The sequence below is a fragment of the Candoia aspera genome, chromosome 10 (genome assembly GCF_035149785.1).
Source record: "Candoia aspera isolate rCanAsp1 chromosome 10, rCanAsp1.hap2, whole genome shotgun sequence".
Taxonomy (NCBI): domain Eukaryota; kingdom Metazoa; phylum Chordata; class Lepidosauria; order Squamata; family Boidae; genus Candoia; species Candoia aspera.
Window position 1 is genome coordinate 17250061 of NC_086162.1, and position 118156 is coordinate 17368216.

The window sequence follows — 118156 nt, forward strand, 5'->3', positions numbered from 1 at the left end:
CAGGCATAATTACATTTGTACATGAGAGCTAAATTGTGTAAGATAGTGCAAAAAAAGGTTTCTCTTCCATTTTCCTTCAGGTCATGACAGCCACATGCTGTTTAGGTAGAAAAAGACCCCAAATGTTTGTGAGAACTTAGTTGGCCTCCTAGAGGTCTCTGTTGAACTTCTGCATCCTTCCAGCAGAGACCAATTTCTCCCTCACCTCAAATTCCTCCCCATTCCCAACCACCTCCAGCCCCAATATCCCCATTCATTGAAAAGTCCAGGTCCAGCACCACACTTAGAGAAGTGACAATATTTTATTAGTTTGGTGGGAGGGCTGGCAATTGAATTCCATCTCCTGGTTTGTCTTTCTGACATTGCCTCTTGATTTCAAAAACCTCAGCTTAAAAACGAACAAGATCTAAAAGGTAAACAGGGCAGGGCATGAAAAGGTAACTATGAAACACAGCAGAAGGCATTCAGGGCAGAAAACCTGACATTCTTTTTTTGCAAACATTGAGTATGATGGTTGTGAGGGGTGAGGATCTCCCACACCTAAGTTTCTTGAGTCTGGAAGTAACTTTCTTCACTATGTGAAAATGAAAAAAGAACGGACCCCGTTTGTCTCTCAGTGTGGTTCTTAGCCCAGGGATTTCTATGCCTCTCCAAAGAATTATCCCAGCCTCACCAAAGAAGCAGTAGGCTCCCTTTCACTGGATGAAGCTGAGCAGAGGTTTTATGACCATCTGTTAGGGATGCTTCAGTTTGGATTTCTGCACACAGCAGGCCTGAACGGTCCCTTTCCAATTCTGATGGTTCTCCAATCTGGCTAGCTTCCAGATGTGCAGATTTCAACTCCCAGAATTTTCAGCAGTGGCTGCGTTGGCTGGGGAATTCTGGGGCACCCAGATTGGAGAATGCTGGATTATGGCTTAAGGGGCACCAAAATAAAAGCACCTCCAAGGTAACCTCTTCTAAGTGATCTCCAGAACCTGTTACTATAGGTATCTTCCTCAGTCCACCTCCCAAGAAAAAAATAGCAAAATGGTTCAGTCCAAAGACAGTAACGGGACTATTACTCCACACCATTCTGTTTAGGAGCCGCTAAACATTACAGAACATTTGGCAGAGATGGTCCAACTGGCTCCCTATCGTCCCTCATTTGGGATGCTGAGATGGCTGATCTCAGAAGATACTTTGTGAAGTGATCAAGACATGTGGCAAATTGCTACTGGAAGAAAAACTTCCCACTGTAAAGAACAAAACAACAACAAACAGGCATATATGCTTATGAGCTTAGCCCTATAATGGAACTTCCTTCCCAGCTTTTGAACTTGTGGGCTGGGGAAAGACCAGCCTTATGGGCCGTGCTCACACAACAAGCTTAATTCTGTTCCTGAATTAACCAGTTTTCTGGGTTTGCCCAAATCACTGAAGCATAGAATAGTAAGTCACACAACTTGTCAAGCTACCAAAAACAAACGAACAAGTTCATCTCAGCTTAGCATATTGTGTGAATTCAGCTGCTGCTCAGTTTGTAACTGGGCCGGTTAAGTGAACTGTGCGAACATAGCCAGTCTGTTTCAGCAAATCTGCTTTTATCCTTTACGTACTTTGAGTGGGAAAGAGGAAGGGACAGAAACTGTGTGGAAAAGAAGAGCTTCAGTCCTTGCCTCTCCCTTCTCCAAACGAGTCAAGTAAAGTGCTGATGGACGCTAACTTACCCCAGTCTACCTTCTTTAGCTGGCTTTCCAATAAATTAAGTGCAACGAGTGAGGAGTTCAGTGTAGCAGGGAAGCATAAGATAAGCAGAGACAGAAAAAGGCAAGCAAGCAGAGATGAAATCTGGTTTCTATGCCAGAGCCAAGCTAGGTTAGCAACGGGCAATTCTAGCGTGCAATGTCTGACAGGTATGCTGGAGATGTTCCGTTTTTAAAGAAAATCCCTGCAAGTGGAGTCACAAATGAGTGCCATGGAATATGTAGGGTCTGCTGCTTCGTGGAAAACCACGTGATGTGCGTATCTAGGGGGTTTGAAGTGATGCATGGATATTGGGATACTGCATCGAGGGCTGTCATTTTAACACAAGATTTGGCCCTGTGCAAGTTAGGATGATACACATGTGAAAGTCCCACAATAAATGAGCACTGGTTACTGATTTGAACATACAAGTTTTAAGGGTATATGGTGTGGCTTTTGGTGCCCCCATTGTTGCATGACGAACCTGTAGATTCAACTGCTTATCTCCACAACATGCAGTTACCCGTTCAGATGAGTTGTCTAAAATACAAGAGAAGAAACCTGTTGCTGGCAGCTTGGTGTTTATGCTTGGGTTCACACAACATGCTGAACTTGATGTCTGAATCAACAATGTGGTGGGTTTCCACAGTACCTCAAATCAGAAACTAATCAACTAGGATGGGTTTGCCCAACATGCTAAGCCATTAAAAGAACACCCAAAGCAAGATTAAAATGAACCAAGCTTAGTGCTTCTGCACAGGTAGCCCCTAGGTTTGTAACAAAGCTGGTTAAGCATGTTGTGTGAACACAGCCATCGTGTGTGCGTGTTTATATAGGCATTTAGACCTTGAGAAGTGAAATTGAAGATGTGAGAGAAATGGCAAGTAGTAGGCTAGTAGCAGTAGCTATAAAGCCCAGAAAGTGTGAGGCAGGAGGAATATGGCAAATGGAAGAACAAAAACAAGGCGGACGAGGTGGTAGGAGCAAGGCTCAGACGGGGCACAGAAAGAGAGAAGGGCTCTGGGTGGAACCTACCCCTCTCCCATTGTCGATGCCATCCCCTCCATCCACATGGTCATGCCCACCACCCCAGTCATGCCACAACCCCCAGCCCCAAGGAGCTCAGTTCATCTCTTCAAAGAATTTGTAAGTGGGGTTTTCATAGCCATGGTTTTGCATTTTGCTCAACTGCCGCTCCTCCGGGCTAACCATGGGATCCACCTGCCATTAGGGGAACACAAAAAGAGAAGAGGGTTAAGCCAAGCAATGGAGGTCCACCAACCTTCTACCAACATGCCTGCAGCTCAGAATATTGATCAGTAGAGTTCTTAAGGACATGCCAAGACCATCCCAGTCAATTCCCCTGATTCTCAGAAATCCTTTTCATTAGCTCTTATCCAAGCATGCACTGTATTCCCTTCTTGATGATATCAGTTAACTGAATCCTTTCCCATGTGTGTCCGCCATCCTGGTGTGCAGCAGAACAATAGCCCAGGAGAGAAAGCTCCAGGTATTACTGCAACAGCCTCAGTTCTTGGGAAGCCACCATGTGTTTTCTAGTTCTGCAATGCACGAAGGCAGCAGACAGTGCTCATCTCTGCATGCCACTGCTCCCAGACAGATAAAGAAAGAGAGTGGAGAAAACCTGATGTGGGTGAAAGCATCCAAAAGCTTTTATGAATCCCAAAATTCTTCTCAAAGCCTGCAATCCCAGAAATTTGTCTGCACCCCAAAAGCAGATAGTTTTTTCCAAAGGTACCTCAACAATGCCATGACTGATGGTCCCATATGGCTTTCGGCGAACCATCAGGAGGCTGATGATAATCACCATGGCAACAGCCACTGCTACTATGAGGAGGCCAATCAGGGCCCCTCGGTTGATGGTTACCAAGGTGTCGGGCTCCTGTGGAAAAACAGAGTCAATGTGATCTTAGTACAATCTTCATGTAGCTAAAGAAGAGACCTTGGATCTACAATGGTGTAGAACGATGGAAGGAAAGACTTTCTTAAAATAGCAGTCTGTTGACGAAAGAAAAGCCTAAGTGTAGTCATTAGAACCATTGCTCTTCCAACCTGTCTGGAATGGATGCTCCAGCTGTTCATGTAGCTGAGAGTAACAGAGATATAAAGAAATGAAAGTTGAGTTCAAAACATGATGCACAGGTTAAAGAACTCTTCTCAAAGGTATCATACAGATTGTCTAAACCATGCCGTGCAACTTTGAACACCATTGTTTCCCACTAGATATCTAAACATCTGCAACTAAATTAATTTGGCAGATAACTCTGTTTCTTTCCAGCCTTTGCCTTGGTAACAAAATATTGCCTTTGGAGCTCAGGAGGGGGGTGCAATGGGGTGGCGTGACATGGTACTGTAATATTACAGGAAGATGTCTGTATCCCTTGAAAGAAATAAAATAACAGCTGTGTGCTTATGGCTACAGTGTTCAATTGTCCAGAAAAGGGCCACGCTGGCTGATTTAGTGACAAACTGGGTTATCTGAAGCTGAAAGTGGCTACAAAATTATGTTCAGGAGAAACACTATGTAAAAAATGTTCCTTTTCTTCTGGATGAAGACCAAGTCCATTTTAACTGCTCTACCGTAACTTTTCTGCTTAAATCCGGAGTTTAGAACCAGAATATCAAAATAGAACCACCTTTCTCCCATACCATCTTATTAATAACTGCTGGAGGGGATTATTCATCTCTCCCTGCCAATACTTGAACAATGTTTGGCTTGGAGAGAGTCTTCCTTACCATCATGCCTAGATTACTGAACATCTTCTCAGGGGTTCTCTACCTTTCCCTCTTTCTGTAGATGTCCCACTAATTCACACCAAAAATTAATCACTGGGCAGGGGTTTGTCCAAGCACAACCACCAATATTTTAAATGCCCTATTTTGTTAGATTTTACCTGCTTGTTCCTGAACTCTTTTTTATCTGGTGGTATTAAATTGCATGTATTTCAATTGTTACTATAAACTGCCTGGAGGAACTGAACACAAGGGCAGGGTATACATGCGGTAAAATGAAAAAAAAAAGGTTTTATATTGGGTGGAGGCAACATGCTGGGAGCTGCACTTAATCTTTGGGGAGAGGGGATGTGGGGATTTCTTCTTTCAACTGCCACTTCAAACTGCCATGAGTTCTATAATTTGAGTTTTGGGTGGTCTGACTTTGCTTCCAAATTTGGTATTGCTCAACCACCTGAATCCCTCCAGTGAAGTGCAGCAACAAAACTACCACTTCCGCCAAGGCCTGAGAAGAAGTGGGGGAAAATTGTAAGGTAGATTCCCTCAATCTGGTAACCTCCACATCTGCTGGATTTCAAATCTCATAATCTCAGCCAACATGGTCACTGCCTGGGGGATCTGGGAGCTGAAGTCCAGGAAAGTATGAGGTTCAGAAGGCCTTAGAGAATCCATGAAGGTTAATCACCAAAGAATGGAGTGACTTACTCTAACGGTTGAATTTGTCTATAGCAGTGTTTCTCAACCTCGGCAACTTTAAGATGTGTGGACTTCAACTCCCAGAAGTCCACACACCTTAACGTTGCTGAGGTTGAGAAACACTGATCTGTAGCAAAGGTGGACAATCTATTTTGGCCTGGCCCTGCAGGAAGCAAGCATCCATTTCCCCTCCTTGTGGGAATAAGTAACCCCATTTGGATTTTTTTTTAAAGTGGTGCTATGGATGCATTAAAGTTCTGCAAGACCCAAAGCACCCATTTTGCTGTATAAGACCCCAACCCCACAATAAATTAAACAGAAATGGGACATTTCAGCCCTATTGACTCCTGCTTTATAGATTCAGCTGGCATCATTATTCTATAAAGCTTACAGTTCAATGTTGCCATCTTACAAGCTTTTGCACCGGTATGTTTCCACCAATATGGAGACATTGCTACTTTACTGGGGTAACTTTAATCTGATTTTCAGCCGTCTGAATTCTGAAATGACTAAAGTTGCTTAGTTCTCACCTGTGACAAGAACGTATGGTTTGTTCATAAAGCTGTGGTTGGGATAAAGTCTGAGAACATATCTCCACACAAAAGGCACTGCTTATTATTAAGGAGAAAGGGATTAGCAACTACTACAACCTGCACTGCAAAGATCAGGAGTAATTGAAGTCAGCTTTTGATCCCTGCAGCATTTGTCAAACATGCACAGCAGATACAGAACTGGATTTCTTCTTATACCCCAGGACATTGTTACAAGCAATCTCCCTTCATCTGTTCAGTTGTATACGACTTTCAGAGACTTTAGAGATTACAAATAAATGCTTACGTTAATATTTCCACTTTGTGCATCTGTAATTCAAATGTAAAACGCTGCATGGGCCTGAACACATATTGCAGTTCTTTTTTTCTTTTAATAGTACATTTTATTTATTTAGGTTTCAAGAGAAGAATAAAAACTACAAAAAAACAAAAAACTACAAAGAAAGAAAAAACAAAAAAAGTGCAGAAGCACAAGAGAAAATTTTTTCAGATTTATAAAAAGATGTGGCTTTTAACAGCCGCATCTTAAAAGCTTCCAACTTTTAACAGCAAGGATGTACAAACATTTCCATAATCAGTCTCTTAATATACAGTAAGAGATTGACTACGAAAATTTTTGTATATCCTTGCTGTTAAAAGTCGGAAGCCACATCTTTCTGTAACCAAAACACCACATTATTTCTGTAAGTCATTCCACTTTAACACATAATAAAAATCACTAAGTACAGTTACTCCTCCCCCTTATACTAAAATAAAGGAAAAAAAGTTCATATAAACCTCCTAAACATCCTTCTCCCCTCCAAAAGATAAAAACATTTAATTATTCCCTTCCTACCAGTATTCTATAAATTTCTGTCTACTATAATAAGAATCAAATTAAAAAGCACGTAAGTTGTCTGCTATTATACTTAATAGTACAACAATTTTAATAAACACATATTGCAGTTCTAAAAACAGGGTTTGTTTTTCATGCCAATTTGTTGTATTTGGAAGTTGTTTTCAACAGGCTAAAATGCCAATCCCACAAACTCTCGCCAAGGTCTAAAGCTCAGAGTTTGTTGTCTCTCTGGATTTTGTACAGAACACAATGGTGATTGTAGCTTCTAATGTTTGCTTTTCCTAAAGAGAAGTGGCTTATCTCTTATCTCTTATCCCAACTCCCTACCATACTTATGGGTCCATAAATCAGAGAAATCATCTATTCTTCCGACACAATTAAAAAACCCATAAACAATGAAGTGGAACGGGATACGAAGCAGAGATGACCTCAGGCATGGAAAGAATGATGATTTTTAAAAAGATGAAATCTCCCCAGGATAAATTTCCTTTTGGTGGGGAATTTTGAGATGCAAATCGGCTTCTCTGCTTCCTGCTGAATAATCCAATGCCAGTTATTATTGGGGGGAGGGCAGGGGGGGGAGGCTGAATTAACAATCAACAACCACAAGACCAGACCGAGGCCATGGATAGTTGGTTTTATGTTACAACAGATGTATGCAGGGCACAGAGTCAACTGACTCTAATGGGGTTCTGGAATTAAGCATGCAACCAAGGGAATAGTAAAGATATTAGACAAAGCAGACATAACGATTTGATGAGGCAAAGGAAGGGGTTTTTTTTTGTAGAGGAAGCCCTGTTTTTAATCCCAGATGAGGGAGAGATGATCTGTCCAAAACCTGGTTTCAAGAATCAGTCCCTGATAAGAGGCAGTTATTAATAGGCTAATGGGAAGCAGGAGGTATTTATTTCCTGGGGTTCAAACAAAGGACTCCCTTGACATCTATGGGAGGCGTCTAAGGGCTTCCATAGGGGGGGGTCATGTTTTGCCACTACTTACCCTACATTTTCAGTATCATCAGTTGGAGGGCCCACCCACAAGTATTGATGGAGGTCAAGGACATCCATCAAAAATATGACACAGCTACTGCTAGTGATTATATAGTATCTCCAGTTTGGAAGCAGTATCTTTTTCAATTTCAGTTGTTGAGAAAAGGAACAGAACCACATTATAATACTTGAATCCTTACTGGACTTTCTTTCTTTCTTTCTTTCTTTATTTTCCTGCCTTAATTATTTTTATAAATAACCCAAGGTGGTGAACATACCTAATATTCCTTCCTCCTCCTATTTTTCACACAACAACCCTGTGAGGTGGGTTGGGCTGAGAGAGAGGGACTGGCCCAAGGTCACCCAGCTGGCTTTCATGCCTAAGGCAGGACTAGAACTCACAGTCTCCTGCTTTCTAGTCCAGCACCTTAACCTGTGAGCACTGGCCACTTTCAGAACAAGTATGTTGTGCTATATAGGCATTTGATCAGATCCATCTGGGCTTTTCACGAGTTCTTTATTTTCAGGTTTTGCTGAAGCTGCTCCTGCCTCTTCTGCTAATTAATTGTCAATTGATTGACTGCAACCACCACATACCTTGTGCCCTCCAGATGTGTGGTCTTCAGCTTCACAAAAACATGCTGACTGGGAATTCTAGGCTCTTGAAGATCAACATTGCTGGAGGACACCAGGCTGGGGAAGCCTGTTTTAATGTATTTGTGAGCTGCTTTGACAGGGCTCCAAAAGTGCATATGGATATGAATTTTCTCTGTATTTTGCAACTCCGCTTTGAATAGTTTTGAAGCTTTTTTTAGAAGCTTCTTTCCGTTATGCTGGAGCTACTAACTCCCCAGTTCTGTTCTTGACTGTTCTTGCCACACTTTCTGTAATGGCTCAGCAAGCCAGGATTTTGAAGCTTTATACATTTACTAGATTTAAGCATCACCTTTCTACTGTAAGCACTCAAGATAATTAAAACTGATGGCTTCAAACTGTTCCTGCTTACTTCCAGTTCAGCCAACTGTACTATAGAGCTTGACATGAAAGTTACAAATATCTGTAGCAACCAATACCTACAATTGTTGTTGTTTAGGTGTAAGACAAATTGTAAATCATCCATTAAGAAGAAAGATAGATCCAAACAACTGTCCCTAAACCTATAGACAACTTGGCAGATCTGAGCTTGCATGCACTTCTTCAAAGACACTTTCAAAGAGAGTGTTAGTGTGACTAAGTAGAGTTTAAAAAGTGTGTCTCTTAGGAAAAAAATTAGAGCTATTGCCCATGTGGGGAAAAATCCTGAAAGAACTGAAATACTATCAGTTGAAGTATAATCAAATGCCTAATAAGATTGGGCCAAGAAATAAAAAAAAGAAAGAATATAATCTAGATAGAGATATAAAAGCCAAAGAGAAGAATGTTAAAAGGATTGCATTAGAAGCAGGAAGCCTGCCAGAGAGAATGGTTGGGGTCATTAGACCATCAAGATGTAAAAAGAGCACTTAAGGAAGACAGAAATATTGTAGAGAAGTTAAATGACTGCTTTGCATCTGTCTAAGACAAAGGCAAGGTTGGCAGAATAGATCCAAATTGTTCCCCATGAAGGCAATAAATCTGAAAAAGTGACACAAATGGTATCATCTTCGGAGGACACTTTAGAGCAAACAGATAGATTAAACTCATAAATCACCAGCAGCAGATGGAATTCTCCCAAGAGTTCTGAAATAATGCAAAATATGAGCTAGCTGTAACATTAACACCCAATTCAAGAAAGGTTGTCTGTGCCTTTCTGTCTGCATGTGCAAGAAAAAGAAAGAAAAAGAAAAAGAAAAAGAGAAAAAAAAGAAGAAGAAAAAGAAGGAAGGAAGGAAAGAAAGAAAAGGTGCTGGACAGAGCAAAATGCTACATCCCAGAGTTATTACACAGTTGAACAGGGATCACACAACCACCAGCCCAAGAGATTCTAGGCACAGCCTTCAATCTACTTTTGTGGGAAGAGGGAGAAGATGATCTGAAATGCATTGAAGTACCAATTTCCCAGTCAAAAACTGATGGTGTGAAATATGTTCGCGAAGGAAATTTGCCTATATGGCCTGCTGCAGCCAACCTCTGTTGACTTTGTTTTCTATTGTTGTTGCATTTTCAGGAATAAGGAGATGGTACAATAACCTCCATGGAATTTGTCTTGTCCTTTTGGGCAGTTGTGCAGCTTGGGCCCAACGGATGAGGACAAAGACATAGGTAGGGGTAAGAGGTGGGCCTACTCCAATATGGAGGCCTATTTTCAGGGTGACTCATTCATTATTTAAATGCAAAAACAAGACTGAAAACAAACTCAAACCCACCAAGTTTTCCACACTTAAAATTTCACCTCACTTTTCACACACAATGAACTGGAGAGGATGTGATAGAAACCAAAGTTTTGCTTGCTATCTTTCACCTTTTAGTTTTTTCTTAAGGTTTCTAAATGAAGAGCATTTCATACAATTCTCTGGACCAAGCTAGATGTAAAATTTTCCAGGGTTAGATCAAGGTGTGGCTTTTTACTAAAACCCATGTAAAAAGCCTAATTGCATTTGGACCTAGTTTAAACTATTTGTCTCCTGCTTCCAAAAGATTAAAGGATTAAACCCCCCCCCCCAAAGTTGGGTCCCAGTCTAGATTGGGCCCCCACGCTGTCTATGTTTATATAGTTTTTAAATGCTATATATTAAATCAGGGATGAGCAATGTAAGGTCCATAGGCAGCACATGCACAGTAAGATCCACTGAGATGCTGCCCCTGAAATTTAACAGGGACCCATTGCCCTATCTAGTTTGGTCCTTAGACTGAAGAAGGAGACATCTGAGTTTGGGTTATCAGTGAATGAAGATGGGACAGACATGGCTCATAAGGAAGGTTAGGGGAACTGAAGCCCATTAGATGGAAGGCAACGTGCCTTGAAAGCTACTTACCAGCTCATCACGTTGGATTTCTTGGGACTTGTACACCATGCCTTTGACATCTGAGGCAGACACATTGAGCTATGGGGAGGACAGGGGGTAGTTTTAGATTTGGGTTACACAACTGGGGGACACAAACCACAACGGGTAATCCAGCAACACTGTCTACCTCTTAGTGCTAAATCACTCCAGTCACATGGACTGCCACATGCAACCATATCCAGTCATATGCATCTAGACCTCATACAGAGTGTATAACTCCTTTACTCCAATCTACAACCTAGAAGGTGCATCATTTTCCCCTTTCAAGCTGGAAAACTGCATGGGGTAACATGGTGTGGTCCTCCACACCATGGAACAACTGCAATGCATCAACCTTCCCAAGAGGGCAATTATTCACTTGAAAGCACACTCATCTCAAATGTCTCCTTGGACATAGCAAAGTTAATACATGGAAAAGAGATGGGCTCAGTACATATTTTTGACTAATTGAGACCCTTCATCATTTTTCCATGTTGTATCAATGACCTAGAACAGTGATTCTCAATCTAGGTGGCTTTAAGATGTGTGGACTTCAACTCCCAGAATTCCCCTGCCAGCATGCTGGCTGGGGAATTCTGGGAGTTGAACTCCACACACCTTAAAGCCACCAGGTTTGAGAAACACTGATCTAGAACATCAAATGATAAAAAATAGCCTGTATAGACTTTGGTCTCTAGTCTCAAACAAAGTCGATGGAGTTCTCTTTTAGTCTGATGTCTTTCAGAGTGATGTTATGAGGTTAACCCTTATTTAATATTAAGTAACCAGTTTAAGATTGAAACCCACATGCACAACAAATACTACGATGTGAGCCGTAGTGGTTCTTTTTTCAACATTATACTCAGCTTTGGATGAAAAAGCCAAATAATGTTATGCTTGTAATACTGACATCCTAAATTGTATTTAATATTGCTAGAATATTTTCCCCCCTTCTCTCTTCTCAGTACTCTAAGCTATCTAAATAATAGAATGTTAATCATTTTTAATCGTATTTTATAAACATCGCTGTATTTAAACAATGTATCAAGATTCATAACAACATAATAAAAAGGAGTTAAAAAAACACTGGAGGGGGAAACCACATATATTGCTTTGAATGACTTAGAACAAGGTAACAGTGTTCATCCAGATGTTGCTGAACTCTAAATCTCATTACCCCTAGGACTATGGAAGCCGTAGTCTACCAATTCCTAGAGGATCCCACATAATCCGCCCTCCATTTCAGAGGAAAGGAGGACTGTAAATGTAATAAACAGCAATAAAAATAATAAAGGCCAAGGGATTTCCTCTGGGCCTACCTTATGTTCATACTCATACAGCAAGGCTTTGTCACTAGTTGGATAGTCATATTCTGCCAGCCCAGAAGCTGCGGAGAAAAGAATCAGGTGAGGGTTAGAGAAACAGAGACCTCCGTGGGTAGCAGTCAACATGCCCATTTCCTTTGGTTTCAGTAATTGCTACTAAACATACAGAGAAGGGCTCCATGAAGACTGAGGACTTACCTTTCTTGTCGGCTGATTCAGAATCTGCCCATTCCCCACACAGCACCAGAAGGAGAGGAGGAGAGCATGCAGAAAGGAAAAAGAGAACAGAAAAAGAAAGACAATTTTGAGAAGAAGGGGCAAGAGACACACAATATGGTGCTGAGACAGGGGAGACAAAGCTTATGTGCCTACCTCTCCCCCAGGAGCAGGGAGCAGGGAGCAGGGAGCAGGGAGCAGGGTACTCTCTTCTCCCCCAACAACAAGGGACAGATTGGGCTGAGAAAGAACGCTTGTGTTTACAACAATTCACTTAACTAGTTACTGAATTAACTCATTTTCTAGCTTTGCACAATACATCGAACCAAGAGCTGATTTGGGTTCACACAATACTCTGAGCTTAACAAACAAACTGCAGTTAGTCATCACTTAATGACCATTTGTTTAGTGATGGTTGGACTTACAACAGTGCTGGAAAACAATGACTTACTTAGGTTTAAGGTATGCATGTTTTGCATGTTGTGTCAATGCAGCTCCTAAGTTTGCAAAGCACAATGTGGGGAAACACCCAAGGAATTGCCCAAAATGCTTACATAGCCAAGGGTGAACTGATACCCAGATCTCCTCAGTCCTGGTCCAACACTCTATTTCACCATATGGGGTCTGAGTAAGTAGGAGCAATGCAATTTTGGTGGGGATCCGAATATGCTCTTTGTTGGGGGGAGGTTTATCCATTCCTTCTCTAGCCTCACATTCTATAAAATCACTTCTCCTGCAAAACTTTATCCTTGGCCACCAAACCTAAACTCAGTGGGATTTAGAGTTCTGTAAACTCCCCGTCTTACTAACAAAATACCTTCATATCTTTGATAACATATCTCTGATTTCTAGATCATTGGTAACCAGACCTGGCCACCAGCTCAAACAGATTTGCCAATGCTTCCTTTTGTTTCCTCTATATCAGAGCATTTCTCAACCTTAGCAACTTTAAGATGTTAACCGCCCAGAGTCGTTGCTATATGAGATGGGCAGTGAAGAAATATGATAGATAGATAGATAGATAGATAGATAGATAGATAGATAGATAGATAGATAGATAGATAGATAGATAGGCAGGCAGGCAGGCAGGCAGGCAGGCAGGCAGGCAGGCAGGCAGGCAGGCAGGCAGGCAGGCAGGCAAGCAGGCAGGCAGGCAGGCAGGCAGGCAGGCAGGCAGGCAGGCAGGCAGGCAGGCAGGCAAGCAGGCAAGCAGGCAAGCAGGCAAGCAGGCAAGCAAGCTGGCTGTGGAATTCTGGGAGTTAAAGTCCATACATCTTAAAGTTGCCCAGGTTGAGAAATGCTGCTCTAGATCACATTCCTGCAATCGAGGAAATGAGTTGGAGCAGGCAAGTCCACTTAGGATAGCTTCTCATCGAAGGTGCCAGAACCAATACTTCATCTGACTGATTCAGCAAGGCAATGTTTTTTTCATTCAGTCAAAGCAAGAAAAGAAAGAAAGAAAAGAGCCTACAGTCACTTTCATAAGCATATTATTTTTCTTCTCCGTCAAGGGACGAGATCAAAATGAACAATGAATTTCAGAGTGCTGCTTATCCTTGAGTTCTCCTGAGTTTTTTTCTCCTTGCACTGGAGGCAAAACTGTTGCGCTATCTTTGTGCTAATGGGAAGCTATTGCTAGTATAACCTTTATATCAGCAGGATTATAAAATTCAGTGAAGAAAACTGGAAAATGGTGGAGGCAAAGCTGAAGCTAGATTTCTTTGGATGCTCGGATGCTCATCCTCCTTCCAATAGCCAGCTTATCACAGCAAAAGAAATGGGATGTACGTTAATAGATTTTCTTTGGAAATACTATCTTAGTTGCCCCATATACATATGGAATGCCTTACCCTATGGAGATAATTAGACCCTACAGCTAAAACTGTTCTTTAAAACCCTTTTTTTTTTTAAAAAACCCAAGCATTCCCCCTGCTTTTTAACAATTGCAATACGTTGGTTTCATAGGTTCATTCCTTTTGGGGGCTTGTTTTTTACAACTTGGGATGAAGATTGCTCTAGAACAGTGTTTCTCAACCTTAGCAATTTTAAGACATGTGGACTTCAACTCCCAGAATTCCCCAGCCAGCATCTTAACTCCCCAGCCCACATGTCTTAAATTTGCCAAGGCTGAGAAACACTGTTCTAAAATATGGTCTTGAGTTATTTTATCAGCAAAATTCATTTTGAGGGACAGCTCCAAATTTGTCCCCCACAAGACAAAATACCGGATGCTGACTATAGCCAATCATGTCCCCCACCAACCAGGGATAGCTAATTTTGCTATTCTGCCTACCAAAGGAAGAGATATCACTGCTATTGTTTAAGCCAGCGTTTCTCAACCTTGGCAACTTTAAGATGTGTGGACTTTAGAATACTGGCTGGGGAATTCTGGAAGTTGAAGTCCAAGCATCTTAAAGCTACTAAGGTTGAGAAATGCAGGATAGGCATTCACTTCTTATAAGAAAAAGTAGCAAGACTCAAGTTGGGCAGAGCCTGATTTTTGCTTAGGATGCTTTTCCTTGCATGCCTTCAATTCACCACAAATTAGAGACAGTAATGGATTATGGTCACTATTACAGAAGCGTAGCCACAGATAGATCTTTAAGGGTTTGGTCCTATCTGGGAGAGGATCATATCCCTAAATTTTCATTAGAAGATAATGTTCAGGTGAAGGGAAACATAAAATCTGGGTTAACACAATAGACTCAACTGCTTAATTAAAGAGTTAGCATCTGCTTATATGCAACATGCTAAGCATGGCTAGTTTTAATCTTGGTTTGTGGCTTAACGTAATGGTCAACCCAGACCATCTGGTTACTTTATGGTTCAATGTATTGTTGAAACCCCAAAAATAAGATGATTTGGTAACTGGCCTAGCTAATCCAGGATTGTTTGGTCTAGCAGTGATTTTCGATGATTCTAGGTGGAACACTTTCCCATCAACCCTTTCTTCTTTTGAACTGGGCATTGATCTGGCCATCTGCGCAAAAAATCCTCTAAGTGAGGTCTGAGTTTTGGTTACTCCCTTTTCTGCACTGAGGTTTATCAACTTCCTAGATAATCCTTCACAGCTAGTTGGCTACATTTAGTTTGGAATCCCCAACACGTGTAAAAAAGAAAGATTCTGTGTCACAGCAAAACAAAACAGAGCAAACATCACATTTTTCTTGCTGATAATGACCTGGTTCACACATTGTGCTAAACAAAAGTTTGCTTAATCATGATATGTTGAGCCAATGTCAAAAAACCACACTGTGGCTCCGTACAATGTTTTAACCCTATTGATGTGTCAGATGAATGAACTAGACTATTACTCTATTCTAAAGGAGGCAATGAAACAGATATCAAACATCAGTAAGGCTTTCTCTCCGAGATCAATTATATTAGCTAACCCTCTTTATTTATTTATTATTATTTATTTATTAAATTTATGTCACTGCCCATCTCCCCCAATGCGGGACTCTGGGCAGGTTACAATAAAATAACACTAAAAACATAGCCATCTGAATTACCATTAAGATATAAATAAAATAAATGAAAAATCCAAGTGGAGATGGAACACAATCACTAAGAGGTCCTATGGCGCTAGCCATCCCCAGGTGGAGCTATTGCTCTCCCCCTCCCAAGCAAGGCGGCAGAACCAGGTCTTCAGTTTCTTCCCGAAGTCCGAGAGCGAGGAAACTCGTCTCAACTCTGGGAGCAAGATATTCCAAAGGGCGGGCGCCACTGCAGAGAAGGCTCGCCTCCTGGACCCCGCTAGATGAAATTCCTTTACTGATGGGGTCCATAGCATGCCATCCCTGCCTGACTGGGTGGGGTGGGTTGATGTTATGGGGATGAGACAGTCCCTCAGATACCCTGGACCCATGCCATGTAGGGCTTTAAAGGTGATAACCAACACCTTGACTTGGACCCGGAAGCAAACTGGTACCCAATGCAGCTTGCGTAACAGTGGTGTCACATGGGCTGATTTTACAGCACCGGTAACTGTCCGCGCAGCCGCATTCTGGACCAGCTGAAGCTTCCGAATATTCTTCAAGGGTAGCCCCATGTAGAGCACATTGCAATAGTCTATATGGGAGATGACAAGGGCATGAGTGACTGTTTAGAGGGCATCTCGGTCCAGGAATGGGCGTAGCTGGCACACCACCTGAAGATGTGCAAAGGCCCTCCTGGCCGCGACTGCCACCTGCTCTTCAAGCAGGAGTCGCGAGTCCAAGAGGACCCCCAGGTTCCGCACTGGTTCCGAATGGGGCAGTGCCACCCCATCCAGAACCAAAGATGACAACTTCCTGGAACCTGAGGGGCCATCAATCCACAGCCACTCTGTCTTACCAGCGTTCAGTTGAAGCCTGTTATTCCCTATCCAGACCCCCATAGCCCCCAGGCACTTGGAAAGGGTGGAGACCGCATCACTTACTTCACCGGGGATGGAGATATATAACTGAGTGTCATCGGCATATTGATGATACCTCATCCCATGGTGATGGATGATCTCACCCAGCGGTTTCATGTAGATGTTGAATAGGAGAGGAGAGAGAACCGAACCCTGCAGCACCCCACAGTGGAGGGGTCGAGGGCCGGATCTCTCCTCTCCTATCACCACCGATTGGGAACGGCCCTGGAGGAAGGAGGTGAACCAGCGTAAGACTATGCCACCCACCCCCAACTCCCTGAGCCGCCCCAAAAGGATACCATGGTCGATGGTATCGAAAGCTGCTAAGAGGTCTAGGAGAGCCAGGATGGATGCACTCCCTCCATCCTGCTCCTGCCAGAGATCATCCATAAGTGCGACCAATGCAGTCTCCGTCCCATATCCTGGCCTGAAACCTGACTGAAAGGGGTCCAGATAATCTGTTTCCTCCAGAATTCTTTGGAGCTGCAACGCAACCACTTTCTCAACCACCTTCCCCAAAAAGGGAAGGTGGGAGACAGGGCGAAAATTGCCCAGTATAGTAGGCTCCAGGGATGGCTTCTTAAGGAGGGGGTATACCAGCACCTCCTTAAAGGCAGCCGGAAATACCCCCTCCCTCAGAGATGCATTAACCATTGCCTGGACCCAACCACAAGTCACTTCCCAGGCTGATTTTATCAGGCAGGAAGGGCATGGGTCAAGCTGACATGTGGTTGCATTCACAGTCCAGAGGATCCTGTCCACTTCCTCAGTCCCAACAGGATCAAAGCGTTCCCAGATAACAGGGTAAGTACATTCCCCTGGCATCTCCCCAGACTCCGCTTCATGCTTAGAGTCCAACTTAGAATGGATCTGAGCAATTTTATCCTGCAGATGCTGTGAAAACTCTTCCGAACGGCCCTGTAAGTGGGTCCCTAGATCTACCTGACCCAGAAGAGATTGAGCAATCTTAAACAGGGCCATCGGGCAGCATTCTGCGGATGCAATAAGAGTGGAGAAATACTCATGTTTCGCTGCTCTTACCGCCACAAGGTAGGCCTTAATAGCGGCTCTAGCTTATGTTTGGTCAGATTCAGTCTTTGTCTTCCTCCAGTGACGCTCCAGACGTCTCTTGACCCTCTTCAAAACCCTCAGCTCCTCCATAAACCACGGGGAGTGACGGGTTGAACGAGGCAAGAGAGGTTGCACAGGTGCGATCCTGTCCAAGGCCCCAGCCACGGCCCTATTCCAGGCCATGGCTAGGACCTCTGCTAGACCGTGCAGCAGGCCCTCAGGAATAACCCCTAGCTCCCTCTGAAACCCTACTGGGTCCATCAGTCACCGGAGGCAGGCCAATCAAATGGGTCCTGCCTCCCTGCAGAGCAGGGTGGCACAATAGGATCTCAGGGTCACCGGGGATGGTCTGACCATGACAATGGGGACAGATCTAACTCTCCCCTCAGATCACTTGCCACTGCTCTGACAAGAAAACCAGGTCCGGGATGTGACCACTGTCTTGGGTCCCGAATAATCTGGGACAGGCCCATAGCTGCCATGGTAGCCATGAACTCCCGAGCCGCGTCCGAGGCACATCCCAGGGATGGCAGATTGAAGTCCCCCAGAACCATAAGCCTGGGGAACTTCACTGCCAACCCCGAGACGGCCTCCAGCAGCTCGGGCAGGGAGGTTGCTACGCAGCAGGGAGGCTGGTACAGTAGCAACACCCCCAACTGTTCTCGGGATCCCAGTTTGAAAAACAGGGTCTCACAACCGGCCCCTTGCGGAGCAGGGCCCCTGAAGGCCACTAAAGATTCTCTAATGACAACTGCCACCCCTTCTCCCCTGCCCTGGTGTCTCGGCTGGTGCCACACTTGAAACCCGGCTGGGCACATCTTGGAGAGGGCTACTCCCCCTTTATGAACCTGAATACTGAGTCAACAGTTGATTTTTATAAATACAGGAAAAGTGGTCCAACAGCCTGTAGGAAGCTGACAATCCAAGTGAGACCATTTGTCTATCTAGTTCTCCTCTGTGTACTTTATAATAAAGGTTTTTTTTGTTGTTGGTGAACCTCAGCTTCCTTTTCAACTACTGATAATGTTCAGTCACTTAAAATCAAACATAATGGTGTTAGGAGTGGGTAAGACAAGAGAAAAGTGGGCTTTATTCTGGACACGCCCACTTCTTGCTTGGACCATGTCTACTCCTTGCCTGGATGAAGTCCTCTTCCTAATAATTCGACCAAAAGCACTTCCAGCATTACAAAAATGATTGTGCATCCAAGGTCTTGTTAACCAATTCAATGACCCTCCAATGTTACCAACAAAAGTTTACTCCATAATAAATACATTTGTTTTTAAGCCACTTTCTGAGTGTTGATAAACGGACAACACTATGACTTCTCTGAAAATTTCAGCAAAGATCTTTATCGTTTGTTCCCAAATATCCCTTTTCTACTGAAGAAAAGCATGCACTTTTAATGCTGAGTTATGGTCTTCTCCTTTCCTATCACATGTAACAGAATTTCTATATTTTTTCCTGCATCTTTGCCTTAGATAATCTCACCAGCTGTCCTTCTCAAATTGCATGCAAGCTCAGCATTATTTTCTACTTATTATCCTTTAACAGACACAATCTACTACCCAAACCAGCCATTTTTACAACAGGAATATATTTTTCTGTGTATCGATATTGTTGACACTTCAACATCTTTCAGTGGTTCATCTAACTGTTTTTCTATCAGTTGCAAGCAGAAACTGTCTATCCTACTATTGTTTAGGATGACATTATTCAACTGCTCTTTAAATATAAAATAATAATGATAATCAGACATCAAATGCAGACATGCAGACTTGAGGCTGCACAGAGTTCCAGAAACAAAAATGAATCAATGCATTGTTTTTCTTCTGCTGGTTTTAAAAACTTTTCCTCTATTTCATTTCCCAAAGATTCTCATTCTGTCTGTGTCAGACTGGGAACACATTTTTCATTTATTGCAAACTAAGATCTAGTTAGATGTTTCAGAACTACAGTAGTCGGCTTTCTCTTTCTACCCTCTTTACTTTGGGCAAGGACTCGAAAAAGCAGGGAGGAGCATCTTATCGGACCCACCTTCTCCATCGTGTGGGTAAGAACGGCTCTCAGGAGCTAAGTCCTCACCACTGTCCATGGGTAGAAACTCCTCTGTGGTGCGGGTCTCTGAGATTGAGGTAGTGAGCAGGTCATTGGTGGACACCCGTTCGGATCGCAGCAGCTCCTCTGGAAGACCAAGAAAAGGAAGCAGGTTATTTGGAGCCCTAGCTTACAGATCTGAGACTCAACCTTGCCTGCTACAAAATAACCCAATTTTTCGTCAAGATTTTAATTGCAATCCATGCTCTCATTCATTCCTTCTTTGCGGAACTTTCCCCCTGAGAAAAATCCAGCCCTTTACCCAGTAGATGGATGAACTTTGCAAATGGACAGTAGAGCCAGACCAAGATATTTTACAAGTTAAGAAGAAATCATCATCATCATCGTCACCATCATCTGGAGCACCGCTTGAACACCATCAGCATTGACAAAATCACCATCAGTCAATTGCAAAAGGCAGCTTTACTTGGAACAGCTTACATCCTGTGACGATACCTTTAATATTATTAAACAACATCTGCCTATCCCAGGTCCTTGGGAAGGACTCAATAGGTGGACAGAAATGCCAAAACACTCTAAACATCTGGCTGACTGTGCAACCAACCACAATAATACTATTTTTATTTACTTATTTATTTATCATATTTTTCAACCTCCCATCTTGAAAACAACTCTGGGTGGTTTACAAACAAATTAAAACAGTAAGAATTAAATATAAATTAAAAAGATACATTATAAAAATATAAATATACAAATATAATAAAAACTCTAAAATATAAAATATAAAACCCAAGATGGCAAAATCACAGTCTTGTTAAAATTTCCTGGGGCTGTGTCAAGGTGCCACCCACCCCCACAACGAAGTGTCTCCCCTTCCACTCCAACCAAGGTGGTATAGCAACATCTTGAGCCCCTTTTGGAAGGAAAGGAAATTTTCCCTTTAGATGGACCCTTTTTCTCCCAATAGGTCTTTATACAGTACCTCTTCCTTCCTCTGGATACCTATAAAAGTATCTAGAAAATTACTCAGCCTAGGTAGTAGAAATGATACAATGAGAATATCAAATTAAATAACCAACCAAACCAACCACCGAGGTGGCCACTGTTTTATACTTAAGAGCAGGTTGGCTTTAGAATTGGAAGGCGTCCTAGTCTACAAGCAATATGGTGAGTGCAGAAGGGGAGTCTTAATTGGAAGAGTTGAAGAAGGATGATATTAGGGATATGAATGATCTGACACATGTACCTATGTCTCCTCGGAGCTCCTGAGTTAGCTGCGGGTTCTTGTAGAGCAATGCAAGGCTCTGGTTCATCCGTTCCTCAATGACATGGAGATGGGTATACACCTGGGAAAACACGCGACAACAGAGAATGATTCCTAGAGTGCTTGCAAAGGCCCAAGATGATGGCAACAGGGAGAAGAAAATCATACCTGGAACTTCATTTGTTCAGCCTTTTCAGGATCAGCAGCTGCCACATGCTGGTAATGGCGGAGAGTGTGGCGCTGATCTTTTTGTTCCGCCCGCACATATCTCTTCAGAGCTGCCAGGATGCGGTCCGGCTGGGTCCAAGGAAGAGTGCGACATAAATTAGTTGAACCTTGGCTACTTTTCTGCCATTCCTTGCCCCATCTCAACAGCTTGCCTTTGAGCACATGGGATATTTTACTTGCCTCTCTCTATTTCCTCCATTTCAGGCACAGGTCAGTACAGGTGGCAGCACAACCAAAAAAACTTGGCTGATTTTGAAAAAGCTAAACAGAATGAGACTTGGAAGGGCTGTGCACTAGATTGGGAAGCTGGAAAAGACTGTGGAAGTAAGGCCGTGGTATCCTTCTGCAGTATTGCCGCCATGGAAACAACATGGTTCATGGACATCTATGTGGCCACCAAGAGCTGAGCTAAACTGATGGGAGACTTGATTTTGCATGATGTTTACCGGAAATGGGGCCACAAGAAAAAAATGAACATTGTTAGTGCTTTTCACATGGACCCTGGCACATTTAATGTGCTAAGATCCCCATTTTGACATACCATTAGCAAGAAGGTGATGTGTCTGCCCAGCTAATAAGGACAAGGAAACAGTATTTCACCCATGAGAATTTCATTGAAAAATTCTTTGAAAAAGAAATCAAACTGAGTGAGAAAGGGGAAGAAAAACTGCAGGCAAATGTTTTGGCATAGCACTAGATAAAAAATCACTGTATTATCCTACCGCCAATTTGGAGTTGGGAGCACAGCACAGAAGAAAGTGGGCGGAGGTGGACTCTGTTTTATTTCTGGATGTCATTCCTTGAAAGTGACTTCTGGGATTTTAGCAGGAAACCAGCACAGAGAATGGGGGTGGGGAGGAGTAAATTAAGCTCCCCACTTGCCATTCTGCAGTTACCTTGCCTACATCAGCGTTCTTCAATGCTACTTTCCAGATGTGCTGGATGTCTTGAATCCTCATCTAGAGCAGCCAATGGCTATTCTGGCTGAGAATTCTAGGAGCTGGAATATCGCATACCAGGAAAGCATGAAGCTTAGGAAAGTTGCCCGTAAGGGAACAGATAATTCCTGACTTCATTAATTAATAGTACTACCAACAGCACATGCATTATGAATTCTGTCTCACTTTCCTGCTCCATAATTCTGCTCCTTGCTAGTTTCAGGGCATCACATGGATGCTTCTCCACCAGCATGACTACAAGGTCTTGAACACTATGACTTAAAGCATGCTTTTCTTGCATCGCTTGCATACAAAAAACAGAAAGCTATGGAAGAACATCTTTCTCTTCTATGCATCTGCTCTGGAGTAGGTGGTATTCCAAGCTCATGGGCTACTTTGTTTGAAATCCATACGTAAGATTTGCTTTTTGTTCTCCCAGCTCAATTTCAATTCAATCTCTCTCTCTTTCTGTCTCAACAGTTGTTTTATTGTGCATTCAAACGCTCAGCTACACACTGCAATTCACCATTCATTTTGCACTGGAGTATGGGATGCTGCCTTAGAGACACCTGACACGTTCCCTATCCAGGAGGCTTATATTCTGTACCCACCATGGGGCTGGGGTGAACAGTAGCTATACAGCTAGGATACCTGAAGAAAACCTCTGGAGAACAAGTGAGACTTGAGGAACCTTTAAAAAACAGCAAGGAATTCTCAAAGTTAAGCTAATCATTCCCACAGTCCTACAGTCTCATTCCGCTGCATTATGTGGATATGTGCAGCTCTTATATGTGTATATAATGACTTGAGCAAAGGAGAATCTAAAGCAATCATACAAGAGACTAACCAACACATCACACTAAGGCAGAATGTGATTAGTTTAGTTTTGCTTGGCTGTTGTGTGGACCCAGCCATTGTAGCTTGTAAACCATGCTTTATAGTTTAGTACAATGTGTGAACTTGAACAATTGTGGTTCATTCAATTAAACCAACCAAGTCTAATTAATCCAATTAAATCAGACCAAAGGCTTATCTAGACTAGTACTCTCCCAGGTGCCTAACTAGATGTCTCTGAACACCTAGGAGAAGGCCTGTCATTTCATTCTGCTCATGCTCCCAACAAATAGTATTTGAACATTTTCCCCCATCCTGCAGGCATTATGTAGTCATGACTCATGAATTGGTCACTCTCTTAAATTTGGTTCTGCTCAACATCTTACTTCAACCTTAAGCCCATTTCTGGTTTGATTTGCATTCATTTCTTTCAAAAAGCTCCAGTGAACATTTGCATGCATTTTCATGTACGTTTTTCCTAAAGTATATGTGTATATGCTGACATATTTTGAGATGAATCATCAGAGTTCCAAATGGCATTCTGAGAAATACAAATGCTAACCTACTGTATGTCTGCAATGTGGTTCCCATATAGATTTGGGAGATATAGACTGTTAACATTCAGAAGGGACCAAATGTTTCCCTTCTTTATAATGATTAATACTCATTGGTAGCCTTATCCCCGGTGCATTTTCCCCTTTTGTTTTAAAATAGTTTCAATTGGTATAGTAGGAGCACATGAACTGTGTAACAATCAGGTAGAATATTATATTTGTATTTCAGATTGGTTGTCTCATTTTCCCTTCCCTTCCCAACTGTATGTAACCTATGCATAGCCAATGAGAATTAGCACATTTTCCTGATTATGTTCCTTGGAATGCAGGAGAAGGGAGCATAACTTTGCAGCTGCTGAAGCTGATTCTGTATTCCTGTATTCCATAACTGTAAGTAGCAGCTCTGTTCTCTGTTGAAGAGTAGCAAAGAAGGTGCCCATGGAGTTTTCACACCCAAGGCCAGGTGTAAGGAACCTCCAGCACATTATTAGTGGCAAATATAGTGGGAGAAGCTGAAATAACGTGACCCATTTTTTAAGTTATTTGGGGGAGTTTTAAGCAAGCCCTTAAAAACATTTCCCTGCAAAATTGGGGGCCATTTTTTTTCTTTTTGCTTTTGGGGAGAGCATTAAGCGAAAAAGTGGTTCTGTGACCACCACACACTGCCGCCATTTTGTAAAACGGATAAGCCCCTCAGGCAGCCATTTTATAAGAGCATCTACAAGATATGCTCAAAATTCGAAACAGATCCACTGTCCCCAAAAGTTTGGGGAGCCCTGAACGCATACAATTCTCCATGCTACCATTTACCTTCCTCTACCCTTTGAGCTACCTGGGCATGGTCGTTCTGTACAGCAGTCAAGTAGTTCTCCAGTGCCGCGCGACGGTTGTCATTAAGCAGTGCTACCACACGGGCCAGATGGGTCTCCACCAGCCGCTGGCGCTCTCCAGCCACCTGCTCTTCCAGTGTCTGGAGGACAGACTGGAAGTGCTACAAAGCAAGAAGACCAGGGAAGGCATTCATTAATTTAAGGGATGCACCAATACTGCATTGTTAAGGGATGTGAATATGGGCCTGGGAAAAGCCCTGGGTTAGAGACCATGGGAGCTTTATTACAACGAAATATAAAATTATATTCCTGAACACACCTGCAGACATATCCACGCTCCCTTTCTTTTCCCCAAGGCTCAAGATAGCTCTAGCAAAGCAGCGACAACAAACTCTTTCAAAATCAATAAAATTAGCATTAAAAACTTAAAATTACTCAAGCCACCTAGAGAGACAATAAAACCCAAACACAATGAAACCTTCCATGCCGAGCATATTTTCCTAGAAGCAGATGTTTAAATAACTACTTGAATTTGTTTAGAAAATTTATATCCTGGCTGTCAAATAAAAACCCAGGATGGCTTATAATACTTACTCAGAAAGACAGTTAAAAGATTGAAAGACATTTTAACAACTCTACTGCATGAAAAATGATGGATTCTAAATTTTTTGAAAGAGCAGCATGAGAATCTCAGCTTTTTAAAATACTTAAATTAAAAGGTTTAGTTTTATTTTTTTAAGGAAACAACCAAAAAATCATCAGGGGAGATTGCCAGACAAATCTCCATAAGGGAGGTTAAGTGCAAGATATTTGGAGGCTTGTTATACATTATACTTTAAAAAAAAATCAGTGTTCAGAAACTGGCAGCTATCAATGGATATGTGCTAAAGACAGGTCACAACATCTGCTCACAGACAGACCAAAAAGACAGGCAATGTGGTTGATCCAGCTTTTGTTTTGTTTTTGGTAAAACATGTTTGGGCCTTTTTCCAGAGTAGAAACCCATTCAAGTTGTGTTCCAATTAAAAAAAGAATGCAACTATTTTTTACACAGAATAGAATCAAACAACGGATGAAGAAAACAGACAGAGGATTCTTGTTATTCCTGCTCAGCTAAAACATCTGAAACAATTTCCAGAGGCTAACTTGCATTGTAAACCATACAAAAACCAAAACGTAATCCATGGGAATTGAAAGCTAATTCTAACACCTGAATGGAAAGGACAACTGTATCACACTGGGTAAAGAATCCCACAAGTGAAGAATCTGCTGACCAATCTTGGAGTTCACCAACTCTTGACATGGATTTCAATGCAACCGTTGGCCAACCTCACCTCATTCAGCGCCTGCCGGTCTGTTTTAGGCAAGTTCTTGGCTTCATTGTCAGCTTCGGCCCATTCCTTCATCACCTGTGAAATCATAATGAAAGGCCAGTAATGCTGCCAGTACGAGGGTTTTCCCCTTCTGCTGTACAAACCTGCCTCCGGAAAAGCAGTTTCTGCTGCATCCCTCTGGCTCAAGAAATCTTATACTTCGCAATTCCCAAATTTTCAGCTGTTACCCCAACACCCCTTGAGGATGTCACACCCACACGAACAAAGTGCATGGAGTGGAGTATGTAAATGCTGAAAGGAAATGGCATTCCTCTACTACTTTCTACCCCTTGTATGCACTACTCCCTAAGTAGCTACCTAAATAGCTATCTATGGGACTGTCTTTGGCTTTAGCAAAATCTGCTTTCCCAACTTTGCTTTGCAAAGATTCTTTTCATTTTTTAAAAAAGAAAGCAATTAAATGGGAAATTGTTATGTTGCAAAGTAAGATGCCTAGCTCTCTCATTGTCGTGCCGTGGCAGCCATTTGGAGGCATGCTCAAGACATGCTCTCAAAGATTCAGCTCTAACCATTGAGCCTGATCCTCTCCTTGTTGCAAGTTGATTACCAATCTGCATGATGATCTAACATTACTAGGCCAGCAGATCCTCACTCCCAATCTCTCAAAGCTAGAGAGAACTATCTGTCTGAGCAAGGAATAGGAAGTTGTTTTCTATAAGTCATAGACTTACATAACTGTGGAGTTGATCATCTGTCCAACTCTCTATGATGTGCAGGAAAACCAAATAAACCATCCTCGAGAAGTGACCATCCACCCTCTTCTTAAAAGCCTCCAGAGAATGGAAAACCCACAACCTCAACTTCACTGCTGACCCTGTTATCTTGTAATACTGGTCCAACATTGATCTCTTCTGATTTGAACTTCAAGTTCAAAAGTAATTGATGCCTGATGTGCAAAACATGTACTCTTCCCCAATGGCATCATTCTTTAGGAAACAACAGAAAATCACGTCAGTTATGTTCAACATTGAACATAAGTGCACATAAAAAAGGGAGGGAGGAAGGGAATTTAGACATGGCTCCAACAAATCTGTATGATCTATATTGTTCATCCATCTTTTGTATTAGAGTTAGGCCCCTCCCCATCATTGTACAGGTGCATTCTGTCCAGAGAAATCCTTTGATAGCCACATGGTGCATATCTGCAAGCTGAGCAAATCCTCCTTCCTGTCTGTCCAGGTATTACCTCATTGATCTGTTTCATGCGACGCTCCTCCAGGTCCATCTTAGCTCGCAGGAAGTTGGCATGCTCATTCCCATCTCCAGGCATTTCAAAATAAACATCCACCCCATCGGTTGGGCGGGGGGTTGGGGTCACTATAAAAGAGGAATCATGTTACACAGGACTAGGCCTTCTTATCTGTCTTAAAGCAGAGATAAGGTAAGCTGTTGCCTTTTAACTGTTTTGGACAAGAACAATGCTTGGTTCCAGCCAGCATGGACAAATGGAAAGGACTATGTGCCAGGGCTCAGTTGGTGGGTAAATCCAGTTTAACTTGGTGGACTTATCTGAATGGGAGAGTAGGAATGCAGAAAATGTAGACAAGTATCCATTATCAACACACATGATGAGGGCTAGATATAAGAGGCAATCCAAATTTCTCCTTGAAAGAGGGAGGCACTGCAAGAATGAGTGATAGGTTTGAGATCTGACTCTGTGTAAATTCTTAATTACTACAGTACGGGTAATCCTCGCTTTAATGACCACAATTGAGATTGGAATTTTGGTTGCTAAGCGAAGCAGTCATTAAGCAAATCTGACACGATTTTATGACCTTTTTTGCAGTGGTCATTAAGCGAACCACATGGTCGTTATGTGAATCATGTGGTTCCCCATTGGTTTTGCCTGCCAGAAGCTGGCTGGGAAAGTAAAAAATGGTGATCATGTGACCACGGAATGCTGAGATGGTCATAAATGCAAACTGATTGCCAAGCGCCCAAATCATGATCAGATGCCTGTGGGGATGCTGCGACAGTCGCAAGTGTGAGCACTGGTTGTAAGTTGGTTTGTTCAGCACCATCGTAAGTCTGAACCATCACTAAACAAATGGTCATTAAGTGAATACTACCTGTATTCTCACTTGCTCAGAAATTCAGCTGCAATGGCTACTCTTCCTAGAATATAATGATACAGTTACTATCCACATTGGTCCTAATTTCTGTAGCAGCCTGACATCAAAGGACTTGCATTCCAAAATGCTCAAAGAGCACACAGTTGCTTCCCTTGCTAATATAGCCTTATCCTGCAGAAGTCACCTACCTCTAATATTTAAAATCATTCAGGCACACAAATCTGTTTGGGCGCAGCATCCCTCAATGACTTGGCTCAGGACAGATGGAAGCACAAGAGCCCCCTCATCCCCCACTCTAAAGGATGCTTTGGTACTAAGTATCTACCCCTTAGTGTCAGGGAGAGCCAGGTTCAGAGCTGTCTCCAAAACAGACTCCCCATTGTGAAGAGAAGGAGGTGATGGGGACTGAGAAAAGCAGCTGAACAGCTGAGCAATCCTTTCCTTCTCAACCTAGTAGTAGCTGGCATCCTGACTTTCTACTTTCCATGCACCAGTGGTCCCTACTTTGCAACACAGAGTCTATATTCCTCTCCCTTTTGATCTGCTCCTGAGCACTAACTTTACCATGGCTGCCACTGGCTCAGAGTTCTGGGAAGCCCTTGATAAAAATGCCACCTCCAGTGGATCTCTGTCATCACTGACAGTCTTTGTATGGTGGTCCTCTTTTTCTAGATGTAATCCACAGAGTTATAACCATGGCCTATGGTCTTCAGATACCACCACACCCTGGCCCCTTTTGCAGCCCCAGAACATCCAGCTTTTTTTAGGGAGACATTTGAGAGTAAATTAACCCCAAACCTGACCAACAACCTCAAAAGCCAAACATTTTTTTAACCTTTTTCAGCTTGTGTACTCTGGGGATGTCATGAAATCACCAGCAAGACCCACTGTGGCTCTCGGAGGCCAAAAAGGTTTTAAAAAATGATGTTGCCCCTGTTTACATATTTAATCTGTGTGGTCATCCAGAGAAGCAGTAGAGGATGCCCTTCTATCTCTTCACTGATATGGTCTCCTCACTTGGGAGGTTGAGATAGTGAGGAAGAGCATGAAAGAACATGAAACTTGGAAGGTGCTCTATGAGGTTGACTCCTAAGATGGGTCTTTCCCTCCATTGCTTACCTTTGACATCTTCTTCTGTGGTCTGAGTCGTTGTGGTGATGGTGGTCTGAGTGATGCTGTCATCATAGTATCCTGGTTCTACAAAATAGTCATCCCAGCCAGCATGGAAGTGGTTAGGGTCAGGAGCACTTTCTCCAGGAATCTCTTCCTCCTCTTCTTCCTCCTCCTCCTCTTCCTCCTCCTCCACCTCTTCTTCCTCTTCTTCATCCATATTCCTGTCTTCCTCCAATTCTAAACTTTCTTCCTCTGTTGGAATACGTCCTGTTGGTACTTTGTTGCTGGAGAAAAGATCCATCAAGTTAAGATCCCAAACAAGTCCATCAAGCAAGCAGGTGCATTTGAGAAGCAGGGAAAAGGAACTGTAGAGACACTTTTCCCCATGGGAAAAGGCAAATATTCCTATTCAGCTATACAAAACTGTAGGAGCAGTGCCTTTAATTTTGCACTAATAAAGAGATAAATTGTGTATGGGTATATACACACCTACACATCTAAACATTTCCTTACAGACTTTCCTTTTAAGGTCCAGATCCAGAAACATCCTAGATCAGTGTCTCTCAACCTTGGCACCTTTAAGATGTGTGGACTCCAACTCCCAGAATTCCCTAGCCAGCATGCTGGCTGGAGAATTCTGGGAGTTGAAGTCCACTCATCTTAAAGGTGCCAAGGTTGAGAAACACCATCCTAGATTAAATGAGCCTTACAAGGGATAAGATTTGGGTCTCAATGCAGAGATTAATCACCTTTCTGTGCAGCTGGATCTGCTCAAACCTATCTGCTCACCTGCGCAGGGCTTCCTCTCTCAAATGGGCAACCATCTGGGGCGCCTCAGTAGCTTGTTCCACCCGGATGGCTGGAGGGTGTGAGGGGCAGCACACATATTCCACACCCCGGAAACGGTCAGCCCCACAAGGCAGTAGCATGCCGTAGCTGTGTAGCTCAAGACGTTCACCACTGCAGGCCTGAAAGGTGGATATGAACAGGGTCAAAATGCTGCAATGCAACACCGAGACTGGTTCACACAACACGCTGAACTTGCCTAGAGTGCCATGTAAACCTAGGCCATACAGTATAGTTGAGTTTACCATATGAACTCAGATAACTGGGGTGACAAAACTATAGTTCACTTAACACAATGTATGCTGTGAGAAGTGGCTTGGTTTAAGTAATCATGCCACACTTAACCACAGCTAAGTTTAACCACAACTAAGAATGACCTCATCTGGGTGAACACTGATTTAGGTGATGGTTTGGTTCAGACAACCACTGAGAATTAGGTACAAACACTCTTTCTTCATGTCTCCTTTCCTTCGAGCAGCAGTTTTGATGCAGAGATCTTAAATTGTATTGTTCTCCATTACACATGAAATGTGGAATTCTGGGTTCATATTAGCTAACAAGTCAGAACAATATCACAGGGATGGAGGAAAGAGGAAATGAGGGGAAAGGCAGAATGGTCTTCATGGAGTTCATCCTGGCTTCATAAACCATGGTTCATGAAGCTATGTATGAGAATCCAAATTGGCCTTTCATTTGAGTTTGTCTACACTGGAAATGGAGTTGTGCAGATTTACACAGAGAGACTGTAAATTGGCACAGACACAACACCAACCATCAGTTGAGTTCTATGTCAGAATGCAGCCAGCTCACAGACCTCAACTTGGATTTGTTCTATATTTAAAAAGAGCAAATAAAACTTAGCCTGCACCACAGTAATCCAGCAGTCTATAAGCATTTGGTGAAATCAGGACATGTACACCATTTCTTTCTTCTGCTGCACACGTTCCCTTACATCAGCGTTTCTCAACCTTGGCAACTTTAAGATGCGTGGACTTCAACTCCCAGAATTCCCCAGCCAGCATGCATGGACTTCGACTCCCAGAATTCCCCAGCCAGCATGCGTGGACTTCGACTCCCAGAATTCCCCAGCCAGCATGCGTGGACTTCGACTCCCAGAATTCCCCAGCCAGCATGCGTGGACTTCGACTCCCAGAATTCCCCAGCCAGCATGCGTGGACTTCGACTCCCAGAATTCCCCAGCCAGCATGCTGGCTGGGGAATTCTGGGAGTTGAAGTCCACACATCTTAAAGTTGCCAAGGTTGAGAAACAGTGCCTTACATATTGCTCTAGAGCTGCTAGGGGAGGGGAGGGGAGGGACAGCATGGAGGTTCCCATAGTCCATAAGTCCTGGCCCTACTCACTGCTATAAGTCTTAGCCATTTGCAGTTTGGGTGTTTCACCACACCTGCACAATTTCTTTTTTTAAAAAATAGTATTAACATCAAGCCAATGTTTTCAGAAATGGAATCCCACCATTTGGATAATGTTCTGTGGTTTCTCCTATGTTGTGTCATGATTACCAAACAGACTTGCTTATCCCACGATGACACCTTCCTGGAGGCTTTAATAAGAAAGCATGCAGCAATCCCTTATCAACCCACACTTGGAGGAAGGGTTCAACAGTTCAGTGTGATCTTGATAAAATCTCATCTCTTAAAATGCCTTGCAAGCCTTTAACCTCCATGGAAACCCACTTAAGCACAAAGGCTGGAATGCATTTGATAAGACGTCCACGGCTACTCACCTCTTTAGCCACACTATGCCAATACAAGTAGGTCTCACATGAGTCCATTTTCTCTTGGTGTAGGAATTTGCACTTGTCTGGTACAAGAAGTGCTTCACTCACAAACTCGCCCACTGGGGGAAGAGAAGAGCAAGCAGGTACTGGTTTATTACTTTGTCCTATCAAGGAATACCTGGCAATATATACCTTGATCAGGTATTTATCCTAACTATACCTGGCGATGTAGGCTAAGATTACTAAGATTAAAGTGATTCCTCTGTTCTCCCATGGATTGTGTCACTATGGAGGGCATGAAACTTAGTTTTTTAAAAATCTTAGTATAATACTTCAACACCCACACCACGGGTGGTGAACTTGGGGCTCTCCAGCTTTTTGTTGGACTACAACTCTCAGCATCCTTGACCATGCTAGCTAGGACTGATGGGAGCTAGGATCCAATAGTTTAGGCTTAGGAAAGCTGCTGCATTCCATTTTGGCTCTTCTCTCTGTGGTTTAACAAGAGTGCAACTGTTTTGAAGGCATGAAAGTCTGTCCCCAAACCTGCCTGGTTTAAGGATACCTTGAGCTAGATCAGACTTCGGTCTGTATCAGACTAACTCCCATAATCCTCAGTTAAAATGGCCGGGAATTATGGGACCTGAAGTCTGACAAATATGGAAGGTGTCAAGTTGCCAAAGGTTGATCAGGATAGACAAAAGTCTGATTTGCAGAAGAAAAAATCCCATTCAAGCATGTGCAAAGCAGGCAAGACAGAAAGATATATATCTCTGGATAAGCAACAGCCTCTCCAAAACTAATAAGGTAAAGAAATGTCTGCAACCCCAGGTTTGAAGAACCCCAAGAATTGCCAGATATATTCTGCATGTTAATTACAGGGATAGACAATCAGGTGTCCTCCAGAAGTTTTGGACTGCAACTCATAATTCCTTGACTCTGGCCATGCTGCTGTGGCCAATGGATACTGAGGCTCAAAACTACTGAAGGCTTTCAAGTTGCTTACTCTGCTAATTATAATGCAATAAGCACTAAGACAAAAAAGCCCATCACAGCACTTTTTCCTAGAGAGAATGACACAGAAGCCTTGTCCACAATCAATTTTTGCCCCAACAGTACCTTCTCCTTCTTCATTTCTGCCCAGAAATAAAGTCCCACTGAATTGGGCTTTCTCAGAGTTAACTGCATATAATTTTGTAGCGTGAGTCTACACCAGTGTTTCTCAACAGTAACTTTAAGATGTGTGGACTTCAACTCCCAGAATTCCCCAGCTAGCATGAATTTCACACATCTTAAAGCTGGTCTACATTGCTCATTTTGAATCCTTCTGGAGCCCGCATCTGCCAAAAGGCTCCCAGAGGGCCATGCAATGATCAGTCCTTGCCTTCAAGCTGATGCTTTCAAAGGCACAACACACAAGGGAATGGAAGGAATGGGGAAAATGACAACAACACATAATTTCAGTCCCAATTTTAAAGTCCGTTCTTATCATCCGCAACTGGGGATGCAAACAGTTCAGGCAGCCTGGACTCTGTGCTTACCAAGACACCGGTAGGGTACCACAATGTGCATCTGGCCTTTGCATGATGATCGGCCCTTCTTGCACCACTTGTCTATGGTGACTGGCTGCGTCCCTTCCACGGCATTAGTGATCTGCAACTCAGGATATACCTGCAGGGAAGATGACTGTTAGTAGGGCAGAAAAGGGAGGGCAGAGAAAAGCAGCTCATTCTCCCTTGGGACACTTCAAAGGGTGATGTATAGAGACACTCCGTCTTGCTCCTCTGAATGGCACCCTTGGAGTTCCAGATTCCCCTCTTCCATCCAAGTATTCTACAGTTGTGGGTTTGCTTAGCTTCAGAGATGGAACGACAAGATATTCTGTCGGCTCGGTAGTACATTTGAGGGATATCAGTGGATAACTCAGGTAGGAGGAATGGAAGTGAGGCAGATTCTAAGAATGTGAGGGCTCAAGGCCTGTATCAGAGGTGGCCCACGACTAACCATGAGACCTCTCTGGCTTTTGGTTTGCTTTTCTGCATACAGTTTGCACATCCTGAAATGCTGGCCCAAATGTACCCTGCAGGCTCTTGGGTATCCTATATCCTAATTTATCTTCCAGAAAATACATTTTCAGAAATGTACAAACCATCTCTGAAACACTTGGATTAGCCCAATTAGGAGGGAAAACGTAACATTCTGGGAATGGACCACCCCATTTTGTCGTGCCTTATCCCTTAATGGTGAGCCTGGTTGATGTGGATTACAGCTGCTATCATGGGAGATGGACCTTGAGATTATGGTTTCTTAAAGGGCAGGTAAGGAAACTAAGAATTTATTACCTGCAGTTCTGCAAGCTCTAGTAATAAAACTCAAGGAGCACAATGAAAAAAATGGGACTATGTTTAAATATAAAGACCCAGCTAATGACAACAGGTACAGCAACAAGCTTTAGAATTGACTGTGAAGACACTGAAGTGAGGATGACTTCTTCCTTTTAGGATCAACTATCAACAGAGCCAGTTTGGTTTAGTGGTTAAGGCACCAGGCTAGAAACTGGGAGACTGTGAGTTCTAGTCCCGCCTTAGGCACAAAGCCAGCTGGGTGACCTTGGGCCAGTCCCTCTCTCTCAGCCCTAGGAAGGAGGCAATGGCAAGCCACGTCTGGAAAACCTTGCCAAGAAAACTGCAGGGACTTGTCCAGGCAGTCTCTGAGAACAGCGACATGATTGAACAGATCTCAAAAAAAACCCAACAGTAAAGGAACCAGCAGGAAAGAAATACACTGTAGCCTAGTACTTGATAGGGTAACAGTGAAGGCCTTGGAAAAGATATTCAGATACTATGAGGTGTCTATACCTATAAAGATCAGAGCCACACAAGGAACAGTTTCCCCTTTGACATTCTATGCAAGTGAAAGTTGGACTCTGAAGAAGCAGGATGGAAAGAGTATTGACACTTTTGAGTTTTGGTGCTGGAGAAGACTCCTGAGAACACCATAGATAGCCAGGAAAACAAACAAATGGATCATAGAACAAATTAATCCAGAGCTCTCACTCAAGGTACTAATTATCAGTTTCAAATTATCATATTTTGGATGTATTATGCAAGGTAGAAGGAAAGAGAAGAAGAGGACAATCAGCAGCAAGGTGGGTGGACTTGATTATAGTGGTGGTGGGTGCACTGTTGGAGGACCTGAAGGTCCAGGTTGGGGGCAGATCATCCCGGAGAAGGTCTATCTATGTGATTTAGCAGTCAACACCAACCTGAAGGTACATAATAAAATAAAATATGCAATCAGTTCTTGTTGGTGTGTCTTGGGATGTAGTGGAAGTTTTGTTTGTACTGAGCAATGAGTGTGACATAAGCTTTTGGAGGACCCCAAAAGAGCTTTTGTTTGTATCAGTTATACTTACAAGTATTTAGCACATTAAAAATTAAAATTAAAATGCATTTGCTGCTGCTACCGCTTCTCACAGTTGTTTGATGGGATTTTAATATTGTATTATTTTTCAGCATCGGCTGGCAAATAATTTTGGTTTTGCGGACTCCTGAGAGGGTCCTAGGACCACACGTTAAGAAACACTGCCTTAGATCACAGGCACGGTGCCTGTCGTCTGCATCTGATCAGCTTCTGTCTAAGTCAACCCAGCTGGTGTCTTAACCTTGAACGTGTTAGTGCATAGCAGTTCTTCAGTTTCCTCAGCATATATGGCTGACGCGTTGTGAAAGGGTAACAAAAGGAGCTTGCCCACTCTGTCCTTGTTGAGTATTTTGGAAGTCTGCTTCTTCCTCTGAGGAGTACTGAGCAGCATCCAGGTGAACCTCCATCTAGGTATGTCAGCTTCTTAGCCTCATTGAAGGAACATTCCCTGACATCTCCAGATCTTTTGAAGAGGGATGGGGGAATTACTAGATAGGAGTAGACAGTGTAACTTCTTTTTCCCTCAGTTAACTCCAGATGAAGATACTGTCACAGGGTTGGAGAAAAGTTTAAGATGAACTGAAGGTTGTTTTCTGGGTTTCTAGGACTGCCAGCAGAAGATGTGTTGGTGGATTAGAAAGGAATAGGCCTGGTGGAGGCTGTAACCAACAGAAGGCTGAAGATTGAAAATATGGATCTGTGGGTACAGCAAGATTGTCGGCAGAAGGAGTGGCTCGGGGGAGTAGTGATGAAAGAGTAGGAAGGGGTGACGAAATCAGGAGAACGGATAGATGGGGAAAGAAAAAAGCTTTGGAAGGATGGGAGGAAGATTGGGGGTGTGCACTTTTATGCGCTCGTGTGTGCGTGTGTGTGTGTACCTCCTGGCAGTAGCTCCGGATCTCCTCCGTGGTACGAAAGCAGGTTCGAGTGCCAATGGCATCGGGCTCCCAGTGCCCTGTCTGGAGGTTGAGATGCAGGACCAGTTTCCCACAAAACATGGCCACTTGGGGGGTCCCCAGGGTTGGCCCAAGTGCTGCTCCCATCCCCTGAAAACACAAAAAGAAGGGTGAGGGTCAGTCAACATGTCTGGCAAAGGCACCAAGCATATGCTGCTGGTCACCTGGATGGGCCCCTTCATGCAGTTCTGGCTGGGATAGGACCACACCCAAGGCGACATCGAAACGGCATTGTCTGCCACACATGGCTCTTTCACTTCAGCAAAGCCCTCCCTGTGTGTTTTTTTTTTACATCTACCTGCTCTTTCGTTCTTTGCTGTCTCTTTCCCCACCCCTCCCATCTTTGTTTGCACCATCTCTCTTTCTGGCGACTCCTCCTCCGGTAACCACCAGGATGTTGTTGCTGTGGTAACCGCTCCCAATGGAGTTGCCAGATCTTCTCTGTTGCCATGGAGACCAGCTCCCAGATGGAAATTAATACTGCATCACCAGACCCTTCCCTCCGCCGTTTCTCTTCTCAGGGTCCACCCCCACTTGCTGGCCCTTCCTTCTCCTCCTCCACTCCTTCTTTCTTCCTCTTCCTCTCTCTGCTCCTTCTTCCATAAGACTCCCCATCCTCTTATCCATCCCTCTACCATCAGCTTCTTGTAGCATCTCAGCACTGGTGTCGGGAACCATCTCTCACCAGAGGGCCAAAGCTAGCAAATTTTGGTTGGATCTGGTTGGACGTTTGATCCTGAACCCGAGTTAGCAAAACACAAGGGCTGTGTCCCCACAACATGCTATTCCCAAGCACATAGTGTTCTCAGACAATGGCTGGGTTCCATTTACATGTTGTACTGCAGACTGTCAAAACCTATTTTAGCCTAGTCTAGTGGACTGTGCTCAGTCCAAGTGGAACGGATGCTGGCTGGGTCCTTGTCTTCTTAATTCTGTCTGTCCCTCCTTTCCCGCAGGTGCCTCAGGCTGAGCAACAAAGCTGCTTCCATAACTTCACCCTATCTACCAAAGCAACAAATAAGCATCTGTTCACACAGCATCACCAGGCTAGCAAAATCAGAAACAGCTTTGGACCAAAATACTAGAAGCAGCAAAAGAGATCCTTGGGAAAGGCCAGGAAAGGCAGAGTCTTTGAAGATACAGGAAGAGAGCTTCCTTTGGGGGGAGACGGGTGGTGATAAAATTTAATCAATCAATCAATCATAAATAAAATTCCCCTTTTCTGGAAAGCAATAATTTAGTATAAAAATCAGGAATTCACCCCCCTCCCCCGCTTCTCATACATAAAAGAGAGGTGGGAAACATACAAGGGAGAGTAAGTGGGCTGCATCCAGGCCATGTGCAACCCACCTTTTCCTGGGGAGGGGCTAGATGGGGAGGGTACATAAAGGAGTTTTTTTAATGGAGGGGCAAAGGAGAAATCAGGCCTGGATTAAGCAGCATCTCGTGGCTAAGCTGGTGCTTTAAGTGATTAAGCAGCTGCTGCAGTTTGATGGAAAGCTGACCACCCGACTAGACATCAAATGCAGGGTTGGGAAAGGGAGGGAGGGAGAGAGAAATGAAAACAGCGGAGTGGATTCCCAGTTGAGTGCCTGCCTGCCTCTAAAAATAACCAAGGGATGGCAGGAAGGTGGAAGCTGGCTTGGGGAGGAAGTGGTTAACTGAGACAGGATTAATACAGTAAATGAGCTCTCACCACCCCCCCTCCAATTTACTGAGGTGAGCTAGAAAGGGAGGAAGCATCAAGCTGATTTCCCTCTTCCTCCAGGCTCCAAGGTTCTCTTGATGGCGGTAGCAAAGGCAGCCAGGAGAAGAGGACCACTGCAGGATAAGCGAGGTGGAACTTCTCCCAACCTTGCCTCGCCTTTTGCAACAGGACAAAATGCAACTCTTCCAAAAGTGGGTGGGGGAGCTTGCAAAAGGAATAAAAGCACCAGAACAGGCTTATCTCCTCCTCCTCCCCTTACCACTGTTGGAAGCTGCTTCCCCTAGTCCCCCACCTCTCTCTTCTCCAGCTGATTCAAGGCCAGGCTCAGTGCCTCATCACTGACCCTCATCACTGACCGGGCAAGATGCTGGAGGAAGGCTGGGCTCCTGGCCAACCCAGGAGCAGCAGCGCAGGGGTGCAAGGGGTGAGACAAAAGGAAGATGGCCCTCCTGCAGGCCTGAAGAACAGGGAAGGGGTGAGCGGAAGGCGAGGGAGATTGCTGGGCCATTGCACACTGAAGGAGTTGGGTGGGGAAATGACTGGTCCTTGCTGTTGGTTTACGTCCCCCTTGGCAGAGGTAGAAAGGCACCATTTTCCCAACCTTCCTCAGGGCTATAGTCTTTAAGGGAGGTCCCTACTCAGTTGAAAGCCAGGCAAAGCCGGGATGGGAGATAGCCAGGGCCAAAGGCTAGGGAGGAGGCGACCATAAGGCAAACACTCACTTAGAGCCCCCATACGGCAGAATCCTCCATTTGGATAAGAATGAGACTCATAAGACAAATTCCTCTCCAGTCCCACTGTTATCTTAAGCCAGGCATGGAGAATGATAGAATCATCCAGCTAGAAGGTGCTTCAAAGATTGCACCCGTTGCTGAAGCATTAGAAATTGTTCTCCCCTCTTTTTCAAGTACCTTAAGCTGCATTCCAGTTTTGAAAACAAAGCCACTTGATTGCATTTATTTGGCGGCCCTTTTATTGTCCTTTTTATTATTGAACGACATGCGGTTTCAGCTGCTGTTTGTATTCCCCTAAGGGAAACAAAGGTGAAGTCATATGCTTCCCAAACACTAGTAAGTCAAGCAGGGAGATCTAAGGGCGGCATCGTGCTAGCAGCAACCTCAGTTGACTTTGTCTCCTACAGGAGGAAAAGGCTGGGTTGAGATCTCTTGGATTCCTGCCCCCCAAAAAGATGACATGAATTGCACAGCTGAATACAGAGCGAGGTCTTTGAACATTGTGCCTGCATTCATAGCCAGCCCCATGCCTCTGACGGTCACGCACACAAAACACAGCCCTTTCACTAACAGGGTGCAAACACTGTGGTCAGCTAAGCTTCCCTGAACCACAGTTTATAGACTAAGCTGCAACTGCCTGGGTTCACACCTATCATGAAACCACAAAGCATAGCTTACAAACCACAAAGATGAAGTTCCTATGACATACTACACCAAAATAAAGCAAACCATCTTATGTCTAATCATGGTGTATGAACCTAGCCTGAATGTTCCCATCCTCTGGAAACATTGACTCCATTGAGCTTCTCCTCTCCATGAGAGACAGAATGTGCCAACATTAAAGGTTCTTGTTCAGGATTCTTTTCAGCCATGGCCTCTTCCATCATACTCCCTCCCTAGACAGGCATTCTGGCCATCCATCAAACATCCTCACTCAGCTATTTCAGCCACTTTCCATAAGGACTTCCTTCCTTCCTCCTTCCCTCCAATTCTGCCAACCAGTCAGATCCCCAGTGGTACCAATCTCTTATGAGTGGGCCGTGTCATTTTGGCTACCTAAAGATAAGTCCAGGTACAATGGCATGGCTAGGCTAAGAATCTTCCTAACCTAGTGGCTTTTCCAATCAGCAGATTGCAGTAACAGCTGGCATTCTTGTGGGGTTTAAAGTAACTGTGCAGGTATCACCGATCACAAAAGAAGCTGTGTTTAGTTCCAGAACAATGAGCCGTAAGAAGTGGGAGGGGAAGGTTCACTTATGTCTTCCTCAAGAAACATATTTGCTACTCAACCCAGATTTGCCACAGTGCGGTCTAGGCAATGTTGCAGGAGACATTCCACCCCACAGCCAGGGTCCCCCAGATCCCCCATGATCCAAACACAGTTTTGCAAGGGAGCAAAGCCCCCTCCCTGCATAAGAGAAGAAATCTCTCCCCACTGACAAAATTCAAATGCACAAAATCAAGGCATTAACCCTTTGGTGCAGAATTTGACCCTACCCTACAGTGGAGAGGGAAAGATGCTCTCACATCATGGGCCAGAATCCTATTATGGGATTTTCTAAAGAGAGGTGGGCTTGAACAGCTGGAAGCTTCTGTCACTTTTCCTTGAAGGATCCCCACACTTCTGAATGAGGCCTTTCAGTAGGCCAGGCTGGGGGAGGACTGGCTGGTCCTATCACTCAGGGCTTGAGGTAAAAGAGTGAAGGGGCTGCACTGTGACCAAGCCTAATGGCAACGTTTACATGCAGTGATGAGAATATTTGTGATGAGAACGGCTGATGCCCATTACCTCTTCTTAAAATTGTAATATGCATACTGGGTCTCCAGATTTTGGAGCAGAAGGGCTAAAGTGAGACATGTTGAACTCCTGATTCCAAACCATTTTGCCCAATAAACAATCCACATAAAAATGCTGATAATGCCATGGAAGGAATAAATGATGGCTATGGGAGATCCCATACAAGGCCACTTACCTCCCCGGGAACCTCTAGCCATGGTTTTATGGATTGTTCCTCAAAGAGGGTAGCTAGTTGTGAGCACATTTGGCAGGATTTTAACCAGCACCAACCAGACAGACTACCCGCTAGGCTCTCCCTGTTGGACAGTTGAGACAAATCCTGTAGTCTCCATCCTAAAGGCTAGAGGCATCTAGTCTTATTTCAAACCAGACTTCTGGCTATTTGGCCTCTACAGGTAGGGCAGCATCTCCTTCACTCTCACTGCTGCTCTAGAAGGCCTGTGGAAGCCATAGGTCTCTGTCCATGTTGGCCTGGTGCATCAGTTTTTCCTAAGGACCAGTCCATTCATTAGGCCAGTGTTTCTCAACCTCAGCAACTTTAAGATGTGTGGACCTCAACTCCCAGAATTCCCCAGACAGCATGGGGAATTCTGGGAGTTGAAGTCCACACATATGAAAGTTGCCAAGGTTGAGAAACACTGCATTAAACAGAGCAAGATAGATGAACATGATTCTCTCTCTGTTAATATACCTTGGCCAAGGTTGGCTTCATGCCCTATGACTATGTGAGGATGGGGGAATTTGCAGAATACTGTGAGTGCCCTCATAACCCACCCCTGAACAACAACAAGTCCACAGGGCTCATTTATCGCAACAAGCCTCCAGTGGATGTTACTTGGAAACCTGCCACCAGCTTATGAAATGAGAGGATAGCCTTGGCTCTCAAATGTTGACCACAGTCACTCTCTCCCCTCTTGAGGAAAAGGTTGCAATGGATTGAGGGGGAGAGGGGCGTGAAGGAAAAGATTTGAATGAGGACAGGGCACCTTCCCACTTTGGAGCACCTGGGTTGGATGGGTGGGGTGGATCTCCTTCACATACCGCGAATCTAGGCAGGAATAGCACACAAAGGAGATGCCAGCTTCTCCCAAGGCTTGGCGCTGGGCAGGCAGGGCAACGGCAGAGGATGACGATTTAGCACGCTTCCCACCACGCAAGTCGCCTTGCTCGGCCATCGCCGATGGGTGGCCTTCCCCAACCAGGCGCCCTCCAAATGTGAGGGCTGGGGCTGACAGACGGCGGAGTCCCACCCAGCTGGAGGACAGCGGGGCGGGAAGACAGACGTGCGGTTTCCTCTCCCCCACTCCCCTCCATTTCCCCCGCCTGGGATTTCCCGACAAGCGCTTCCTTTCTCGCCCTCCCCTGGGAGGAAGTGAGACGGGGAGGGGTCTCCGAGCAGGTCCCTTCCCCGGTCCGGCGTGACCTTGGGCAGCCCCTTCCCCTTCTCCCAGCCCCACCTTGCACGCCGACTCTAACCCCCCACCCCGGCCGCCTCCTCCGGAGGACGCGCGCGGGGCCGGGAGGCGCTGCCGGCGCGCGGTCCGGGAGGGTCGGGGCTCAGCCCGCCCCACCTCCGCGACGGGCTCACCTGGGTGTTGGCTGCGCCTCCGGGCCCGGGGCAGGAGCCCAGCAAGAGCAGGGGCGCCAGGAGCCAGCGCGCCACAGCCCAGCCAGCCGAGGCGCATCCCGTCGAGCCAGCCATGGCTCGCCCCGTCCGCTCTCGCTTGGCCGAGGGCTCCGGCGGGCGCGCAGGCGTGCGGCTCCTCCGCAGCGAGGCGGGAGAGGCGGAGGCGAGCGAGCGAGCGAAGAGGCTGCCAATGGAGTCGCCTCCCCGGGCTGGGCTGCACTAGCCTCGAGTGCTGCTGCTGCCGCTGCGGCGGCTCCCAGCTGGGCTGTGACAGGAGGAGCTGGCCCCGCCGCCGCCGCGGTCGCCGCTCGCTTCCCCGCTGCTGCAGCCTCTGCCCGGCCCCTCCCCTGTTCGCCAGCCTCGCCTCGCCTCGCCTCGCCTCGCCCCGCCCGCCCTGCCTGCAGCGACGGAACGCCCAGCAGGGAGGGGCCGCAGGAGCCCCCGCCGCGGCCGGGAGGCGGAGCGCGCGGGCAGACCCCGGCTGGAGGGGCGGGGCGGCCGCTTGGCCAGAGCCGGAGCACCGGTTCCGGCGGCGGCGGCGGCGGCGGGCGGCCCCTTTCAGACGTTCCCAAAGGCGGGATGGAGCGTCTCCGCCAGAAGGAAGGCGCCGCCCCTCTCCTGGCTCCCGGGCGCCTTCGGAGCCGCCTGGTCTTCAGGGACCTGAACTGGACCGCGCGTGGTCGGGGAGAGCCGGCTGGCGAACTGGCTGGCCGCCGCCGCCCCGCGTTGATGCCAGCAAGCCGAGGGAGGAAGCCTGGGACGAGGGATCAGTCCCCGATCCCGGGGCCTTGATCAGGCCAGCCAAAGAGAGCGAGTTTTCCCAAACTCTTCTGCAGAGCAGCAAGCGAGGCGGGAGGGTGATGTTGAAGGGGGGGGGGCTGCCTTTCCTATCTGCCTCCCATCAAGGCACCACCTCCTTCTCTGGATTCAGGTCTCTACCTGGCCAAGGAAAACCTCCTTCAATCAGTAGTAAGTGGAAGGTGAAGGCAAGGCTTGATCTTGTTTCCCCCAGGTGAAACATCCAAATGGAAAGCTTTCTTTCAAGACCATTTTCTAGTGGGTCTTCAAATGTGATCAGGGCTGGCCTCCCATCTTCCTGGTTTTCCAATAGTTGTTTGCCCATTGTGGAAGGGACTGGGACCATCATCCTTCCTAGTGAGGCCCAATGTCTATCCTGCCTGCACTTTTTCAGCTCAAAAACCAAGCCTCTGGTCCCAGTAGTATAATTTCCAAGTCCTGGGCTGTAATAGATTCACATCTATTCTGCCTAGCTGGAGCATCTCTGAAGCTCTGGGTTGATCTCTGGGCATCATACAAGAATGTAAGGCTCTGAGCAGTTGGAACCAGTCAGAGAAAGGTAGCATCCCCCCCCCCCCAGGTGATAATACACTTGCCACATGTTCTCTGGCCCATATAATTTTCTTGGTTAAGTTTCTGGTATCACCTCTATCTCCGGTAATGGTTCCAGATCCTACAGAGACTCAAAGGCATTCTTGGAAAATAAAATGGTTGAGGGATACTGCCCAGGCTTGATTTAGTCTTCGGAATATCGGTGTTTTCTAACTGGCCAGACCCCTCATAGCAACCTATTTGTGAAACAATTCCATAGCTGCCTACTGGATCCAAAATGGCTGTGGAGCCTGGCATACATGACCCAAGCAACTGGAAACATGGGGTTTGATTTAAAGAGCTGGGCATGCTTAGCCTTGAAAAGACTGAGAAGGGCTAGGATATCTTCTAGGAGTCTCACATGGAAGAAAGCTACGGTGTAGTCTTTCTTCTCTTTAAATGCGGAACAAAAAGAAATGGATTAAAGTTACAAGAAGGCGGAGGCTGGCTAGCACAAGGCTCCTAACAACGAGAACGTTCATCAATGGAATGAATGTTCCAAGGAGGTGATGGAGTCTTCTTCCCTGGGTGGGGAATTCTGGGAGTTGAAGTCCATACATCTTAAAGTTGATAAGGTTGAGAAAAAACTGGTAAATCCATGTAATATATCATCTGGTATCTTACGTTTGGGGCAGGTAGTGGCAGAATAGGCCGGTGCTACCTCCTCAGCTTTCTGGAAGGGTGTGGAGACCTAGAACTTCTCTCAAGCACTGAGCAAGGATGGGAGTTGAGACCAGCATATGTGTAGTTTGATATGGGATTGTTATGGCACCTTGACTGGAGTGTGATGGTTTTTTTAATCTTGTGGGGTTCCTATTTTTATTTTTTTCACTTATTCCCTAATGGCTTGATGGTTGTTAGCCTCCCAGGGTTATATTGTATAAGATGGGTGGCCATATACATCTTTTGAATAAGCGAATGAATGAATGATCTGCTGCTGCTAGTTTGGCAACATCTTGCTTTCATGGTCTGGTACTCACATTCACACTTCTGTGTTCGTTCATTCACCTTGGAATACGACTTGCTTGTGTGAATGATCCTCTCCCCGTTCTAACTGCTGCAGGCAGAAATGGCACACCGCTCGATGGTTTTAGAAAAATCTGCACGTTAGCTGTGATCTATAACATAATGAGCAAAATCAAGGGAACTAGGAACAGCCCATTTTTAATATAAAATATGTTAGGTCTCTTATTTTTATCCCCAAGCTGCAAGGAGCTTTAGCCCACTTTAGATTTAACCATCTGGGACCAATAAATTATGGTTTATTGGACAAGAATGTGTGTTGAAGACCACCCTCCCTTTATTGTTTTTCCTCTCTTCTCATACGCCATCATGCGAAAAACTTTTTGGGATTTGCTAAACCAGAAGTGTCAGTTATGGATGACTGCAGCAAATTATATATGCTTTTGTCTTTGGAACGGGCCCAGAAAGTTCAGCTGGTCCTACAGGGCAGCAAAAAAACTGGAGAGCCAGTTTGGTCTAGTGCAGTGTTTCTCAACCTTGGGAAGAAGATGTGTGGACTTCAACTCCCAGAATTCCCTACTCAGCATGGCTGGCTGGGGAATTCTGGGAGTTGAAGTCCATACATCTTAAAGTTGCTAAGGTTGAAAAACACTGGTGTAGTGGTTAAGGTATCAGGCTAGAAACCAGGAGACTGAGAGTTCTAGTGCCGCCTTAGGCATGAAAGCCGGCTGGGGGTCTTTGGGCCAGCCACTCTCTCTCAGCCCAGGAAGGAGGCAATGGCAAACCACTTCTGAAAGACCTTGCCAGGAAAACTGCAGGGACTAGTCAGGGCAGCCTCTGAGAATCGGACATGACTGAACAAATTTTTTTTTAAAAAAAAATCCCTGATTGATAAGACTTCAGATGGGTTTGCTGGGAATTTTGCAGTTGGTTTCCAGCACATCTTCCGTTGAGAGAAAGAACAATTATAGTGCTCTTTAGACTTCGGGCATTGTTGTCTGCTTGTTTTATTTCGAGGCTCTTGAACTCTTTTAGCATGTTGGGCTCATTTTGTGTTTGTGTGTATGTTGCTTTTTGTTTGCTGCAGAGGGCTCAGAGCAGGGAATGGATTGTCAACTGGGCTGTTAACAAGCAAGCAAACAAACAAACAAACAATAAAGGCTGGTGTGATGTGTTTTGCAAATGAGGACATGAAAATCCACAGACTGAAGGTTGACTCAAAGTATAATCCTCTTAAACAGCAAAATTATCCAGCCTCCAGTTTAAATGTCAGCAGTGCAGGAAATGCATATTCAGCGGCCAACGAGCCTCATTGCACCACCTTGTTCTTTTTGTATACCACAAACTATCATAAAGCCAGGATGCGGTGGATGGAAGATGTCTGCTGGTGCAGAAGAAAAGATGCCACACAGGAGAAGCTATGGTCTTCTTCCTTGCTGGACTACAATTCCCAGCAGTCCTAGCCAGCATGGCAAAAGTGAGGGCTTCTGGGAGCCATAATTCAGCACCTTCCAGACCTCACGGCTTTCCTACCCCTGTATGGCAGCCAACATTACAATGTAGGCATCAAACAAACTGGCTGGGTTGGGTTCCCACAATGATTCTAAACCCAGGTTAAAAAACACCCTTTTGTTCACACCCATTAAGCCCAAACAAACCATCTGATGGCTTGATGTCATGGTCTGATTAATACGTCATGCCAAGATAACTGCTTGGGTTCCTATAATAAGCAGACCCATAAACCAACCCTATTTTAGCCTAATCTAATGAGTTATTTGGCCCCAAGGAGAGTTATAGGGTATTCTGCAACCACCTAAAAAAGGCAGGACGGGCTGGATGATTTTCTCCATCGGAGCCTGTTTAGGAAATCACAGCTGCAGATTGGTTTTCTGGCTTTCTCCTCTGAGTGTGCACAGGTGTAGCCTGTGTGTGTCTTTTTGCTCCCCCGCCTCCAAATCTACATACACTCCCAGGTTTCAGGCACATTAGCAAGCAGATGGTGAGCAGCTTCAGCTGAAAGCAGTATCGATCATCTGGGGGGGAGGCTGTGGATGCTATGGCTGAATCCAGGCAATTTATCCACCCCTTCAAGAGGCAATCCTGGTTATTAAAGCAATTTGCTGTGTGGAGGAATCTGCACCATCCATGCAGGATGCAGAGGTCATGGAACCTGCTTGCTTCAAACACAGTATCTGCTCTCTGGGGCTACCATATCTGGGCTGTAAAGTTGCAGACAGCCACTAGATGTCAGCAAAGAGAACCCTATATGGCTTCCAGGGGTGTCCACAGAGTATGGTCAGAAAAGTCAAGATGGCCACCACAATGGTGCAATCGAAGCTCCACCTGTTTTAATGCGTGGGTTGCACCTGCTTTTCATCTAAAAATGAGGTGGAGCTCTGATTGCACCATTGTGGCCATCTTGACTTTTTTGACCATACCCTGCAGACATCCCTGATCTTTTTGCTCCCCTAGTGGTTGTTTGAATTGTTGCAGCCCAGATTAGAGAGCCCTACTGTTACCTTTACTACCTTTATACTGCAAACAGGACAATTTCCGTCCAACGGCAGCTTGCAATTTAATTGGTTTTTGTCAATGGCTTTTTGGAAGTCTGTGATGGTAACATCACTAAAGGGCCAAGACTGAAACATTGGTCTTCTTTTATTTTTTTGTGCATGGTGATGGGGAGGGCCATGCATATTTATATGCCAGGGGAGACTGTACTCAGAGTAAGCATGTTTACCAGAGTTCTGGGCATCTGTTTTAGGATTTAATATGTGAAAAAAAAGTGCCAATTGGGTTGTTCAAACTGGGGAGGGGTGAAGGCTCCAAAAAATTGGATCTGGGACAGGGGCAGGCATGCATGCACATGATCCACAATTTGCTCATCCTAACTGCCCCAAAGGGACACCCTCTGAATTGCAGGCCCCAGTTGCTCTTAGATTTGCACACTCCAGAGGGAGAAGACAGGGAAGTGATCCGTTCTGCTATGTGCGTGGACTCCTAATCCACATCTCTGTAGTCTTATCATAAGCCCTGGACTGCTTAGAATGCTTAGTCCAATCTTTGAATCCAATGAAAACCTAATCCAATGGCTGACCTCACTTTCCAGTGGCCTGCTGGCTTCTCCTGCAGCCATAGAGATAAAGATTGATCTCTTTATCAATCATCCCCATTGGTGACTCCTTATTGGCAATGACTTAATATTGCATGACGTGATCCACTTGGCTAAATTAAGTCACCATCTGCCAGCTGTTGGGGAAGAAGCCCTGCAGGGCTGGAATTATTCTCTCCGTGCTGCATTTTTCTCTCTGTGCTGCATTTGAGGCAGTTTGGAGCAGAAAAACCTTTTGTCCCCATTAATGGATTGGAGGGCAATGAATGGAGAACAGGCAGCAAAAGAGATAAAGAATAAAAATGGTGATTTCTTTGAAGGAGGAACTGGGGTGCTCCTGATGGATTCTTCCTGTGTGGAAATTTGGCAAGCTTTTTCCCCCCCTAGCTTGCAGATGTAACAGTGAGAAAAGGCTGAATAGCCAAATCTCTTTGTTGATGCATCTGCTTGGAACAGTGTGTCTCAGCCTCAGCAGCTTTAAGACATGTGGACTTCAACTCCCACAATTCCTCAGCCAGCCAGGGTTAGGGTTAGAGTTGGCTGGGGAATTGTGGGAGTTGAAGTCCACATGTCTTAAAATTGCTGAGGTTGAGAGACACTGGCTTGGAGGGAAAAACCTGGCCGTCAGGTGGATAGGTGGGAGAAGGAACAATGACAGTTTCAAGGAAATCAACAAGTAAAATAAAAACAGACAAAGAACTGTCCACAGTGGGAGAAGCCTGCTGCTACTTTGGGGGGAAATTTGCTGCTTTTTAAGGAAAAATGACATGACTGCTCCTACACTTTGGAGCAAAGTATATTGCTTCTCAAAGCACATTAGAGTGGAGCTCAACTCATGATTATACATGGACACGTATATAAGCTGAAGCTGGCACACCAGGAACCAATTTTCTCAAGGCAGAATCCCCTGAACAGCGGGTTGGGCTAGGTGACCACTGAAGTCTCTTCCAACTCTATTGTTCTGGGATTCTAATCACGATACAAACATACCTAAATTGCAGTTGCCACTCATACCAGGAAGAGAGCAATGTAATATCCTTGGTAAGGCAGGAGGAAAAAGCTCAGGATTCATACCTTCAAGGCCAGGCTGTAGTCAGTCTTTTGTTGCCAAGAGACACAGTAGTCTATATTTGACTTTCTTTGTATCTACAATAAAGCAACTTATCCAGCTGTGTCAGTTTGTGAAGCGTCTGCTGTTATTGGATTCAGGGTTGAGTTTTTGGTGATTCGAGATGTATTGCTTCGTCTGGTGAAGCATAACATCATGTAGTTTTCTTGAGAACAATATGAAAGTGGCTCACCACTGTGTTCCTCTGGGATGCTTTTTTCATCTTTCCAACCTTGGCTACTAGACAACCCTAGAGTTTCTTGGTGGTCTCTCATCCAAGAACTAACCATGCTGGAGCCTGTTCAGCTCTTCCAAGATCAGCCAATGCCATCTAGGTCCGCACAACTAAATCAACAATCCAACATCAAGCATGGAAAAATGACCTGATACGGCTCAGTGGCACATCTGCCAAACAGATTAAAAAGAACATGCTAGTAAATTCTGCTTCTGGATGGCTGCAGACCAGCAGGGCTGAAGTGAAGATCAGGAGATGCTTGTTAGTGATGAGAGAGAATGGCTGTATTCACACCACACACCTAACCTGCTTACTGAATTAATTTCCTTGTAATGTTCATCCAACACATTTAGCCATATACTGACAGGGTAGGCTTGGTTTTTCTAACATGCTAACTAGAAGACTGCATTACAACTAACCAAGATTAGTATTAATGAAGCTCAGCATGATGTGCAAATCCAAGCGCTAGGTTTCTAACTGATTTGATTTGAGGTGGTGTGTGAATACAACCAAGAAACTGAAACCAGTTTGAGGGATATTGCTCCAATTCTTTGCTTTCCTTGCTCTTTGTTCATTGCTCAATGATCTCTAGCTCTTTTTTTTTAAAAGACTGGCAGAGAGACAGGACCCAAGGTTTGATTTCCAGCTCTGAAGTTGTGTTTTTTATTCAAAGGGGTGGGGGGAATCAAACAGTGCTATCAGATTGCAACTTAAGTTTCTATTTTAACCCAGTTTTATTGGATGGACTCCAGGTACAGTCACATTAGGACAAATTCATTGCAATCACTTGGGTTTTGCAATTCTCTTTCAGATTTAATCAGATCCAGAAAAACCCCATGCAATCCATGGAATTTATTTTGATGAGTTATTTTGGATCTGATTAAATCTGGAACCCATCTGATGTTTCCCTGGCCATGAAAAGTTTCCCCTATCCTGACTATGTTTCAGATTGCCCCAACATGGCACAACCACTGGGCAGAGTGCTAATTTGGGTGTCAATCAGCAAGCGGATGTGTTTGTTGTTGTGTAAGAACCACAAGAGATGACACCAGATAAAGCTGCAGTTCAGACAAGTTTGTAGACAGAGCAAACAGACTGAGATTTTAAAGAATTAATGTGATCTGTATAATAAATAAGGTTTAACAATCCCAACTGTTGGTAAATTTAGGGTTTGTCTGGTCTTCTCAGAAGCTTTGTTTGAAATCTGACTGGACCTCACACTTGTGAATCCATTCTGAAGTAGTTTAAGCTTGTTAATGTGTCACTGAAAAGACTGAAGTCAAAATACATAGGTTCTAATTAACAGTTTTGAACTTGATGCCATAGTGTTTGTAAATTTGTAATTAGGTTTATTCATCTGTGTATTTTGTTTTCCTGTTGTGTGCTTATATATGCAAGAAGGGTAATCCGGTTCTAATTTTCTGGTTTATATAACTTGTTCAGATTCAGTTGCCCCTGGGATATTACTGTGGGAGTTTTATGGTCAACAGGATTATTTTTTATTTTCACTAGAAGGCCAAATTCCTATAGAAGTAATTTTTTGAGCCCCAAATTCTATGATAGTAATGGGTGCAGCCTGAAGCAAAACTGGGTGGAGACCTCCCTCCCTCCTCCTTCCTTCCTCCTCCTCTCCTCCCCCTTCCGATTCCCTTTCTTCTGTCCTTCAACTCACATTCCAGCCTACTGAGAAAGGGACTTCCTTTCTGAGTTGAGGGCTTGCAAAGAGAATTGAAAAGACACTGAAAATCAACTGCCCCTTTTGTTTGTGGGTTGTGTGGCAACCCATTGTCATTTATATCTGCGTCCCCAAATGCATCATGGGAAGCATTTCACAAGCCTTGGTATGCAGCCATGATGAGAAATAATATATTTGGCTAACAGCAACAACAAGATCACAATGAAGCCATTTAAACCATTTAAGAGTGGCCGATTATGCTAGTGAGAAGCAGAGAGAGTCAGCAATACCTCATTCTCTCTTCTGTTTTTTCCCCAGACATTAAGATAGTGTGACATCAGCCCCATCTGGTATCAGCAGCAGTGGCACACCAGAATTGCTGTGAATTATGTGCACATGGACGTATGTGCTGAGAGGCCCTGAGGAGGAGGAAACTTCTAGCATGTATATTGCTGAATGATATAATTTCTTTTGCTTTCCTGTGGTAGAAAAATCATTGTAAAAATCATACACTAAACCAGCTTTCCCTGTTCTGGTGCTCTGTAGATGCACTAGCACTTCAGTTCCCAGAATTCCTGGGCCATGTGGGCTTGGAATGTTGGGAATTGAAGTCCTAAAACATCTGAAGATATCAGATTGGGGAAAGCTATACCTTTCCCCAGAAATGATGAAACTTGGGAATGACGTAACTTTTAAATGAGATTGCGCATGCTCCCCACCTTACAAGCCATTTGGGTGATGGGGGAAAACACAGCCTTTATAAATGGCAAACACGGATGTGGCAGGAGTTTCCAGGGGAAATTACACAATTGCAGAATAAAGATTGGTTGGAAAATATTCCAAGTGAAGACCGTTCCTCTGCCCTCTGTTGCTAGCCAAATACATTCTAACAAATCATGTGTTCAACCTTTGGTTTGCTGAACAAACCACAGCGTCCTCCAGTTTCACATCCAGAAGTCATAAATGTAATTGAGGAACTGCGGCAGTCACACATCATGCTGAGCAATATGCAAATATGTCACATTATGATTCATCAGGACTTGGATCTATCACAACCTGCCACTGAGACCTTAAGGTGCAGAAGTTAGCCCATTATGTCTACGATTTTAAAAGACAGAGTCTGAAATGGAGACCTCAAGGCATGCAAGGCATGAGAGCCAGGAGCTGTGATGCCTTTTTCGAGGAAATTCCTGCCAACAGGAACTGGGTTGTGCCCAGAGGGAGGGAAGGTCAAGAGTATGAATTTTGTGTATGAAAGGAAATGTTGCACATTAGGATGAATAATTTTGTTCTCACTAATTCAAGCTGCATCAGCCTACCCTCTTGTATAAGACCATGGAGTTAATGTTAATACTTCAGGGTGGTTTTTCTTTCTTTCCTTCCTTTTTTTTTGAGAATGAAGAACTGGGCAATGCGTACAGTAGTTTCCAAAGAAGATCCGCCTTTCATTTTAAAAGCTAAGATTCTAGTCCTCGTGCACTGCAGAGATGATTCTGAAATGTAATGGGAAATAGACTGTCTGAAATGCCAAATGCCAAAGATAAGACAGCATAAGCTACTAGTAGTTTCAGGTGCTCTATGTCCTTTATAGCAGAAATGGCAGGGGAGAAAATGTGAAATGGTCTCTATAATTGGCTTAATTTAAACCTATTTCAGATTTCAGTTCCTGGTGCAGAATCTAGATCGGACGGGTGTTCATTTCCTCTTTCTCTTTTAAGATAGGCTGACCATACGTCCCATTTTGAATGGGACGGTCCCGTTTTTTTTAACATTTCCAGACCATCCCATCGTTTTAATATAAATGTCTATTTTGTCCCGTTTTCTTAAAAACCTTGCTTAAAAATTTGAAAGTTCCCTCGAACCGGTCAGAATGCAGTCTGACTTTGAGGGGAAGGAGGGGGAGCTCAGCAGAAAAGGTGGGGAAAAAGCCACAGAGCTCAACCTGGCGGGAAACCTAAAAAGAAAAAAACAGGATCGGCTGATAGGCGGTGAACAAAGGGTGAGCTGATTGGCTCCTGCCTTGAAAGGACGGGAAGAAAGGAATGTAAAAGTACAGCCAGAGGAGGAATGGCTTGTCGGGGACAACCGTTCACTAGACTCTCCAGCCCAGCCTTGCCTCTTGCAAATGAAGGAATCCAAAGATTCCCAGCCCGAGAAAACGGGAGAAGTTCCTGCCTGCCGATCCAGCCCGTTGCCCAGCCCTGCCCCGTTTTGCCATCCCAATGTCCCATTTTTAACCCCGTCCCATTTTGCCATCCCAATGCCCTGTTTTTGTCTCAAGGAAATATGGGCAGCCTATTTTAAGAGCATAGAGCACCTGTTACCTTTTTATTTCCACCCAGGCTAGGTTAATGGGGGCACACTGTGTAATGCGTGGGTAAAACACCATACCAGAGAGGTGGAGAACAAACAGCGTTAGACCAGATCATCCATCATGGTGAAAGGCAGTTTCCAATTTTCTAAAATTACACCTAAGTATTTGCGTTTCCTTTCCTGCCACCGAATGCATGAAGAGAAATAACCCAGCCTCACTCTTGTCTCACGTTTTTTAAAATTAAATATAAATATTTCAAGTGTCCGTACATTTCTCAATTCCCCCCCTTTGTCTCTGAAGCACCATGGGCTCAAGCAGGCAGGGTTCCAAGCTGCCTCTGAGAGATCTTGTTTGAAAAATGCAAAAAACAAAAGGAAAAAGGAAACCAAACTCCATTGGTTCTGGAGGCAGGAGAGCAACCATGGCCTCCCCTTGAGAATGCCCTACAGGAGCATACAAATACCCTTAAGGCAAAAAGAAAAAAGGAAGGAAAAAGGAAACAGGAGGAGTAATTAACGCTAAAAAACTGAACAAACAGCCATATCCATCCCCCAGAGATGCCCAAACAAGATCAACAGATCTTGTCAGTTTTTGGCTTCTTCCTCTGCTTTTCTTTTTTCCTTAAATTAGATTTTATTCCAACAGTCCCGTTCATTTCAATGTTACATTCAGTTCCTTTCAGATTTTCTCTTGGCATCATGGTTGAACGCTATTGCCACCTGCTGGTGAGTCTCAGGTGCTGCAGGCGTTTTCTTTGAAGTAGCCCACCTTTTCTCCCTAAAACATGGCACTGCTGTTACCTAATAAAGGGGAAGGAATTTAGTTGCCTTTATGTCCATTCAGGGTGCCCACCCCCCACCTGCTAAAGAGGGAGAAGATGGGAGTTATTTAAACTAGTGTTTCTCAAGCTCAACCACTTTTAAGATGTGTGGACTTCAACTCCCAGAATTCCCCCAGGCAGCATGGCTGGCTGGGGAATTCTGGGAGTTGAAGTCCACACATCTTAAAGTTGCTGAGCTTGACAAACACTGGTTTAAACCACAGGAAAATGAAAATACAAGCACTGGGGCCCATGCGTAAAGATTTCCCAGAATCATGCGACTGCAGGAAGGGGTGGGAGTCAAGGTGGCGCATCAGTCAGTCCCACTGCTGAGGCAACTTGATCATAATTGGATTGGTAAGCTACACTTATGGCTGATCTCCCACGAAAGCTTGGCCACCATGTGAAATCTGGATTCTTACAGGCTGAGTCACCCCCCAGTGTCAGGTCCAGACCAAGGGGAGAACTTCCTGCCATTCTGGGTCCACTTTCACGGCCTGACATGAAGAAAGACTGTCTCTCAATTGCTCCGCAGCTCCAGGAGAAGCGGTTCCAGTCCGAAGAAGGCAAGCAGGAGGCCGGCCATCTTGGCTGCAGGAGTGGAACCCTTGGCCAGCCCCCCTGTTGAGCTCTCCAGAAGTTGAGACTGTCGGGGTCCTCAGGAAGAGATCGACGTCAAGACTGTCCCCTTACCATTCGGAACCAGTTCCCCAAAGCGAGTGTCCGCTCCCGTTTCTTTCCCACCGAAGATGGAAGGAGTTCGGAAGGCGAGCGGCCCCGTCATACATGGGTCTGCATGCGCTGCTGAGCGGGGCGTCCATAGTCAGACTGCTGAGACAGGGACGTGTATGAGAAACGGGAGCAGCCCGAAGCCTTGCTGGCTTGGTCGGACTGCTCGTAGCCGCTCTCGGCCTTCTCGAAGCTGCTCGGCTTGACGTAGCTGGTGAAAGCCCGGCTATAGGGGGCAGTGAGATAAGCTGCCCCACTGTATATGTTCTCTGGAGGGAAAAGCCGTTCGTGGGTGGTGTCGTATGCGGAGCGGGAACTGGGGGTGCCCAAGGTGTAGCGGTGGGTGTACTCAAAGAGTTTGGGTTGCACCGGCCCCGTGGACGGGTACAAGGACGTTGGCCCAAACAGGGGCCGGGGGGCCGGCGTATATTCCGAAAAGCTGCTCCCCAAGCATGGTTCCTCGTGGGCACGCACCTTGTAGTAGCCATTGGTGGGGTCCTGCGGACAAAAGAGAGTCACGAGCTTAGAGGGGGGTGCGCTGCTTGAACCCGGGTTGCCAGCCAGGAGCTGTGCCATTTTCTAGGATACAGGATTCCATTCCCCCTCTGGAATGGTTTTCCATTTTTAAGAATTATTGGCATCAAGTGAATATACATCTCATCTATACTAGGAGTTTTCTCCTGCACATCCTCGTTTTCTCTCATTTGTTTATTCCTGGGATACGTCCCCATCCTGGCTTTTCGCTAAGAGCTCATCGAGGCTCCGGTGGTGAAGATCTTCTCCCGTTCATCTCCACCACAACACCCTGGGAAGGAAGTTGGCTTGACAGAGAGCTAGCGGTCTACAGTTCCCCAGTGAGATCCAGAGGCAAGGGGTGGGGGTGGGGGCTTGAATCCAAATCACCCCAGCTAACCTCTGTTACCGCACCGGCTCGGTCAGATATGCGGGAAGTCCCGCACAGCCCCAGCCGAGCTCACCTTCAATTCCTGACTCCCTTCGTCATCCTCCAGGATTTCACTGTGCTCAGTGTGGGACGTGGCTGGAGACTCGCTGCTTGTAGCCTGGAGGCAGAGGAAGGGGGAAAGGTGAGCATTCCTATCCAAGAGGCCCTTGCGCAGCGCGAGGCCAAGAACTGCACTCTGGCGGCGCCACCAAGTTACTGCCCATCTGGCTATGACATTCAAATGGGATGGGGCAATCATGCGTGTGTGTGCGCCTGTGCGTACAGGAGAATAAGGAAAAATAAAGCCAAATTTAAAATAATAACGCCCCACTTGGCAATTGCTGGACCACTGGGAGCTGCCCCTGAAAATTGTGGGCCCAAATATGAGCCAATCATGAATAGGGAAACTCAGACGCCAGAAAACAAGAACTCAGAGGCTGCATGGGGCTTCCTGGTTGCCCATTCTATGCTCTGGGGCCAAGTGAAATATCACACCTGTGTTCAGGCCACAGCTTTAGTCAGATCAGTTATGCCTGGAGTGGCTGCATTTCTATAACATGCTAGTCTTGATTAGTTTTAATCTAAGTTAGATTCGGGGAGGGGGGGTGTTAGTTGTTGTGTGAATGCAGGCCATTTAGTCAGTGTACAGGTAGTCCTCAACTTACGACCATTCGTTTAGTGACTGTTGCGGCAGTGCTGAAAAAAATGACTTACGACCGGTCCTCGTACTTATGATTGTCACAACATCCCTGTGGCGGTCACGTGATCAGAATTCAGGTGCTTGGCAACTGGCATGTGTTTACGATGGTTGCAGCGTCAGGGGGTCACGTGACCACCCTTTGTGACCTTCCCAGCTAGCTTCCAACAAGCAAAATCAACGGGGAAGCTGGATTCACTTAAAGACCACATAATGACTGTGGCCAAAAAGGTTGTAAAATTGGGCGCGGTCCTCTGATGCCTAATTTAACAACCACTTCACTTAGCGACTGAAGTTCTGGTCCCAATTGTGGTTGTAAGTCAAGGACTACCTGTATGGTAGGTTTCAAAGAATTGTACACAGCCTTACAAGAGCTTTATTCAGGAACCAGACAGCAGGCTGTGTGAATGCAGCCAATAAAGTTTTATGATTAGGCTTTCTGTGTTCAGCTCAACTCACTCCCTTCATTTCTGACATTCATATGCCAAGGTTAGGGCATAAGTGGCTAAAACAGGGCCACCTATGGCAAAGGAGCAATGGGATGAGCAAGCTTGGGGAACCTGATGATTTGCAGAAATACCCCCAAACCCCAGATGCAGGGGGGTTCCCAAATACTCATTGAGGACTGGATGGAATCCATCAGTTGGGGAGGCTGCAGGGACTGGGAATCTGAAAAACAAGGGAAGGGCATGATTTCCTGGCTGGCTACTTCCAGGGGGAATGAATTGGAGTATCCTAGAAAAACGTAACAGGCTGGCTGGAACTCTGCAGAGGAGATGGGGAAAGAGCATTCTCGACTGGATGAAACACCGGGATTGGTGGCCGGGAAGCAATATCCCTGGAGAATGACAGAGCCCTTCGTCTCAAGCATTCTGACAGATGCACTCTATCCTACAACATTTAGCTGCAGCTCCCCCACCCCCCGCTTTATATTTTTGAATTCTGGACGTGCCTTGCTTGCTTGTGGCTACAATGAAAAAAGGAGAAGTACGTGTGTTTTTTTTTTTCCAGAACAGGCAGGCTTAGCTAGCTGGGGCTGGAAGCTGCAGAAACAGGGACCCGGTGGAATGCGGGGACCTGGGGCCAAATTCCTGCCCAACGAATCCCCGTCTCTGCTCACCATAGGCTCCTTGCCGTCATCTTCAACCTCACTGGGCCTGCTGGGGCTGCTCTCACTTGTGGTGATCTGCACGAGGATATCTGCCTTAGACAGCTGCGTTCCCCGCTTGGCTGTGGAAGAGACAGATGGAGAGAGGCGGGCATCAGATCGTGCCCCCCATCGCCTAGGAAGCTACCCTTCAGGACAAAGGGTGATGATGCCTTGCAGGGACCCCAAATCTGGGACTATCTGGCTTGGGTGATGGATGTGTAAACAAAGGGACTGAGAGAAGATGAATTCAATGCCCTTGTGCTCCTTCAAGTGAATGCTTCCATATGTCTTGATGTGCACAGGATAGCATTACTTAAGTTTCAGCACTGAACTGTAGCTCATGGCTAGGAGATGTGCCTGGCATGCGGAACAGCCCCATTTCCATCCCTGGCACCCGGTTTAAAAAAGGATCATGTAGCAGGTATGATGGGAGGTTGAGAAAGATCAGGAGGTGCTTGAGGTGGTTGGCTAGGATATTTGAGGCTGTGACTAAAAGAGGGGAATGCCAAAATAGGGGTGTCCATTATTCCCAAGCGTCTGATAAATTGGAGAGCATGTCATCCCAATGATTTACATGGTTTGTAGGATGATGTTACTATGCAAACAATGCCCATTATGTCAGTTGCGTAATGATGTCAGTGCCCCAATAATGCAACTGAAATCATTTGCTTAATGGCATCGACAGGCAAGTATCACAGATGATGTCATTATGCAGATGACACAAATTGCTTCAGGGAGTGGGCTCACTGCATACAGTATGGAGTTGTATCAAGGACCGGTTAATTGAGATTTTCCCTCCCCAGCGAAGCCAGAAAGGCCCCTTCCCGGGGTTTCATCTCATGCCCCTACTATCAGCACCCTGCTCTGTTCCTCCCCGGGGCAGAGGCTCTGGGCTTAGCTTAGCCTTTCAAGTGAGCTTTACAGGTAGTCCTTCCTTAGCGACCACAATGGGGACTGGAATTTAGGTTGCTAAGTGATGCGGTCATTAAGTGAATCCAGACCTGATTTTACGACCATTTCTGTGGCAGTCGTTAAGCGAATCAATGCAGTCGTTAAGTGAATCACATAGTCGTTAAGCAAACCACAGATCGTTAAGATGGTTCCCTATTATTGGAACCAGCTGGGAAGGTCAAAAATGGTGATCATATGACTGCGGGATGCTGCAACCATTGTAAACGTGCGATGGTTGCCAAGTGCCTGAATGGTAATCATGTGGCTGTGGGGATGCTGTGACGGTCATAAGTGTGAGGAATGACTGTAAGTAGGTTTTTTCAGTGCCGTTGTAACTCTGGACGGTCGCTAAATGAACGGCCATTAAGCGAGGACTACCTGTAACTCAAGAGAAGACCACAAAGTCCAGGGAGGGAGGAGGGAGGCAGATGGGGAAGGAGGGCGACAGTTGCAGAAATCCTCACCTTTACCGCAGCGCTTGCGTCGATAGCAGAGAGAGACAAAGACGACTAAGAGCAAGAGAGCAACAACTCCTGACGCAGCCAGAGCACCCAGCATCAGGACAGACAGGACCTCTTGGAAGAAAAAGGCATTGCTCGGATTAGTTTCGTCTCTGGATCGACTGCAGCCTTATCCCACTTGGAGGCTCCAAGCTGAAGAAAGCTGGTATCTTTCTCTTCCTAGCGAGCTCTCTCATTTTTCTCCTGCTTACCAAGACTTCAGACAAACCAGAAAAGATTCATCCCTTCTGAACGCAGTAATGAACTTGCAGTGTGGTTTACGTGGAGAGAGTGTCACTACTTTGACGTAATGCTGTTAATCTGGTTACTGAATTAACTCAGTTTTGGCCGTAGCACAAGACACCGAACTAGCCAAACGATCTGGGTTTGCACAAGATGCTGATCAAGATGAAAAACCAACCAAACGTAATATGGATGCTGCACCTGGTAGATGTTTATCTAGCCTAACGGAGTAGGTTGGGCGAAACCGTCTTTCAAGAGGAGGCGAGTCCTCCCATGGGGCTTTTTCAAGTTGGGACGTGGCGATCACCCACATCTGATGAAGTGATCTACTGTTTGCTTATCCTTCCTTTTAATAAAATCTATGAGTCTGAAAAGGCGCTACCAGACTCCTACTGAATTTTGTCCGCCTGATGAGATATTGGTATTCTAGTATATTGGTATCTTAGTGTATTGGTTTTCTGTAATACACTGAACTGCAAATGACCCAACTCATTTTCCCCCCCTGCCCTGCCCTGCCCTGCCCTGCCCTCCCCTCCATCCATTTATTATATGACTGCCCAACTTGAAATTTGCAACTCTGGGTGGCTAACATCAGGTTAAAACAAATACCAACAAATAACTCCAAATAAAAACAACAATAAGGACCAAAATACATCTGAGGCCAAACACAATCTTAATCCACTCTGATGGGGCTCATCTGTAACATCCTGGCTCATTGCCTGGGGGAAGAGCCAAGTTTTCACAGCCTTACAAAAGGCCAGAGGAGTTGGAACCATCTGAACCATGCTGTTCCACGCAGCAGGTGCTGCAAAAAGGAAGGCAGGCTTCCTGGGTCCCATCAGATGTCACATTCTACAGAAGGACCTTGGAGCATGCCCATCTTTCTGCATCTTGTGGGACAGGCAGAATTGATTGGAGACAGGCGGTCCTGCAAATAACCCAGCTCCGTGCCATGAAGATTGGTTGTATGTTGTACGAACCCAGCCAATTAGCTACAGCAGGCTACTAAGTCCAGGCAGCCAGGCCCAAATTTTGTCCAGCAAAAGGAGGAGACCCACCTTGGCGACGTAAGCTGACCGCAACGGAGCGTGCGCCAAAGCGGTTCCAAGCCGTGCAGTTGTAGGGAAGTGCAAAGTCATCATCGTGGGTTGGGTCGATCAGCAGAGCTGAGAGCACCCCTTGTTCAGTCACTACGGTGTCCACTGTGAAACGATCCAGGGAGCCAGCATCCAGCATCCGTTCGCCCCATGCCCACGCCTGACATGGAAGAGAAGTTGAGACTAGGGGCACTGGGGAGAAATGACACAGCTAGCATCTGCATGGCAGCTGCCACATGGAAGTGCTTTTTACAAAATAAACCTCTTGGCTGATTTTTCTCACTCGTGGCTAATACTGAACTGGGTGTCACCAGCTCAGAAAAGCTGTTTATTACCTGTGTGCAATTACAGATCTCATTTTTCTTTTCTTTTTGCAGACTGACCGGAGGAAATAAAACTACTGGAATTTGCATGGGGAAAATGAAGCCACCTGGGAAAGTGATTTGGAACTGCAAATTAGGTGTTGGCTTGCTCTTGGCTCCTTTGGTATGGCGGGAGTAGAGTTGGCCCATTTTCCCCCCTCCAGGGATTCCACTTCCTTTTAAAAAATTCTTTTTAGCCTAGAGTTGTAGGGGTGGGTGGGTGGTGATACGGTTTCCTTATTTACAGGGAAAAAAATGCATGGAGGGAAAATGCCCAGAGTCACTGGTCTGAGATGGTCAGCTATATAAATTGAATGAATGAATGAATGAATGAACAAATAAACAAACAAACAAACAAACAAACAAATAAATAAAGTGAACTGCAGAGAGTTGTGCTATCACAAGCCACATCAGGGATTTGTGGTTGTATTGGCTACTTAGAAAACAAGGCACATGAGAAAGCAGCACCAGGCACTGATATGCTGCCCCATCTACTGCTTTGGGGAGAAATTAAAGGCAGAAGCATGTGTTCCCTGCAGCTAAGAGCACTGGCATTCTGGGCCACAGGAATCCAGATTCAGTGACCCACATGCAATCTGCAAATAAAGCAGCTTTGCCCAGACAGCTGGCTTTCACTTTTGCACAATTCATCCTGCTTTGGCTTGGCAGCCAAAGGAAATGCTGACTGTTGAGATCCTGCACTGACACCATCCGTCCCTTAGAAACAGGGAAGCACTTAGGTCATTTTAAATTCTGGACCTGACATTTTACAAGCCCACCCCCTCCCCGCAAGGCTTTAGGCCCCCTCCTGTTCATTTGGTTGAAAGGGCCCTAAACCTCTATCCCAAAGTTCTGTAGTGGGCTGGGAGAATAACCCTGAGGAGCAAGATGAAGAGCTGCAGCCAAGGAATGATCAGATAAGAGAAATCAGAGTCCAAATCAGGGATGTAATTTGAGAAAGTGTTTCAGACCAGACCCTCCCTCATGGTCTTGAAGATACAGTAAAGGGAGGGAGGGAGAAGGCACCTTCAGAATTGCAAGGTTCTGTTCCTGTAACCCTCTAATAAAGGTAGTTTTAGTATTCATAACTTTGGTGTTCAAGTCTGGTCTCCCTTGAAGGGCTGACAAGTCCTGGCCAGGTAAGACAGGGACTGGAGCCTCTGCTAGGGTTCATTTGGCTTACAAATGCCATCCCCAACCTGATGCAGCCGAACACACTGGGCTCCCTCTGGGCTCCCTCTCATCAGCCCTAATCTTGGGTTGGAGAAGGCTGGTTTGCATCCTTTTCTGGTGCGGATTCTCTCCGTGCCGAGGCCTTTCCCTACAGTAATTTAATGGGCTTGCGTGGCTTTGATTTTGGAGAAGAGAGGTAAGAGATATGTGAATTTTTTCCCCCACCGCTCTGCACGTCTATGCAGAGAGAAGTCTCCACGGAGACAAGCAGGTAAGCCTGTATATTTCTGCCGCCTAAGCCTGGCAAGCTTTGGGGGAAGATGAGAAATTAGATTTCAGACTTACTGTTTCATTACTAATTCCGTTCCAGCCTCCTTGTTGTTTTTAACTGATTGTACACCCATCAATTACATTTTTTTTAATTGTGGCGCTTCATTGTTTGCTAGTGGCCCAGAGGCTGTCTGAAGCATATGACAAGGATAGAAATTTCTAAGGGTAGAAATAAAACAGTTGCCACTGTTGCCCTGGTCAGCAAGGCAGAAGCTGGATGGGCCAAGTAAATTATCTCACTGTCTATAATAGTCCCTCCTATTATACATCCATGCAGGCTAGATGTCCTTTCATCCAGATTAGTTGAAGGATTGCCCATGTTGCCCGAATCTACTGTACCAGTTCCCTTTGGCTGGTATGATGGGAAGAGCTGAATCACTGCTGGCACTAATGACAGGACCTTCTTGGCATTGGCTCCCCCATCTTATTCTGTAGAGATGTACACATGGCCCCATCAATGCCATCCAAAGGCTTCTGAAGACAACTCCTTTTATTTGAGATTATCTTCTGTATTATTTCATTGGCTTGTTTGTTTTGGAGCTGACGTTGGTTGGCTTGAACTCTTCTTTTAAATGGCTAATTCACCTGAGCTTCCTTTTTGAAATAGGTATTGGTCATTCATGTTTTAAAATTGGTATTACTCAAACAATTTTTTCCCCACTGGTTCTCAAATGCTCTCAGGGAAACTCTTTCAAGGCAGCTAATCTGTCGAGCAACTGTGTACAGGCATACACATCAAGCATTTATGCTTCCCTTTTATATTGTAATGTACCTTAAGAAGGCTTCCATCCTGAAAAGTAGCTAAGAAATGAAGCCAGCAAAGGAGCCATCTTTGCCATATTATATACAGTATGTCTTGAGGACTAGAAACTTGTATGCCCTTAAAGAACAACTGCCAGTTCCAGGGTGCTGCATTCTGAGCTTACACTGCAAACTGTGCTAATGAAGGCAAGTGGAAGGTAGCTGGCAGATTGAAGTACTTACGATCCTGTCGGGGCGTGGGATGCTTTCCACAAAGCACTCCAGCCGGGCCTTGGCCCCCACTGCTGTCTGCTGGCTTGGTTCAGCGCTGATAATGGGTGGACCTGGAAACAAAGGTGCAACATGAGCAGGTTAGAGGCGCTGGTGCTCTCTGAGCTTGGTGGTTTGCTTGCAGACATTTCATTACCCAACTAGGTAACATCATCAGTGCGAGTGTGGGGTTTGCTCCCTGTTTATATACAGTAGCTTGCCCTGCCAATGTTGGTGGGGGTGTGGTTTTCTCCTTGGTGGGTCCTTCATTAGGCTGTTTACTGCTTGATTGTTTGTCTGAGTTGGTAGTTCCTTGATTGGGGTATTGTTTGCTGCTTGTTTGTTTGTCTGGTGTTAATACCTGCTTATCTGGGTGTTGGCTGCCAGAGAGGATGTGTTCTTGTCTTTTTGTTTCCTTCTTAGCTTTTTTATTGTCCCTTTTGGATGGTCTGTAAATGTGATTGATCTCTGTGTGTTTATTCATGGCTGATTTGTCTGAATGACAAGCTTCCAGAAATTCCCTAGCATTTTTGGATTTAGCTTGGTCTAGGATGCTGACAGTTTCCCAGCTGAAACTATGGTTGAGTCTGTCCATGTGTTGTGAGATTAAGGAGTTTTCACTGTGTCTTCTGATTGCTAGTTGGTGTTCGTGGATGCGCTCTGCTAGTCTTCTGCCTGTCTGCTCTACGTAGTGACTGTTGCATTCCTTACACTGTATGTTGCAGATACAGTGCTCAGTGTGGTAGATGTAAGTATGTTGTAGATGTATATAGCTCCTTGTTGAAAAGCATTTCGTAGGGAGCCATGATCTGATTAAAATGGGATGGTGCCAAGAAATGAGGATGGGGAAGGTCTTCTACTTTCCTCTTTCCTCCCAGCAATTCCTCTCCCCATTTGGGAAATTGTTTGAACCCTCTTCTGTCTTTGCCAAATCCGCCCTTCCCAGCCGCTCACCATTCACAGCCAGAGCCACCTCTTTCTCGGCCACTCCGATGCGGGGCACAATGGCTTTGCACACATAAACGCCGGCATCCTCCTGCGTCACTGCCTTCAGATGTAGTGTGTTGCCGTTACTCAGCACCTGTTGGTGTAAGTTGGCTCGGTTGGCGGTGTCTTCCTTCATGGCAAAGGATGATGTCCTTTTTCTGAGATTCTAAAAACTCAGGGGGGGGTGTCTATGTGTTGCCCACCCCTACTTGAAAGGAATGGATCAAAAGGAGTCTGGTAGCACCTTTACCTGCTAATGCGTTTTATTATCAGGTATAAACTTTTGCGAGCGGCAGCACCCTTCATCAGTTGCATGGCATCTCTGAATTAAATTTGTTAGTTGGAAAAGGTGCCACCAGACTCTTGATTTGGTGTTGCTGTCGATTAATATGGCTGTCCTCCTACAATGTCCCCTTCAAAGGAAGTGAAGGATTGGTGGGAATAGACCTTTGGTTGTTTGTATTGTTGGTATTGTTTTCAAGTTGCAAAGATGGAAATTTGGCAGGGCCAAATTTAGACCTGGGGAGGCCCTAAGCTATAGGAAGTTGTAGCATACTGTTTCTTAATCTTGGCAACTTTAAGATGTGTGGACTTCAGCTCCCAGAATCCCCCAGCCAGCCATGCTGGGAGTTGAAGTCCACACATCTTAAAGTTGCCAAGATTGAGAAACACAACTGTAGAGCAATACTTGGCAAGTGCTAATAGAGAAGGCTGTGGAACAATTGAACTTGGCAAGAATGCCACCAGGATGCATAACAGACCTGTGATGGGCTGGGGACAGGCTCTTTGATTAGAAGGTGCCAATGCATGCAGAAAGCATATTTTAATCAATTAATGAGGAACACGTGAACCACAGAGGAGGGCTTAATTGATGGAGATTTTCTCATATGAAATTGTAAGAGGACAGCCATGTTAGTCTATGCTGTCAAGAAATTAGGAGTCTGGCAGCACCTTTTCCGACAAACTCATTTGATTGGAAGGCATCAGCTTTCTCACTTCATCAGATGCAGCTCACAAAAGCTGATGCCTTCTAATCAAATGGGTTCATTGGAAAAGGTGCTACCAGACTCCTCTCGATAAAGCTGTAACCGTAATAAATGAAAAACCTTGAAATGTTGAGAGCCCCTTTAGAGTGTGAACCTCTAAGCTGCTTAGCTGATGCCTAAATCTGGCTCTACGGTTAGGACTTTGGTGAAAGCCTCTCATCCACTTGGATCTCTTGTCTACCTTCTGATATTGGGCTTGCGGCCACTATCAATTTTGTAGGGAAAATGGAAATGGACTGCCACGGCCCCACTCACCACACTGGATCCTTTCTTGGTCCAGGCCAAGGTAAGAGGCGGGTTCCCCGTCCAGGTGCAGGTAAAAGAGGCATCTGAGCCGATGTCCACTGTCAGGGGCTTGGGCTGGGAGACAAGGTGAGGTCCAACTGCAGGAGCAAAGAGGAGGAGAGGGATTGCTGAGCATCACTGACAGCAGCCAAGAGGCTGGTAGAGGCATCAGGACCCCACCTCACTTCATAGTCTATCTGTATCTCGTGGTCTATCTCACAGTCTATATCTCATAGTCTATCTGTCTCTCATTGTCTATTTCTCCCCACTAGATTAAGGCAAACGCCTCCAAAAGGACTGTCCAGTACTGGTTTCTACTTTGTTCCTGCATCTCTGGTTTACAGGTAGAAATTGCAGGTTCAGTCCCCAGGGAAGTGCTAGACGAACTGCTTGCCTGAAACTCCCAAACCCTTCCCTAATTCCTTCTTGAAAGTTCTGACTCACAATGGACGTCCACCAGAGTGCTAACATTGGTGCTGCCCACGGCGTTGGACACTTCACACGACACGGGCTCTGTGAAGAAAGACTGGTCGACGGTGGCCTCGTAGCTGTCACCATTGGCGTCTGGAATGGGGACGCCTCCTTTTGCCCACCTGTCGAGGCAGACACGGTCTTAGGAGAGCCTGACTCAACATGTTAAACCCTAAAGCTGGGCTCGTATCATGGGCAGCACAGTGGGCTGCGAGAACAACCTTGGGAGACAGGAGGAAGAGCTGCAGCCTAGACAATGGTCAGATAAGAGAGATCTCAGCTCGCAGAAGGAATGGGGATGGAGAAAGCATCTCAGAAGGGACCCTCCCTCGTTCTCTGAAATGTAAAGGCAGGGGAGGGGGAAAGGGCTTTCAGACTTGCAATGTTCTGTTGCTGTAACCTCACAATAAAGGAAGTGTCAGTACTCATGGTTTTGGTTCCCTGTCCGGACTACCTAGAAGGGCTGGTAGGCAGTGTCCGAACAAATAAATCACAGTCTCCTTAGTGTGGTGGCCTGGTTCATCCCCCATGCTACAACAATGGCTGGGTAGGTTCTTGCAGCCACAGCCCACCCACCTAATTTTACTTTACTCTTGTGTGTCATATGAACTTGGCTGCCCTGAGTTACTGCCCCCTCATTAGAGCCTGCCCGGCTTCCCCCCAGAAGTAAAGTGTGCTCCCTGGCCATTGAAAGGTTGCCCCTCCTTGTCCCAGAAGAAAAAGTTGGGACCTTAGGGCCTTTTTAATTTAGTTAAGAGATGAGTAAAGGGGGAGAAGCTTTAGGCATGACAGCAAGGAAGTTACTCTTTTTCTGTCATGATACCAGAAGCCAAAGTCCATAATGAAGCTGAATGGCTGGAGGGTCCAAGAGACAAATAGAGAATTTGTCACGCAAGGCACAGTTGTCCTGGGGAACTTCCTGCCACAAGATGGGATGGTGGCTACCAAGGTATGATGGCTTTAAAATTGGATCAAAGAAATCAGTGGCGGATAAGGCTATCAGTGATTACTGATCATTTGGATTATGAACCAGCATGAGATTTAGTGACTATATGCTTCTGAAAACTAGGAGAGACAAGTGGGAAGCAGCATAACCTTGAACTGATCCGTGTCAGCTAATTCTTACGCATCAGCTGGCCAGTACAGGTAGTCCTCACTTACCAACCACTAGTTCAGCGACCACTCAAAGTTACGACAGTGCTGAATGAGGAGACTTATGGCTGGTCCTCGAAATTGCAGCCATCGCAGCATCCCTGCCGTCACGTGATCGCAATTCGGGCACTTGGCAACCAACGTGCATTTACGACAGTTACAGTTTCCCACGGTCACGTGATTGCCATTTGTCACCTTCACAGCTGGCTTCCAACAAGCAAAGTCAATGGGGAAGCCAGCAGGAAGTAGCAAGTAGTGGTCACGTGACATCGTGCTTAACGACGGTGGGTGATTCGCTTACTGACTGCAGCTGGAACTGACAAACTGATGTTGCAAATTGGGCTCGGTCATGTGACATTTCACTTTGTGACTGCCTTGCTTAGCAATGGAATTGCTGGTCCCAATTGCAGTCGGTAAGTGAGGACCCACTGTATAACTCAGCATGCAATCCCCCATGTTGCCATTAGAGGGCACCTCAACCACACAATTGTTCCACTTGAACTCTAGCGTTTGCAGCTCCTTCATCTTCAAATCCTTACCGGTAACCTGTCACTTCAGGATTGGAGGTTGCGGTGCAGAGAAAACTCACTTTCCCACCCTCAGGCACAGTCTGGGGCTGTACTGACAGGATTACAACTGGTGGATCTGTAAGGCAGAGAAGAGAGCTGGGGGGAAAATCCCAAATGTTTCTTTTCCATAGTACAATACAGTGACCCTAGTGACCACTAACGTCACAGTTCTCTCACGTCCTGATCTTCATCAAGAAAGTCTTCAAAACCAATTTTGCAAAGGGGGAGGATTATTATGGGATGCACTGTCTGTTCTGCCAGCAGCGACTTGGCTGCAGATCTAGCTGGATCCCTTGCTATCTGTCTTGGGATTGCCAATTAGCTGCTCCATCTACATAGAGGTAGCCCTTCTTGGGGGGCTACACCAAAACCAGGAAGCTACAACCCCACTTGCTTGCTGCTTCAGGTCTCCTGGGCTTCTCTCAAGGATTGGATATCCGATTTTCAGGACAAGCTGCAGCGAAGATTTGTCTCCAATTTAATTATTTGGCCATGCTTCATAGTGATCAAGGTCTCAGAATGCTGAGATTAGCTCCTAGTGGTAGCCCATATGCATAAAACAGTATAGAATCCTAAAATTGGAAGAGGTTAATTTTAACCATCAAGTCCAACCCACACTTCAGTGGAGGAATCCAAATTAAAGCATTCAGACTGATGGCTGTGAAGCCTCCCCTTGAACACTTCTGAAGAAGGCCAGCCCACCCCACTCCACCCCCAGATCACTGGTTCCACTGCTGAACAGCTCTTACAGTCTGGAAGCGTTTCCTAACAATCAGACAGAGAACCTGCCATCCCGTAATTTCAAATTATTTCTTGTCCTGCACTCTGGAAATGACAGACAGCATCTCTGTGGCACTCTTTCTGTATCTGAAGATTGCTATTGTTTCTGTCCTCTTTTCTCAAGGCTAAACTCCCTCTTCATTTCTAGTCTCCTGATCCCCAGTGGTAAAAGAATGCCCCCCCCCTTCACAAAGCAAATCACAATTTGGGGATTTACTTCTGCAGGTCACCTCCTGCATGACCTTAGCCCGTATCTTGCATTGACCTCCTTGATCTTTTGGGGGTGGTGGTAATGATCCTGTGAAGATTTCCGGAACTCATTGGATGGGGGGGGGGGGAGGACACAAATGTAGTAAGTACACCCATGACTGGGGATTAGCTCAGTTATCTTGAGCCTATCTTTGCGAGCCATGGTAACTCAGCAGCCGGGCTGGCCCTCTCCTTGGCCAGAAACCCAAGCACAGGTATCTCTCACTCATTCCTTCTTCACCCAGTCCTTCTTCTGAGCAGGTCCATGCTTGCATACTCACATTGCACATTAAGAGTGACTGAGGTCTGCTTGCCAGCAGGGGCTGCAGGGTTGCTGACACGACAGGTGAAGGAGCTGCCCATGTCTCGACTGCTTGGGATTAAGAGGAGGGTGCTGACCGCCACTTCCCGCTTGCCATCATCCATCAGGGACTGCAGGAGAAGAAAGGACATGCATTTATATTCCAACTTCTAGCAATTTTAGGAAGATAGGGCTGGGTGTGGTAGGACAACAGTATCTGGAGTGCCATGGATTGTTCACACCTGGTTTGGAGACGGGCCTTCTCCCCTGCTCCCCTTTATTCCACACAGGCCCACATCACGCATTTTGAGCCTTCCCCTTAATTTGTCAATGTGCAGTTGTGACAACTGGTGACTGAAGACAGTTGGGCTGAGCTTACCCCAAAATTTAAAGCACAAATTCCCAGGTTGCGCCTATGCTATCTGTGGTGGCCAATGCTCAACACACACAGACTCACCTTGGAGTAAATGGCTGACTCTTGCCGCTGCCCATCACGGTACCAGGTGATTTCAGCAGCTGGCTTGGCTCCAGCTGCGTGACAGGAAAGGTTGTAGGGAATGTTGGATATGACATGGACGATGGGACCATTGTGGATCTCAGGGTCATTGGGGGGGACTGCAAGGAGAGATGCAGAGTGCCCTGGTTGGTGACGTCATCTTAGAAAGAGGCTACAGACAAGCAAGCATGGGAATGTGCAAATATTGGCCAGCCGCAGTAGAATTTTTTTATTTTCAAATCTGTCCTCACCATTTCCCTCAAAAGAGGGACTCTGGGCAGTTTACAGTAAAACTAAAACTAAATCCAGATTAAAATACAATAAAAACAATACTCCTTAGATAAAAATATAAATACACACATGCATAGAAATATAAAATACATATTCACTGACTTTTGCTCATTCTGTCTCTTGGTCTAATTTCTGAACAATCAGAAATGTAATCAATAAAGAGCAGTGATACAGGCTGTCGCCCATCCCACTGGTTTATAATTCAATCTATACTTCCAGGGGGACAGGAAAAGCGTGGTCAACAAGGCTTACACCAGACCAGGATAGGTAAGCCGTGATTCATATGCTGCCCCTTGCAACGCCCCACGTCTGTGTGTGAAATGACTAATTTTCAGCAGCGATGTTTTAAAAATATGGGTGGAGAAGAAATGGGAACAGGAGACCAACTGGTCCATTTCTACTCTTGCCATAATGGAGAATATATGTAGCTTAGTGCTGAACTCTTGTGTTCTTAATGTTTTCTGAGCTTGCTTCTCTTCCTGCAAATATTTTATTATCAGGTTAGATAGCATCATTAGTGTGGGGCGGGGGGGGGGGGGCGTCTGCTGGCTCTACTTTCTTATGCATTGATGAGCCAGCAAACTCTGTTCCCCCCTGCACTGAGGATGTTACCTAGTTTAGTAATGAAATGTCTGCAGGAACAGAAGCAAGCTCAAAGAATACCAAAAACTCAGCATTCTTTTTCTTAAGGTCGTCTTCCCAACTCGTCCAAAACTGTGCTGTTGAAGTTGGCAATCATTTTGCTAGACTTCAACAGCATAATTTTGAACAGTTGGGGGGAAACTTGGGGAGATGGTTTAAGGGAAGGGGGAACAGAAGAATTTGTTTCCCAGAGGAACTTAAAATGAACTTAAAATATGTTGCATGAAGCTGTTGCATGCATCCAACAAGATATTTAACATAAGAGGCATTAGGAGAGGTGACCATCCAGAGGACAATATTGTCCAGTATTGCCCAGAGAAAAATGTGAACCTGGGGATCAAGAATCCTAATTCCTAGGCCAGCGCTTCTTAAACTTTTTGCTCTCAGGACCCCTTCCCACTTTTTAAAATTATGGAGGACCCCAAAAGAGCCTGTTGGTGTGGGTTGTATTTATTGATATATACTATATTGAAAATTAAAATTGATGCATTCACAGAGTATTTATTTATTGAATCATGTAAAAATAACAAAAAAGACACCATTAGATATGAACAAAAATAAAATATTTTTCATGAAAAAAACCTTTTTTAACAAATAAAACAAATACTTTAACAAATAAAAAATAATACAGGTAGTCCTTGTTTAGTGACTGCCTCGTTTAGTGACCATTTGCAGTTACGATGGTGATGAAAAAGTAACTTCATGACTAATCCTCGCATTTACGACCTTTGGAGGTCTGCAAAGCAAAGGAAAGCTGAAGTAAGACAGCAACTACAGTCACGGTTTCACTTAGCCACTGCTTTCTGCAGGGATGATCTTCCATACCAAACCACATCCCTTTCCTTGAAGCTCATTTTAGTTTGCCAGGACACTCTCATGGAAAGATCAACCAGAACAGCCAACAAGGGATCCTGGCAAACAATACTGGATGCATGAACTTTTGAGTCCCTCTTATTGTGTATTAGCTGGGGTAGCTTTTCGGGTGGGGACAAATTGCAGGTTCTAAAACACCGGGATTGTCTCACCAACAAAAATAGGGAGACAGAAGGGAACTCACTGAGTACAGTAAGTTTGGCTCGTTGGGAGCGCAGTGCAGCTTGCGTGGCTTGGCACTCGTAAACAGCATCGTCGTCTAGTTCAGCATTGTCAATGCGCAAGTTGTGTTGACCGGCAGAGGCATCTCCTACAATAGAGTAGCGGGACCAGCCTGTGGAGAAAGGGGTAGGGTAAGGTCAAGGATGAGAGCAGGATGGGAAAATTCAGTTTTGGATCACCCGGGATGATGTTGGGTTACGACCGAGATCAACAGCTATTGCAGTTTGTGGTAGACCAACATTTCTGCCAATAAGGCCTACAGGTGTCCTTTCTCCAACCATCTACCCTGTCTCTCTTAACACTGTCGTGATGAACATACCAGGTAAGTCTCTCTCTCCCCCTAAGGCCAGTCCATCCTTGGTCCACTGAACCATGCCACGGTAGCCCATGATCACACATGCCAGGGTCACCGACTGACCAGACACGATCACTTGATCCATGGGCTGTTGAAAGAAATATGCTGCCAGCCCTGAGAAAACAAAACAAAGATTTAAAGTCAGACTTTTTAGCGATCCTGATAAAGAAATCAGGACTTCTTGGCTGGAGCTTCAGAAGAGATACGCTTGAACCGACTTGCTGAATTTAGACTGATTGTCTGCCAAGACCAGCATTCTGCTTCTGCCAGTGGCCCGTTTATCTTGGAAAGTTTACAAGAAGAGTGGAGAAATGATGCGCTTATCCAATTTTGTCTCCAGGGCCTACTACATACTGGCATACCACTTCTGTACATGGAGGATCAACATGACTCCTCTGTCTAAAAGCAGTTTGTCCACCTGTATGGTGTTTTGGATTAGTAGAACTTTTATCTTTTTAAGGTAAAGGTATCCCACCTGTATCATGAATCGGGCCAATCCGCCCTACCTGAAAACGTGGCGTGTTGCCGGCAGACATCAACTTCAGGAATTTTTCTGTGCTCCTTTCGTTATGCTAACGGGATAATATTTGCTTTGCACGCAAAAAGTTTCAAGCTTACACCGCCCCTCCCCCCAAGTACAACTAAAAATGATCTTCATCTGAAATTTAACAGAGCCATTGCCAGTCTGGCCAAATCTGTCTTCTCTGTGTGTTTTTTTTAAAACCATTTTTATTAAGTCTGTTTGGATGGAAGAGAAAGATGGAAGGGAGGGAGGGAGGGAAGGAAGGGGAGAGAGAGAGAGAAAGGAAGATCAAGATACTGTGATGTCTCCACCCACTTTTGCTTCAGGATCCTCCCATTACTATCATAGAATGTGGAAGTAAAAGATTAGGAATGTGGCCTTCTATTGAAAATAAAATGTAGGAAAGAAGAAAAAGTACAAGAATGTGCATTAGCCAACTTCGAATCTCCAGTCATAGCACATCCTCCTTCTGGGCTCGATGGAGTAAGTGGGCCTTAATTGCTCTCCTGAAACACAGAATGGAAGGCAGCAGGCTTGATTTCTACTGGGGAGAGAATTCCAGAGCATGGGAGTGGTGGCTGATAACGCCCCACTGCCAAGGACCCGTCAGACGACATTTGGAATTTCTCTTAAGTGGGTCATGGAGATCTCACACTTGCTTAGTGGTGAGGAGACCAAGGGATGTGTTGAGTGAGTGGGGATTATCTATTGCGCAATCAGCTTCTCAGCACTCTGGTGCCACCCTGGTTTTCCCACTTCCATTACATTCCAAGGGAAGGGGTCAGAAGAGAATTCCACCAGTGGGCCTTTTTGCTATCAGGAGGTAGAGCAGGAAATTACAGCAACAGCTCCCCCTGTACATGGAGCAACACTCAAAAACACAGTCCAGAAAGAAACGCTGAAAAATGGAAGCCCCTTTCCACTCTTTGTAAAAAAACAAAAAATCTTCCCACCTTCCACTCAGCATTCTAGCACCTGTTGGGAGGGTCTGTGCTCCACCACCACCACCACCACCACCACCCAGTAATGATAAGAGTGTATTTTTTGCACATACCCAGTATATTCTTCTTCCTGTGGCTAAGCCATTTTCCACTGCAGTCTGAAGCTGCCTACTCAGAAGCAATTCCTACTGAATTAATTCAATGGGGCTTACTCTCTCGCGTAAGGACTGCATTCTTAGTCTCTTTTGTGAGAACTGAAAAAGGAGAAACATGGCAAAGAGGAAGAGAGAAAGGTGGCTAGTGCATGCCTTATTACTATTACTATTATTTTTTAAAGAAGACGCTGTTGCCCCCAGGTTCCTGGCATGGCCTTATCTCTCCACACAGACTGCTGAGGTGCGGCCTGGTGCGCTGCGAGTTTGCTCTTCGGCCAAGAAAGGCTCTCCACTACCCCAAGGAAACTACTTTCTTTCCTGCCTTCCCCTGTTGCTCTTGGCAAACGCATTTATAAGAAGCTCAGAGTTGGCAGGCATGCATGATCGCACACGCACAGGTGTGCGCATACCAATGTACCGCTGGGTCACTGGAATCCTAGACCTCAGAGCCTTCCTTCTATTTAAATGAAGGCAGGAGCTGACAGTCAAAAGATCATGATGACACGCATGTGAATGGATTGGTAGATCCTGTAACATTAAATTTATTGCATTAGTTTATGGACGGCATTACAGTTTTGAGCTGCATTCTTCCATGCAATAGCAAAATAGATTTGCAAAGGAACAACTGCTGCTTCTCATCTAGGCAGACTCTAAATCTGAGCACTGTCACCATTCAAGAGGTCTATTATGCAAACAAATGTCATGGTTTCTCCATACTTCTAGGGAGCTGGGCCCAGTCACAATTGCCCAAATGTTCATAAATGACAACACAGATCCATAGAGCTACTTCAGATATAGGTTCTTTCTAGAAGTGGCTTTCGTGACATCTTGTGCTGGGACTTTACAATGTCTGTGTGTCCAGACAAATAGGGTTTTCATTTGTAATGCTTCCTTTCTGCCTCAGTAAATTTTTCTGGATTTTTAAAAAATTTCTAGGAAAAATCCATTGAGGAGGAAGACAGAACTGTTGCTGAGAGGTTTTGAATGGTAGTACTGGAAACACCCTCAACTACTACTTATAGCTGGGTTCACACAACAATCTAGACCAGACTAGATTGTGACCTTTTTTTGCCAGCTTCCGACAAGCAAAGTCAATGGGGAAGCTAGCAGAAAGTTGTAACTGGAGACCACATGACATCCTTGCTTAATGACCTGTGGTGATTCACTTAATGACAGCAACCAGGACTGCCGGAATTGCCATCGCTAAGTGGTGTGGTAAGATGTCATCACACTTTACAACCATGCCACTTAGTGATGGCAGTTCCAGTCCCAATTGCCATCATAAACCGAGGACTACCCACACTGAACACAGGTTTTTCTCTAACACACCTTGAGGGAGAGCAGCCTTCCCATGCAGGCACTTTCCAAGGATCCCTGCAAATCCCATTAGGCTGACTTGTGTTGGGGAAAATGGGGATTGTAGCCCAATATACCTGGAGGGCACTGGGGTAGGAAAGGCTGTATTAGGGTATCATTTCCTAGCTGAAGTAAATCCAGTGACCCATGCAAAGCTGTTTCCCCTCGCAGAATCTGCTCTCCGCCCCTTCCAACCACTGGGAGTCTGTTATGATTCAAGTTGCTGAAAGAGCCTGTCTTGGCGCACAGACACCCCCCCCCCCAACTTAAAGCCTGCTTAACTGCAATCCAATAAGGGTTGGCCTTTTGTCCTATTGTTGAGAAGTTTACTCACTCCACTAGGGCCTGAATAGTGGGATAATCCCCTCAAGAGGGTCAAGAAGGCTGATACACAGAAGCAGCCAGAGACAAAGGCCTGGATGGGAGTCAGAAAGGCAGGGTAACCCACCTCTCTTGGGCATTAGTTACCGCAGAGAGACAGGACCAAGTCCAGCTGATCAACCTTCTGAGAAAAATTGAAGGGAACCCTGCCTGTGTCTGGTACTGATCCCAAAGTCTACCTTGAGCCTCAAGGGACCCAGCCGTGTTCCAGAAACATGGTTACTGTTAGTGGGGTTAGGAGCCTTTTTGCATCGCTGAGCAGTTCATGCAATTTAAATGGGGAAAAATGGGAGACTTTATAGCAGAGGTAGCTGATTGGAGCTGTGGGGGCTGCAATGTGGCCTTCAGAATGCGTTGGGTGGTACCCAGTTCCACTTGTTAATGGAACAGAAGACTGCAATGAATAAGAAATCGTATTGGCAAATGCAATTGATTCATTTTAATTCACTCTAAATCAAATCAAGTCAAATTGAGTTTTTATGCCGAACCACCCACTCCCAGAGTGCAACTCCCAGGACACCACTCCAAGAAGCAGCCCAGCTTCAGTTCAGAAAATATTGTGCATCCCTGTTTGATAGAGATGGCAATCTGCTACTCCAAGGGGGTGGGGTGGGAACTGCTGCTGAGTTTCAAGGGCCTCTAACCTTTCCTGATTCTCCCTGGTGTCACCTGTCCTCTTGAAGCCTGGGCCCAGTGACAGAAACCAAGATCAGCAGTTCCATTTTCCTTGACGTCTCCTTCTGGCCAAGGGTGCCTCTTGGGGACCAAAGAGAGATGAGAAGAAAGGTGCAGTAGCAGACATGGTTCCTTGGAGAGCCTTTTATCCAAGCTCTCCTAAAATTGGAGTCAACAGTATTTCTAGTTAATTTGCTCATATCTTCTCTTTCCCTTATTTACAAACACACACCCAGAGACACACAGCTGCAGGAGACAGTCCTATGACTGGCCAAAGGAAGCATCCATCTGGGTTTCCATCTGGAGACCTTCAAGAGTGTTCCGCCACTACCCAAGAGGCTCCTATACACCGCCAACCTATGACCCTGAAAACCTCTGCTTTGCTCCAGGCACTTTCTGCTGGTGGCCATAGAGGCTACTGTCTTCCAATTCTGGCCAATGCATTTCCGATGTGTGCAACCACAATCACAGGGCCAGTGACAGCCAGTGCAAATAGGAGAAGAGGGATGGAAGATGCATGGCCGTGGGAGGGGAACTGCCCTGGGAGTTCTGGAAAAATATGGGTGCAGTGGCTGAAAGACGAGGCAGCAAGGTGGTGGGATGAGGGATGACTGAGCCTTTCTAACTACGTTTGTTTCCTCTCTCTCCAGAGATGGAATGGACAAGGGAAAGTGGAGACTTTCAAGTGACTCTGATGGCCTTTAAAAGACACTCCACTGTTCCATCTCAGAAATAATGGTGACAGCTCGTCACTCACAGAATGAATAGCTGAGTAATTATACGAACTTGGGATTGGCGGCGGGGTGTGTGCGTGTGTGCGTGCAAAGCTGTGTCTGCTCTATTTTGTGAATAGGGGGAAGAGAGGTGTGTTGATGTTTCAATTCTTGGGTGTTTCACCTTCTCCTAGGAACCATTCGGAACAAATCTGACCGGTGCTTAGTTTTAAATCAAGAGATTAACATCCCACGAAGGACATACTGAGCACAAGGCCATATTTGGACTGGCATCTCTGGGGTTGGTGAGAAGTTAGCCAGTCTGGGTTCTGCTGACAGCTTGGGATGGCAGGGCTGACGAGAAGAAGTGTCTGACTGTAATGACTTATCAGTAGAACAGGAATAGACTGTGAGAAGAGACAGAAACTGTTATCCTCTGTCTTGACCAAGTTCTTCTGGTACAAGAACCAGCTGCCTGCACAAGAGGAGCTGTGATTAGAAACAGGGGAGTTCTCAGATTAACTCAAGAGATGGGCAGTCCCAACACAGCTGAAATGCAAGAATGGCTTTGGCCAATGAGCAGAGACCAACACGAGGCACTAGGAATGTAGATATCAAGATAGATGCAAGAGGTAGCTAGGTTCTCCAGAGTGGTACTCATCCAACAAAAACTTCATCTAGTTTTTGAATTAACTTTTTTGGGGGGATCTGTGCAGTGCATTGGATTGTAAACAAATGGCCTGGGCTCTTACAACATGGCATGCCATAAGAAACCTAACCCAGATTGGAACCAACCCAGCTTAGCATTTTGGGTGAACGGGGCCACCAGATACTGAGCTGACTGAACCATGTTGTGTGAAACCACCCAGAGTGAGATGGGAATAGGAGGGTCCTCTCCTCTTTATATGCTACAAGACACTAGCACAGTGCCTAGTATAGGCCATGCTGCCTGGAGTTGATAGGGATATAAATCCAAAACATCTGGAACGCAGCTGCTGCCTTAGCAAAGAAATAAGCGATGGCCTAATGGATACTGTAGCTGAGGCCTGCTGAGAACCATGTATTCTAGGTCCAAAACACTTACACTCCCTCCATTGTTTCCCTCCCATCCTTCCTCCCCCCCCTGCCCCGCCATCACATCCCTCAGGCTCTAGGACGCCCTTGCCTTGTATTTCCATGCTTCATAGCAAATCCTTTTTGAAGCGGCACAGAGGCTGAAATGAACTGCTGAATTTCTGCCTGGTAATAGGCGTGAAATCTGCAGTCCATTGTGCCAAAACTGCAGGGAGAAAGGGGGATGAAAGCCGGCTCGGATAGCGCACATAACTCTTGTCCACCCCATGGAACTAGAGCGGCGTCAGGGGGAGGTGGGTCACTCCTCTACCGAAGCAAAAGTTAGCCTGGAGGGTTCAGGAAGAAATTCACCTTTGGGAACTAATTAGAATCGTGAGTGGGAAAGACATCGTGGCCTGCTAACCAAGCCTGCCAGAGGCAGTGAATGCCTCACCTCAGCCATGCATAGAACAGCCGTTCCTGCATGGTCCCCAGTTCCTCAGCTCTGGAAGAAACAGGGCACCCCCTTCTTCTCCCCAACTGTGGAGTGCGAACGTGCAAAAAAGTCCACCAGGATCTTCTGTGTTGCTGGTATACACGTTTCTTTTTCCCTCCTGCCCACTCCCTCCCTCCACCTCTGCTATGGCTCTGCAGTCACAAAGCTGATTCCCTGCCATGCAACCTAATTAAGAAAAAAAATTCCTATGATGAAGATCTGGAAAAAAGTGTTTGAGGCCGAGCAGCATTTTTCTGAAAAGTGGCTTAAAAAAAGAAAAGGAAGAGCTATAGGAGCGGAAGTCCATCAATGGGGGAAAAAACAGGTTCGAGCGCAGTGATACAGTACATTGTGGACAAACGAAAACATCAGTGCTTATCAGCAGATCTTAATCTGCCTGAATTGATACGAGGCCAATAAAAATATTGGGATAAAGCTGCTTCCAACATTCATTCAAGAAAAATGCCAGCCAGGGCTTTTTGGAGAGGTGGCTCATGAGAATCTTTTAGGGAACGGAGCACATGCTAATGGGAATCATCGTCGTCAAGCTGACCACCTCTTCCAGCATTTACAGCATGGACAGGCAGAGTCAAGTTCTCAGCATCCGCTCAAGTGAGTCATTCATCTGAGGGATTCTCTGAAAAGCCATCACTGACTTGGTGTTGAACAGTTTCTCTTCTCGGCTGGACCAGAAACACATGGAAAGTTGCCTTCTGGGCTTTGTAGTACTGAGGTGGGGCTGTGGTACAGTGGAATCCCCAAGCTGGTTTTGATTTTCTTTTGCCAAGAAAACCTTCCAGAAGTGAGCCAGGAAGGAGAGAAAGACGACAGGGAAGCCATGAGAGAGAGTGTGTGGCCATATTGTCACTTTGTAAGTGGGGAGGGAGAATTGCCAGAGCTGGCAGCTTGTGAGTGCCTGAGTTGGGGGCTGGACAATAGACCCTTTGTATCAGGGGCTCATTCAATTGCCATCAGTTCCGCCAGCCCTCCTGTCTGGTTGACATACCTCTCCCACTCAATGTCTCTGCCTCTACTTCTGACCCACACATGCCCCTTGCCTGGGCAACCACCCCTCTGAGTCCTTTGTTTCCACCCATAACTTGGAAGTGTTCTACCACACTACAGAGAAGGGAATTTGGGCTTTGAAGAATATTCTGGGCAAACTCATGGGACCCTTTTCAGCCCCCACTTTCACTTTGTAGATAATAGTTTATAGCGAAAAGGCCCATAAAGATGCTGTCTGTAAAGTTCACAATACTGTACATATCCATCATAGTCTAGACTGGAGGTTCTCCTGGTGGAACCCACTAATGCAAAATAACGCCTATTTTATGATCACTTCACTGGTTGCCAGCATGCTTCTGGGTCCAATTCAAAGTGCTGGTTCTTACCTATAAAGCCTATATGGGGTGGCACTGGGCTACAGTAGGGACCACCTCTTATTCCACTCATCTTGACATGTCAACCACAGACAGCTTGCTCAAGCCAGCCTGACGAAAAGCTGCACAAGCTAGAAGGCAGGTCTTCTCTGTGGCTGCCTTGACACAGTAGATCATGCTGTTCCAACAGCTTTGCTTGGCCTCTTCACTCCTGGCTTCAGGAAAGCATGTAAAACTTTTATTTTTAAACAGGTCTCGAATCCTTTGATGTCTAGTTGGTGGGGATCAGGCAATTGCCTTATTACTGATGATGGTGTTTGGCTGTTTTTTGGTGGGTTGGGAGATGTGTTCTAAGGAATTGTTTTTATGTTGATGTGTCTACCACCTGGAGTCTGACTGGAGTGGGATAACATTTGGGGGAATAAATAATAAAGGACAAAAATAAGATGTCTCTCCTGGTGGCTTCCGTAGTAGTGGGCCCTAGTATCTAGTGGTCATCAACCCTGCAGTTGTGCTGTGAGATATCTGCTATGTAAATTGGCATAATGGCCCCATCTTGGCATCACTCTAGGACAATGTGGGAAATTATAATGGAGACCAGCCCACTAACCCAGATTTCTGATGTGTGGGCAGGCTTAGCACCCTCAACATAAAAAGGAGTTGGTGCACCATTATCACTCATTCTACAGCAGTCGTCCTCAACCTGACATGGAATGGGAGTGTAATAACCCAAATTCTTAGCTGAAGAATCCCAACATATCTAGAGGATGCCAGACTGGGGGAAGGCTGTCTAGCTGTTGAGCAATGACTCACCCTGTAAGTTTGGCCCTGTGGTGATGTCTTCCATACATACATTTAAAATTGGGGGAAGGGATAAAGATGCCCAAAGACATTCCCCACAGTTGTGTGAACTGGCCTACCAAGAGTGTGGCAAGAAGTTAGGACAGTTTCCACCCACCCCCATAAGCCTTCTGCTCTATAGCAAGAATAATCAACTGGATCTCCTCCAAGTCCTTCACCACCTGATTTGGTGGGACAAGCCAAAACAGCCCTTTAGTTATGGCTGGTATGTACCAAACCTGGTGACAAGGACACACCTTTGCTATTTATGAGTCCTTTGTGCTGACAATCTTTGCAGACCCCTGCAGTATATGTTGCCATAGCTTCCTGGCATCAGCTCAGACCAGAAATTAGGTCATTCCCAGAAGCCAACAGATGTTAATTTTGTGCATTTGTCCCTGTAAAGCTGGCTACTCCTTTCTCCTCCTTCCCCTCTGCCCTGAATTATATGGCCTATGAAAATCCCCTAAGCGCTTATGTCCAGCCCCTTTGCTGCTAGACAAAGTCTGGTTTCTATCAAAATATTAACTATGTATCTAGTTATGCCTCTGATATGGAGCAAAGCAGATATCTATATCCTGGTGCTCCTCCAGATGTGTTGGTATGCAACCCCAGATGTCCCAGCCAACATGGCCTTGGAACTGTGGAAGTGGCACTCTCACTTTATGTCGAGCAGCAACAAGATAGACAAATGAGTGGAGGGACTTCAGATTCCCGTAAGGATGTCCCCTTTCCTCACAACCTCATAAGGAACATTGCCGGCTTTATTTTAGAGTTTCCTTCAACACATCTGAAACTGTCTTCTGTTTGAAAGGCTGCCCAGACCAAGTCCAGCTTAAAGACAAAAAACCATAAGGATGGAAACAGCAACTAGGTAGGCACTGACCATCAGCTGTTGGTACCTGGGTAGCGGAATGAACAACTACAAGTCACTTGGTCACAGTTTTCTCCATGGTAGCAATGCATATTGGAAATTTCTATTGAAACACTAGTATTTTGCGGAGTCCTTGGTGCTCTCTGAGCTTGGTTGTTGGCTTGCAGACATTTCATTACCCGACTAGGTAGCATCATCAGTGCGAGGGGATGTGGGGTTTGCTCCCTGTTTATATGTAGTAGCTTGCCCTGCCAATGTTGGTAGGGGTGTGGTTTTCTCCTTGGTAAGCTACTGTAGCTCCTTGGTAGCTACTGGCAGGGCAAGCTACTGTATATAAACAGGGAGCAAACCCCTCACTCCCTCGCACTGATGATGCTACCTAGTCGGGTAATGAAACGTCTGCAAGCCAACAACCAAGCTCAGAGAGCACCAAGGACTCCACAGTTCAACCCTGAGCTACAGATATTCTTTTCTATTGGTGCACTAGTATTTTCTTAACGGTATACATGCATACACAAGATATATTAAGCTCTAAAAATTCTATGCAGATTTGCATATGTTTTAGGGGTGAGATGTAAGAAGTCTGTCTCTTGGCATTGTTACATTTTAGGTTATGCATTTGGGAGCCCGCCCCCACCCCTAGACTTAAGAAGGCAAGTGTAACTCTCAGCATCATCAGTGGTCTCCAGCAGCTGCATTTGAATTTTGGCCGACACCAGTGTTTCCCAACCTCTGCAACTTTCAGATGTGTGGACATCAACTCCCAGAATTCCCCATGCTGGCTGGGGAATTCTGGGAGTTGAAGTCCACATATCTGAAAGTTGCTGCGGCTGAGAAACAAACACTGCTCCAGGCATTCACGGCAGCCCCCTACAAAACTTTAAAACATTGCTCTGAAAGACAGCATGCTGCAGGATGTTCCCTCTTCTCAAAGCTTCCCCAAATTTCCAGGTGAGAAGGGGTATGCCTGAAAATTCAGCCCAAACAAAACCACTAACAAATGCCAAAGTTGCCAGTTTGTTTCCCATTCTTAGTTCTGCTCTTTTATTACTGAGTCATATTCTTGGTTCCTGCCAAAAATACCACTTCTGCCTTTTATGTAAGTCACTGACTGGTGATGTCCCAACCCATAACATATCCATGCGCTCTGCTCCATGAGTCTCACATTTGGATGTCTGAGGCACAACAACCTTATTATAATTGAGGAATGGGGACTGTCCTAACAGCCAGAAACCACGCTGAGACAAGGAACTGGTCTCTAATGTTTTATTGCTTGTACATAACAGGAATCCTAACAAACTGAAGAAGCGTGGGAAAAACCCAGACATATAAACCCCAAAGGTTAAGGCGGTCCCGATCTGTGTCTCTTTGAATGGCCGCCCAATTCCTCAGTGCTACGCATGCGCTTGACAGTCTGGATGGGAGCCCCCTGCTCGCCATCCTTACTCATGACAGGGACTGAGGAACTTTTTTTCCTCGACAAGTGATCTGTCCAGATCTGAACAAGACCTGTGCCATCTATGGGCAGAGCCAAAGCCAATGGTGGGCGGGGCCACTTCAGTCCCCCTCCTTTATACCTCTGTAATTAGCATAGAAATCAAGCAGAGGGTGGAGGACACACACTTAAGCCATCTGTCTCTCTACCTTCTGCCTGCTCATTCTTCTGCATGGAGTTCCATTCATTACCGGCATATAATTCCTGGTCATCTACGGCTACCAGACATCAGGTTCTGTTATTGCAAGATTCTGCAAAAATTCTGATTTGGCAGTAGAGCTAAGTTCCAAATCTGAATTCCTGCCCATGACAGCAAAATCAGCAACTGAGTCCAAACCAATTGCTATTTTTGGAGCGGGACCCTTGCTCTGGGACCGTTGGTGCCATGCGCAAGCAGACAATCGTGCCCTGACACACTTTACAACCTGCAGAGAATGCTCACAGGGCTTCTCTGCAAATGTTGGGATAGGCGTGGGGAAAAGGTGAAGGTGGAGCCCAAGGATTTTGCTTGATGGATTGGAGACTGTGGGTTAAGGTGCCACAGGTTTTAGTGTTACTGCTTCCTTGTTTTTATTATTGTTGTGGGCCACCCAGAGTTGTGTTTCATAAGATGGGCATCCATAAAAGTCTTTTAAATAAAACAAACAAACAATTCCAACTGCTCTCAGACTGAAAAGTAGATGAATATGCCAAGAACTGTATCAGGAACAGGGGGTGGCAGAGGACAACTCAAAGTACAGACTATTTAAAGGGTGAGGCAGTATATTCTGTAAGAGTTTCCATCCAAGAGAAATCAACCTATGAAAAAGATGTTATCTTTCTGATCCCCCTGTTCAGTAGGAAGTCAGACCCCCAAAAGTGAGCCCCCAGGGCTGTATGCATCCCTCCAAGTTCCAGAGCCCACCCCCCCAAAACCAATATAAGAGAATCATTAAATATATGGGGAGAATCCCATGGCTCCTCTTTAGAAATTAAATGCAGCTGGGTTTTGTCCTAGTGATGCCCTCTTCTTTGTCCTGCCCTGCCTACTTTTTGAAGCTCTAAAAACAGTGTTTCTCAACCTTGGCAACTGGAAGATGTGTGGACTTCAACTCCCAGAATTCCCCAGGCAGCATGGCTGCCTGGGGAATTCTGGGAATTGATGTCCACACATCGTCCAGTTGCCAAGGTTGAGAAACACTGCTCTAAAATAATGGGCTGCCCTGGGGTAAACCATGTCTCGAGAATAAGAGACTCCCCTTATGTCAAGTGCTGTCATTATCCCACAGTTTGTGTTACTGGGCTGGGCTTTTGGCCATCAAAACAGGTTTGGAGGCTAGATGCGACTATCAAATCAAATCTCTAGGTCTGGAAGAAGAGGAGCTACGAGCTGAGACTCAACCTTTTGAATCCTCCACTCCCTGTGAAATATGTTCGGCAATCAACCAATCTTTTGGGCTCCTGCCAATCGATCTAGTGGCCATTAAGCATATAATAATTGCAGTTTTTGAAGGCCTCGGCATCTTTTTCCCCCCCTCCCCCTGGGAAAATTCAATCTTTCTGTTTCCTGCAACAATTTTACTCGGCAATAATCAATGGCTATCTTAAAGCATCTCACCAGACGTGTTTAAAAATCAATCCAAATGTTTACCGCCGCAGGAAATTAAGGGAGCAGACAATTACTTTGTGACAGAGAATGAGGCTTGGAAAACACGCATGCACACACATCTGAAATAAAGACTTTATTCTGTCTACCAGCAGCACCTACTTTATGTAGTGTAAGCAGCCTTAGACCTGCTCCGCATTTCCAGAGAGGAGATGAGCGCTCCATATTTTCGCTCTGAGACCCAACGGTTCATTCGTTTGGGCCTCCAATCGTTTGGGCCATAATGCTGCAGCTCCAGTGTCGGCTTCTGTGATGCAATAAGCTCTGAACACACACGCACCCAGTTCTGCAACCTGTCGTGCAAAAGGGCCCCAATGTTTCAGAAGGGCACGAGCCTGGGCTAAGGGGGAGAAACTCCGATCAGCCACCCTCTTGCCCCCACCCTAAGATGACCACAGCGAGGACCAGCTCATTAGCTTCCATAACCACTGAAGATCATACTCTCAAATTGACATGCTTATATGGGGGCAGATTCTATAACCCTCCCTCCCCAGAGCATGGTTAGATTCCAACATGGAAAGAGTGATAGATTCATTTAAAAAACTACAATTATTCCAATCCATGTTTGGAAGTCAGAGCCTCCTCTTTTTCCTCCATGCCTTGTCCTCTGCATCTGGATGTTCACCATTCAGTTGCTCTGGCAGGGTAGGCCCTCTAAGGTCTAAGCATGGGAAGCAGCATGGCCGCTACAGTTCTTTGTAGCAGTTAATATGCATGAGGACACGGAATAGGTTCTTCTCCACAACGTCTATGATTTAGGACAGCGTTGCTCAACCTCGGCAAGTTTAAGCTGAGTGGACTTCAACTCCCAGAATTCCCCTAGTCAGCATGATTGCCGAACATATTTCACAGGGAGTGGAGGATTCAAAAGGTTGAGTCTCAGCTCGTAGCTCCTCTTCTTCCAGACCTAGAGACTTGATTTGATAGTCGCATCTAGCCTCCAAACCTGTTTTGATGGCCAAAAGCCCAGCCCAGTAACACAAACTGTGGGATAATGACAGCACTTGACATAAGGGGAGTCTCTTATTCTCGAGACATGGTTTATCCCAGGGCAGCCCATTATTTTAGAGCAGCGTTTCTCAACCTTGGCAACTGGAAGATGTGTGGACTTCAATTCCCAGAATTCCCTAGGCTGCCATGCTGCCTAGGGAATTCTGGGAGTTGGAGTCCACCCAGCTTAAACTTGCCGAGGTTGAGAAACATTGATTTAGGAACTCACAGGTTATGAGAGATAGAAGGATGGATCAGTGCACCCCCAAATCTGGGTGATGAGCATAATCAGGGTGTTGCAGCCCAAAGATGTAGCAGCTTCCATCTTGAGCTTTAGGGCATCACAGAAGAATGATACTGAATATTACATGCTGGTGCAACTGTCAATGTCACACTGAGACTGGGAACACTGGGTTCAATTCTCTGCTTGATCGCAATCTACTGGTGGGATTCTCACAGCAGCTAGATAAGACTAATAAGCAGTTGAGTGGTTTCTGGTTGATTATGTTGTAAGAAACAAACAGTTGCTGTAGCAGGTTGCATGACCTTGGCCACGGCATTCAGCCATAATACGGTTTGTTTGGGTATTGTATGTTATTTGAGAACAGCTGTTATATTGTTAGACCAGATTTAGGGTTAGGCATGTTCTAAGGGCTGTGGGCTGCCAGAACTGCACTGCCAAATTCTGGATGACCACTAAATAGCAGCAAAGTGACATAGAAAACCCTAATTTTTTGGCTGCCACCAAACAGTTATTTGGATTTTTGCATCCTGATTCTGGTAGCCCCATGTGAACCCAACCAGTCACTCTGAGTTTCTCTTATTCCATAGGTTTGCCTATGATGGTGGGAGGGAAACCTGTGGGGGTCTTCTTTGGACAGCTATTATCTAGAGGTCCCTCACCAGAGCTAGTTTCAAAGGTCTTAGAACTGGCAAGAACACAGAAGCAATAGGAAAAAGGGTCTCTCAGAGGACATCCTTAATTGAGGAAGTTGCTTTCAGTGCAAGAAATGAAAGTCAGTGCTAGAATATCCGGCTAGAATATCAGGGTAATTTCCACAGTACAGATTTAGAGCATCTTCTCGAGTCTCCCCATCATTATTGTGCCAAATTAGCAGTAATACGGACAGCCTTTATATCGCTTCAACGATGGCTGGGTGATGCAACGAAGATGCTCTGAACCCGTACTGCAGAAATGACCTAGCACTGGGCAGACAATGGGGAAGTGTTCATCTAGCCTTGGGAACACTGAGTCAACCACCATCTTTCTGCCTAATGAATCTCACCAGTTTGTGATGAACATAAAATAGAGGTGGGTCAGGGGAAGCATATCTAGGTGGAGAAAAGATAGGAAGAAGTAAATAAACCGATCCAGCCGTGACCCCTTACACCTTCTTTCTAGCTTACTTTCATCGCTGCAACCTAATTTAGAGGGGGAATGTTCTCTGTTGCGACTGTTGTTAAACAGTTGGGAGTAAAATTCCCCTGGTGATCTGTTCTGCAAGTCACATGGAGGTCTAACAAAAGAGCTTGATCTACCTTCTGGCTACCCCTGGTGAACATAATCTTGAACTCCCTGGAGAAAGGCAAGGACATAAAATGTAATTAATAAGTACTCTGATTTCAGGAAAAGAGGAGGCCAGACGAAGATGAAGCTAATTTGTCCTGATCCAGCAGGGGCTTTTCTGATGTATCTAAATTGATTTCTAACTTGATTCATTAGAGACATCTCTTGTAACAGGATTCCAATACTTCCGGCAGGGTAGCTAAAGGATGATCTATGGAATCCTCTTGCTAAGTCTTCCCCAGATGTTTGGAGATCACAACTCCCAGAATGTCCACCCAATGTTGTTGACTGGAGCTCTGGAAGATGTCGCCCCAAGCCATCTCCCTCATGAAGTCCAAGGAACCAGGAACCTTCTAGGAACCCTCCCTCAACATGCCTCAGCAACGGTTGTGCCAGCTTGGGAGGCTGGGAATTGATGCTTTGCCACATCCGGAAAGCAGCAAATTTCCCATCCTCAAAGCTGAGGCAGGCCAAGCCGGTTGAATAGCTTCTCTCTGCCATTCGATAATTTGCTATTTGGTTCAGATGAAGTGATGTGCCTGGGTGTGCGTGCATGCACAGGAAACAACATACCCATCATCACAATGTCAGCTTCCAAAGAGGTCTTCAAAAGATCACCTTGAGTTGCTGCAAAGCTTATTTTTAGTTCTTCGGTGTACCAATGATAATTTTTGTCAGCTTCCTATAGGAGCCTTTGCAGGCGCCCCTTCCCTTCTCCATCATCCCTGAAGTAGCTGGCCAGCCTGCCCCTCCCCTCCCCCCTCAGCCTGTGTCAGCGATAGGCAAGGGGGAGAGTCATTTGCATAGCTTAATACAGGCAAGGCAGGGCATTAGTATTCAGATAAATGCACTCCTTGCAACTTTGCCAACTTGAGATCACTGCAAATTTGAGTGGATTTCCACCGAGACAACAGAAGGCGCATCCCTTAGGCCAGCTTTTGCTCCTGCCAAATTTCAGTCACACAGCTTCTCAATGAGACGGCTGCATTTAAAATTATTTTTATATATGTATCTATAGAGAGAAAATAATCCTTTTCTATCATTTGGAGAGCCAGTTGGATTTTACCGGAGGAGGGGGGGAGGTGGATCGGCTTGGCTTTATTTATCGTGGACTACATAAAGCAACCTGAAGCAAAGGGGGAAGCTCAGCTGGGATTGTGGGGTGGCGGGGGACCGATAAGGGTTCAACAACAAAACACTCAGTACATTTATTTGGTATTTATACTGCATGAGCAGATTGGGGGAATCATATGCATGAGCCCAGGGGTGTCCATGGGGAGGGGAAAAAATGCCAAGATGACAAGCCCCAACCATGCCACCAAAGCACCATTTCTTTTTAATGTGCACTGTAACACATGGTAACAAGGGATGGGGTTTTGACCACATGGCTGGGGTTGCCATTTGGCTTTTTTGACCCCTTCCCTGCAGACCCCGCTGCACAAGATCTTTTGCGAGATCTCTTTATGCCTTTTGCTTAGTGAGGAATTGAGGAGAGCTTGAAGATATGGGGGGGGGGGGAGAATAAAACAAAAAAGGGAAGGAACAGACGTGCCTTATTCTAGGTTACCAAAAGGGCATGATGCGAAATGGCTTGGTGTCCATGCTGCAGATGTCATCTGGTCAGGTAAAGATCTAGCAGATGCAATTATACAACATGCCAAGCTTGATTGGGGCTTATCTTGATTCGTTTTGTGGTGGCTTATGTGCGGTGGCAGCCCAGACCCATGGGTTTGTTCATCGTTTACTGTGTGTGAACCCAGAAAATTGACTTGTGTACCAGAACAGCCACTAGTGTTTTCAGAACATCTTGCAAGAAACTCCACAGATGCGTAGTGGTTGACCGGTCAAAGGCAACGTGTCCTCTATTACAGATCTCCTTGGAAGGCATGCAGGTGTCCTACATCACTGTTCTCTAACTTGGTACCATGGAAGATACCCCGACTTACAATTCCTATCATCTTCATTTTGGCGGCCAAACCGACCCTAACACTGCAGCTCTGCAGATCAACCTTTTCTAGCTGGGTTCCTCCACCCTCTGATACATCAGGACTGGAATTGTGAGAATCCCTAAGCTTTGGAACTGCAGTCCCAGCATTTCTGGAGGGCACCAGGGAAAGGTCGGGACGCACCCCACCAGAGGCTAAGCCTTACTGAAGTCTATTAAAACTTCTGAGTCAATAAGCATAAAAATATTGGGATGGGGGAAATATAGCTCAAAATGTGGCTAAATTTAAACCATTACGCTAAATTATAGTTCATTTTAATCAAGCTTATTTCAGACAAGCCTGGCTGGGCCTACACATAATGCATAAGTCATGAACTGTGGCTAGGGTCACGCCACAGGCTAAGATAAAACAAGCAAACGATCTAATTACTGGCCCCTGAGGTCTTCTAGGCTTGGTAGAACGTAGGCAGATCTCTCTACATAGGTGGAGCTAAGAAGATCATTATAGGTACTCTAAGAGGTCCACCAAGGCCAACCAGAAATAATCTACTAGATCCTAGGCTTCCTTCAACCAATCCCTGCTCTAGAATATTTCCAGAACCTCTGTCAAACAGAGAAGTTTGGAGAGCCAAGTACGCAAGTGCCATGTCCACACCACAGGATGAACCAGGTAAATTAAAAACCGGGAGCTGTACTGGCCCAATGCACAAAACTTAGGTTGGCTTGTTTGCCTATTTGTTTTTATTAGCTTAGTGTGATGTATGAGCACAGCCTGTCTGGGGTGATGACTGCCCAACTATTGTGCAAATTCAGAAAACGGATTAATCCAATAATTAGATTTAGTGTGTTACGTGAACATAGTAGGTCCTGAGGGAACGAGCTGCTGTGTGTCACGCCGGCAAGAAGTGTGAAGAACTTTGGCCTGCAACAGCTGAACTACAACTGGAAAATGCTGGGAACTATAGCTCAGCAAACATCGGGAGGGCCACAGGTCCCCCACCTTTGCCCTCTCATCTTGGAGGGCCGAAGGAAAAACCATCTGAAGGGGTGACAAAGTGGATCTTGCGGCACAGATCCAACATGCAGGTGATCCCAGTGACAAAAGAAGCAAAGACCTTCCTTCGTGAGATGCCTTTTCAGTCTCCTCCCATGCCCCAAACCCGAAGTGATTCTGGAAGAGATGTAAGGTAAGCACTTCCACGGTGGGCATGTATTGAATCCCCAAATGAGGCGCCAAGCGTGTGTCAGCTTTGGGAGGACACAGAGTTCTTCCCGGGGCTGAAAAGCACTGATCCAACTGGGTAATCATTCACTTTGTGACTGTAAAGAGCTCAGGACCAAAGTTTTCTGGGAAGAAGGGCCCGATACCTCAATAAGGAGATGTGAAATCCTTTTGAAATTCACCTCCCCTCCCCCCTGCTCCCCCTCCCCACCAGTGCTGTGTTAGGCTCCCATATTCCGGGTGCTGCCTCTAGCTGTTGCTCAAGAGACATCTTCATTAAAGAATTGTCCCCTTCGCTGCTTCTCCGCCCCTCCCCTCGTTCCAGCATGGATCGGCACCCCAGGATAAGCCACTCAGCAACCATTAGTGTTACTGCAAAGGGACTTGTAGCCACAGGGCGCCAAGACCAAGCCAGGCATGTAAGTGTGAACTCTGTCCTCCACTCCCTGCACATCCCGACCGACCCCCTTAACTCTTCCGGGGGTGGGGGGAGGCATCGCTCTACACTCCCATCTTTGCCACTAAGGCATCTGACAGCAGAGTCACTGGGACATCCAGCCTGTTCCCTAGGCTAGCCAGGATGGGCTCTTCTCTCTGCTGCTCCAGCTGCTTTCTCCGTCCCGCTTAAAAGGGCTCCTGCGCCTTTAAGAGCTGCACACTGCATGACAGGGATAAGTTTAGCAGGTGCACCTTTGGCGGCGGCTGCACTGCGACTGGACAAGCCCCTTTTGGAGGGCTCTTTCTTGGAGGAGGCCTCCCTCCCCACCCACCGGCCCCTCCCTGTGCTACCCAGCCAGGCTGACCCTGCCCAGGGGCAGCCTTGCCACGCTGCAGGCAATGGGGAGAAGGCACCACTGTCTGCAGAGGAGAGAGGAGGCAGCTATCTGGCCCCCCACCCATCCACCAGGCCCTTCGGCTGCGCTGCACAAGCCCCTGAACTGAGCCCCTATTGTCCTCTCTAACCCGGTTGCAATTCTTCCCAAGGGGAGAGGCAGCGCTTTGCAAGAGAGACCTTCCCAAACCGAGCACATTGTGGGTCAGCAGCCAAGAGGGGCTGAGCCCATTTGCATTCTCCTCTACAGCCAGGAGAGCAACCCAGGATGGATCTGCTCCTACATGCACAAGTGATCCAGCCCACCTAGGCGACTCATCCTGAGCCAAATTATCAGAATTTGGCCAACTGAGGGAGGCAGGCTGGCTGCTTGCATGCCCCCCACCCATCTGGCTTGGATCAGCTGAAGCATATAAGAAGTATGGCTTTGGGCATGTGCAGAGTGCATTTCACCCACAGATGGTGCAATGGAAAACAAAGGGCTAATTTTTCAAGGATGTGAAGGAGAGGCTGGCAGGAGATTGCTAAAAACATTTGCTCCCTGCCACAGCCAGGGATTCCCAGCCCAACAGCAATGCTGACAGGGAGGGTGGGAGCCTGCATCTGGAGGGCACTAGATTGGAGAAGGTTGCTCTACACCTTTATGCCCTGGATGTGAAATGGGGGGGGGGGCTTTTAAGCAGAGTGGTGTGATGGGGGGGGGGAGGAAGAGTTATGGGACACATACCCCAATGTCAAAATCTTCCCTCAAATGAAAGGGGAAGGTTGCACTGGCTCTCCCAGCGGCGCCCCATCTCCAGATTTCAGAGGGAAAGTCTACGCTAAACGATTAAAACGGCCTCTGAATGACAACGCGGTGGGAAACTGAAGATGGGGCGGGGGTTGGAAGAGGCGGTTGGGGAAGGGCGCGCCGGAGCTGCGACTGCCTTCGAGGTAACGCCTCAAGGTTAACCGCGAGGGGGAGTCCGTCCGAGGAAGGCCACGAGATCAACCCTGACCCCCGCACGCCCCCCCAACACTTTTTACGGCGACTAGTTAGAGCCCCCCCTCACCTGCAGAGCTTGCAGGAAGCTAATTCTGCCCCCTACCCCCAGGCCCTCTTCTAGGGAGATGAAACTCCACCTATAAAGTGGGGGGGAGGACCCCTCCACTCCGGGGAGCGGGAGAGAAGCTCCTCTCTCTTGCTGTCGCTTGCGCGGAAGACAATTTGCCCACCACGCTCTCCCTCCTTCCAAGACCGCGGGGGAGGGGCGCTGTACCCCGAGCGAGTTTTCCTCAAGGTCATACGTACAGTACATACATACTCAAGGCTCGCAGGCGTAATTTGGATGAAACCCCCCCTTCTCCCCAATCCCCACCCCCCCGATCGGCCCACCCCTCCCTCCGCCCAAAGGAAGGATCCCAGGAGCCCCAGCCTCCCCGCCGCCTTCTTTGCTCTAACCACTGAACCGCACGTTCTCGAGCCTTAGACAGCATTTTCCGCTAGCAGACTCCTGCGCCCCCTCCCTTGCAACGGAGCCTCCCCATGAACCTCCCTCCCCCTCCCCCCTTTAAGAGTCCTTGCAACGTAGCCATAAAAAAACAACAACTATTCCCTTCCTAGGAGAACTTGTAGGTACTTGCAGGAAACGAAGGGGAGCCAGGGGCGAGTTGCCGCGGAGGAGTGGGGGGAAGTCCGCCATCGCCGCTAACCCACTGGAGGGGTCCCCACCCACTCTTCCAGGTCGCCTCCCCATCGAGGGGAACTTCCTGGGTCGCCGAAAGCAACAAGGCGTCAGCAGCAGCCCCTACCTGTGTGCGCAAAGTAACTCAGGGCAGCGGTCCAGGTCAGCCAAATCGCCGTCTTCATGGTGGGGCGCCGGTCGGTGGCGGGGCGAGGCGGAGAGGGCGTGCGCTCCGGCCGGGACGGGGCTCGCTGCGGGAGCCTCCGCTTCCCCGGCGCCTCGCCCTTCTGCCGGGGTCGCCTCGAATTCCTCTGCTCGGCGGCAGGCGAGGGACGCCGGCCGTCTTTCCGCCAAGGCGGGGAGGGATCCCGCTTCTCTCTTGACCTTGATTCCTGCCACGGGCTGGTGGGAAGCAAAAGTGAAGTGGGGGGACGGAGGACGAAAGGAGAGGGGACCCCGGCGGGGGAATCAGAGCTGCCAGGAGGAAAGAAGCAATCCCGGGGCTGGCCCCCACTGCGATGCCCGGGACCGGCTGGCTCGCGCCCCTCCGCGCTCCGCTCCCGGCTCCCCAGCTACTTGGCACTGTGTCGCCGTCCACCTCCAAGGAGCCCGAGCTCATTCAGCAGGGCAGAGTGTGACCACGCCCATCCCGGCTCCGGATTGGCTGCCTGGGAGGCTGCACTCATTAAGGGGGGGATCGCACGCTCACATCGCACAGCCGCTGGCGGACAGGCCGACTTTCGGCCACGTACGGAGCGGCTTGTCCGCTTGCCGCCCGGCGCCTCTGCCGCCGCCGCGGTGGTTAGAGAGCGGCGATCGCGGGGGTGCGTGGTGGGGGGAAGGATGCGCTGCTTGCCGGGCAGCGTGCATGGCCTGCGGGTGCGCTCGCAGGGCTGTGGGGAGGGGGGCAGACCATCGGGAGGAGCTTGGGGTGGGGCCGGGTGGGAGCGTTGTCGTATCTCCTCGTCCCAGTTCGTTTCTTAACGGTCCCAATTGCAAAGCACCAAACTTAGCCCCGGGCTGACATCCCGTGAGGCTGCAACCTTCTGGGGGCTGCACCGGGTCACGAAAAGGCAGCGGATTATTCGCTAGTTAATGCATTAGTAATGCCTTTTGCAAAAAAAGCCCAGGAAAGGTGGCATGTTTAGGATTTGCAACCATTAGTGGCTTAACCGGCCTTGGGGACAATGTTTCCTGGGTTGTGGGGGGGCTTTTGCTGCTTAGCCTCAGCCTGCAGGATCTCTTAGGGTGGCCCAGATCCCAGCCCCCCGTTGGAAAAGGGTGCCCGGGGAATCCACCTTTCCACCCCGCTCCCCTTTCGGCTTGCTTCTGCCTCAACGGCTCTTTTGTTGAAACCCACACTCCCAGCCCCCCGCCCCCGCTCCCCAGGCGTCTGCTCGTGGTTCTAGCGCCGGACTCTGCGCTGCAAAGTGTGGAAGTTGCATTATTTATTTGGGGCACTGGAGCTGGGAGGCTTTTCTGACCCGCTTCGCAGGGAAGGGAAAGCAAGAAAAAATACACTGTGTAAGCTCGGGGGAGAATCACGCTGCACAGCAACCTGATGCAACAACCCCACTCAGCAAGGCACTTTCTTGACCATGGGGAGTGGTGCTTTCCCCTTTTGCATGTAGCTGGTTTCGCCCCTCCTTTACTTCATTGGTCCCCTGAAAAAGCACAGGCTAAATTACCTGCAGAGCCCCGTTCACATTGCTACTGTGATTGCCCAATTTGTACAAATATGCACCCCCCCCCCTTGAATCAAGCTTGGCTCCTAAGGATGGGTAAGACCCTGGCAACAAGGTGGAAGTACCATTGCCACTGCCTTCTGATGGAATGTTTTTGGACTCCCCTGTCTAGTGGACAGCCGTTGGATCTCCTGGTGGTCCCCCTTCCAAGTATTAGGTTTGATTTTGCTTAACTTTTCAAGGTCAGGGCTGAGATTTAACTCAAGACATCACTCCCACCTATGGTTTCGCTAGTCATTATGTACAGAGTGAATTTCTCCCAGCAACTGCAATCTATTCCCAATCTCTGGGGATTTGAGGAAGGAGTGTTCTGGGAGGACAGACATGTGACATCCAAACCTGATATATTTCGGATTTACCTAGTGCTTTAAAGTGTTCAAAGCAGTTCATATACCTTATTCTAGTCATCCTTGTGGATACTATAGAATAAGTCAATATTATACCCACATTACATGTGGGGATGAGGTAAAACTGAGGTGGAGGACTTCAACTCTTCCCTGATCATTGATACGTGGAATTACAGATGTTCTCTGATGACAAAAGGGTTCTCATTATTCCTGTACTGGACCCTGAGGTTGGAAATTGGGGGTTGACTGCTGCTTCCTGGTAAGCTCTACGGCATATTTTCTATAATGAAAATGCAGCGAAGCGAACAGTGGCTAGGAAAGGAAGGGTAGAGAGTCATCGTTTCTTTTTTTAAATGACGGTTACTCTTTTTCTGGCATTTCCTGTGCCTGGAATTTGAACAGAAAGCCCATCTAATGATCATATTTCTTCGATCTTAAAATAGCTCTCTTCTGCTTTTTGCCTGTGCTAGAAACATTCGCACATGCATGGGTGGAAACCAGGTGGGACGTTTTTCAGACCTTCGGAATGACAAGCCAGAGCCCTGCTTCTGTTGGAGTCTGGGAATGAATGTACCGATGTCCGCTGAGGATTTGGGCTGATTCGTGTGAGCGCTTTGCTTGAATGGGGGTCCTGTGTGCACAAAGGGAGCAGGCAATTCACTTGAGCCCCTGGGGAGGCTTTGCAAGGCTGGTCCTATCGCAACTTCCTTCTTTTGGATGAGGTTAGCCCAGTGCTTCTCAGCCTTGGCAGCTTGAAGATGTGTGGACTTCAACGCCCAGAATTCCCCAGCCAGCATGGGCCAAGGGCGTTGAAGTCCACACATCTTAAAGCTGCCAAGGCTGAGAAACACTGGGCTAACCTTGTGGTCTGCTGTATGTTCCTGTTTCCTCACTGTTAGGCACAGCCCAGGGACTGACATGCAGAAAGGTGGAAAGTACTATTGGCATCTCCCATACATCTAACCCCGATTCTGGGTCAAGTTCACCACTCCACTGGCTGGGATTGTAACTGTTGGATTTGCCCAATTGATCTTCTGCATTCCAGTAAAGACAAAGATGGCTCTGATGTTGGCCAGGAAAGTGGCAGAGTGTCCCAGCAAGGCTGTTGAGTGAATGTTTTTCTTATCAGAAAGCCTTAAAGGATGCACGGGAGCTGCAGAAGGTGGTCTGTCAGGGTCCTCTGCCCCCATTTTCCCTCCCCTGTTTTCAAAACTTTTCTGTTTAGCAGGACCAAATTGAGGCTGCCCCTTAGCTGACCTCCTTCCTGGTTCCCGGGTGGCATAGCCTTCCGAAGCACTGAGCCGAAATGCCGTTGGGCTCTGGAGCCCCCCTTTTCTTAGCATACGCCTTTCCCAGTAGCATCTGTTCCCAATTATCTCTTGGAAATGTGTGCAATAAGCAGCTGGGGGGGGGGGGAGGCGTGTAGGGTGATTCTCCCCCTCCAGCATGTTACAATAATTGCATTAAGTCCTCTGCCCCTCAACCTTTTCAGGTCTCCTTGGCCTGGCCCAGCAGACCTTCGTGGACTTCCAGACTCAGAGATGTCACAGTCTTAACCTAACAGCTTGCCTAAATGGGACCCAAGTCTTCAATCTAGTCCATAATGAAAATGACCGTGTCTCCAGCCTTTCAGAAAGCAGAAGAGTTTTTATATCCTCTTTGCTGGCAAATGCTGGCGTGCTAGAAAGTTTCTTCTTGCCAAGGGCCACTGGGAGCCTGATGCCATGGGAATTATTCCATGCCACAAGTCCCCTGAATAGATTGCAGATTGCTGATCAAAGGGTGGGAGGAGGAAATTTAAAGCGATTTCTGCTGCTTTATGTTTTCCTTTTGTGTGGCGGAGATTAAACTGACCAGGAATATTGGCTGAAAGCTTGAGCATCTTTACCTCTTAAATCGCCCACATGTGTCAGTAAGTCTGCCTCTGACTGAGCAGTATTTACATACAGGCCATTGGCAGATGGCAGGTAAAGCAGGCCACACCACACGGCAGGTCCTATATTTATAATTGCATGTGCGTGTGTTTGTACACTGGTATATAAATGCAGGGTTTTTTTTTACATATGTGAGTAAGAATTCAAAGCGAGCATTGCAGCTGGCCGGGGAGTGGCAATAGCAGCAGAGCTTCAAGATACGAAACAAAACGCTGAAAATCCAGCCCAAGAGGATTTGAAAAGAATATTCTGAAGATTTAGAGATTAAAGTGTGTATGTAGGAGGGGAATGTCATGTGTGGAGCGGGCAGGGTGATACTCTGGCAGACCTGGCAGATGAACAACGTGCCGGGAATGAAGTCCTGAAGGCCGTGTTTCTCATCTGGCAACTTCCAGATGTGAGGACTTCAACTCCCAGAATTCTCAGCGATGGCCAGGCTGGCTGGGAAATTCCTTGAGTTGACATCCATGCGTCTGGAAGCGATCAAGGTTGGGAAACATAGGCTTACCGTTTATATCATAAACCGAAAGGAAACTCTGCCAAGAATCATGCCAAGGGTTACTCAGGAGTAACTGCACCATGTCTACATGGTTGACCCAGAAAGAAAGCTCTTCTATGCTCCAAAACCCTTTTGCTTCTCTTAAGTTCTGAAGACGTGCAGGTAGCAAGTGTTGGGCTGTATGCAGGCATACCAGTGACGAGGTTTTTCTAGTTTCTAATATTGCTTCAAGAGGCAAGTGAAAAAGTGGTGGTATATGAAAACAAACACAATAGCAAAGAGCTGGGTAATGTTTGGGGGCTGGTCTGGACATTTGGAGTTTTGGCAGCATGGGGAGGGTGTGTCACCCAATGGATGTTACGGTGAGCATTACAAAATACCCATTCTCAGTTAATGGACTTGGCTCAAATGGCTAAGTTAACAGCGTTAGTAAGAGAAAATACTGTTGCTGGATTTATCTCTACTTGGCAACCACTTTTAGATTCCTTGCTTGTGTCGGAAAAAAATGAAGTTCTGATTTTAGGTTTTAGTGATTAAATGGTTTGTTTTGGTAGATATAATGTTACTGTGGCTTAACTAAGAGTAAGAGATTATATTTGTAAATTTATCTATATCTCTATTGGAGAAAGTTGGAAGTCACTTTCCTGCTTCTGTCTGTTTGCACTTTTATAGTTTTTTTCTTTTTTCCTTAGTTCTATTTTCTAGCTTTTCTGTATTTTCTATTTTGTATTTTAGCTATACTCTGAAAAGTAATAAAGTTCTTATAACAAAAACAACAAAGTGCCCATTCTCAGAAGGCAAACAGGTGGGGTTTCTCCCTATCCCTCACGCTAGCCATTCAGGGTGTTTACACATGCATCCATCCATCCATCCATTCCAAGGAAGGATGTGCTGGGTGCTCGGGTGTTGCCCATAAGCACATCGATCCATCATGCTGTTACTCCTGCCTAGTGTATGAAGAAGTGGCTTTAGGCATCCAGTTTTTTATGTGCCCTACCTTCGTGATGGGAGACAGTAGAAAAATATAGACATCCAATTATGAGATACTCCCTCAGTGCCTATTTTGCCCACTGCAACTCAGTCCGTTCTTTCCAGAAATAATATAAACAAGAACGTGTTGCTTCTGAACCTACTTTGACAAAGAAGAGTCTTCTGTGGGTTCAGTTCAGTTCCTGGTTACTTCAAGGACACACTCGCCTAGTTCCCTTGGCCACAGTATGGAAACAGATTGCCGCTGCCTTTTTTGAGAGAACCTGTCCAGTATTTCACAGTCGAAAAACTAAAAGCAAAAGCAAAAAACAATTATATTTGCCTTTCCCGTTGCACTTATTTTCAAGCCAAGCGTCAGGTCGGCCTTTCATCTTCCCATTTCTTTGTAGTTGCTGTATGTTGCAGTGTAGGCTGGCTGGGGAATTCTGGGAGTTGAAGTCCACACGTCTTCAAGTTGCCAAGGTTGAGGAACACTGATTTAAGTGCTGCGAGCCTGTAAGCCTGTCCTCCAACAGTTTCCCTTAAAAAGAAAAGCAGCAGAACTCCCCCAAGACTGTATAACAAGTGGTTCTATTCACACAATGCACTCCACCAGGTCAGTTACTAATCTGGCAGCAGCATTTATGCCCTATGTCAAGTTCAGTCTCATAGTGGATGTGGCTGTATTTATAGTGACAGCCAAAGCCACCCAGCAACACAGAGCGTCTGGAGAAGTAGCTGTGTGCACCCAAGCAAGGTGTATTTGCAGGTGCCCATCCACCAAAGGGCATAAACGAAAGCCAGAAATTTAATCTCTCAACTCCCCACAGACAGGACTGAACCCGAATGAATGGCAAGGCACCTGGGTACATACTGATATTTTAACAAAGCGTCCCTGTTTTGTTTTCCAAGCCTCTTTTTTTAAAAGCGGGTGTGGAGGTCGTTTGATTCCCTTCTCTTTTGATCCCTGACTTGTGGGGAAGGTGCTGAGAAGCACAGCACCAGCTGTGCAAATCTGGGCCCTAGCTCCTCTTTAGCTGGGATAAAACTCTCTGCTGGCCCCATGGCTCTGGTCGAAAGGAACACCCAGCATTGCCCCCCTGCTTGTTTCAGATCAGGACCAAGCCTGTCAGGAAGCTCTTGTGCCGGGTGGGGTGTGGGGGAGACAGTTGGTGCCTCGCTTCACCAGGTGCTGTGATTCTCAAGCCTTCCCCTGAACCTTCTGCCTGCAGGACTGGCTCCCTCCTCCTGACGCCTTTGATGCCCCAATTCCAGCATCCCGTCTGATGGCCGTAGCGGCTGTTTGATGGCAGCTGGACTGCGGAGTATTGGCGCATCAGCCTGGGTTCTGGTGGGAGAGCAGCCACATGTTGCCCGGGCTGGCTGGCGGCAGGACACTGCTCCCAGCCTCCGCTCCTCCTCCTCCTCTTCCAACGGGTTGCAAGTAGATGCCTTCAAACAAAGTTGGGGTGTGTGTGTGGAGTTTGGGCCTTTTCATGCATCCCTTTCTGTTTTTGTCTCCTTCCCCCACTTCTGCTGTTCTCTCAATAGAGGCCCAGCGGGAGAGAGCAGGCGTGGGCTCAGCCCTTACCGCTGGCAGGGCCTGGGAATTCCAACAGCTTTTTCAGATGCCCTTTCTATGGACAGGCTGCCTTCTATCCGAATGGTGCAGCACGAGCAGAACAGGGTGCAGCAAGGGTGGGACGCTTTGGGGAGGGGGGTGGTGGTTGTCGAGATCAAGGCTGGTGAGAACTGGGGGCAGGGAATCCAGCTGCAGTGCCACTAGGAACACCTGGACTCACTCAGGTTGGTGCTGGGGTCCTCACCTCGAGAGCCTGCTGTTGACGCTCTGGGCTTCCCTGAATAACCATGGCAGGAAGGAGTGGAGGAGGCATGGTCTGGGAGGGCAGCATAGCCTTTTTTGCCTATTCCCATTTTGGAGTCTCCCCCCTTCCCCGCTTCCCTGCCTGGGGATGGAGAAGAGTGTGTGGTCTGCGGAGGAGCGGCTTGGAATATTGTTATTAATATGATAAATTATTTAATTCCCAGTGACACGTCCTCCTCGCAAAGCCCGAGAACGAGAAAAACTTCCTGAAATCAACAGATTTATGGTCCGGAGAAGACTGTTCCCAGCCACTCCTGTGTCAACAAGTTGCTGTGTTTCCCCCAAAGGATGCAACAAAACCCTGTCCGGCCAAGTGTTTTTTTTCACAAAGCTGCTTGTTTGTTTTTCAGAAGAGAAAATGAGAGGCCAGGCTGGCTTGAGCATGTGGTTGTTTGTGCCTTTCCCTCTTCTGCTAATTCCAGCTGATTGAGAAACATACCTGAGGGGACTTGTCCTCTGGTCTTTAACCCAGATGCCGTGGCACCTCTTTCCAGCTGAACAGAAGCTGGTTGTGGTTGCCCAGGGATAGGAGTACAGTGCTTGTCCTCACTTAACAACCCTTTGTTTAGTGATGGTTCGGACTTACAACACTGTTGAGCAACTTACGACCAGTTTCACACTTATGACTATCAGAGTGTCCCCAAGGTCACATGATCACGATTTGGGCGCTTGTCAACTAGTTCGCATTTATGACCGTTGCAGTGTCCTGTGGTCACGTGATCACCATTTTCGACCTTCCTGGCCAGCTTCTGGCAAGCAAAATCAGCGGGGAACCATGCAACTCACTTAACGACCACATGGTTTGCTTAATGCCTGCAGTGATTTGCTTAACAACCACCGCAAAAAGGGTCATAAAATCAGGTCAGATTCACTTAATGACTGCTTTGCTTAGCAACTGAAATTCTGGTCCTGATTGTGGTGGTTAAGCGAGGACTACCTGTAGATCAGTGTTTCTCAACCTTGGCAGCTTGAAGATGCGTGGACTTCAGTTTCCAGAATTCCCCAGACAGGATAGGAATTGAAGTCCGCACATCTTCAAGCTGCCAAGGCTGAGAAACACTGGAGTAGACACTTTGCCCATGCATGTGTATAAGTATCCTGATGTGCTGGACTTCGGTCCATCCAGCATGTGTAACTGCAAGGGACTGTAGGAATTGTAGTCCAAAGCATCTGGAGGTCATCAAGTTATCTAGCTTTTTATATACATCGATTTATACTGTGAAACTATCTTATCCCATTTTCTAGAGGCTCAGGGCGTCTGGCAAAGTCTACTCTTAGTCCATTTTATCCTTACAATGAGGGATGCTCAGGTGAGAAATGATGCTAGATTCAGTTGTTGAGCCACAATGTGGTTTGTTTGGGTTTGGGTGAGCATGATGCAAGCCCTGCCACTGTAGTTGGTAAACCATGGTTTATGGTTTAGTATTTTGTCCCTATACATACTTAATCTAGTTACCGGATTTACTAATTTGGGGGATTCACACAATACATTGAACCATATCCTAACCCAATGGGATGGATTTTACTCCCCACTGAGCCACCAACCAAACCAAGCCAACCTAAGCAAGATTAAAATTAATGAAGCTAGGCATGGTTAAGCTATTGTGTGAATGCAGCCACTGTCTCTTCTTCAGCTCCTCAAAATAACTTGGTGGGCTAGGCTAAGTTAAGATATACTGCTAGTGGTTGACCCAACATATTCCAAAGAGCTTCATGGCTGAATGGAGATACCAACCTAAGTCTCGCCAGGTTCAGTCTGATGCTCAACTGCCATACCACAAAAACTGATGTTGCAGCCTGGGCTGAGCTTTCATAAAAATTATTCTGAGGTTTAAACCATGCTGAGCCATGGCACATATACAAATGATCTTCCTAAATTGTATCTGAAGCCTCCCTAGCCATCATTACGCACACAATCATCCCCACTTCGGAGTTAAGCCCAGCTTGTTTGCTTTGCTTTGAACCTGGAAATCCCATCCCACAATCTCTGGCCTTTGTCACTTGCCTCTCACTTCTCACAAGCCGATGCAACAGGCTCATTCCAGTAAATCAATTGTTTGAAGTTCGATAATCCTCCTGATGTTCAAAATGTGTCAAAACATTTATAATAGCGGGATTCCTCCTCTGTTTACCTTCAGTTCTGATGTGAGAGAGCTGGAATCTGCTGCAGAGGAGAACACCCTCCTAGTACGTTGACCTTGAGAAAACTCAAAATCATAATTTCAAAGAGGCAATACCTTTATTTTTTTAAAGTTGAAAGTTGGGGGGTTTATAAAAAATCTCTGCATCAGGCTCCATAGTCGGAAACGGAACAGAAGGAGAGGAGAGGACTTATTTTACAGCTTTTGCACTGATTGCACTCTTGCATGTAGTGAGAGAGATCCTAAGGCATCTTTCTTCTTTTTCCGAATCTTCGAAGCTGGAGCTCTCTGTATACTTATTGAAAAGATGTCCCTTGAACACAGCGCGACAAATGCTGCACTTCCACTGAAGCAAAGCCTGTCCCTGTTGCTGCCCCCAGCAACTGCCTCCCATTTTTGTAGGCCATTTCAAAAGTAGGTGAATGTCAGCCATGAAGTGGAAGCAACGCAACGTAAATCCAGTGTAAGAGGGTAATTATATACTGTGCATATATTTAGCAGGGAGAGCATACAAAGTGACAGCATGAATAGGGGAATTCACACATTGCCAAATTAATATGCACAGCTTTCACTTTTTAAGTGATGTTGGAATAGATACAAGCAGAAAACGACAATGTCAGTCATGGAGTTTGTAAGCTGACTGGTCTACCTACTCTTCATTTTGGAGAAGTAGGTCTATGGCCCGGGCAGCTTATGAAATGTACGTGTCACCAGTAAGAATGCAGCAGGTTAGCCAGATAAAACTACAGAGAACATCCAATTATATTCTGGAATGTCATCTACTGATTATCCAAATTTACTGTGTGGAATCACCATCACCATCACCATCATCATCACCATTTATTACTGTTAATTGGTTATGGTTGTGCCATCTGTTTTTATGTTTTTATTCTAGATATTTACTCTGAAATGTTAAATCGTTGATTGCATATGTTTGATTGTTGAAGGTTATTTCAAACTGCTGTGAGCTTGCAGTTTGGGTAAGTAATCTAGAGGGAGGGAGGAAACATAAATCCTGTCCTAAATTCCTGGTAATTTCTGCATATTCTGCACATTTTGGTGTGAAAGTCAACATTTGTTTTTCACCAGTCACAAAAGCACCGTTGTGTAGGGGATGCTCATCTGGATTGCAATGACTTAGTGATCATTTGGCTTGCATGAGAACAAACCATGGTACAGAAACATCATCCAAAGTTTGCGCATTGGGCAGGATGCAGGGAAATCAATGGATCAGATGAGGTACAGTAGAAGTAAATGAGCTGATTGACAAATTGGTTCTCTGTGGCTTCAATGGAGTGCAGGTGTTGAATTGCCACTGCCCACCTTCACCTGCATGTATTTGTGCCAGCTTTGTACAAAGCTCAGTGGAATTGTAGGGTGAGCTCATGGAAGGAAGCAGGTAGAGCCAAAGCATTAATTATCTCCGGTGGGATATAATCTTAGTGCCATGAATGAAGTTGAAGTTCTGGCCCGGACGGCAGCAGTAGAAGGAAGAGAGAAGCATGGGCAGTGGAAAAATAAACAGCATGTTAACGAATTGCTAATTAAAGCTCAATTTTCCAGACAATAATAACTTGCACATCTCACGGGATAGAAGATTTTCCATTGCAAAGGATGGCACTGTGCTTCTTGCCAGCTTGTTGAAGAGACTGGGTGCTCCAACACACACCATTAAAGGACTTCAGGATGTGACCAGTTTGGTCATCAATACTTTTGAGGTAGTCAAGCCCGTAGACATGAAAAAGCTTCGAGTGTCATTTGTTCATTCATTTCTTTAATCTTTTAATTAGGAGGAATGTTGATTGAGGATTTGAAAAGGTATCAGTGAAGAGAAGGGGAAGCTGGTCTAATTAAATAGGGATAAAGAACATGCCAATGATAAGCTGTTTCAGTGGCAGATGTATGTGTGTTAAATGGCTAAAAAGTGGTAAGGAACATTCATCAAAGGCACTTCTGTGATTGAATGATCATAAATGATTTATGTTGTCAAATGCTTGACATCTCCCAGAGTTTCTGGCATGGGTAAAGTTCATTCCTCTCGCTTTGAGGATTTAAAGTAGAGCGGGCAAATGTGCAGCAATGGTGATAGGGACACTAAAATTCTGCAGATTTTTCAGCAGCATGATTTTTGTTTGGTTCTTGTCAAAAATTAGTATTTATTTATTTATTAAATTTTATCACCACCCATCTCCCCCGAAAGGAGGGACTCTGGGTGGTTTACAAGTACAAGTATGAGAGATGAACGGTTGTCAACCCTCAAATTCCCCAGAATCCCTCCCAGAAGTGTGAAATAATGTAAGTGGGAATGTGCCTACTTTGCCCCTGGATTTTGGTGGTGTGATTTTAACCATCTTGGTGTTGGTGAGAAGTCTTCCTACTTCCATTCCCAGCCTTAAAACCCCCATATTTATATATTTACTATATTTGAATAAAATAAAACCACACACAAGAGGTCTAAAACTGATCTAGCTCCTTTCTGGTTGTCTTCCTCCTTTCTCCTGGGCCAGTTCTAGTCAGTCTCGGTAGGGGGGAAGAGGTCAAGCCAGAGGCCCCTGCTTTATGGGAAGCCTCAGGGCTCTACTCTTTTCCCAGTTCTATTTAGCATCTCTACATGAAGCTGTCTGGGGAGGTCATCTGTTGACACCAGGTACAATATCATCAGTATGCTGATGATACCTGCTGGACATCTCTGCCCTGGGCCAACCAAGGAATGCTGCTGAGGTCCTTTCCTGATGCCTGAAGGCTGTGGGGGTCTGGATGGGGGAGAAGAGGCTTTCCTGATGCCTGAGTGACTGTGGATTTTAAGGCTCCTGGCCCTGGAGATTTTCCATTTTTAACTCTGACTGAGGGTGAACTTCCCTGGTCAAAGCTGATATACAATTGAGGTCTTCTTGGACACATGGCTCCTGCTCAAAGAGACAGGTTTGTCTTGTGCACCAGTTGCACCCATTCCCTACTCATGGGCCTCATGCCCTAGTGACCTCCAGATTGGACCACTGCAATGTGTTCTACATGGGGCTGCCCTTGAAGGTGCTTTGGAAGTGATAGCCGATCCAGAATGCAGCAGTATGGGCATTTTTGGTATCACATGGTATGCTCATATAACACTGCTGCTCCATGAGCTGCACTGGCCTTCACTAGGCTTCCAGGTCCCATTAAAGGTGCTGGTTACCACCTAGAAAACCTTACATGGCATGGGACCAGGCTATTTATCGTCCCCCGTTGTTTCTGCCCATCCCATCTGGTCTAGCAGGGAGAAGAGAAGATATACTGGCACCCTTCCATCAAACAGTGCCATTTTGTTTGACCCTGGAGTTGTGTCTTCTCTGTGACTGCACCTGCCTTGTGGAACATCATCCCCCAGAGATCTGGATGGCCCCAACCTTGTTAGCCTTTTGTAAGGCTCTGAAGTCCTCCATTCCCCCAGATATCTGGGCCAGGAGGTTAGGTGAGCTCTGCTGGTGATGTGGCACTTTATTGTGAGGGTTGTTGTTTTTACAAGGGCATCATAGGTTATACGTTGTTTGTATGCTGCCCAGAGTCACCACTGTGAGACAGGCAGCTCTATAAATCATAGTAAATCAATCAGTCAATCAATCAGTCCATGGCTTTAGCTGTTGAAGGAGTGAGTGGTAGTCCTGGACCTGAGAAAGCTGCTCATTCCTTAATTTATATCTTTCCAGCTGCTTTTGTGTGGAATGTTTGCATCAACTTGTAATGCAGCATACAAGGCTGGGCCAAGACATTTGGATGCCTGGTAATGTCTTGTCTCCTCCTCAAATGACAAACTGAGAAGATCAACAGGTTGGGGCCATGGCTCTATCATCTCCTTCAACTTGACCCTTGCCTGAAGGCTTGGCTCTGCGGTCTTGGAGAACAAGGCCTTGTGAGCAAGGTCGCACCACAAGTTAAAATGGCTGTTGGATAGCAATGGCTACTCCAGCTTGGGTAGCTGCCCATTTTGGATGACCCAGGTCACTTACTAATTATCTCAATCAAGGTGCACTGAATCCCAAATTGGGCAAGATATTGTGGAATACGACACCCACACCCACACCCACAAACCTACCAGGACTTTTCTAAGCCTCCCCACCTGCAACAAGAACCATAATAACAAGAAATAACCAACATAGCTGGCCTACTAGTAGACATACACACTAGAGGCCATTTTTAAAGGCGGTGGGAGTGGGGGAGGTTGGTGAGATTAATTCAGAGCAGGCCACTCTGTTGCCAAATCCATGTCTCAAAAGATTCTTCAGGAGCAAAAAACCTGATCTGGACAATGCTGCTTATTTTACATGTCTCAGCATGCTTATGCTCTGTGGAGTCATTTTCTTGCATATTTTCCCCCAATGTTCTCATGAGAAGAAAGCAAATTGTTCTCCAAAATTTCTTTTGGAGAAGGGGGATGGAATATGGTGCATACATACTAAACGGGTGGCTAAAGAGTGTGTGGGAATGTCCTGCTTTTTCACGGCGGCCTTATTTTCTTCCTATGCGTCTGTGAAATCACAAAGGAAGACATCCTGAGGGATCTTCTCTTTGGAGACTTTTTCTGATCATGAACTGTGAGCAGCTCAGGAGGTTCTAGAGTGTGGAAGATAGGGAAAGGTGTTGGGGTTTAATGATGACTTTGTTCAGGGTCACATTACCCGGATGGGCATGGAAAGGGTATGTATGAATGGAGTTGTGACCATCATTCTGGGCTGTGGCCCAACTGGATCTCCCATAGGGATGCTTTGGGAGGATTTGGGGAGGAAATGTATATATATATATTTTCAATAAAACCCTTAGGCAGTTCTGGCCCATTTTTCAAATTCCATGTTTCTTTTCCTGACTTCTCCCTGCACACCAAATTTGGTCCTGTTCTGCTCAATCTGCAGAATGATATCCTTCTGACGGATCGGTGGGCCCACAGGGAAATAGACAGGTCGGAGTCCTTCTGTATTGTTTCACTCCAACTTTCCATTGGCTTAGAAAAAAAGGAGGAGGAGGAGGAGGAGGAGAAGGAGAAGGAGGAGGAAGAGAAGGAGGATGAGGATGAGACATAAATATTACAATAATGCAGAATATGACTTTTACCTCACTTGGTTTAAAATTGATTATGTATAACCGAGGCATAATTATTGTCTCCTAGCCAGTTCCAGGCTTTTAGATAATTAAATTAAATAAGATTACATGTGAAAAAAACAAAAGAAAGAAAAATGGAATCTGCTTGCTTCCAAATAAAGTACAAGTTTCAAAAACCACCGCTCAGGGAAAGAGGAAAGAAATTCTGAAGCATTCTGAGAACATTGGAAAAGAGACGCCTTTCTCGCAGAGGAAGAAACCATGGGGCACATACCAGAGTTCCTGTCCCTTTTCTCTCCTTTGCCCCGTTCTGGGATCCACGCGGCTTCCCTCCTCGTCACCTTTGCTGGTGGCCTGCTGCCTGTTGAACGCCTCCATAGAGGGATGACAGCCGGCATGATGGATGGTGTGCCTGCCTGGTCACCCATCTGCTTCTCATGCAGGGACAGCACGGCAGAGAACCGTCCTCGCTGTGGGGATGACATGAAGCAGGACCAACCCAGATGGGTGTCTCCTCCTCCATAGGCCCAGCAGCCATCTCTGCTGGTGATACATGGGGGGGCGGGGAAGCAGGGAAAATAAAAAAGAAAAAGAAGGAATGGTGATTTTTATGAATGGAGCTACCTTTTTGGTGTTAGATGGAATGTGCCCTTCCTGAAACATGGGGAGAAATATTATAGAAGGCTGAAACCAATGGTTGGAACGGGACAGATTTATTGGTGTTGGTGGGGTGAGAATTTTCAAGATTTCTCCCTCCCTCCCTCCCTCCCTCCCTCCCTTCCTTCTGTGGAAGGACCAGGAGGGGAAAGTGGAAGATGGCAGCTAGGGAAAGTTTCTGACATGCTGGAGAAAAGCCACTCCACCCTGTGATGAATGGCTCTCCAGCTGCATCAGCCCTGCTCTGGGTGAGTAACAGAGTGAGCTGGATTATTTTTTATCTCCTTCCCCAACTTTCCTTTTCTTTTCAATTTACAACCCAACCTTTTGGTTCAAGTGGGCCCTGAGGGCAGCTTCGCAATCATCTTTACGGTTATTGTTATAGCTGCACATAATGCGGCACAGGATGCTGTGGGATACAGAAGTGACAGGCGCTTGCTGATGGTTTACCATCCAGAGAGAAGGGAGGACCCTCCTGGACACACACACCCGACCAGGACCGGGGGAGGACCGTCTATCATAAAATGATGTAAAAATGATGGTAATATACGGCTGGCTATAAAACGAGAAGGGTTAGGAGAAAAATAGATATTGCATGATGCAATGGGAAGAATCAGGCAAAGGTGTCCTGGCAGGGCTCTAGTCCTCATGACGCTTTTGCGGTGCTCCAGCTAGCAGTCACCTATGCTGCAAGAAACTTACGTCATTCCTTTTCTACTGGTGTTTCCAGGGATTCAAAGCTTGCATGCTGCCCTGATCGCTTGATAGATTCCCTGGTTATAGATTCCAGGTTCCCTGGATCAAGGCAGAGGGTATGGTGGGGTGGGGAAGTGATCCAGTGGAGAAAAAAAAGAGACTGCCCCCAAGTTAAAGGCATTTCTAGGCCTCATCTGGTCTTTAGAACCCACTCTGATGATTCTAAGCAGCTCTTAGCGGAACTGAGAAAGCTGAGCCAGTTAATTCTAGCATAGTGTTTCTCAACCTTGGCAACTTTAAGATGTGTGGACTTCAACTCCCAGAATCCCCCAGGCAGCCATGCTGGCTGGAGAATTCTGGGAGTTGAAGTCTACACATCTTAAAGTTGCCAAGGTTGAGAAACACTGGTCTAGTGGTTAAAGAACTGGACTAGAAACCAGGAGACGGTGAGTTCTAATCCTCCCCTAGACATGGAAACTGGCTAGGTGATTCTGGCCCAGTCATTCTCTCAGCCCAGCCCACCTCACAAGGTTGTTGTTGTGAGGAAAATAGGAGGCAGGAGCAGCATGTACAGTATGCTACCTGGAGTTGTACAAAATAAAGTTGGGATATTAATCTAATAATAAAATAAATACAGGCATCAGTCAAGAGGTTGATTGTTTGTTGTCTATAATATGTTTAACCAGGCCGGTTACAAACCTAATGGTTGCATTCACACAATGTGCTATGCTTGGTTAATTTTAATCTTTTTTATTGTATGAATCCTGGCCATGCAATTAGCTTAAGGTTCCATGTCTGGTTCAACCCAGAAAATGAAGTGCAATAACCAGGTTAAGGGTATTAGCCAGGGAGAAACATTTCATAGCCACAGACTGAGGTTCACCCAAAACGTGACATTCAATCACCTCTGAAGAATCTTTGGACTCCCCTTTCTTAAACTAAAATAATTCAGGCGGATGGCATAAAAAAGTGAAACTAAATCTTTTCTCTTGCACCCCTTTTTCATTAAAAACGTCTCCCTTAACCAAAATTGTGGTTTCCCCCTGAAATTACAACTGACCTCAGCAAGGAAGCTTTAGATACACCGAGAATTTAACCATGTAATACCTCGCCTTCAACCTGTGGTTTTGATATGGTAACTATGTGAATTTCACTGTTTTTCATTTTTAAGAATAGGCCAAATCCAGTTTGTCAAACCCGAGTAGTTTTTTTAAACGTTTACATTAAAATGTGCATGCATTTTGCAGCCAGCTGCAAATTTGCTTGCAGCTTTGTGGAACATACATTTCTTGCAAACAGTTCTCTCTAATATAACAAACATGGTATTATTTTCATGAATATATGCATTTCTGTACCAATCTTTTCACATTAAACTTTTCAAATAATTCTTGGTGAATTGCATCACAACATTTGGAAAAGTATGAATTTCAAATGATAGTTAAGTTTTGATTCATGTATTTGTTAAAACATGGGAAATTAAGTTCACATTCAGATTCAAAGTACCTTTTCCTCCTGTCCTTTTTTTAAACTGGCTACTAGTCCTGATGCTGAGCCGTGCCGATCCAAAGGGCAGGCAGTGGGTTGACAGTATTAGTGCAGGACAAGCATAGTCCAATTCACTGTTGTTTAGTAAAACTTTCCCTCCCTTCCTCCCTCCCTCCCTTCCCTTCCCTTCCCTTCCTCTCTCTCTCATACACAGACACACACACACTTTCTCCAGTTTGGACTACTGATGTACATCAGCCATGGAGGGTGCTTCGTGTAACTGGAACAGCTTGACAGAAGATGAGCTATGAAGATGCTTTACACTCTAGGAAATGCACAGCTGGAAAAGAGGAGCAGAGGAGAATGGGCAGATTTAGCCTAAAAAGGCGAAGTGAAAGGGAGGAGAGGCCGGCAGTTTTGCAATATTTTAAATGCATGTCTGAAAGAAAGGAGGAGAGAAATAGCTACATTTATTTAGGACAGTTCACAATTTATGGCTGGGGATGGACACAACTAAGCACCCACCGCATTTTTGAGTGGCTGCTGGGAGGCACTTCCCAAAAATGGGAGGGTGCAGGATGAATAAGTGGGCAGGGTCAGGACAAAAGCAGAACTGGGTTTATCTTAGCTGAGTTTTAATTAAATTCAACTACATTGATGAATAAAACGAACATGACTAATCCTCATATATTTAATCTCCCCTCTTCCTTTGTAAAAACTGCAATTTGATGGTTAACTTTTGAATGTTATAGAAAGCTTTGGTGGTCCCCATGGCCTCAGATTGTGAAATCCTGGTTGAAACTACAGAAATGTTTAGAACCCAGAAGTACGGATCTGCTTTGCTTTTGACTGATGTCAGCTTCAGTCAAGGATAAGGAAACAGACCATGGTTGATCTTTGGTGGATTTGCAATAGATAATCAAGGAGATCTGACTCCCAAGTACTTAGCAACAGCAGCAACAACATGAGCGGCCCCTCCCTCTACTGAAACAATAGAAAGTCGTGATCATAACAAATAAAACATATGACTTCAGAATTCTCTAATCACGTTTTTTGCAGCAGAATTCTTTGCAAGCTTGTGAGGAAGAGGAAGACAACAAGGGATACATTTTGGGGGTGCAATCAGAGATTACTGGAATGTCCTTGGAAATGCTCCAAGTTATTAGGGGAGATCGCTTGAGATGATGAATATTTTTCCAAGCAGTCACAAGGAGCTGAGCCTAACGTAATGTCGCTTAACCAAATAACCAGCTCATGAACTTTACAGTTTTAGCAATGACTGGCTGAATGAAGAAAAAAGTAAATCATTGAAAGCTGAAGTCTGACCACTTCTGAAATAAGGGAGTTATCTCAACGGACAGACTTTTCCAACATGGGTGCTTTCCAGATGTGGAATTCAACAGACAGAATTCCCTAGCTGGCAATGGCTGAGGATTCTGAGAACTGAAGTTCACATATCTAGAGGACACCCAAGTTGGGGAAGATGCAGAATGCCCAAGGGTGATGGAAGAGTAGATGGGGCTGGGATTGCTCCATCCATCAAATCAGGTTTCTGAGACCCAAGAGAGAAGAAAATATTGCTTACTACTACAAAATATTTGTGCAAAATCAGTTATTAAAATTGTGGATGCCTGTGACTGAAGGAAATAAATCAATTGGGGTCTTAAATAGAGAATAATTGGAGATACATGCATTAGAGGGTGTATTGATTATGGATGCAATAAATTTCAGGAAAGGAAGGAAGGAAAGAAAGAAACTGAAAGGGAGGACAGAGTTTGTATTATTGACTCTAATTTATCTCTCTCTTTCACTGTAGTCCACAGGATTGTTGTGATGATAAAATGGATCTTAAGAATCTCCTGCCACCATAAGGAGGCATGCATATTTAATAAAGTTTAATAGCTAATGAGCAGAGGGAGGTTATGGAAATTCAAATAAGGAATAATATATAGTGGTGGAAGAAAACCATTTGTTTACTTTCCCCTCCATTACATCCTTCATGATTCAAATGACCCTCACGTCTACTGCCTTAATATATTTTTAAAATTACACTTCTGTACTCTATTTCCCGCAGGATTTCAGACATGTCCCAAAGTCCCTCCTTTTTACCCCTCCTGTGAAGAGCAAGACCAAGGCCCTCTTCCCCCCCAAATGACTCAATCCACGGATTGAGAGCAGAGCCAAACCTACGTCTCCTGGGTACTTGCCGGCTGTTGTAACCAGGGCATTTCCATTGGTCAAGCAGGGTTTCTAAAATAATATTCAACATATATATATATATATATTGAAAGAGTGGTGTAGAAGGAGGGTTATAAGCTAGCGCAGGTCTTCTTTTCTGGACCGTCATAAAACTGCAACCGGAACACCCCATCTTTTTCACGAGGATAAAAGAATGAGGAATCTTGTTCAGGCCTCCCTCCCATTCTCTCTCTCTCATTCCCCACATCTGAACATGACCTTTACCTGCTTGAATCTCTGTTTCTTTCAGGTGCTTACGCTCTATTTGTTCAGAATAGCCTATACCTCAGGGATGGATTTTTCCTCGCTCAGGAGACTGTAAAGCAAGAGGAAACTGGGGCTTCCATAGGGGGAAGATTTGCGTGTTTGCTTTTTCAGCCTGCTTTCGAATGCATCGGTTCAGAAACCTTTGTGTTTCTGCGGATATGCACATTGTTTGCATTTTACGCATGAAACTTTATTTGCTTCTGGTGCCCGAACGTTAGAAGAGAGCTATGTTCCTTTGAAACATGGTTTTAGCTCCGGCCCAAGCAGCCTGTCACCCAAGGGGCTGCATTCACACAACACGCTGAACCCAGTTTCCAAATAAACCCATGTCTGGGTTTGCACCACACACTGAACAATAAACAAACTAACTATGCTTAGCATGCTGGGCGAATATACTAACTTGGGTACGTGTGGAGGGGGGACACACTTGCTCTGAATGCTGAATAGCAGCTTACTAATTACAAATGCAGCTTAACTGAGATCTGGTAAAATACAGCTTTGGGTATTGCTGGCCTGGGAGGCTGCAGTGCTGACTGGGAGAAGCTGTAATTGCCTGAAGGATGGTTCCAGGTTCCAAATTCACTGGTGCTGCTTGAACCTGAGGTTATGGAAGAGGAGGTGGGAGGCAGGGAGGAGTGAAATGTAAATGTAAATGTGAATTTGAATCAAGCTGGACCCCTGGTGCCTTCATAGGCACATCATGCTGTTTTGTTGCCAACAGTAGAGATGTGGTTTTCCCCTTGTTTTCTTCCAGGTTTTTTTCTTCTTTTTCTTTTTCAACTTCTCGATTCAACCTGCTGTCCTGGGATTTCTTAGTGGTCTCCCATCCAAGGATGAGTCAGGTCCAACCCTGCTTAGCTCTTTTCCAGATCAGCCAAGAGCACAAGTGTTACTTCCTACTGGCAACTAAAGTCCCCCTTGAGGTGAGCTTGACTCTTGGTGGCCACGCTGACGCATCAATGCAGTTTTCTACGTGGTACGGTGGCTTGTCTCTCAGAATGTGGTTTTGACTTCCCAGCCTTGCTTACAGCCCTGCAACGTCCTGGTGGCCTCCTGTCCATGCAGTAATGAGTTTGGATCCCATTTAGCTTTTCGAGGGAGAGGGATCTATTAATAGGAGACTCAAATTGTGGCAAGCCCAAAGCTGAATCGGTGTCACAGTTTTGCACAAAATTAAGCTGATGTTTTTAAACACAAATGCTAGGCCCGGCTGAATCATTATGTCTCTAGGGAAGTAAGGCCAACTTCACACACATGACAGCAGATGCGTATTTTCTCACATGTAAATTGGAGAATATTCAAAGAGGCTTATTCCCAGGTAAGTGTGATTGTAGAATGAGTTAATCAATGCAGAATAACTGACACTATCTCCTAATTCCATATGTGCAGCTCCTGATGCAAATGAGCGTCCCAAGCAATTTTGTGCCTACGTTTGCATCCACCAGGGCAGCACAACAACATTTATTTATTTATTTATTTGATTTGTTTATCGAATTTGTCCCTGCCCATCTCCTCCCGTAGGGACAACAAATATTACTTGTTGGTTCAACGGGATACTTCTTCCAAGCCCTAAGGATAAACGGGTGAATCCACAGCAGGTACAGTAGGTTTAAATACATGCCTCTCAGTCATTTCCTTTTGAAACGCAGCTTTCCCCAAGTGAAGATGGAAAGTGCCTGCTTGTGAGTTATACAGCACTCTTGGTCAGGTCATGAAAAAAGAGATCTAGGCATAGTTTCAATAGCTTTAAAAACTGAATGTGGATCATTCCTCTTATCGGATAGAACTCTGCAGGGCTTCACTGTGGTCCAATAGATAATTCTGAAATCAGTTTGTATTATGCACCGATTTAATTACTCCCAAGGACTTTATAGCATGGATCAGTCTTCCTTCCTTCCTTCCTTCCTTCCTTCCTTCCTTCCTTCCTTCCTTCCTTCCTTCCTTGTATCTATTTAACAGCAATAAACAACCCAAGAGGAGGACAAGTAAAGACAATTTTTAACTCTTTCTGTCTCTCTGTTTGAGAGCCATTTTCTCTCATACGTCCCCCTTCCTCCCTTTTCTCTCCAAATCTCTGGCAGTTGGTTTAATCTATAACCAAGTACGGGGCCCTCCCTTGGGCTTTGTGTATCTCTGCTCAGGCGGGAGGGTGCGCCTTTCTCCACGGAGACCCAGCCCCCCCCTCCCCAGGTCAGGGACCCATATTGTTGCTCTGTGTTTTGCTTCATTAAATCTTTATCGGAGTTCATTAAAAGTGTGGTTTGGACATTCCTGCATAGTCTATTAATCCTGCCTGACGCTCTTCCCCTCCCCCGCTCTCCCAGTGGCCCCCGCCGTGGGCACAAAAGAACCATCTGTTTCTGCCGTGTTTACTCCCTCCTGACATGCTGGCAGGGCAGGGGGAAGCGATGGTGGCCCCCTCCCCCCCCCTCGGTCTCCAACATGCTCTACCTCCCTGGGAAAGTCGGCTTTCATTCACCGGAATCCATCCCTGCGTGGAAAAACCAGGAACGGTATGCAGAAATGTGCCCACCTGCTTGGCGGCCCTGCCCTTCAGTGTTGCTGCTTCCTTCGAGCCCAGAAACACAGGGTCATGGTTACAGCGACCACCGTTTCTTGGAAAAAATGAAGGACCAACCTCAAAAAGGGGCAAATCTGAAAGAGGCTCATAAGGATAAAAACAACAACAACAAAAATTAATTGTTGATGTTTGTAACTTTGCTTTGCAAGGGAAAATTCTTTTTTTCTTTTTTTCACTCCAATTCACCCCAGGGTGAATTCACATCAGGGGACGGGTGATCCAGTGAGGTGGCTCCATTGTTAACATAGCTTTGCCTGTAATTTTCTGTTTTAGTTCTGCTTTCATAGTTTTGAACCTTTTCTAATTATCATTATAGAGTAGAATGGTTTTGGGGTAACAATTGTTTATGTATTTACTGTTTTATTTTGTTGTATGCCACCCAGAGTCACTTTCGTGAGATAGGCGGTCATATAAATTTGATCAATCAATCAATCAATCAATCAATCAGTAAACTTCAAGAGCAAAACCAAGAAAATGCATAATGAAATTAAAGAAATCTAAAGGACAGCTTTCTGAAATAAAGGACTGTCCTTTATATTAATGGGTGGAAGGGCAGTGTAGTTTACTTGTGTTTGCGCATAGCCAGATTGGGGGAGTGCACCACTTTAGAGATGCATTCACATGACCTGCTAAACTTGGTTCATGTTAAACATGGTTTTTGTGGCTCAGTGGGTAGTGGGAATATATCTGCGTAGTGAGTTTGTGGTTTATTATATTATTAGATTTTTATCCTGCCTTTTAAAGATATAACTCTTTCTTTAGACTTTATACTCCTGCCTCCTCTTTTCCTCACAACAACAACCCTGTGAGGTGGGCTGGACTGAGAGAGAGGGACTGGCCCAACGTCACCCAGCCGGCTTTCATGCCTAAAGGAGGCCCAGAACTCCCGTCTCCTGGTTCTAGGCCAGCCCCTTCACCACTCCACCAAAACTGCTCTCAGTTTAATGGGCTATGCAAAACCAGAAAACCGATTAGTTGGATAACTTGGTTATGCTTGTTGTGTGAATGCACCTGTTGTCTTGTTTAGTGGTGTGGTTGACCTCTGCAGTGGCACAGAGACCAGGATAGCCTGACAAAGCAATTTGTTAGGTCTTTTGTAGAAGATACTTGATTTTAATGCCCCCTTTTTTCCTTTCTTTTTAGCTTTTTCTGGCCATTGTTCGTGACATTAGGTTTTTGTTTTTTTGGTTTCTTTTTATTCTCCTTTTTTGTCTAGAAAAAGTATTCAGTGTTGCAATCTTGTTATGATATTGTGATTTAAAACTGGCTTCTGTTTTATACGTGCCGTCAAGAAATCACCATCACATAAATATAGTTTGGATTGCATTCCAGTAAATTACTTCCCACTGAAATCAATGAGGCTTAAATTAAGTCGTGATTGCCTTGGTTTCAGTGAGATCTTAGCTCAGCTGACATAGTTTGGATCTGACTTGAGGTAAATAAAAACAAGAACACAATTTGCATTAGTACCATTATTGGATTCCCCCCCCCACTTCTGGTTTGTTTCTGCTACATCATTTCTGTTCTTCTGCGGGCATTGACTAGATCAACCTTTCTCAACCTTTTGACCCTGGAGGAACCCCTGAAATGTTTTTACGGCCTCGGGGAGCCCCTGCACATTTGGGCTCAAATATAGGCCAGAAGCTACAAAACTATTATATTTGTTTCATGTGTAGGCCTGTATATATGCACAAACAGTGTTCTTAAGCTAAAAATAAAGAATGAAGCTAACCTCTTTAATGTGAAGTTGCCGGAATTGGAAATAATTTTTTAAATAAATTGTGATTTCCCAGGGAACCCCTTGGGACCTCTCGCAGAACCCGAGGGTGCCATGGAACCCTGGTTGGGAAACCCTGGACTAGATGGTGGGTTAGCTTCTTGAGGAACTACATAAAAATTAGAGAGTAACTCGGTTAGCTGGGCGGGAGGAAGAACACTTAAATCGCATGGGGTCTGAAATATGGGCAAGGAGCATGGGTGAAGGTTCTTTTCTTCCTTCTCACATGGTGCTTGCAGATGGATTTGGAATGCTGCAGACCCAGAATGGTGCAGTGATTATGCTGTTCGATAAGGAGCACATAAGACACGGGTTCAAGTCCTGCTCCCAGCCATGGAAGCTCAGTCAATAACTTTGGGCCAGCCTTCTCTCTCTCTCTCTGTCTCTCTTGAATATAAATTTTACTAAAAGTTTTAAAGAGAAGATAAAAACTAACAAAAACTAATACAGAGTAAGGAAAACAAAGAAAGAAAAAGACAAAGACCAAGGTGCAGAAAGAAAAGGTAAAAAGAAAGAGAAAAAAGCAGCTTGTGATTTTCTTTGCAGCAAAGGCAAGTATGATGACAAAGTTCTCTCTTACTCTATGGCTACAAAAAGAAAAGCTCATTTTTTTCTGTCATCTGGGCCAGCCTTCCCTCTCAGCCCATCCTACATCACAGGGTTGTGGAGGAAAACTGGAAGGGGAAGTGCTGTGCATATTGCCTTGAGCTCCTGTTGGGAAGGTGGGCTATAACTACATAAAAACTGAACAGAGTCAACATAAGCATGCCTGCCATGACTCATTTGAGAGGGCAGCTGTGGTTTGCTGGCTGAACATTCGTGCTCTGGGCCAAAGTACCAGGTCCCCCCCTGCCATCTCCCCTGAAAACAGGGGGATACCCCTTACAGTCTCAGCGCTCCTGCATTTCCCCCTCCAAAGTTGTAGGAGGGATGCAAAAACCCTTCCCGAAACAGGAAGGGTTTTAATGTTTTAATGTGACAGAAGGAGAATGATTAAATACATCCATATGCAATTCATTTAATTCTAATTAAATTTAAATGAAAAGAAGTCAAATCAGATCCTTGCCCAGGCCCTTCAGCTTCAATCAAAAGCAGCTTTTTGCACTTAGGCAGTGTTTCTCAACCCTGGCAATTTTAAGATGTGTGGACTTCAACTCCCAGAATTCCCTAGCCAGCTTGGCTGGCTAGGGAATTCTGGGAGTTGAAGTCTACACGTCTTAAAGTTGCCAAGGTTGAGAAATACTGCACTAAGGTATAATATGGTTTGTTTATTTTTGGTGCAGCAAATTATGCAAACTCAGCTGTTGTGCTTGCAAACCATAGCTTATGGCTTAGCATAATTTGCACACCCAGCAGGTGGTGGCTACTTCAACAGACCATGATTTAGCATGATGTGGGAACCCAGCCATAATCTTGAGCCCAACATCCTTGTTTGTTTCTCTTCAGTGTAAAATCAGAGCTGGCTAATTTAAGAAATCTGGCTTTGCTCCATTTCTCATTTTCCCATCCTTATATTCATTGCAGCCTGTTTTCATGGCAGCGATTAAAAAAACAAAAACAAAATGTGCCTAACTTTATACAAACAGGTTGAGTGTGCTTCCAGATAGATGGAAAGAGAAACAAATTCCTTGTCCAGCTATCTGCTTAGCTAATTTTGCCAGATCTAGAACAATACAAAGTGGCATGGGGAATCTTAGCAAAAGTGGCGGCCTGTGATTTCCTCCTCGCCCCCTTGCCCTGAGGTTGAAGGATTTGCAAAACATGGCCAGCGGCTTTCTTGTGCTACAAGTCCTTCTGCAGAGCCAACGTTTTTGGCACAGCATCTCTCAGCCTAGTTGGGGCCAGCGTCGTGGATGCAGACAGCAGGAAAATGCTCCGGGGCTACTTCAGCCATTCATTGACTGTGTCCTGAATCCAGGAAGTTTTTAATGCTGATCTTAGGGAATAGATAATCCCCT

At 45.8% G+C, this 118156-nt stretch overlaps 2 protein-coding genes across 4 annotated transcripts; both read right to left on the minus strand.

Annotated features, from left to right (window-relative positions):
- Window positions 1-283: 283 nt before the first annotated feature.
- On the minus strand, window positions 284-41974 carry APLP1 (amyloid beta precursor like protein 1). 2 transcript variants are annotated; one of them, XM_063312548.1, is made up of 17 exons: window positions 41602-41974; window positions 35696-35863; window positions 32936-33065; window positions 31401-31513; window positions 29599-29777; window positions 28816-29093; window positions 26811-26941; window positions 25565-25639; window positions 24233-24391; window positions 21015-21143; window positions 20829-20928; window positions 19562-19708; window positions 12040-12063; window positions 11836-11903; window positions 10508-10576; window positions 3485-3628; window positions 284-2946 (listed from the first exon to the last, which is right to left on the minus strand). In XM_063312548.1, the coding sequence occupies exons 1-17, from the start codon at window positions 41713-41715 to the stop codon at window positions 2848-2850; spliced, it is 2127 nt and encodes a 708-aa protein (XP_063168618.1). In that variant the 5' UTR covers window positions 41716-41974; the 3' UTR covers window positions 284-2847. The 2 variants fall into 2 exon arrangements, with proteins under 2 accessions (XP_063168618.1, XP_063168619.1); XM_063312549.1 differs by lacking the exon at window positions 12040-12063.
- An 11509-nt stretch (window positions 41975-53483) lies between these two features.
- On the minus strand, window positions 53484-92446 carry KIRREL2 (kirre like nephrin family adhesion molecule 2). 2 transcript variants are annotated; one of them, XM_063312180.1, is made up of 15 exons: window positions 92035-92446; window positions 71126-71275; window positions 70769-70918; window positions 68740-68897; window positions 68263-68413; window positions 66923-67028; window positions 65205-65353; window positions 64731-64858; window positions 63397-63523; window positions 62416-62516; window positions 59528-59726; window positions 58191-58301; window positions 56746-56855; window positions 54963-55046; window positions 53484-54483 (listed from the first exon to the last, which is right to left on the minus strand). In XM_063312180.1, the coding sequence occupies exons 1-15, from the start codon at window positions 92090-92092 to the stop codon at window positions 54037-54039; spliced, it is 2229 nt and encodes a 742-aa protein (XP_063168250.1). In that variant the 5' UTR covers window positions 92093-92446; the 3' UTR covers window positions 53484-54036. The 2 variants fall into 2 exon arrangements, with proteins under 2 accessions (XP_063168250.1, XP_063168251.1); XM_063312181.1 differs by lacking the exon at window positions 54963-55046.
- Between the last annotated feature and the right edge of the window lie 25710 nt (window positions 92447-118156).

Coding starts and splice junctions, on each gene's coding strand:
- APLP1 (XM_063312548.1), bottom strand. CDS start 41,715: ATGGCTGGCTCGACGGGATGCGCCTCGGCTGGCTGGGCTGTGGCGCGC. Junction 29,094..29,598: donor AGAGAGGAAGCCCTGCGCAG/GTGAGCAGATAG, acceptor TCTTTTCTCCAG/CAACAAAGTACCAACAGGAC. Junction 10,577..11,835: donor TGTATGAGTATGAACATAAG/GTAGGCCCAGAG, acceptor TCCTCCCCATAG/CTCAATGTGTCTGCCTCAGA.
- KIRREL2 (XM_063312180.1), bottom strand. CDS start 92,092: ATGAAGACGGCGATTTGGCTGACCTGGACCGCTGCCCTGAGTTACTTT. Junction 68,414..68,739: donor AGTCAGCCATTTACTCCAAG/GTGAGTCTGTGT, acceptor CTTCTCCTGCAG/TCCCTGATGGATGATGGCAA. Junction 65,354..66,922: donor CCTGAAGTGACAGGTTACCG/GTAAGGATTTGA, acceptor CTGCCTCGACAG/GTGGGCAAAAGGAGGCGTCC.